The sequence below is a fragment of the Vidua macroura genome, chromosome 10 (genome assembly GCF_024509145.1).
Source record: "Vidua macroura isolate BioBank_ID:100142 chromosome 10, ASM2450914v1, whole genome shotgun sequence".
Taxonomy (NCBI): Eukaryota; Metazoa; Chordata; class Aves; order Passeriformes; family Viduidae; genus Vidua; species Vidua macroura.
In genome coordinates, this window is record NC_071580.1 from 15912944 (window position 1) to 16034839 (window position 121896).

The 121896-nt window shown below is 41.0% G+C and overlaps 6 protein-coding genes and 1 long non-coding RNA gene across 28 annotated transcripts; 3 read left to right on the forward strand and 4 right to left on the reverse strand.

Moving 5' to 3' along the window:
- Positions 1-5971: 5971 nt before the first annotated feature.
- CCL20 (C-C motif chemokine ligand 20) lies at positions 5972-7909 on the reverse strand. Its single transcript, XM_053986532.1, has 4 exons — positions 7816-7909; positions 7474-7588; positions 6676-6753; positions 5972-6506 (listed from the first exon to the last, which is right to left on the reverse strand). Exons 1-4 carry the CDS (start codon positions 7892-7894, stop codon positions 6479-6481), a joined length of 300 nt encoding a protein of 99 aa, XP_053842507.1. The 5' UTR covers positions 7895-7909; the 3' UTR covers positions 5972-6478.
- A 15005-nt stretch (positions 7910-22914) lies between these two features.
- SLC19A3 (solute carrier family 19 member 3) lies at positions 22915-29049 on the forward strand. The gene is made up of 5 exons (XM_053985812.1): positions 22915-23271; positions 23606-24386; positions 25810-26002; positions 27538-27679; positions 28855-29049. Exons 1-5 carry the CDS (start codon positions 23122-23124, stop codon positions 29032-29034), a joined length of 1446 nt encoding a protein of 481 aa, XP_053841787.1. The 5' UTR covers positions 22915-23121; the 3' UTR covers positions 29035-29049.
- A 3402-nt stretch (positions 29050-32451) lies between these two features.
- LOC128811882 (thiamine transporter 2-like) lies at positions 32452-44214 on the forward strand. 5 transcript variants are annotated; one of them, XM_053985806.1, is made up of 6 exons: positions 32452-32537; positions 34303-34459; positions 36365-37145; positions 39118-39310; positions 39815-39956; positions 40745-44214. In XM_053985806.1, the coding sequence occupies exons 2-6, from the start codon at positions 34310-34312 to the stop codon at positions 40865-40867; spliced, it is 1389 nt and encodes a 462-aa protein (XP_053841781.1). In that variant the 5' UTR covers positions 32452-32537; positions 34303-34309; the 3' UTR covers positions 40868-44214. The 5 variants fall into 5 exon arrangements, with proteins under 5 accessions (XP_053841781.1, XP_053841782.1, XP_053841783.1 ...); XM_053985807.1 differs by lacking the exon at positions 32452-32537 and adding an exon at positions 33097-33178; XM_053985808.1 differs by lacking the exon at positions 32452-32537 and adding an exon at positions 33186-33571.
- On the reverse strand, positions 43463-79476 carry AGFG1 (ArfGAP with FG repeats 1). Of its 8 annotated transcripts, none has more exons than XM_053985797.1 (15): positions 79054-79476; positions 70404-70497; positions 59747-59862; positions 59059-59221; positions 57907-58063; positions 52278-52397; positions 51583-51654; positions 50416-50625; positions 49387-49567; positions 48635-48714; positions 48252-48344; positions 46842-46889; positions 45282-45440; positions 44580-44671; positions 44109-44213 (listed from the first exon to the last, which is right to left on the reverse strand). In XM_053985797.1, the coding sequence occupies exons 1-15, from the start codon at positions 79218-79220 to the stop codon at positions 44154-44156; spliced, it is 1812 nt and encodes a 603-aa protein (XP_053841772.1). In that variant the 5' UTR covers positions 79221-79476; the 3' UTR covers positions 44109-44153. The 8 variants fall into 8 exon arrangements, with proteins under 8 accessions (XP_053841775.1, XP_053841778.1, XP_053841772.1 ...); XM_053985802.1 differs by having other exon boundaries at positions 79050-79134; XM_053985799.1 differs by lacking the exon at positions 51583-51654 and having other exon boundaries at positions 79054-79475.
- A 3565-nt stretch (positions 79477-83041) lies between these two features.
- Positions 83042-93659, forward strand: LOC128812294 (uncharacterized). Its single transcript, XR_008438680.1, has 3 exons — positions 83042-83957; positions 88046-88130; positions 92449-93659. It is a non-coding gene; the product is annotated as an uncharacterized LOC128812294 (long non-coding RNA).
- Positions 93660-93743: 84 nt separating this feature from the next.
- On the reverse strand, positions 93744-97180 carry MRPL44 (mitochondrial ribosomal protein L44). The gene is made up of 4 exons (XM_053986582.1): positions 97000-97180; positions 96234-96702; positions 95258-95436; positions 93744-94075 (listed from the first exon to the last, which is right to left on the reverse strand). Exons 1-4 carry the CDS (start codon positions 97161-97163, stop codon positions 93904-93906), a joined length of 984 nt encoding a protein of 327 aa, XP_053842557.1. The 5' UTR covers positions 97164-97180; the 3' UTR covers positions 93744-93903.
- Positions 97181-98916: 1736 nt separating this feature from the next.
- MFF (mitochondrial fission factor) lies at positions 98917-121687 on the reverse strand. 11 transcript variants are annotated; one of them, XM_053985898.1, is made up of 11 exons: positions 121131-121285; positions 120116-120289; positions 116645-116862; positions 115610-115782; positions 114470-114558; positions 111028-111102; positions 107777-107935; positions 105425-105442; positions 102153-102215; positions 99938-100022; positions 98917-99574 (listed from the first exon to the last, which is right to left on the reverse strand). In XM_053985898.1, the coding sequence occupies exons 3-11, from the start codon at positions 116859-116861 to the stop codon at positions 99443-99445; spliced, it is 1011 nt and encodes a 336-aa protein (XP_053841873.1). In that variant the 5' UTR covers position 116862; positions 120116-120289; positions 121131-121285; the 3' UTR covers positions 98917-99442. The 11 variants fall into 11 exon arrangements, with proteins under 11 accessions (XP_053841873.1, XP_053841874.1, XP_053841883.1 ...); XM_053985899.1 differs by lacking the exon at positions 121131-121285 and adding an exon at positions 120405-120830; XM_053985908.1 differs by lacking the exons at positions 120116-120289; positions 121131-121285 and adding an exon at positions 121583-121687.
- Positions 121688-121896: the final 209 nt, after the last annotated feature.

Consider the following 121896-nt stretch of genomic DNA (forward strand, 5'->3'; position numbering starts at 1 on the left):
CAATTTGGGGAATGCAAAAGTGAGCAAGTCTTTGAGATTTGCAGGTATCTCAGATGTCTGAGATTTGCATCGTCTCTGAAAGACATTTTGACTACTTATTCCTAGTTGTAACAACATGAAACATTCAGATGCTCACAGGAACACACAAGCATCTTTTTGAAACGGCTGTATTAAATGTACATTTGAAAAAAAAATCACGGTAGTAGGATATATAGCCTAAACATTATTAGTTTTCAGATACGCATGACAACTTTTATGTGAGCATTTTGATTTGCATTCCCTAAACATAGCTGTATTCTTACTCATACATGAGATACAATTCATACATGAGTGAACAACTGAAGTCACTCTATACACTGACCACTCCACAGCTCTGATTTACCTGCTATATTAAATTTAACATTCTCAGTTTCCCATTTGCCTACTTTGAATGTTTATAGAGTTATCACTGGCTTTGTGCCTGACCAATGATGCTACAAGGATATTAAACTACTAGTTTAATCTTGAGCTGTAATTGACAATTTCACTGCCATTTGGACCACTTACCTGAACCCATTTCCACTGTGCCACTCTGATCAGATGGCTTGATCAGTCAGTGCATAGCTGTCTGCTCCCCCGCAGGTCTGAGGCTGTAGCTCCTAACAGATTTGTAATGTTTCTCTGCCCTTGGCACCTAATGATGCTATCTGCTGGCACCGCCATATTGTGTAAATCAATTCTTGGTACAGAGTTTATCCCCTTGCAAGTCAAGCTCCTTCAAAAATAATGTATGTTTTGATTAAATTTTAGTATCCAAAAGGTATAGGAAGAGTCAAGTACTTTTTGTACTAGACCATCCTACACATAACATCTCTGCCTACACTTAAGTGTTTTTCCTTGGCTTGTTGGCATGTGGCCAGGAGAGAAGCCAGTTACAGTTTGAATCACTGTACCTGAAGTTTGGCTAAGAAATTAAAAATATTTTGTGCTCTGTCTTAAACACTTTGGTAGATGCCTACACTAACCATGGATCCCCAACTGTGCTATTTCCATGTTTCATGTTTCCTGAGTTGCCTTATTTTGTAGCTGTCTATAAATGGATCCTATCATTCAGGTTTTCTCACCAGGAAGCCCAAGTGGGCCCAGATGGGCCACCCTGCTCCTATTTCCAGAAGCTGGTTTGTATGTTTGTTTGTTTCTCTCTCCCTCCTTTTTTTCATGAGTGCATCTCTTAACCAGTGTCATCTAACAGAAAGCATATCTGATACTGCAGCTACCTGTGTGTGTCCTCTCCTGCACTGTGATACAGAGGCAGCTAATGATAGCCTGGGTGTGCTGAATTGTCTCTAAAGGCCATTCCATCCCTCTCCATTCCATCCCTCCCCAGCAGTAAAGAAGGAGAAAACAACCCTATAAATCAAACAGATAGAAAGAACATACGCATCTTCAGCCTCAGCTAGAACAGTCATTGTTTTCACTGAAAAAGGGGCTCAAGATCATAATTTCTGATAACTGGAAGTAGCATTCACTGAAAGAAACATGGCAATGACCTTTCTGTTAAATTTCATTACTACAGCTGCTACACAAAAACATGAGTTGGGTGTTGAAACATTATGCAACTAGCTTGGATGCAAAAAGCTGTTGAGATGTTCTTCATCATTTGTTTTCCAGTGGTTTGTCTGGATTAATTTTGAGGGCTAGAAAAAATAATCATCATGAGGCTTAAATTTTTAGGTAACTCAAGATACTTCAGGAGAAGGAGTATCATGAAAACCTGGTATGCTGAAATGTATTGGATACAAAAAAATTTAATCAAGGGGCTAGAGTTTTTTAATTTATATGTGTGGTAATTAATTATATTATTTAATGAACCTCAGTTGATTGCATCTCATGAATATAAAGAATTGGGAAGGAACCAAATTTAACAGAACCTATGATATGACTTTTTACCTGTAGAATAGATTCCTATACAAAGTCAACTCCCACTTGCACCAGCCACCACTTCTGAGAACAGGGGTAGTACTCTTTCTCCTTGGATGCTCATATCCCTTTGTTGGAAGTATCAGTCTATGAGAAAGTGCCATGTGCAATCTCTCTCTCCTCACTTTTGTACATCAGTTGTGTGGCCACAATGGTGGATAAAATCCCTCTCATATAGGACATGCCTTGTAAGTATATCCAGCAAATTCCATGTATGGACACTATTTAGAGAGTATCTATTTTTTTAGGGAGTTTCAACCCAAATGATAACTTTTCTCCTTGATACAAAAAGAGTGTAAAAAAATAAGAGAGCTTCCAGTTTAAAGTTAGGGAGCAGGAAAATGGAAATGTAATGCAGGTGCTTACAAGTAAAATTATTACTTTATTTTGGGGGTATAAGTGAAGTCCTGGAAGCAAAACTATAGAAATGCTGTTGTAAATTTAAGAACAAAAAATAAATATAATATTTTAGTCTCTACTTTTCCTGTGCCATATTTGCTTTTTACCATGCAGTATTCTAAATTTCATCTGCTGCTTTTACGTTTAATATGTATTTTGTATTCCATAATCTTTGAATAATGCTAGAAATTCAAGAAAGCTAAAACACTATTAAATGACTGCCTGGGTTTATTTGCAGTGGTAGGTCTGGGAGCAATACTCTATGGCTAATGTACAACAGCAGCCACAGGACTGCAGCTATTGTATATCACATTTAAATGTTCTAACACCAGCAGCTCTAGGAGGGTTTTGGCTGAAAGCTGGCTGCATCTGACAGCACAAAAAGAATAAACACAGCAATTCAAAAGCCTTTACTTTGCAGACTTAAGGCTGCAACACTGCTCAGTCAAGGCTGACACCTCCCAGAACAGAGCAACCACAAGATCATGGGAACATAAATCATAGTTTTCATTTATGTACAGTCATACAGCTCTAATTGCTTAGTATATTTAGCATGCACAACACAGTGGGCTTGTTCTGAAGACTAAAAGCTTCTTTTATGATTCATTTTTTGGCAAAGGATGTTGCCTGTAGCCTGATACTTGGAGCAAGACTGCCAGGGTGTAACACAGCTGAACTCAGTGTACAGAAGGTCTGTTACAATTGATCCATTTCTGTTGTTTGGTGTTTATCCAGCTGGGTGGATGCCATTAGAATCAAGTGACAGTATCATAAGCTTAAAGCCCTTTGCGGTTCTGGAGTTCCTCAATTCAATTCTCAACAAAATTGCGGCTGAGTGGTGCGCTCCAGGTCATCAGGAGTGAAGCTAGGCAGCATGTGAGCTCATTGGTAATTGGAAATAACTGACCAATTATCCACTCCCTATGGAGGGGCTGAAAGTGTCACCGTCACTAAGCACACCCAGTAAAGCTTAGGTTTCAGATATGCTTGAAACTGAGCACTGCAAGACAAGGCCATTCACCCATTTGTCTCTTGGATTTGCAGGGTCTTTACAACCCCCCTTTGTGGTTTTCCCCGTTTGGTGGAAAAATTAGGAGACAAGGAAGGAACAAAACAGTCTTCAACTTATGGAAGGTGTCATCAGTTGAAGAAAAATACAATAAATAACTTGTTAGTACTTCTCCAGCAGACGAAATGTGGCAGGTTTTATATTTTAACAGCAGAATTTGCTATTCCCTACAAGAATCCCTGACCATGCAATGCTAAGTTATTTTGTTGCTTTTTGCTGGAGTGTGACTAAAAACAAATTTAGAAATTAGTAAATCTAATTATGATTCCATACGTGAACAGAAATTTTTCTGTCGAAGATCCTACAACAAAAGGCTACAATCACTGACTCAGAAAGATGTGAGATTGCTTTATAGTAAAAAAAAAAAGAAACTTAAAAAGAAGAAAAAAATCATTAAATTAAAAAAAAGCACACAGAAAGAATAGACACAAATAGGATTCAATAGCAATACTGCAGCTAGCACAAGAATGACTGAGGACTGGTTTCAATACAGAGTTTAAAACTGAAGTATAAAATGCTCAGAGTTTGAAGGGAAAGCTTTCACATCCACTTCCCAAATATCCAAGCTATAATAAAAAGCATTTTGCAAAAATTTGGGGATATAATATTATGTAAATGGAATAGAAAAGGTCTCCAAATTACCATTATTTAATTCTGAATCTCAAATTATTCAACAAAATTGCACAGGCTGAATTAGGAGCTGAAGGCCAAAGATAGAGAGGAGACAGAAACTCACCTACTCACATGCAGAACAGTCCCACCAAAGTAATCACAATTCAGGTTTTCCTAGAAAGGATCATGATTTACAGAGCTATCAGAATTTCTAACAGCCCAGTTAAGGTTACATACAAAAATGTGCCTCTGATCTGATGATTTTGGAGTCCCAGCACTCAGTTATAATACCTGTTTGTATCATCAGGAAGTCATGGAGGGACATGCTATTTCTACACAGACATTTCTACCAGTAACATAACAACCTTAGCAATTTCTGATATTGAGCATGGAAACCAATCTTTTCAATATCTTTCCTCTTCCCAAGAGGTTGGTTATAAAAAAAATTCACCCAGAATAAGAGGAACTAAAAAGAAACCCCTCAAGTCATAGCTCTGCAGATGGAGCACGTGGGGTTTTGTAGCAATGGTACCATGGATGAGCAGAGGAAGCCTGATTTACAGAAGCAATACAAAACTTTAAAGACGCCTGAACTGGGAATAAAGAGCCACCCACAGAATTCCACACACTGGTCTTCACTTCCTTATTTTGCTCCCCTGCTTTAAATTCAACCCTTGGACTCCAGGCTTTTCTGTACCAAGTTCTTTACAGCTCTGGTTCCTAACACCAATTCCCAGGGTGGGCTTGGGGAACCTCACCTTCCAGCACTTTTAACATAAACCCATTCATCATGTCTGTATCACTTTTTGGTACCTGATTTAGCCTATGAACTCTTTGAGCCCAAACAGCCCATACCAGTACTAGCATACTAGCATTAGGGGAATGCCCAAGGAACAAGTTGGGTAATTACTTCTCCCTGGAGAATACCTTATGTTCTCAATATCAGGAATCCACGTGAAGGAAATTAAAGTAAATTAATTTTGCTTCTTTAGGTACCTTGTTCCTTGAGAGCTCCACCCACAGGGAACTGACAAGTCCCAGATTTGTAGAGCCACAAGCAGATTTTTTAAGTTCTAGCAGGTATTGAAACCAGAAAATAACAGCCTCACACTCATGAACACCATTTTAAAAACCCAGTATCTCTCAGCTCCTCTCTCAAGGGCACCAAAAATACCTTGCATTTAAGTTTAAAAATTAAATTTAAATTGGTGCTTGTATTTCTATGACTAAAAGGCACTAAAAGGCAAGATGTAAATTTATCCATTAGACTCCGGTGCTGACAGTGGGAGGACTTCACCTGCACACCCTACTTGGTCACATCCCTGAAGTCCACATGTAATAGAGGATAAAAAGCTGAGCAGTCTTCCCCAGCCTACCTGCACCCATCTCTTCCATGAGGTCTCATTATTTTATCAGGCATCCCTGACCTCCATCAAGAGCTCCTGCATCATGAAAACCTCATTATGCTGGAAGCTATAGGATACCACAGGCAGGCACAAAAAGCAGAGGAAAGCACTGCAAGTTTCTCCTCTAGAGTAAGCCCTTTAGGTTGAGAGCAGACTGTGTTACCACAATGAATCCTCCTCGGTGGATAAGCTAGAAGCTTGCCCAGTAACAATATTTAAGGCCCCTCCTGATTAAATAGAGAAACTGGCAAAAGGAGTTCTCTCAAGTCTGATTAAGATGAAGCTAAGTCTTCATGGTAAACAAAACTTGATATATAACAGCTGTCTGGAGGTGAGGAAGGAATTACATCCTATGGAGGTCATAGCTACTACCCCTAGGGCAAGCAAAGTGAGTAAGGTGGAAAGTGGCTGTAACAGGTGTCAACACACCTGTGCAATTGTTTCAGCTGGAGGCTCTTAACAAAGGGATTCATTTCAAGGGCAAGTCATGTTTTCAATTTAAAATAAATAAACATATCACAGAGAGTAGTGATTTTAACATTTAATTTTTTAAAATCTCACATTACCATTTTTTTTCTACAAACAGACTTTGTTTAACAATAGTTAATTTAACAATAGTTTGAGAGGTATTATAATGCTAACTACAGCTTAAAGGAAACATTTTGGCACAAGACAATAACAAAATAAAAATAATAAATAACCTGCTTTACATATGCTGAAGAAAACAAAACAACATACAATAAACTTAATAAAATTCACACTCTGTACAACAGCTCAAGGTAGACCTTACTAAACAGCACTCATGTCCTATCAGTAACATACACATATTAGTAAAAATAGAAACTTTAACAACATGCTTAACTCAAGCAAAACAGCGATGCAATATGAATCATCTCAAGAAGTTCATCGGTTCTGAAGAAGCCAGAGTTGGAGGTGAGTGAGCACACAGCAGTGTACAAACCATCTCAGCCAGGAGCCTTATCCCAGTGCTTCTTCAAACATGTCTGTGTTTAGCTTCTTGCTGGAAACTGCATCAGGCTGACATCCTCCTGAGCTTGTGGCTGTTAAAAGGAAGAGAGAACATAAATAATGACCTCAATTATAGTTTTCTCTTCTTCCCTGAGAGAATAGCTCAGGTGGAAGAAGGGACAGGTGACATGACTGTCTCTGAGAAGACTCCAGAAAGGAGTAGCTGAGTCTGACAGGAGATGGAAAGAGATGGATTCCTACCTCAGGAAAAGGAGATGTTTCTTCACCCAGTCTTCCTTAGGATTTACACAGGCATTCCGCCCACTGGCAGTGTGGAAACTGGAAAAGAAGTAATGATAAAGAAATCAGAAATTCCTGACAATAACTGATGTGGGGAGTACAGTTACTCTGTATAATGACCAATAGAAACTGCTTTTCTAAACACCTGTTAGACATGGAATGATCCAAATCCCTCCAATATTATATGAAGAATAAGAGAGTTAAATGTAATAGCTACTTCAGTCTCAGGGATCATTTTTTGCACCATAAAATGTTGTTTAATTTATTTGATCTGTTTAGGCAAAGACCTTTGCTGGATGCCAGAAACAAGTTGTAAAATTAAGGAGAACAGCTGCTGTCAAGCTAAGGTGACAGATCAACATCTAGGCCAAAACCTTGTAAGAAAAACATCCAATCCCCGTGAATTAGAAGAAGTCTTGTCACTTATGTGTCTGTTCACAGGTTTTGGCAAGGGAGCATTCTGTGTTGGCCAGAGTGGCCCTTAGCTGGAGACAAAACCTGTCTTTGTTTGCACAGCCAATTCCTAAAGAGTCAGAGTTATTATTTACATTGTATGACCGTCCTTTGGGTTAGCAGTCCCTGTCAACTAGAGGTTGTGTGGTTTTTTTACATGCGTGATATACAATTTATTCAGTTAATTTAACTTTTTGAAAAGGTAGGAAAAATCACTCTTATAACATTCAAATCCTTGGTTTAGCCAAAACAGACATCCCAAGGTTAATACATGTCAGAAAAAACAGCAGAGATTCAGTAACTTACATGATGGCAGGGATGTCGCAGACCTCACTGGGGAGCTGCTCAGTGTAACCCTTCAGAGCCTTCCGAGGCAGCCGCACTTTGGTGTAGGACAGGCAGCAATCCTGGTTGCTTTGTGCTGGAGTGAAGGACAACAACAAAGTAAATAAACCCCATTTGGCCCTGCTGTCTTGGGCACTCGCTGTTCTACCCCAACCATCCAGCTCCCTCATGACAGAAGAGGGGGATGAGACAGAGACAGCACATTTTGCTGAAACCATTCCCTTCCGGCTCAGCCTCATTGTGCTGCCAGCTGCGAGCAGCGCCAGGAGCCCTTCCCAGAGCAGAACGCCCGAGGTCACTCACCTTCCGAGGTGCCCCACAGGAGCAGCGCCAGGAGCCCCAGCAGGGAAACCAGGACCATGCTCTTGCTGCAGCCAGTCATTCCCTCTCCACACACAGCTGTGCTCCAGTGAGTGCCTGGCTGCTGCCTGCTGCTCCTGCCAGCCCTGCCGCACCTCCACCTGCTTATAAAGGGTGGCAGGAGCCACGGGAATTCACACACGGGCGGGTTCCACTGTCATCAGCGGGTTTCCCCACAGCAAATTCCATCGTGCCCGATTTGGCCCCAGCACTCCTTCCGGGTACTACAAACGCAGATAACAGTGTGCTGGGGAATATTTTAATTTTTTTTCTAAGTTGCTTAAAAGATTCAGTCTAAAAGTAATGGAAATAAAAGGCTATGAGGTAATGGTTCTGTGGGTGAAGCATGTGTCGTTTTAGGGGTAGGAGTGTGGGTTGTGAAATGAGGAAAGTCAAATGTAGGTAACTTTAAATGTTATCTGCAGAAACCATGTGTCTTCTGTGCTCTAGCTGAATAAACCCAGCCTGGGAGCAGAGGGAGGTGGGCTTAGCCAGCCAGATTCATTCCAGTGTGGCAGACCCACAGGAGCTGGGTCACAAGCTGCACCAACACCAAAGTTCTACATTAATATTTCCTGCTTGGCCAACACAGTAACATTGGACTCTCCAGATTACTGCTTTCTGAGCTCTGGACTGTAGTATTGGCAAAGTCACATGAGCAACATTGAGTATTCATGGAAATGGGTTTATTTCATTTCCTTAACCATATATTCCTTGCCACAACTTCCTGCCAGTTTGTTACATGTCTGAACTACTTCATCTGCAACAGAGTGAGCATAAAATAAACTTGAAATGGGGCCTATATTCTCCAAATCTGTGCTTTCTAGAATGCATTAATGCACTTAATAAACAATAGCTGAAGTTTGGTGCTTTCCCAAACTGTACCAGAGTATTGTTACTCCTGAACATTCAACAAAAATACACACAATTTTAAAATTGCCTTGCACGGTTCTAGAGAAACCACCAAGGAGAGGATCTGTCACTACTCCAAGTACATTGTTTGAGCTGCCACTCAAGAATGGAACTTTCCCATGCTGTTAAGGGATCTGTGTGAAACTACTGTGATGGCTGCAGGCCATGTGCTGGCCAGCCAGTGCTCACAGGAGCTGCTGCCAGCTCCAGGTGTTTATAGAGTAACCTGAGCTTTAAGTGGCTTCTCTTAAGGCAGAGCTCATGGACAGTCATAGGCAGTGCATAATTACATGCCTTCTATCCTTCACAGAGTGCCAGTACCTCTCTCAAGGGGTGATTTGTAGAAATGGAAACAGCTTGAACTCTCGAACAATAACTCTGTTATTCAGAGAAATTAATTTCTCTATGTAATAGTGAGAATTGATGGAATTTCATATGGCTGAGGTATACATGAGCAACCTTGCAGTGTTCATGGCATCACATATACTGGACATGCTTCTCTGCAAGCCACAGCAACTGGCCAAAGGATGGGGAGGAGGCAGCAAAGAACCCATGCCCTAATGAATGCTGCTTTTTGTAACTGTTTTATGGATCGTAGTGAAATGCCACAAAAGTACAAAAAGATCAATGCTCTCAGTATGCAGCTATCTCTGCACTGCTTTAAAGACTGTCAGCATTAGGCAATGCCTCAAACTCGCTGACCAGAATGGTCATTTTTTTCTTTTACATACAGATTTCATGGATCCCAAATCTACTACAGCTATACCCAGCTTTGGTATTTCGTATGCCATTTCCTAGGCCATGCTGTTATCCAGATGGAGGTGGCCTTGCATCTCATGTCTTCCTTGTGACTCTACAGCTCTATTTCTTGTCCACTGAGTGCTTCTTGGACAGAATCTGCTCATCTGAGCTTTGACACTTCTACCTAAGCCCCAGCAGTTTGGATAGCAGAGTGATGACACTACTCAGGCAGCGCTCACCCCGTAGTCCTGCCCTCAGGCAGTTTCCATCACACCAGTGGTTCCCACAACTGACCATGGCTGGCAATGTGCCTTGTCACAGTTGGACTCATGCTCATGGTGTTCCTTTTATCTCATTTTTTGTTTGATTTAGGAAATTAGGTTAAGGTTTAGATTTAGAACAGCCACAAGGAGGGCCCCGACTTCAGGAGCGCTGTCATTTTGCTTGTACTTGGTGTATACAAAGTACCTTCAGTTTATTTGCACAAAGTAGTTAAAACAATCCAAAAAGGAAGTGTTTTTCATTATTCCCTGGGAATGAGGGGACAGTGACTGTTGTCCACCCTGACCTAACCAAACTTTCAGTCTGGTTTCCTTTGGCACCTGTGTGACCAAGTGAGGCCATGTGGGCTGGCCAGGGACTGCCACACAGCCGAGAGATGAGGCTGCCAAGCCCTAGGGTGGCCAATGGCACCTCCAAGCCTATTCCTGGGTTGGTTGCAGGTGCCATATAAATGTGTTTAGTGTCTTAACACTACTGCAGTTTAAAGCTACACATTGAGGGGGCCACCAGCTCAAGGAAGGCCATCATTTCCCTGCCCTGGGGCCCATGTAGGGAGGGCTGTGTCCAGAGTCTCCTCAGAGGATACAGCCAAAGCATGAGGGATACCAGCCACAAGCTGTGAAAAGGGAAATTCCCATCAGACATAGGGAAGCCACCTCTCCATAGCAAGGGGGTGAGGCACTGGGACAGGTTGTCCAGGATGGGAAAGCCTAGTTTGAATACCCTTGTAGATACTCAAACTTAAGCTGGACATGGCCCTTCCCTGAATATGATCTTAAACTTGGGTTCCTTCCCAAGCTACAATCAACCCTACATTATTTTTTCTGGGTTTTTCACATTTAGCTGTTTGTTTCTTATTTTAGTTCCCTGACTTATTTGTCTTCCTGACTTGACTTTGCTGCAAGCTTCTCAGCTTCCCTCCCTCCTGTTGTCCTTCCTCAGATCCCCTCACAACAACTGCAGTCACAGTAAGGCAGAGCAGCAAAACACAGACTGACAAAGCATTCATCCTCTCCTAAGCTTCCTCTCGCGTTGTTTCAGGGGCCAGAGAAAACAGGCTCAAACCCCTCCATTGTGCATAACAGCAAAGACAGCCTAGGTGCCAGTGCTGCAGAGCCATATAGTCAGACCTGTGGAAGAAATGCATTAGGAAAAATGGAGCCTTTTCCCAAGTAATACTGGGGAACTAACAGTTCTGAGCAGCTTGGGAATGTTAAAGAAGAGAGCTGGGGAGTCAAACTGCTTTCAGACACCATCTGCAAAACTACAGCCAGAGACAATTTTCTCTGGTCACCAAGCTGCTACATCCTGATAATATGCTTTCTCTCTTATATCCCAAAGGACTTTTACTCACAGAAATACCTGCTGAAAGTCTGAAGTGCTGAAGAGGACTTAATAGTTCAACCTTGATAAACACCTACATACAGGACAAAAAATTTGGCCGGGAGGGGATGGACTTACCACATCATTCTCCCCATCACAGAAAAGCACAGGAGCAGTCTACCTGGTTTCCATGCAAGGGTTAAAATACTTCATGGACTTTTGAAGAGAAAGACAGAGAAGGAATTTTATAATCATTAACCATGTGATTATTGTCACTTTATGGGCTTAGGTCTAACATTAAAGATGGAGGACTAAAATAAAGAACTTGAATATCAGACACTGTCAGTATCTTTACCTGTGTCCTAAAATAAGATGAGAAACATACCGACAGTTGTTAATCAACTAGCAGTTAACAACAGTTTCCATGTTTTTTCATCCTCACAAAGAGATACTGTTTTATTGCTTATTAGTACCTTTTCTGAATTGATGTAAATAAAACCTTACAGCAATACTGCTGATCATCCAGGAAACACAGAACCAGATGGGGAAATTCCCTTCTGTAATTTCCAAAGGTTTAGGACTCCTTTGATAAAGCAAAGTGCATGAGAAGGCAGTAGCCGGAAGGAACATGGCCAAATACGGGGATTTAATCATTGCATAATCTCTGATGAGTAAATGCATAATAAGTACCAAGCACAAAAGTTCCAGAGGTAACTTGCTCAATATCTCTGGAGCTTTAGAGGCTGTGATGCAATCCAGTGATTTCAGGCAATTTAGTATTTGTGTGACTGACAAAAGTTGTTATCTGAGGAAGAAACCAATTTTCATTAATTATAGGTTGCACTTCATATGTTACAGTTCTAGAAATACCATTGAATGACATTGCTTTGATGTATTTATGGACAAGATATGTGCCTGTTGGGAGAAATTAACTTTCCATCTATCGAAAGTGCAGGTTATGAGGAGACCTGGTGAACCTGCCATGAACATCCTGGCAGCATCCCAGCACTGCTGATTGCTTCCTGCTACCTACATACAGAAGCTAAATATCTCGTGTTCTGGGGGCAGATTTCTCTCTGCAAACTCTACTCTGTCTACAGTCCCTGAGGGTAGCCAACCACCCTTTCACAGAAATGGACCTCTCAAACATGATGGCAAAGCCTATAACAGGAAAGAATGAAAAAAAGTCTTCATTGGATTTGTGTGGCAGTGATTTGGGTAGGCACTGGTGGTGGATTTTCTGCTAGAATCTTCTCCCATGTCTGGCAGAGCCAATGCCAGCTAGCTCCAAGGAAGGACTCAGTGGACAAGGCTGAGCCCATCACTGACAGTGGTATCATCTCTGGGATAATGTATTTAGGAAGGGGGAACAAGCCCTGTGCAACTGCAGCCAGAGAGAAGAATAAGTATATGGAGGATGGATATATGAAACCACTCTGCAGACCCCAAGTTCAGTGCAGAAGGAGGGGCAGGACCTGCTCCAGGTGCCAGAGCAGAGATTCCCCTAAAGCCCAAAGTGCAGGCTGTGGTGAGGCAGCTGTGCCCACCCAGGAGCAGAGATCCACCTGCAGCCCCTGGAGGACCCCAAGTCAGAGCAGCTGGATGCCCAAGGGAGGCTGTGACCCCTTGGGAAACCCACACTGCAGCAGGATTCTGGTAGGACCTGTGGCCTCATGGAGAGAGGAGCCCGTGCTGGAGGAGAGAGATAGTGTGGGGAGTTCTCTCCCTGAGCAGGAAGGAGCAGCAGAGGTTACACATGATGAAGTGACCACAACCTCCATTTTCATTCACCTGAACTGCTGGGGGAAGGAGGTACAGAAAATCAGGACTACAGTTAAGTCCAGGAAGAAGGGAGGTGTGGAGGGAAGATGTTTTAAGATTGATCTTACCTGTCATTGTCCTACCTTGATTTGATTGCTAAAAAATGTAATCAATTTCCTCAAGTTGAATCTGTTTTGCCTGTGCTGGCAATTGGTGATGAATCTCTCCATGCCCTTCTTTTGGTCTCTGAGCCTTTCCTTATTTACCTCTCCTCTGCCCAGCTGAGGAGTGGAGAGATAGAACAGCTTTGGTGGGCACCTGGCATCCAGCCAGGGTCAACACACCAGTCAAAAGAGGAAACTTTAAAAACAGTTAAAAGCTGTCTGCCAAGCTGGGCACTAAGTTACATTATATTTCCTTTGTTACAGCCCTAGTTCTCTTCCAATTTAAATTTGTTTTTATTTTATTTTTTATTTTATGCCTTTAGGCATAGTAAACACAACAGCAGAAACATTTTGTCTAATACATTTCTGATCCTTAAAGTAGTGCAGAAGTGTGGATTTTCTGAATAACTTCTGCAAAGGTGGGAAGAAAGGAAGAATCACTTGAAAGGATTTTACACTATCTCCTACAAGGGACTGAAACCACCAAGTGTCATTTGCAGACAAAAAGAAACCTGATTACAAAAAGTAGCAACATGATTGATTAATTAAGTAATGTAATTAAATTAATGTAATGCAAGGATACTACACACGTTAGACACAGATGTGTTTAACATCCCAAAATCTTCACCAAGAAAAGCTGTCAGCAACTTTTCAGCACGAGAGTGGTCATACAGCCACGCTGAGACTGAGCCTGACCCTCACCACTTCTACACAAATCAGTGCTTCACTACTTCAGTTTGGCTGAGAATTTCCCCAAGATGCATAGATCCCAAAGAAGATTTGGAAAAGGAAAATTGCTAGAGCCAAAATCCACAGCCTGAATGTGAAAATGCCTTCCAATACTAATAAAATGAGGGCTTGCACTTCAAATATGTTTAATTCAGAAAGAGAAGAAAAAGATACTATGCCTTGGCAATTATGACAAGGAAATATGTGACATTTTCTGAATCTTGAAAGTAAAATACAAGAATAGAAATAGGGCAGAAAAAAATCTATTAATTAAAATTTTCATTAAAATGCAGTTTTAGGTTGGCTGAAACTGCTCATTAATTCAATTGAAACATGATTTTGTATAAAATTAGAAGATAACTATTAAGAAAATGGGAAGCTGCTTTTTTGTGTTCTGTTTGCTTCCTCAAGAAGATCTAAGACAAATAATCCAAATCTTATAAAGAAAAGAGAAAAAAGAACTAAATAACATGAAGTGGTAAAGTTTTAGGTTGACCAAGAGAACTCATGAAGGTTTTACTAAGTCACAGTTGACGTATGGAATATGTGATTACTTGGACTACTTAGTACATTGTTAACAGAGCCAGTTTGTCATGTGTTACTGGAAGACCAGCTTAAAAATACCCAGCAATACCTGCTTCTTTGGAATTGCCAAACAAAAACCAATCAAGATTGTTTTAAATAGCTGTTAGCCAACGCTGTGGAGTGGCTGTGTCACGGGGCCTGGCAGAGCAGCTGTGGACACAGGCCCTCTCAAGGCAAGTGCTGCAATCACTGCAGCTTTTCAGCAGTACGCTGTTGTGCTATAGGGACTTCCCTGAGAGGAGCTTAAAACCACAGTTGCCCAAACCAACTGCCCTGGGCTTTCCTCTTTCCAAGAGGCCTACTCTTTTCCCAAGGAAACCACACCACCACATCCCTTCCATGCTCTTACAGGTTCTTTTGCATAACACAACTGAGATCACTGACTTTCTTTCCCTCCCTCCTATACCCCTTTTCTGGACCTTGGTTATCAGCCCTTGATTTCTGTGAGAGGCATTTGGAGACCTTAGAAAGGGCAGCCTTGCCCTAGCTCCTGTGAAGGAAGCCATCTGCCAGCGTAATTTTTCCTCTCTTTCTGCAGGGTTCCCTTGGCTGCTTCAAGCATTCTCTTGCTTGTCCCCATTTTCAGAATCTTTCTTGCCTATTGCTAGTCCAGACAACTCCAGCCAGCCCCAAAAGTGCTCTGTTGGTTGGGCTCTTGGCTAGGGCTTTGAGGAGGGTGCTGTGTCCAGCCACTCAAGCCTGCTCACAGTCATCAGGGCTCCTGTAAACAAGGCAAGAACCAGAGACAGAAAAACTGTTTTAAGCCAGAAAAGATGTTTTAAGTCAAGCAATCTGGGCTTGACAGAAATCTGCTATTCCAAAGTGACCTGTGTTTTACAAGAACATCTCCTCAAATAAGTATGCTCAGCCTTCCTCAGATCAAAGACTAGTCCTTTTCCTCTTCGTGTTTGTACCCAGCCTAGGCCATCAAGGCATATGGAAACCAGGGCCAGAGCACCAGGGTACAACACACACTGTAACTGCTTTGCCTTTGAAAGAACTCACAGGAAGGTGAAGGCACATGGAAAAAAACTTGGACCACATTAAAAAAATATTCTTCTTGCAAGGGATAAAACCTAACACACTGTTGATGAAAAAAACCAAACAACAAGCAAAAACAAAACCCCTAAAGACTTTAATAACTCTATGATCAAAACTCTTTGGAGCTGGCAATAAATCAAGGTATCAGAAGAACTCGGGACATTTTAAGTGGAAGAATTCTTAGATTTAAGCAAACACTAGCAGCATAATGGACTTATTTTAAGCCTGTTCCAGTTGTCATTAGAGGTTTAGCATTAAATGAAGCAGCCAGCTTGTTATGACCACTTATGAAAATGTGACAAATGCTCTTTCAGCAGGACTTTACTACTTGGGCTGTTGCAATGATTCAAAGTCTCCCATGGTGTGTGTAATGACATGCACCTTGAGGATAAAAAAACATAGAGAGGATATGCTGAGCTGAAACTTCCTACATACACAGGTTGTGCAAACATAAATTTGCATCTCTGAAATGAGATGTCCATCTGTGACAACAGGACAATATGTGCCACTAGTGGGAGGTCTGTGGGATACGTCTACAGGAGAACACGCCCTGGAAAGTGCTCTTTCAACATTGAAAGTGCCTTTGAAATCCCTTCAGGTTTTTCCTCTCATTTTTCTTTGGCATACCACAATGAGTGAGCATTAATCATTACAAGTATTAACCATTTCAAATGAGATTGCTTTGACATATATATCACTTCCCTTTTGTTAATTAACTGGAGATTTTAAATGTATGCAATCCAAGAAAGACTAAAGCACGGGTGTTAAATTGGATTGTATGGCATTGTTACAAAAACTACAAATAAGATGTTAAAATCACCAGGCCAAATCATCACGTACCAAACTTGGAGACAGGGGAGTTTTTTGTGGTCCTGGGATAAGCATCCTACATACATCTATTTCTAGCTGTAGTTAGAAGTTCTAAAGGTGAAGCTTAATAGAATCATTCATATTCTTCCTCATCTCCTAAAATGCTTTTTTGCTCATTTTTTGTTACCATGTGTCACTTTTTTCTCACCAGAATCATCTTTCCCCACTTCATTGAGAAAAAAAAAAACCTGCTGTTCTTCCTTTAAACACTGATGGCTTCTATGCCATTAGAAGAGCTGACAGACAGTGTAGGGGACAGAGGGACACCAGAGTCCAGTGCACTCAGCACTTGCACAAAAGTCAGCAGCAAACCTACAGCAGTGACCTCATAATATTTTATTAGAAAGGAAAATCCTCAGGGAATTTCACTGACAAGGGAGTAGTTCCTGTCCTCCACTGATGATCTGGAAGAAAAATATAAGGAAAACTAAAGGACCGATTAAGGTATAACCTGTTCTTCTGTAGGTCTCTCTGTTCTGCTCTCATTGAATGCAACAGGGAGGTTTCCTCCACCTTCCAGCACCTCACAGCTTTGCACCCCTCAGTTGGGAGAGCAGAGTGTGCTTTGTGCCAGTAAGAGTGAGAAAGTAAAAGTTTATTCAACCAACCCAGTCCTCAGACAAACAAATCCAGTTCTCAGAGAGTGGGAAACACCTTTATTTGGAAATCTCCCAAGGTGTGTCAGAGATTTTTGCAAGAGGTACAGAGCAAATCAGAGAGCTGCAATGCAGGTCACTGCCATGCAAATAAGGATGACTGTAAAGCCTTGGCAATGCTTCCAAAGGGACACCCACTGTAATTGGATGCTCCTTACCCACCCTCTCACAACTACATCAGTGATCTTTCACCTACAGTGAATTCAGCAACTAACCTGTAACCAAAAGGAGACAAACCAGCCAGTGACTTATATTGCAGAAAGGTAATGCAATTTAACTTTCCCTGGCCAATAAGAGGAGATTAAGAGGGTAAATCCCTTCAAACCAGCACTTGCTCAGACTTCATTGTTTACAAAAGGGACATAAAGCACGGCCAATGTAGGTTCACCCAGTCTTTATAAACTCATCACAGGACTTCTATGTGCTCCATACCATGTTGGTAGCACAGTATAACAAGAGGTCCAGGGCTTGTTTGTGCCCAAGTGTGCCAACAAAAAAAATGCTGCCAGTAAGAAAAAAGAATTAAACCCCCTCAAAATGTCTCAGGGTGATGATTAACGGCACAGCTGTTTGTTCCAGCTCCTGAATTGCTACCAACAGCCACTACCCTGCATGGTGCCAGTGGGCACTCCAGTGACAAGAGTTAAGAAGAGTGATAGATAAAAAGGGTAGGCATTATCCTTAGGTAAGGTACAGCATAGTGAAAAATAGCCTTACAGCATTGCTTTTTAGTAAGGAAGCAGCTGTAAATGTACATTTAATCCAAGTACCCGAGACGTTATTTTGGTTGAATGCATTTCCTAACCTACCCCTTGGAGTAATGCCCCTAGTGCCTTCTATCTAAATATCCCAAACTAAACTTTGCATATTCATTTTTGTGTCTCAGATGAAAAGCACCTGAGCCCAGGATGTGAATGTCTTGCCACGTTAGGAACCTGGGGCAAGATTCAGCTGAGAAGCAAGTCATGGAAACACTCACCCACGCACTGTGGGATTCAGGGCCAGACTGCAGAGAGCAGCTCATTCCCAAAGCAAGCATGCAGTACATGAGAAAAGATAAAGATCAGCTGATCCATAAGTCAGAAAGTGAACTTGTCCTGTGAATACTCCTGAGTCTGAGAAATCTGACAAAAATACACCTTATTCTTTATAACTGCCATCAGAACCTTTCTGTGCATAGGCTGTATTTGGCCACGAATGGAGAAAAATCTTCAGTATTAACCACATAAAATTTTCTTTGCTATCACTTCCTTTAGAGAACAAAGTACACATTCTTCAAATAGAGTAAGCCATCAGTTTGATTTGAAGAAGCCTCTTTGTCTGAGTTGGGCAGGTGTCAAGAAGCAGATGTGGTTTGTGAGCTGACAGTCAGCGCCCAACCACACAGAGAGACACCTCACACTACCAACATGAGCCTTTCAGCCTTGGTGCCATCCTGTGAAGCACCAGAGATAATATCAGGATTGAGTCCAAGGGGCAGCAGAGGCAGGAGACAGTGTCAAGATGACAAAGGTTTTCAGTCTTGTTCTTTTACTGCCTTTATGCCCCTCTCAGAATTTTCCTATCACCTTGATTCGTTAGAGACTATATTAGGTTAATTGTTCAGGATACACTACTACCATAAAACTCACCTTTCCTCCACTCTTACAGAATCTTCCCTTTCCCAAGTGAACAGAATTGGAATATCAGCTAGCAGATCACCCAGCCCACCCTCCAAGCAGAACAACACTTCTGCATCTGACTACACTTTGTGAAAAGAGCGTAGTCCCCTTCAAACCCAGCAGCTAAGCTCTGCTGGAGGCAGCTTATGGCATGGGGCTCAAGCTGACCAAAAACTTGCATAAGCTCATCACAGTTTTACAGTCTTCCATTTGGCATTCAGAAGTAAATCAGTGAAAAAGCAAGAAATTTTAACTACAAACAAGATGGATTGAAGACTATGGGAAAGAAGAGATAATAAAGGATAAAAGAGGATCTGAGAGCAGAGAAACCAAACATCAATGCCTGGAAGTTACTTAAATCATTCTTTCTCATTGTTGCATTACAGGAAAAACAGAATTTTGCAGTCAAGAAATTTGAGTTGGATTCTTCAGTAAGTCAATGCAAACCCCAAATAACACCATTTCCCTCAAGAGTACTCTGCATTTTACCAAGAGTTCGTGAGAATAAAACCAAATGCAGGTATAGTCAGTGTTCTCCTAGAGGGGCTGTCACCTCCTATAGCTACAGGGTCAATAGAACAGGAAGAACCAAGATAACTCTGGGATCAGTGTCAGCAGGGACTGATGGCTGGGAAAGAGCCCAAAGGAATTATTACATTCCTTTCATGAATTAGTTTCACACACATTACAGATTCTGCCAGCATGTGAGGAGTGTCTGATGATGCACCATGAGTCACATAGTTCAGTTTGAGATAGTCCTGTGAGGAGGCATGATGATCCCTATGGCTCCCTCCCAGCTCAAGGTGTTTTATGACTCCAGAAGTGCACAGCACTGTCCCAGGCAGGAGGAGATGGATTCATGGACAAAGGCCAACAAACAAGTTATAAATGCAAGAGGCAGGGATGGCCCCTCTAACATCACTAACCCTGTAATATTGGATTGTTGAGGGGTAGAAGGCAAAGGCTGCAAAATCTGGCCAAGAATGAAGGCAAAGGTGGCTGACCTGAGACACTTCTCTGACCCAGCAAGGAATGTCATACCTTTTTCATATTCATGTACATGTCCATAAGGTTACTGCTCCATTTTACTGTGTGTGAACCAAGATGCTGCCTTCCTCTGGTTAGATAATTCACTGTTACTTACAAATATGTTCACATTTTCCTACTGTATTGGTCATATTCCTAAACAATTATATCCCTCATCCCTCAGACCTACATGCTGTGCGACCAGGGTGGGAGTGGATCTAAATTTGCATAAATACTTTTTTTGTGAAAATCTGTACATTTCACAGAGTATACTCTGCTGTTGTAAGTCTCACAGAATCTTCTGAAGCTGGCTATAGGGCAGCTGTCCCCATCTTCAGCAGCACTGTAAGAACCTGTCAAAGCAAAAAATCTGACAATTTTGCCAGCAAATAAGTCAGGAGGATGCAGAGCAGGGTGTTTTACTTTTTACCTTTTAAATTTTTCAGAATAGTTTGAAACCCCATTTAAGTGGTGTGGATACCTTCCAATCTTACAGCAGTGGTATTTGCTCCTCCTCACCTCTGTAACTACCCATGCACAGCTACTGCTCCCTCTTTAATATAAGCCAGTTTGAGGCACAGATGGCTCCCAAGCCACATATCCTGTCAAATAGACCCAAAATTCTTCGGGAACAGAACTTCCTCTATTGATTTTGTGTCACTCAGACACTAAACTGTAGTTTGGGTCTTGATTTACCGCTGCCTTGGGGCAGAGACAGGCCAGTATTATCTGGCTGTTCCTTTAAGGGTGCTGAAAGAAAGCCAGCTGGAGGCCAAAGGAGGTGTCAGAGAAAGCTGTAATACCAGAAGAACAGGAAAAGCACAAACCCCAAACAGAGTCCAGTAGCTGCAATACACACAGGACAACCAGAAGTGAGACTGGGAATACTAAAAGGAGGCTTTTCCCTTGGAAGTAAGAAAGGAAGAGCTCCAGCACAGAAGGTACGATTATATATGAACTTTAGAAATATGAAATCCTGCAATGACAAGGGAAAGTGGGAGGAAAGAAGAGAGCAATCCAATGGGGAGCTGGGGGGCTGTGTTAGGCTGTGTGCAAAAGAGCTGACAGCTCTGGCACCAAAAATTGCTGAAGGAAAAAACAGAGGATTGTTTTGTTGTAGAACAACACCAAGACATCCTAAAATCTCTTCAAAAGTGGACAAAAACCTAGATTTATAAAAGACAAATTGACCACATGGGATGACTGGACCAGGAACAAATTGGATCCTTCCCCCTCAAGCAGAAGGCAGAGCTCTGGTTGTCAGAGGTTTGTAGTTATGAAAGCAGAAAGGAGGGCTTGTACAGCAGCTGCAGAGCTGGAGAGGCCTTCACCAAGGGCTGGGATGTGGGTGGCACACAAACCCCAGAGCAGGTGAGGTGACACACCCCAGAGCAGGTGAGGTGACACCATCTCCCACTCCCCAAGGGCAGAGTGGGCTGTCCTGAGAGCCTCTGCCCCTCCCCACTCAGCACCAGTGACAGGTTTTTTTCTGCACAGCTCCTTATATCAGGTGGGAAACTTCTCACCTGACTTTACTACCAGCCTAACACTGGCCCCTCAAAGAGCAGAAGTGCATGTTGGAGGTACAGGTCTAGCCCAAAACCCTGAACAGTGCACGGCTGGCACTGCAGGGATGCAGTGACCAGGACACACCTGAAGTTCTTCTGTGTACAGCTGAAACCATGAGTTCCTGCACAGGATGGCAAAGCCCTGCCACCCATGGGCAGCATCCCAGGGGCAGCACAAGCCAGCTGTGAGCCCCATTCACCTCCCAAGGTGTGGGACGTTTTGACAGGCTACAGGAGACTTGCTGCCCTTGTGTCACACAGCCTGCTGGGGGTGAGCAAAGGGGGCAAGACCTGAAACAGACCAGGGCAGAGAATCTAGCCTGGAAAGGGAAAAATATGCCCTGGCTACATCCCAAAGCTGACTAGTACAAATGTTTTGCATCGCAGTGCTAGAGATTCTCTCCACCCCACTCTTCTCGATGCCTTTCTCAGAATCCCAGCAAGCATTCTCATGGCACTGGGGTGCTGTATGGCTTTAATGATTACCGCGTGGGAGGAGAGCCAGGGGATGTTACGGTGACTCAGTGAGCACGATCCTGGGCAGGGCCCAAACTGGTCCTGCCAAAGCCGCGTTTGCTGCGGACTGATGTTCCAACAGCCGGGGAGGAAAGAGGGGCAGAAATGCTTCCTTCCTGGAGCACTCTGTCTCACTCTGTCCTCCCGAGCTCGTTTTGCCTTGCTGGGGCCACCTTGCCATCTAGTGGTTCACACTGCAGAGCTGACACAGAGCTGGGTTCGTTTCTGCTGGAGTCCTGCAATGCCCATGCTTTCAGCCTTTATGCACCAAAGGAAGTAATTCAAATTCCCTTGGATGTGCACTTATTTCTTAGTGTGTCAGGCTGTCAGTAAAATGTGCTGTCGTAGCATGAAGTTTGAAAAGAAGATGCAAAATACCTACTGCCTTATACATATCACATCCTATAAAAAAGGATCCTCTGCCCATCCAGCCTGGAGTGATATACTCATCAGGACATGACTCTTTGGGCTGAATAGACCTTCTTCCAACTTTTACAAAAAAGTTTGTGAAAAAACACTACTTCATTTTTAAAATTTTTATAAGATTCATTTTTTGCCCAAAAAAAGAAAGAGTTATCAGGAGGGAAGTAGATATAAGTCAAAAGCAGAGTGATAGAAATCCCATCTGCTAATATGCAAAGTCCAAAGGGCTCCAAAAGATAAACTGCACACGTTTAAGATTCTTGACATTGCCTATACTAACATGAATATGGATATTAACTTACTGTCTATTTCCTTTGCACGTCCCCATTACACCCATTTTAACTTTTGTTTGGGCTCTGTCCAGCAGAGTTGCAAATTTTAATTTATTCCATCACCTCACTAGTGACAAGAACAAAAATACCTGCTTCATTTCATTTTAGCATGAACTGTTAACCTTCTGTGACCAATTTTATAAATGGAAAATATGATGTCTGTAGCCAAAATGGACTTCTCATGCAGATAATTCCAGATGAGAGTCTGGCTTGATATCCTTTCTGTATTACTTAGCAGCTCCATCTGCTAGGCTCCAGAGTTATCCTCATCATTCAACAAAGTGCTTGGCTGTGATCAGTCACGGTGTCGAGGGAAATCTCAGTGCTCAGCTGTCTTCAGCCACTTCAATCTAGAAAGGCTTTTCCTGTGTTTATCTTGGTCAGTGCAGATGGAATGACAGGGTAAGTTTGTCTTCCCAGTTAAGGATCTTTCAATTCATTTTTTATGCACTTTCTACAAAGAGAACAGTAGACAAATGTGAGGAATAGCTGCTCACTTTAACATTATAAATAAAAATTATTTTGAACTGTCAACCTCTAAAGAGCACTCCTAGGCATTAGAAACCACAAAATAAAAATCAATTACAAGATCTCTTTGCACTTGCTGGGGCAGTATCATTATTCTAACAAACTTTATCCTCAGCTTTGCTGCAGAGGCCATGAGCTGCTGGAAGCAAGAGAAAGCCAACACCTGGGCTTTTCCCACCCTGATTCTCTGCCTCTATGGATTCTTCTACATGATGAAACCATCAGAACCTTTCCTAACACCCTATCTAACAGGACCAGATAAAAACCTGACCACAGATGAGGTATGATTTTATTCTATGATTTCTTTTAACTGAAGTAGTGAAAATAGAAAGGGAAAACACTGTTTAAAATTTTTTTAAAGATTAAAAGTTGGGGGGGGAACACAAATTAAACCAGCTCTGGCAGGTTACAATTTGCAGCAAACTTCATAAATAACAGATCCATGTAATGGATCCAAGATCCATTTGCCTGCCCAACAGTGCCATGCTGATTCAATGTGATTATATATTTTATTAATTCCTTCAGAGAAAAAACTTCCCTCTACAACACCATTTAAAATACATGAACTTCCTTCCCTTGACAATAAAAACACTGACATTTCCTCTTCTGTTCTAGGTTACCAACCAGATTCTGCCAGTTTGGACATACTCCTACCTCGCTCTGCTTTTCCCAGTGTTCCTGCTCACAGACTACGTGCGCTACAAGCCCGTCCTCCTCCTGCAGGGCATCAGCCTCATCGTCACGTGGCTCCTGCTGCTCTTTGCACATGGAGTGCTGGCCATGCAGCTGGTGGAATTCTTCTATGGCATGGTCACAGCCACCGAGGTGGCCTATTACGCCTACATCTACAGCGTGGTCAGCACCCAACACTACCAGAAGGTCACCAGCTACTGCAGGAGTGTCACTCTGGTGGCAGCCACCGTGGCCGCCGTGCTGGGACAGCTGCTGGTGTCCTTAGCACACGTCTCCTACTTCTACCTCAACGCCATTACCTTGGCTTCCGTGTCCCTGGCGTTCCTGTGCGCGTTCTTCCTGCCCATGCCCCAGAGGAGCATGTTCTTCCACAGGAGAGATGCCCCTGAGCCTCTGCCAGGGCCCTCGAGCTGCCAAGAGGAAAGGAGCCCCGATGCTGCTGCCAGGGCCCCGACCCCCCAGCCCCAGGCTGGCAATGCCGGGCCCCACAGGCACATGCTCAGCGTGCTGCTGCAGCTGGGCAGGGACCTGAGGGATTGCTACGGCTCCCGCAAGCTCCTCTACTGGTCCCTGTGGTGGGCTCTGGCCACGGCCGGCTTTAACCAGGTGGTGAATTATGTGCAGCTGCTGTGGGACTTCCGAGCCCCCTCGCACAGCTCCGCAGTGTACAATGGAGCTGTCGAAGCAATAGCAACTTTTCTGAGTAAGTCAGTGTTTAAACGTTGATCACAACAACAGCCTCTGAAGTTTCACTTTAGTAAACTTTCCAAGTGCCATTCCATTGCAGGCACTCCAGGGAGCCAGTGCACACCCTGTGTATTCCAGATCTAGGTCTTTAATGTACAACAGTTCAAATGTGAGTTGTTTTTTCTTTAGTAGCAGACAATTAACTGCAACTTACCGGTATGCAGAAAGTGTGCAGGTCACACAGACACTGCATTTAGTTTGTAAATCCATTCAGAAGCACCCCTGTTTCTTTGGATGAGGCTATTGGGTGGGTTTTTTTTTTCCCCAAAACAATTATTGCACTGTTCCCATAACAATGCTATGAGCTTACACAGATGGGAGAAGTTTTCCGTAAAAATTTTACACAAAAAGATCATAATCCTCTTGTTTAAATTTTTTTCTAGTGAAATACCCTTGTGCGACCAGACAGAAAGAAAACTTTTAGTCATTGTAAGATACAGATTCTTAGGGAAAAAAAGATTCTGTGAATCCTTACAATCCTAATGTAAACCATTCCACTTCTGTACCAGGAGCAGATGCTTGCACCACACAAGCAAAGTGAGGTTATCAAAAGGTAACATCAGAGGATACCCCCCTGCCTTGGCTCACCTTGTGCTGTTGTGAAGAACTTGCACAAGACCTGGGGGTGTGTTGTACCAGGAAAAATAAACACATCTGCATCACACCTAGTCATTCAGGTCACCCTTACAGACATTAAGGGAAAAAGAGACTACTTTTGCAGCAGGCAACTGAATAGACCACGTAAATCATGAACTTGAAGACCTCCTGTAGTATCTACTCCTTGCTGAATTTCTCTCTCTCGTGGACTTGCCTATTTCTCAGTGTCTAGGTATAGAAGTTTTTAAATTGTCTAGGACCCCTAAGATGGGCAGTCAGGTGGCTTAACTTTGCAACAGATGCATATTCTAGGAGGCCCACAAAAAGCAAACCTATCCTTTCTCGTTCCTTGGATATACTTCCTTGATGCCTCAAACTCACTTTTTTGACAATTTACCCCCTCTATGAGGTGCACCTCTGTTCAATGGAAGGTTTACTAGCCTAGCTAGGAAAAGGTGGAAGAATTTCCTTCTTGGACTCCAAACCATGTTCTTAATTCTCTCCCTAGAGATACATGCTGTGTACAGACACCTAAATAATGAATCCTTCTGCATTACAGTTTATCCTGTGAAGTGGAATAAAACACTAAGAGCAGAACGGCACAGACTTGATATATGCAGTTGTCTTAAAATGACCAGTCATCTGCACAGCTGCTTTCAAACTTCAGACTACTCTGCTTCATTATTTAGCATTGCCTTTTCGCATGTGAGTGTGGCAAGACTTGGTCATACAGGCTGTGGAACAGATATAATATTTACTTGTATTTTTTTCTCTTTTTCTAGGCTCACTAACATCTTTCCTAGTACAGTATGTGAAGATTAACTGGGACTATTTTGGAGAACTGGCTTTAGGGATCTTCTCTGCAATAGATGCCAGTTGTCTGTTTCTCATGCACTTCTCTACCAGCATCTGGGCATGTTATGCTGGATATCTCATTTTCAAGGCATGCTATATGCTCCTCCTGACAATAGCAACGTAAGTACAAACCATCACAATGCTGCCATCATGCACAGAATACTGACCCTACTTTGGGTTTGCTTTGGGCATCCTTTTCCTCAGAGGTAGCTGACCTAATGCTAGACATAACTGTTTAGGTAAGGACAGGAACGCTTAAATGTCTGGTTATGTTGTTTTCATTCTTCCAAACAACCGGGAAAGAAAAATTGTCAAAAGGGCATCAAACATTTACCTAAGCAGAAATTAAACAAGGCACAAGGTAATGTTATTACTAAAGGCAATGGTAACAGCAAAATGTAGAAGATATTTTCCTCCTTCCTGGCATGAAAGATGCAAAGTGAACAATAGGGACAAGCATACCTTGACAGCCATCCTTTAGGATCACCATATGCCTAGACCCCCTACTGATAAATCTTTTAGCATGCTATGAACTGCATGAATGCAGGAAAAGACTCAATATAAAGTATTCCCCAACATAATTTTATACATACAATCATTAATGATATTAAGATGTAAAAAAGGAATAAAAGGGAACATAGGGCATATAAACTCAGACAAGAGATCATAGGAGACCAAGCTATTCTGTTGTCAGAAATAGAAATGTATAAGTAATATTAACAACAAATATTTCATCCTGTGTAATAAATATAAAATGTTACTGCTCCAGTCATTTTCTTGCTTGGAATGTCTTTAGACATACCATACTATTTCATTACAAAAATACTGGATGCATTTTGTGCCAAACTCCAAAATTAATCAGATAGCATTTTAAAAAACTGCTAACATTATAATGTGTGGCAAGGTTATGCCTATCTTGAAGGAAGCCAAGTGAGCTCTTAATTGTCATTTTGGTAGATTGTTATTACATTTTAGTTAATTACACCTGGACTATTTAAATATATTCTAAAAAAACCCCAACAAAGTAAAATCTTGCAAAAAACTCCAACTCCCAAACTAAAATCATTGAAAATGAGTCCTGAAAGAATAACACCCTTTTGTTTGTATAGAAACTTTGCAGGTATATATTGCAAAGAAAGATGTTTTGATTATTGTCACAAAAGATATTACAAATAAAAATCTACAGGCTCTTGACAGAAATAAGCAGCATGTTACCTCCAGTGTCAAATCACAAAGCAAAACGTGACTCATCACCACAGAAAGCTTGGTTAGAAGATACCCAGAGTGACTCCCAGCCAGGGCAGAACTGCTTCCAGTGCCAGCTTCCAGCCATGGACTCTGTACAGCCTGTCTGGCACAGTCTGTGCAGGCAGAGAAGGAACAAAGGGGAAGGGTACAGATAACTGAAATTCTACCTGATCATCTGAAAGCAGGGGTTAGAAAAGCAGCCCATGCAGTTCAAAAAAACATTAAAATACACTACGGTACCCCAGACTTTTTTTTTTTTAGAGAAAGCAAGGAAACAAACAAACAAATGAAGCACCATTTCCTCTGTCCTTGATGCACCATCTCCATGAATCATTATCTCTTCATTGACTGCTAGACAGCAATAGCTTTCCCAGTGGGAAGTGACTGACCTGCCAGTTTCCCGTTAGGTTCCAGATCGCTGTCAATCTGAGCATGGAACGCTATGCCCTGATGTTTGGATTCAACAACTTCATTGCCCTGCTGATCCAGACCATTCTCACAATAGTTGTTGTAGATTCAAGAGGCCTGGGACTGGACATAGTGACTCAAGTAAGTGCAGTTACCTTACTTCCTATTTACTGCTCAGCCAAGTCATCTTCAAAATTCCTATGCCAGAGGACAATTTAATTATCATTCTTCTATAGAAATCCGGACATCTTGTTCTTCCCTTGTCATTCTTCGTTACTATTTGTTGTCATTCTTCCCTTTTGCCTTTAAACGCATTTAGGATTACAGATGCTGGTCTGTTACTTTTCAAAGGGAGATACACCAGAACATAACTAACCAGGCCCTGCTATCCAACTACTTTTAGTAGTTAATAGGACACCATCCTCTCTTCCCGAAAGCTCAGACTGGTTTTTTCAGATGCAGAATGGGAGTTCAGGACTATGAGGTACAGTCTGGATTATCGGAGTTATTTCAGCTCAAGTAACTTCTAATTCCAGCTCAGGAGCAAACCTGGTCTGTATCTCAACATGTACAATAGAGTCTTCTGCCCACAGCTTGGGCACTTCATTTGGGATGGGACATCCTATCTCACAACAGTGTCCCTAACTTCAACCCAATGTCACTCATGTTGGAGTCAACTGAAACACACTGACTTCTGCATTTTCTCAGATGGGCTCTCAGCTGGGGCAGCTTTCTACTCTACTCTGCTCTGGGTCTGAAGAAGACTAAAGCTACTCACACTCTGCACAGAGAAGGCAAAAGTGACTTTGAAAGAGTAAAGATTGAATCAAACGTTAAATCTTTAAAATTAAGGACAGGAATGTGTAGGACTTCATAAATAGCCTTGCCACTGTTGTTGGAAATACTGATATAAAATCACAGTGTATTTACTGAAACCATTGTGGTGACAGTTACTGAAATGTGCAAAAGCAAAACAAGAACTCAGGTTCTTCATGCAGATTATTCATGACCACATGGGTAATGAAGGTTCTTCTACATTTTGCACTAATAGAAAAAATATCCTGTTCTTATCCCTCTCCCTGTCTGATGTTTATTAAGAGGCATGAGGAATGGAAGAAAGGGGCAGTTCTTCATTTCACAATTATCTGCTGTGTACTTGAAAAGCTGACATTCTGCTTAATCACAAAGCAAAAACTCAAGTGTAGAGAAACTGCCAGAACACAAGAAAATCAGAGTGACTGTCATCTTCAGAAGAAGCAGAATTTCTCTAATGTGTTTTTCATTAATTGTTCTGCCTTTTTCTCCTCCTCTCCCAGTTTTTAATTTATGGCAGCTACTTCGCAGTCATACACGGGATTTTCATGATCAGAAGCATTTGTGTGCTGGTCTCATGCAAATGCCAAAGGAAAATAATGAGATCTTGCACAGAGCAGCTGAACCAGGCTGAGCACGAGTCAAGAGAGCAGATTGTCACAAGCTACATGACACGGCTGTAGGAGGCAGGCAGGCTGGAGAAGGGCTTCTCCTGGGAGAAGGGCTCCCAGCAGGGAAGAAGAGCAGCATGCAGGGAACAGCAGTGCAAGAAGAATGTTCAACTGAAAAGCTACGCTGAATCATTCCAGCACTTCAGCACAACATATGCCAGCAGAGAGCTCACCAGAATGGCACTGTGCCAAGAATAAAAGATAAGTTGCTTTAGATTCTTATTTACATGCGTATAAATAGCTTAAGGGCAGTAATTTATACACAGAATCAGAGCAACCACCTTTGCATCCCCCGTGCATGACGGTAGAGAGCAGAGTTCACCCTGCCTTGCTCATTGTAGCTCCTGAATGTGGTGCTGACAAAGCTGCTTCTGTCACATTCGCTGATACAGTAGCTGAAGGTGTGACTCCCCTTTGCACAGCCCTTGTTCTGAACCAAGGAAGAAAAGATCATGTTAGCTTCATTCCATTCTTTCATACCCAGTACAGGCAGATGGGGGACAGGCTCCTCCTGTCTCCTCCCTTAGCTCAGTGCACACAGGCTGCAAAAATCTGGGCTTACACAACCCATCCTGGAAGCTTCACTGCAACACTGCTACATCACAGTTGTTGCTTGGCCCACATTTGAGAGCTACAACCACTGTGCTGACTTCACAGCAACCTCTGCCAAGAAGGAAATAACCAGAGTCCAAGCAAAAGGCAAGAGCACCACTCTTTTGCTTGTGCTTCCAGTAAAATTAAATCTAGGACTGATTGTCTCCCTCTTTCAGCAGGAAAAGAAATAATATGAAGGGGCTTAAGTAGCACAGACTAAAACGAGAGAAGGACATTGTGGAGAAATTTAGCTGATTCCACAAAGGAAAATTCCAGATTAACAGGAATATCCAAGAGGATTTATAACTGAAGCAGTGAGCATCATGAGTGCTTTTGAGTGCCAAGTGAGGGAGGTCCACTGATCTTGACCAAGAATTTGGCAGGATCAGCCAAACTCAGAGTTTGTCAAGAAGCTCCAAGTCCTACAGCTAATTTTGTCCAAAAGATAGTCCAGAAGAAGAAAAAAGAGACTAGGAATGAGTTTGTATAGTGAATGTCTAATTTAATATGAACTATATCCATATGCTGAAGTTATTTCTGTACTGCTGTTTGCTTCTAGCTTCCAATATCTACATCTAACTAATAAAACCCACTTAGCATTTACAGAATATTTTTCCTGTAGAGACACAAGCTATCATTTGTACAGACCAGCTTTTCATACCACTGTCACACTGCAACTAGACAAAGTGCCCAGAAGCAAGGGCAGGCAGGACAGAAGCAATTTGTTTCAAGTCACAAGAAGAATCAGTAGGATCTGACAAAATGAAAATGTCTAATTTTTTAGGCCTTTTGTTTACTACTGTGCATTGTGGAGACATTGTCTGTTGTAAACTGGCTCTAAGCAGAACAGTTTAACCATTGCAGTCATAAAAGTGGGAGATTCACTTAGTCTCCAGTGAGAGTTCTTTTCTTACTGCAGAACTGAGGGCATGATGCTCCTGCCTGAAGAAACAGGGACAGAATCCAGGAGAGCAAGGACTACGTTTTCTATTCTTCCTTGTAAGTAGCAATCTTCTTTTGAGGCATTCAGTTTACAACTAGATGTCAGTCCCAGACTAGAAGTTAACAAGAGCTTGTGTTTAAATTAAAAAGAGGAACTTCATATTTTCAGCTCCATTCTTATGTTCTGGCTAGAGCGAACTCTGTGTCTGTAGGATGCCACTGAGGAGCAAAGGAGCACAGCAGACACAATGTATTTGGCTTGCAGCTTTAGAGAAAACCACATTCAGAAAACAGATAAGACTTTAAAGAAAAAAGAATCAATTCCTAGTCTCACTAATCTCCAAAATAATGATTCTGAGGTTGGAAGCTGGCAGGAAGCATTATGGGGGGAATAGGGGAGGAAGAAGGCAGCTCTTAGGAGTGTTAGGAGGAGAAAGACAAGGCCTTGTTATCCTGGGTTTTCAGCTGCAAATCAGAACTCACCCAGCAATCAGAGGTTTCTACAAGAGTAAGATACACACATGCACCTGTGTGTTTGTATACCTGAACACACAAACTCTGGAGAGGAGATAGCTGAGACTTGGCAGGCTACAAGGAAGGCTGGAACCACAGGCTGTCTAGCTCTGCAGGAGAAGGAAATTCTCAACACATCCACCTCTCCTAGCAGCTTTTAGTATTGCTTGTTTTTCTTCCAGTGTGTTAAAGGTTTCCATGCAAACTCCATGGAACTCCAGAGCTGGGCACATTCCTCCCCATAGCTGCAACCCCCTCTAAATACACCACTAATTACCTTTGAAACATTGGTGGGGTTGGGCACAAATCCTCCATGAAGATACAGTCCAATAAGTGTAAGGCCAGTTTGAGCAAACAAGGAAGGAACAAATAGTGTGTTTGTTTTCAAAACATGCAGGTACTGCCCAAGCACTGTGGGGGCTACCAGAGAAACAGGAGCCAGCAGCCCTTTCAGCCCCTGCCCAGCAGCACCTTCCCTTCCCAAGGCTCTCGCCCTGCCTCGGAAGCCTTTGGCCAGGGAGGAGGATGAAGGGCAGAGGCAGGCCTGGCTCCCCTGAGCACTTCCTGCCTGGTTGCACCACACCTCAGCACTGAGGGAACCTCCCATACCTGCAGGACCAGACCAGGCTCTGTAGAGCTCACAAAGGGCCCTCCAGCATCTGCTCCCAGGGTCAACACACGTCCTACCAACAGGCTTCAGGGTGAACTCCAGCCTCTGAGGAACCTTGGAAGATGCAGGCAGTACAGTCTAAAAAAATAATGGGTAAAGGAAAGAAAAGCAGTAGCATTTCTCTGAAGCAAGCCTGTTGATTTTTTAGCCTAGGACCTAGATTTAGCAATTTAATTTTGTTCATTTGTCCTTAAAGGACACATCTGTCCTCATACAGAAATAATTCCTGGCCAATTAATAGTAGGAAGCATGTGCTGTTCTACTTTCCAAAGCCCCAGCAAAGCCAGGACAGTCAGAGCAGACCCCATGAGCCCAGAGGCCTCTGCTATGCACAGGACAAGGACACTGTTAGCCCAAACTGTAAAACTGGCTATCTGCCTTTCCATGAATCAGAGACCAGAGCTTTTAAAGGTATTTATTAACAGAAAGAATGCAATCATTGCTTTCTTGTCACAACAGGTTTTATTAATCATTAGCTGCACTAAGTCTTATAGTTTTATCTTAAAAATAGAACTCAGTTTGCTGACAAAACCCATAAAGAACACTTTCCCTGCAATCTTCATGGACAAGTTCTGCAAGAAAGAACAGCTATGACAAGTTGTTATTATTATTATTATTTAAATTCTGATAACATTTTATCAATTTTAGAAATAACTTTTTGGAAAAACAGTTACAGAAATTTCTGACTACCACCAGCTCAAAAGGGTGGTTTCTGACTTCTCTGCAAGACAAAGTCATCCTAGGAAGAACTGCACCTGAATCCACAGGAAATGCACCACAGCCAGAGCCTTGACAGGTAATTCATCACTGTTGGAATTATTTGGGAGTGTACTGGCTACTCACTTGCTCAGTGCATTTGGAGGTGATGCAAGATTTATGCAGATGTTACTGATCAGCCCAGGGTTTAATTTTTATATTTTTATCACATTTCAAATAAGGTCTTGAGTTAAAGATACTAGAGACTATATTTTATTTACAATTATTTGTAAGAGAAAGATGACAGCGGCAATTTTTAAAAATCAAGTTACAAGGTTAGGGCTGCTTTTTCTAACATTCCTCTGAGGTCACAAAAATATTGTCTTTATAACGTACAATTTATATTACATTTTAATGGATATCATCTCACAGTGCAAGCAGAAGCACTTTTTCAAAAGTGCCTGCTATAGAATGGAATTCAGTAATTTAAGATACACAGCATGATTAAACATCAGCAAATACTTTGCTTTCATTTGCTTATGATTGAAAACAGTGTTTCACTTATTTTCAGGATCAGTGAAATTGACTTTTTAACACAAAAGTAGTAAAATAAACTTTAAAAACCAAATTTTTCTAGACTGTTTTTTGCTGCTAACTACACTGAAGAAACAAGCCTCCTTTTCCTTTTGGTCATCACTTTCAAAAGTGAAGTCAATAGTTCTCTATTCTAAGTCTAAGCAGGTAGTTTCTGGATCTTTCTTTACCCTCTCCAATGACTGGAGTGCAAGAAAGATGGTGAGGTCACAATGGGTTGAGCTGCCTGATGGCTTTTATTGCCATCAACAACGTTTGCATGGTCATTGTATCAAATCAACAAAATCAACAAAAAATTCAAGCAGATTTGCAAATCAACAGAAAAAACCTCCTTGAGCACACAGAATGAGCTTTAATCTCACACTTTGCCCACTCATTTATTCAGAAATGAGACTGTAATGGAACTTTATTCTGCTACAGCACAGCCACTCAGCCCTAAGCACGTCACTATGAACAACCTTTGACAGACAATCCAGAGTTTACCAGGGCTGATGCACCTTGATCCAGTTGCTCATTTCCAAGCTGCAGCTGTGATGCCAGGCAGGTTCAGAGGGGGGAACACTGGCTTAGGCACGTGGCACAGCTGGAGCCATGCACATCACTCACAAGACAGAAGTGACAAAGCCCTTTATCAATATAGCAAAGTTCAGTGGTAAATGACAGATTTAGATAACAAGACTCAACAGGAAAGTGTGCTTGACTTAGTGCAGAGATGACAAGATCAGGTAAAACTGTCAGAGAGACCCTCCTGCTAAGTCACTGGGTTCTAAACTCCTCTGAGAGGAGACTGGGTGCAGCTTAGACCACGCCTAGTCCCAGATTTGGTCAACTGCTTCCATTCTGCAATATATGCAATAAGTTCTTTATATGACTTAGCCAAGGTTTCGAGGCTGAGCACACCGCTAGTCACTTACCAAGACTCTGTTGCAGCAAAGAATCTCAGCCTCAGGAGTAACTGCCAGAGGTGTCCCTGCCTAACAGGAGATCCAGGCATGCAGCTCAGTGCAGGAGAGCTTGAGATCAGTGGTTTGGTTCCATCTGCACACCAGCCAGACATCTGAGTCACCTCTGCGGGCAGCCCTTGGCTGTCACACTGCCACCCATCCCCCTAAGTACAGTTACACTGGATGCCACCACCACAGCCTTCACTGGTGGTTATGGCTTCAGGGGAGTGAGTGTAGGTCTAGTTAAAAACTAAACTTGAAAATGAATTTTTACCAACTGTGAGGAGCATCTATTCTTCCTTTGCCACCTTTTTATTTTTTGTTTAGGTAAATTATGGATTGCTGGAAGGGAGCTGTAAGCCACAGCTGGATTTATCCCACAGTGATCATCTGTGCAAATGGATTTTTCACCACAATGAGGCCATCAGAATCTTTTCTCACCCCCTATCTAACAGGACCAGACAAAAACCTAACAACTGAAGAGGTATGTAACTATTCTCTTAAGCAGTAACTAAAATGCTTAAAGCATTAGGCCTTACAGTAGTAACTAAAGGGAAGATGAAGTGTGAATATTTTATCTAAAGGCCCATATTTAAGATGCTTCTGGAAAAGAGTAAGAAGTCACCTCTTTGACAGGAGGTCCAAACTCTAAAGTCCATACATTCTTAGGACTTTGAAACCCCTTTGGTAGTTAATATTTTTGGCAAAATCAGGTCAGCTAGTTCCTCTCTCCACCCCAGAGGAGACATTTCTTTATACTTACCATGGAATTGATTACACTGACAGAATTGATTTCAAAACATAAGAAAGCTAAGCAGCCTTCTCAGCTAAGCAGCCTTCCCCTTATGAGTTGTAAGCTTATTTCCTATATTCCATGCATTCATTAACTGTGGAGATTAGGTTCACATGCAGAAAAATTGGGGTTTTTTGACAAAAACATGCACTCCAAGTTTCCCTGCTATACTCTTGTGTTCAGCACTGGCTGCTTCAGGAGTACACCTCGCAACAAAAGGGGATGTGGCCAACATGTGACTGAGTCATAGAGCTAGCAGTATAATTAGAAAACACAGGCTTGCTACACCCACATACCGCTAATATGAAGAACAGTCATTCCTGATGTGCAGTAGCAAATGTTAAGGCAGAATCTACCAGCACACTGTGAACCCAAGATTTCTGCTGAAAAAAGGTTTGTGGTTTAGGTAGTCAGGGAGTTTTTTCTTCCCCCCCCCCCTTTTTTTTTTTTTTTTGAACACAAAGGAAAGCATTATTTCTTATATAAATCACACAGATAGCATCATAGAATGCCTTAATTCTGATTTCAGCAAGAATCCTTAACTCAAAATCAAGCACAGTACAAATATTGTCTCTTTCAGTCAAACACACCTCCAGTGAGTTAATTCCATGAGGTAATTCTAAGTTCAGAAAAACAAAAGAAGTCACACAGAAAGATACAGTGAACCTGCAGCTCACCATGCAACTCATTCCAGTACCTGTTCAAAAGTAAAAAGCATTCCTCCAGCATTTGATACAGTTCCTTTCTCATCTAATTGCTTAAGCAGAGAACAAGAGATCAGGAATGGATACCTCAGCAAGCCCCACAATTACTGGGTGAGATCTCCCCAAAACACGCAACTTAGAGTCACAGAAGAAGGTCGCTTTGTGATGTGCATTGAAAAGATGGATACCTGCCCCAGGTGTGCCCAAACTACCTGGAAAAGCACTGAGCTTTAGTGGCAACCACAAACAGCACCTTCCAACCCAAATTCAGAGCAGTTTTAAAAAAAAGAGAAAGAATTTCTTCACAGGGCATCTATATATTGAAGCCCAACTTAAACTTACTGAAAGACTTCCTTACTTCTTACACTTTAAATCAGAAAAAACATAGAAGATGCAATACCCTAGTAGCAGCAACACACTATGTGCAGTTCCAGTTCCCCTTTGTAAGAGGCACATGCTTCTTTTTTTTCTATACCTAACAAGGGAAAGAGGTGACCAAAGGCATACAGTGACTCACATTAAGTTAAACCAGGCCTTAATTTTCAGGCACTGTAGGGAATAGGATTTGAGAGACTTACATCAGACACAAAGTTACTAGTACTTTAAACAGCTGCACATCAAAATATCCTTTTCATAGGCCTTTATTGGAATTAATTTTTAAGCCAATCTATCTATTTCTTTAATGGAGCATAGCATGACTGTCTTTGGTCCTTACATAGTGAAGTCACATCCCTGTAACTTAAGCCTGCACTGTTCACACAATTCAATGTTTCATATCATCACAACTATGTTCCAGCAGTAACACCATCCAAAAGGGTATTTTTAAAGTAGGCGGGGGTTGGGGCCTTTTTTGCTTGTCTCTTTTAGCGTTTCCACTTTTGTTCTGTTCTAGGTTACCAACCAGATTCTGCCAGTTTGGACATACTCCTACCTCGCTCTGCTTTTCCCAGTGTTCCTGCTCACAGACTACGTGCGCTACAAGCCCGTCCTCCTCCTGCAGGGCATCAGCCTCATCGTCACGTGGCTCCTGCTGCTCTTTGCACATGGAGTGCTGGCCATGCAGCTGGTGGAATTCTTCTATGGCATGGTCACAGCCACCGAGGTGGCCTATTACGCCTACATCTACAGCGTGGTCAGCACCCAACACTACCAGAAGGTCACCAGCTACTGCAGGAGTGTCACTCTGGTGGCAGCCACCGTGGCCGCCGTGCTGGGACAGCTGCTGGTGTCCTTAGCACACGTCTCCTACTTCTACCTCAACGCCATTACCTTGGCTTCCGTGTCCCTGGCGTTCCTGTGCGCGTTCTTCCTGCCCATGCCCCAGAGGAGCATGTTCTTCCACAGGAGAGATGCCCCTGAGCCTCTGCCAGGGCCCTCGAGCTGCCAAGAGGAAAGGAGCCCCGATGCTGCTGCCAGGACCCCGACCCCCCAGCCCCAGGCTGGCAATGCCGGGCCCCACAGGCACATGCTCAGCGTGCTGCTGCAGCTGGGCAGGGACCTGAGGGATTGCTACGGCTCCCGCAAGCTCCTCTACTGGTCCCTGTGGTGGGCTCTGGCCACGGCCGGCTTTAACCAGGTGGTGAATTATGTGCAGCTGCTGTGGGACTTCCGAGCCCCCTCGCACAGCTCCGCAGTGTACAATGGAGCTGTCGAAGCAATAGCAACTTTTTTGGGTAAGCAGTCATTTTCCAGTACTTGTAACCCATCCTCTGCTGAGGGTTTCTTCAGCAATGTGTTCGGTGCCTTTCCATCTCCGATGAGGACTAAAGTAAACAGACAGAGATAAACAGTATGCAAAGCATGATTTTACTATAAGCTTTTACAGTGGGCTCTTCAAAATCAGTCTAAAAAAACATATATAAATAAGCTTTTCCTTCTTAGAGGAGACTCATTCCGCCAAAATGTTTTAAGAGTTTTAAGTTTACAGCTCCATTTAGACCATGTCTTAAACCTCAGGTAAGCACATCAAAACCCTGTGCAATGTTATCTTGCATATTCCTCCCTCAAATACACCTTAAACTGGCTGGTTTAAGAATTAAAAGAACATGTTAGCAGATGCATTGCTCTAAATACTACTCAGAGCATACTGTGAAATTGTCTATTTAGACACTGGATTAAAAATAATTTCAACCTAAGTGCTGCTCAACAAATATTCTGCAACTACATCTGTGTCCTGATTGGCATGTTTGCCACAACAAAGGTTGTGTGTTCAACCCCTGTATGGGCCATTCACTTCAGACTTGGACTTGATGATCCTTGTGGGTCCCTTCCAACTTAGAATTTGTGAAACCATTTCTGTGATATGACAAGGCTGAGAACACTGTAATTGTTTACCCTTGAAAAACAAGGAATCTTATTAATGTGCATAGACTTGAAGGGGAGGAGCAAAGAGGATGGAACCAGGCTCTTCCCAGTGGTGCCCAGTGACAGGATAAGAGTCAAGGGGCACAAAATCAAGCAAAGTTCCACTTAAACACAGAACATTTTTATTCCAAGGGTGATTTTAAACAGGAACAGGTTGGCCAGAGGTGTGGACTCTCCATCCTAGAGTCAAAACCTAGGCACCATCCTGAGCAGCTTCCTTTAGTTGACTCAGCTTTTAGCAGGGCCATGTGATCTCCATCTCTCTTCCAACCTCAGCCATTCTGCCTCTCAATTAGTTACCTGGTCCACCCAAATTCCATTTCTCTTTAGCCACAGAAGAGAAGGATATGGCTAAAGTGAAACTTCATTTACTTAGCTGTGCAGCACCAATACAGCCTCCTTTTGGAGCTCCCATTTACACAGCTGTACATTCCCCTACATTCCAGGAGCTGCATCCCACACTTTTACAGGGAATTGTCAGTTTACTTTTCCTCCCTGCAATCAGCATGAAAATCCATTTTACTGAAGCTATTCCAGACTTCTGACTACTGCTTTGAATAGTGTTCCCCAAGTCTTTAATGCACTTATACCCTCTGGCACTTGACACAACTTTGAGTACAGAAGGCACTCACAGCACTGGGAACCACTGCTCATGGCAGGGTTGGACCAAAGGGGGTGGTTTGTTTCAATTTTTGGAATTCTGATGAAGAGCACATACAACCAGAAAACAAACTCCAGTTTTTGTGCTAGTTCACCTGAGAACATGGGGTTTGCTACACTGTAATAGACTCAAATAAGGGTTTTGCTACATGTGATGGCCAATAAGACATTGACAAATGCAACTTCATAAGGTTTTTCATCAGAAACTGAAAATACACTTCCATTAAAAAAAAGCATGCAGTACTAAGATTTTCTTTCCATGAAGAACTTCACATGAAGTAACTAAACTCATTATACATATTTTGGCAGAAAATGCTTGGTGGGATTGTTCTTCTTTTTGCTTGTAATTGTCTAAAAACAGAGCAATAGACTGTGCACTGCTGCCTGCAGCCTTAGGCATGAGGCACTTTCCCAGAGCCCTTCAGTCAGTAAAGGGTCTAAGCAAGGAGGAAATCATCCAAATTAATGGAAGACTCCCACACCCCTAACAAGAAACATAATCCATTACCAAAGTCCACTGTGACCAAGACTGAGGAGCTCCTGGCATGATCCAATGACAGTTATGCAATGGCTCTCAATGATAATGTTTTGAAGTTTTAATTACTGCTTTTCAATTCTTAGGTTCAGCAACATCCATGGCAGTTGGATATGTCAAAGTAAACTGGGATCTCTCTGGAGAACTGGCTTTGGGAATTTTCTCTGCACTGGATTCTGGTTCTCTGCTTCTTATGCACTTCACTGACAACATCTGGGCATGTTATGCTGGTTACCTTGCATTTAAAGCTTGCTATATGCTCCTTATAACAATAGCAACGTAAGTACAACATACAACTGTTCTAACTCAATTGATTTAAATCACTGTCAAATTTTTATATTTATCAAAATTTTACTAGACATTTCCCCAAATATAAATAGGTTATGACAGCAGCATATATTGTTTCTAGCCTGTATAAAACTGGATACAATTATAAGATCTAACCATTACCATAGTACACTCCAAGTCAGAACAAGGTAGCTTCTGCACTTGGCTGTTCAATGACCAATGTATGAGTATTCTCAAAATGATCCAATGAATATACACAGATATTCAGCAAAAATATTCATTTAAGTCAAGGGTAAATAAGATGCACAAAGTCACAAAGCCAGAAAAAAACAAGCAATGTCTGTCAAAATGAAGCTGATAAAGCTTAAAAGCCAAGACTGAAGTGACCTTGTCCTTTGAAGAGTGCTCTGTGCTCATTGAGCTGTTCCCATAAGTAAAGTGCATCCACCTGTTCTTGCTCTCCATGGTTTTGTGAACCTGTGCATTCATTGTCAGGTTTCAGATTGCTGTCAACCTCAGCATGGAGCGTTATGCTTTGATGTTTGGCTTCAACAACTTTGTTGCATTGGCGATTCAGACGATTTTAACTGTTGTTGTAGTAGATTCAAGAGGTCTGGGACTGGATATCAGCACTCAGGTAAGGCACTGAGTCCCACTGCTTAGTTCCCCTACTCTCCTCCAAAGCAGGCTCTACTCCAAGATTAGCCTGTGGTAATGTGCAAGCTCAGGTGCAAGCTCAGGACAGTTACTCAACTGGAAAAAGGCTCATTTAAAGCAAACTGGCTTGAACTACTACAACCTGCTTGTCCTCTAGGCCTCCCAATGCTGGGATGACTGGAAAATATTCTATGTTCACAGAACAGAGGGCAAAGGTGACCTCCTATTACTCTGGGTATTCTTTAAATTAAAGGATTACTATTCACAAGTTTATAGTCAAAATACCCTAACCAGAAGCAGGAAGCCAGCTGAAAGACAACCTATAGGCCTATTACTAGGGTAATGCTAAGTTACATAGTTCCAGTGGACACACATTTAAAGTTACTGTAATTCTGAAAATTAACTCATTGCATTTCCCCATTAAATTTCTAAAATTAGTTTTAACTTAGACATTGAATGAGTCTAAGTCTCTAGGTTTCATGTTTCCAGAGAAGAGAAAAAGTGTCCTTCCTTACAGGGAGGACAGCTGTCCTCCCTTACTGAGGTGGGGAAGTACATAACAGAGCATTCTCTCCCCCTTTTACAACCACAGAACTTCTACAGTGTAAAGTCAAGCAGTCCAGACTTCTTGAATCCTCCCAAGATGGGGTGATTCTGGGCACAGGTGACAGGGAAGGGAAGGCAGCAATGGAGGGACGCCCCTTAGAGTCAAAAACTGTTTTTGCTGTTAGATAATAACTTTTCTCCTTCCCCACCTCCATTTCCCAGTTTCTCATTTATGGCAGCTACTTCACAGTCATAACTGGAATTTTCCTGATCAGAAGCATATACACCATAATTTCCATCAAATGCAGAAATACAAGTGTGGCTGCTGAAAGCACTGCCCCTTAACAACTGAGACAAAAGCAATAATTACAAGGAATGATGCAGAAGGCTCCATCATCTGGACAACAAATCAGGAGAAATATAATGTTCAATCAAGCAAAACTGGTCCAGGTTGAAGCAAGCTGTTTATGAGCCTACTGCACAGAGAGCTTTGTCAACAGGATTTGGTCCATTTTCTTCACCAGCAGTTTAATACAAACATTCCACAAACATTCCTCAATCAGTCTTCAAGTTTAGTGATCTGACATACAAATTTCTATTAAGGCTCAGTGAGCACAAGGACATACAAATGCCTCAACCTCACACCAGAGGAACTCCGAGAACAACCTTGGGACTTTCCCTTCTACTGAGTATTTCCATCAAATGCAGAAATTTAAGGCAATTTATTTACTGACAGAAGACCATCAGACATGCCCAGGGAATCTAAAGCAGTTGAACCATACAATGACCTGTCAGAAAATTTGTCACAGAGGCCTTTGGAAATCTTAAGGCTTTTTCAACCGGATATCACATCTGCCTTACAGAACTCAGGATGGTCCTGCAAGTGCAGCATCTTCTTACACTTGTACCAGCTGATGTTTAGGACTGAAGTCTAATCTAGGTCTCCATATTACTTTCTGTATAAGGGGTCTAAAGTTATCAAGTGAAGTGCTCTGATGCTAAAGCATAAAAATACAGCTTTTAGGCAACTATGCTATTTGCATGAACAATTGAGGGAACAACTGCAGAGATTTCCATGATAAAAACATTTAAAATCGGGGTGAAAAATTCATTTTGTAAATACAGCTATTTTAAAACCTGATCAATGAAACACCTATGGTGTCAGTTTATGCTCAGTATATAGAAGACTCAAAACAATACAAGATCTTCAGCTTATCTGGAATTTGACAAATCTAAAATCCGTGAACACAGACTAAAGAGGTGTGCTTGCCTATAGTTAAAAGTTGCAAAACTTTTATTTGCAGTTAATTCAGTTATGGAAAATACAGTATTCCACTACTTCTGCAGCACATTCTAAACTACATGTCTTGCATACTTCAATCAGTTTCAGTATCTCAGCAGTAATATTTGGATTAGAACCATCTCTATAGATGCTGATCTCATTAGCCCTTGCCCAAAGCCTAATTTACACCACTGTAAGTGAAGAGGGCAAAGAATTGTTGCTCTTCCATAACTTTTAATCTCCTTGACAACATCTCTTTGATTTGGTCCAGTTCTCTAGACTAAGCATTTTTAAGTATTCCACAATCCCTGCTGAACCCTTGCAGTTCTCCACTCTCCATTGCATTTACTTCTTACTATCCAAAACAGCCAAGGCTGGTGAACAGGGAGAGTTACAACTATTTACACTGTGCTAAAATACAGTGGTGAGAGTAAGGGTGTCACTAATACCCTGCAAACCTCCAGCTGCTGGGGATTTTTCAATGAATTCCCCAGAGAACATTGGGAACTGAACACCACACTGTCAAGCAGTCTCCGTCAGAAACAAGAGAGACTTCAAGCCTATTTTAAATATACCAACAGGACAAAAGCAGTCATTTAAGTACCGAAAACTTACAGGCAGCATGTTTTATGAGCTGCCTGTCTCCTGTTTGGTATCTCTGAAGTTTAAAAAACAAAAACAAACAAAAAGCAATTACAACCTCCATTGACAGGCAACAAAAGTGAAAAGCATTAGCATAAATGCTTTTACAAGCAGAAGTCAAATCTTTCAGATGCCCTAGAAAAACCTGTCTGACATTCAGGCAGTCAATTACAAGTGCAATGTCTTACCTTGAAGAATTTTCATGTTTATCTCAAATGGACTTGCACGTTCTTTTTAAAAAAATCAGTCTCACCTTATTTATTCCTGTTATCCTGAAAGCCGTAACAATTTTATTCTCCAGCTGGTCAGAAACCTTTAAGCTTTCAGTTTATGTATTCACAATATACTTACATTATTTGCTTAGTTCCAGTATTACACTTGAACGGTAGCCAAATGATCTCTGTTTAAAACAGAGATTTTTAAAACTACTTTGATGCAGTTATATTTTTCTTGAACCTTATCACTGTTACAGAAGAAGACAAGCCAAACATTTTTCCCTCTACAAATTTCACTGCAGTATGGCAGGAGATATTTCTGAAAATTAGAAAAAAAAATTTAATATTCCACAGGAGCTCTTACTGATATGTATCAGTTTTTAATAAAGAGAGGACTATTACATCTGTGGTCCCTTGGCCTGCTGTTACACACTCTGTTCAGACCACAACTAAGGCTTGTTTAGAGCCTGTCATTAGTTACCCATAATAAGGTGTCTTTTGCTGCAAACCTTCTCTCCAATAACAACCCTTCACAGTGCTTCCAGTGTCCTTCATGATATACTCTATTCAAACAATCCAAACCTCACCTAACACTCTCATGTGTGACAGGTCACTTCACTTGAGCTAGAACAGTGAGCTTCATCACAAGGACAAAGAGAAACACATCCAAGTGAGGCATGTGAAAATTTCAAACTTAGCTCACCTTTAAACACATTGCTTTGGACACTTCGTCTGTGTATAAGACAAAGTGTGTACATTTTCATCCACTAAATATTACTGCACAGAAATAATGCTACACAGTTCTTTTTTCTAATATTTATTTTTTTTCACCTGCAAACTGTAGCAAAACATGATCAGCTTTATTATGCAGACAGGTATCCCTCTAACATTAGAGATTTAGGCATGTATAAATAGAAGAGCTCTTAGGAAAGGAAAACATTTTGAGAAATGAACAAACCTTCAATTTAACTTTGTGACTTCCAATATCAATGGTTAAAATGATGCAGCTCATTCATTCCAAGAGATACAACAGCACCTTAAAGTGGCTGATCTATTCCCCAGTAACGTTTTTCACATAACAATGTGTTAAAGTTACAAATACTGATATGCACAAATAGCTATTTTCTAAGAAAAATATGTACAGTACTGCAGCATAATGAGTGTGGTATCTGCAATAACTTATTAGCCAATTTTAATACACATGATACCGCTACTTTTTACCTGCCAGCTCACAGGTTCAAGGATGTTACCACAGCCCTCTGTTTTGCACGTTATTACCTGGTGGGGGATTGGTTTTCTTGTTTTTTGTATCAGGTGTTTTTTTTTCCTTTTTGAAACTTTTTAAAGGTACACAATGCAGGCTTTTATTTTTACTTCTTAAAGACTTCTTTTGTGTTTAAAGCTAATATCAGTGAAACAAGACAACAGTGCAAGAGGCGCAGAGATGTTATGTGACCACATAAGAGTTCTTTTGGGTAAAGTGTCTATAAGGCTATAAGAAAGGATTGGTTGATGAGCTTCCTGTTGGAAATTGTCCTGTTGGTGCACCAGCCTGGGGGAAAAGGAACAAAGAAAAATAAGGCAAGTATTTACAATTTTTTCCCATGTTGTAAATCAAATGCAGAATATAATAAAATAACCTGCTGGGGAATACTTCTGTTTTATATTGCAATCTGCTTTTTACTGCTTCTCTGGAATTACACTACTCTGGGAACATGTATGAAAGTACCTCTGCTTTGATCTGAACATCCTTACAAATGGCATATCATCCGAATAGTGAGCTGCAGTTAGGAGAGTCACATGCTGCCTCCCCTTATTAAAAGCAAAGAATACCCCTAATCTTTGTGTATCTCTAAATTAAGTGTTACAGACTATTCTTCTTTGGACATACAGAAGTCATTGACATGCAACAACTCACCATAAAAGGGTTACTAGATACTCCAACAGCTGCAACTTGTCCAAAAGGAGTTACTACAGGCTTTGCTTGCCCAAATGTAGCAAAACCTGCTCCTTGGAAAGAAAAGTAAAAAATATTAATACTAGTAAACAATGTTCAAAGAGTTCTTTGCTGCAGCTCCCAGCCAAAATTAAGGGTAAGTTTGAACTGCAGAATCAGCAGGACTGATCCTACTTAAACATGATCAGGAATGTAAGTGTAAAACACTGTGGCTGAGCTTTTTGTTTGTTTTCAACTGTTCGTAACTTATCAATCTCCAATTTCTACATATGCACTTTTTTCAATGTTACGATATCATATCCATTCAGGAAGAAAATACTTCCCAATTTTCTCTTGCCTGTGTTCTATGAAGTTAGAGAACATATAATAGTGTATTGCAGACATTCCCAAACAGCCCTTCTTGCCTAAAACCTCTTTAAGCCTGGGAATATGTACCATTTTACTATGAGATTTTGGTAAAATTTCAGTTTGGTAATTACGCAATTGCACACAGCCAAGTCAGAAGGCTCAACTAGAGAGCCAGAACAGTGTGGGAACCCTTCATCAACATTACTATCAAGTTCATGTAGAAATAAATATCCACCCGTTATTGCCAACTTATAGACAGACCATTTGCTCCATGTTTCTGATTTAGACAAGGTTATCTAAAACATGCAGACCTACCATTTGGCTGTTGAGCAAAAGCAGTCTGTTGAGGGAAAGCTGCCTGGGTTGGGAAGGTGGGCTGCTGGAAGTTGCCACTATAACTAGTAGGAAGACTGTAGGAGGCAGGAGTTCCAAATCCTGCCGGCATGCTCATGGATGCAGTACCAAATGTTGCTGCTGGTAGGCAAAAAATAACATGCAATTATTTGTAAGAAGTCACATTTTTCATGAAACAAATTACTATAAGGCCATGTTAAAAGTCTTCTAATGCCCTCTGTGACTGGATGAAAGTTTGGTTCAACTACTACAGCCACTGAACGGATTTGTTCCCTTCCATCACCACCAACTGGGTGCATAATTTGCATTTACACTTTAAAAGTGAATGGCGTTATTTAAAATTTAGTCGATCCAGCACATTCAGATATACTTTCTGAAGAGGAAATTATTTTTTGTTCTCATATATTATCATGTGTTATCATATATTTCCCCCATAGTTTTTCTGGTAGAAGTCTGTGCACATAAGAAGCAAGCAGGTTCAGGCAGCCTAAGCCCCTCTGGTTTTCTCCTTCTGAGAAAAGCATGAAAAAATTTTCCAACTTCAAGCTGCAGTACAGGAGGTTATTAAAATAAAAAAAAAAAATCAAAGGGATACATGCATCCCCTTTTATCATCCCATCTTTAATGTCTTTAAGGAGATTCTCACCATGCACATTATTTGCACACAAAGTTCCTGTTGCAAACCCTCTTTCTGTTGAGGTAGAACTTAAAACAAAAAGAGCCCAAAACTTTTCATCTGATTCTCTGCTGAACATTTCAAGTAAAGAACAGACAGCTCATAAGCATTTCCCCATGCCTTCAGCAAATAAACAGGAGCACATGAGGTGCAAAAGTATAGTAACAAAACCATTATTCAGTCTTTTGGGAGTTATTCTTGCAAAGAGAAATGTATAGAAAGATTTTTGGTACAAATACAGACACCAGGTATTCTATGCTAGTTAAACAGGACTTCTCTTTTGAAATGTTACAAACTACATTTTATGCAAGCTCAACTGTTTAAAAAAGCTAATGAAATTCATTTAATGAATATAGTTTAATTATCAGTTGAAATATTTACCCCTAAAGTGTTCCAAGGGCAAGACATTATACAGACAAACTGTTGACAAGTGCACGCAAAACTAATGTACTAACACTGTTGTCAAGTTACAGTGGGCAGAGCATCTACTCCACAGCAAACTTGGCTAAAACAGCAAAAAGAAGCACAACAATATCAGCAGGGGACTTGGGATATCCCAAAAGGCATCAAACTATCAAACTACTGTTGGCAGAAACTTAACAGTCACTCATTAGCACTATATGGTGACCATGGATGATATCAATAATGGTTTTGTTTTGGTTGCTCAACAGGATGTCTATGTATGCTCTTCTCTCCCTCTGCCCAGTTGCCAAATACCCACACCCACTCCATTTTTAAGAAGTCTTCCACAATTCTTCGTGCAGAGAACCAGATAGCTGTCAATAAGCTTTTACAAGCAAGAACAATTAGCCACAAGAAACTTGATATCAAATGTGGCCACCTACCAAAATGAGCCTGAGGAAATATGTGAGAGTGCATTGCTCCCGAGAGGCCTTATGGAAGCCACAAAGAGACCAGACAATGTCAAATCATTTATACACTCTTTAACAGTCATTTCTTAGTTATATATATATAGAGAGAGAAATAGATACACATATATGTACCAAACACTTCATCAATAGCATGACCAGCAATAGATTAGTACTAGAAAACCATCAGAAATAAGCTCTACAAAACAGATCTCCCATGTACTAAATAGCAAAGTTCATGCAGGAAGAACACATAAAAGGACAAGCCATAAGCTTACACCTTACACTGAAAGGGGCTGAACATTATCTTTACTTATAGACATTATCTCTGTCACCTAGTGTGGAACATCAGGATGCTGCCAAAGGCTTGGAATCTCAGTGAGCCAGGACCAGCTGTATAGAATGTGGAAGGATAGAGGTGCCATATTCAAAGAAATTTATCTAAAGAGGCTACAAATTCCTCACAATGATCCACACTAGCTCACTTAGGAATGGAATTAAAATAAAGAAAAAAAGGTATTTTGGGCATTAAATATCTGAACAAATTTAGCTGTGTAATATCTCAAAAAGGACTGAAAACAGAATTAATTTCAGCAGAGGACACAAATTTATCAAATCAGTTTTTAACTCAGCCTACCTAAATCATTGAGCAAACCACAACTCAAATGTCAAAATGCACACACCAGCAGATTTTAATCTGTTGAAGTCCAGCTAACAGAAAAAAGTGTCAAAATTTAGCAGTTGCTCTGGAGAGGTAAACAGGCATAACCTAGCAGCCATATAATCCAAATTCATAGTTTTAAAGAAGTAGAAGTTTGCTTTTTAAAAAAGTGATTAAGTTTTGCTCATGGAATTATGATTCTAAGGAATCATCCCACAGAAAATTAATATAAAAAATGAGTGTAAAGATTAAACATATGCTTTAAAAAAGACACTAATGTACTAAATGAGTGGACTGGTGAGGAGCTAGCATCCCAAGAGCCTTGGGACGGTTCTGCCTCCAGCTCTTTGGTTTTGAGAGCTTTCAACACTTCAAAATAAAGAAAGAAATTAAAAAGAAGAGCTTTCAAGATCCCTGATTTCAGGGCTACCTTCTATAAAGCATGCTCTATAAAGCCAAGGTTATCATCTTGGAAGGAACCCAACTGGTGATACATACACTACAAACAGGTAGAGCAAAAACAGATCATTTTGACATTTTTCATGGCCACCACTTGAAATCCTAGAATTGCACCTCAACACTGAGCAAACACACAACGTGTCAATAGACTAGAGACAGATATTACAGAAAATCTTCAAGAAACATATTGCACAGATACATGAAAAAAGAATCAATGCAATTCTTTAAAGAAAGTTTCTCAAACACTCAATGTATTTTTTCCTAACCTGTTGCTCCTCGGCTATTGGTCTGGAATGGATTTGTTGAAGGTGCCACTGGGGCAACAGGGGCAGCTACAAATGGATTTGTGGAGGGTGTTGCTGAAAGATTAAAGACATTTTATTAAGTAAGCATTTCTCTAGCAGCAAATCTGACTCACATGAAGTCTGTACAGCCTTTATACAAAGACACATAAATGCCTAAAATTAGGCCAAAACCAGGAATGTATAAGATACATTAAAAATATAGTTATTTTGACAGAAGTACTTTTTTTTTTAATAGTACCTTTATTAGCTTCAGCAGTCGTGGTATCAAAGCAGAGCATTATCAAGTAAAAATTAGTAGATTGTTTGCTTACAGTCCCCAAAGGGTGTTAGTAATACTTCCATACCTCCAAATGGAGCAGGCACGCTTGAAGATGCAGGCTGTGTCTGTGCAGTAGCAGCTACAGGTACTGTTCCAAAAGCATTGCTGGAAATAATTTATACAATTCATTCAGTGAAATCAGAATTGCTTGTTTAATAATTAAATACAATTTACAGTTACTGCTGCCACATAAAAGAAAGGGGACGAACACTTATATGCAGTTTGCAGACTGCAATGTACCTCCCTGGTGCCAGGGTCACACACTCTCACTAGTGCTGAGCAATCGAAAGTCACCTCCACCAACAGCAGGAGAAGGAATACAGAGCTAAGGCCAACAGCATAAAGGTTGCAAAGCAGAAGCCTAGGGGCACTTGCAATGCCGAGCCCCTAACAGGCATTTGGTATTTTTGTTACTTCAGTGATCCAGAAAAGAAATGGGTGGCACCATTTACGTTAAAAATATCTGAATTCTTTTTTCAGGGATGATCCTATGATTATGAGTATGCATGCAAGTACTCTGCAGAGCAAAGTGCTACCATCTAACAGGTTTAGCACGTCATGACTAGAAAGGTGCAGGGAACGTTCCGCTGACAGTGTTCCTAGAGTATGCTATCCCTCAGTACTGCCATTACTGAAAACAAGAGATGTAGTTTCAGCAGTGCCTCTAAACTCATTCAGTGCTTCCCATTTAGATAAGAACAACCAGGTTTGAGAAACGATTCCAGCTGTTCTGTGCTGCTGCAGGCAGCGCAGGAGCGCGCAGCCCCGGCAGCGTACCTGCTGACGTTACTGGTGGCAGTGTACGCGTTGCTGGAGGTGGCCGTGGAGCTGAACACGCTGTCCAGCTCCGCCAGCGCCGCGTACTTGTCCGAAGACGCACTTGACTGGTTGGGGGCTGACAAGGCAGGGCCTGCTGAGGACACTGCTGTGCTGAAGCCACTTCCCTGCTCACTCCCACCTAGAAAGAAAGCAAGCAGATTAAGCATACTGGAGATGGTTTCACTTTCTGTCCTGCTGACATTGAGAACTAAATGAAAGTTCACAGATGGTTGCAGACTTAAAAATTAAATATGCACTACGGCATAGAGGAAAAAGTATTTAACAAGCCATTAGCTGTTAGCAAAATGTCCTGTCTCTATAGGTACTCTGCAGCCCCAAAGAGCTTTTGTTTTCCTAGAAAAAATAATCCATTCATCTTCAACTAGAAAATGAACAGAACACGTAACCTCAAATAATCCATTTCAGAACAAACTCTGGAGTACAAATGAATGTAAGTTTTAACACACCATTCGAGGAGAACTACATTTCAGTAACAGAATAACTAGCTTTTTCTCCTCCATTTACTATCAACTAAATCCAAATATCACTGCTACTATTTTATGAAAAACTAAAGCCAACTAGTTTTGTGGCAGAGAGGTAGGAAAGCTGCTCTGGTAGTGCTTTGTAACAACTGCAGCTCTCCATTCCAAAGCATCCACTATAGGTTTTAGTACAAATATAAAGTATGTATTTGTATTTTTGTATGTTTTCATTACTGAAGTAATGATTATTTAGATATTTTAATTTTGAATTATCCATCCCGATGGGAAATAGGTTCCCAAAAAGTAGTCTTCTAATGACATCCTTTTGGAATGATGTCTTAAAACTCATATCTTGCACATTTAAGGGTACATTGACACAAAATTCTGCTGATCACTTAGAGAAGGGAAATTTTTATATACTGTTACAGTACTTTGACAAGCACAGCCATCCTTGTGGTAACTATACACATATAGAATAACCATGGCAAACAATAAAGTTTAATACCTTGCCCTGCACTGAAGATATTATCTAAATTAGCAAGAGCTGCATATTTGTCAGCTGACTGAAGATTCAGTTTATTCACTGCAGCTTTACTGGCTGCAGCTGCTGTGGCGTTGCTCTGAGAAGCATTGAAGGATCCAAAATCAGCACTGGAGGATTTGGGGAAGTTATCAAAGTGAGCAAAATTAGCATTCACTGATCCAGCACTTCCACCTGTAACAAATTAAGTTAAACATGATCAATGCTCCAAAGTTAGAAAGTCTCTCCAACTCTAACTGATGGCACAATAACCCTCCCTTTGTCATTATGTGAGGCAATGTGTTTGCCTGCCCCATCCTACCCATTTAAGGCTCTTTCCCATTTCCTTCAAAGTTCAGTAGGCTGTCAGAAAAAAATGATAATAAAGTGTTTTGACTGCATATCAGGGATAAACACCCCAAACTTCAACACTTTAAATCACAGTCATAATTTGATTCTGAAAAGCTATTTTTAGCTGTTTAAAGTAACTTCAATAATAAAAACTTCCTAGAAAAAAATATATTTGTCTTAATCTTTGATATTCAAAATACTGAAGCTTCATTTCCCTAACATATGTGGCTAACGAATAGCTACTATGTACATTTACTTAGTGGTTCAATGTTTAGTCATTGCAGATGTCAGCCATCATCCTAAGCAAAAAAAAGTGCCTGGAAGTCCAAAAGTTATATGATTTCATGCCCAGGTTTAGAGAGTTTGGTTCTCTGCTCTTAAGAGTTTTAGACTGCATCCAATCAGGAAGAGAGGCCCAGGGAAGACACAACACAGCTCTTTCATAACAAATCTCCATTGAAGTCAGAGATACATAAATCAATTTTAGAAATTTGATATGAGTCCACACAACTGAACTGCAGATCAAGTATGACACCATGAGCTTACATCTCTTCATTGTCCAGACAATTTAATCTAAGCAGGTCACATACTTAAATTTAAATGAGTTTTTCTATTAAGTGTATCACATTTTATAACAGTTGGTTGATGATTCCACTCGTACTACAGAACTTTCTAAAACGAAAACACAACTTTCTAAAAGCATAAGCAACAAGTTGAAACATATGCAACAGTAGGAATGGAAGTGCTATACTACAATGGCATAAAATGAAGCAAGCTGAGTTTTCCACTGCGTGGACTTACTGTGTACAGCCTGGAGAGGAAAAGCTGAAGTAAATTCACCAAAACTGCAGCTAGATGAAAGCGTTCTGAACGCTGGACAGCCAGAAATTGTGTGTGGGTTAAAGTTAACATAAGAAGGGAGAAAGAAAATTTGAAAAAAAAGTTTAAAACAACACCACACTCAAAATAAAAAAAAAAAAAAAAGGAAAAGAAAGTCAGTCAGCCAAAGATCTAGACAAACAGCAAGTGTAAACTCAAGCAGAAGTTCTAAAGCATGATCAAATTAAAGGAAAGCAAAATAAATCTTAGCAATAGGCTCTACACATGAAGTCAAACATACTGAAGTGTGTGCATATGCTATACATATGCAGAGACACACACTTGTTTGGTACTGTGACATCCTTTTGGATCTACTGAAGTGCTTCTCTTAGAGTCAATTCAACACTTATTAAAAGCAGTAGAGTTTATTCTTTTCATAGTTATTTCAGGTGTAGAGCTAACAAACACAGTGCCGTAAATCAGACTTCTGAGTAGCATTAGGGGAAAAAAAAATCAACACCAAACACAAGGAATTAATTTTGAGTTTCCCCAGAGCTTCAGATGACTTGATCACATTAAAGCAGGCAGATGCAAGAAAAACTCAACTTCGGTACCTTCCAACATAAAGGTAAGGATTATTTCAATTAAGTATTAATCAAAAGTGCTAGGACTTCTACCTGTATTTTGGGGCTGAAAAGGAGACTGACTTGCTGTGGGGAAACCTCCAAAATTACTCGAGCCACTAGACTGTCCAAATGCATCAAAGTTTGCAAAACCTGCATTGGCAGAGTTCTGCGCTGTAAATCGCAAAGGAACAAAACATGTTAATGGATATGGGAAATAAACACAAAAACAGATGTATTAACTGAATTCATGGTCATGACAGCCTTCAAGGGTTATGTCCTACCATGTGCTGCTTTTGACATGAAGAAAATTACACATTATTCTAAAGCTGAAAGTTGTCTTTGAACAAGCTCTCACAAATCACATTCACAGAGCTGTATCTCAGTTAATGCTACTTCTGTCCTCCTCACACAAGCTGCTACTCACAACTGCATGACCTGATGGAATCCACTCCAGCTTAACCCTCATTGTTTGTAGTGCTGGCTGCTCAGGAACAAACATAAAGTACAGAATACCTAGTTTCCAAAACTAGAACTTGTGGGCTAACTGAACATTTCTTGCATAAAAATTAGAAGGTATTCTTGTAACATATTGGCAATTCAAATTCCTCATACACCAAGTGCTTCTTCCTCAGGTGAATTTTGGTTGGCATAGCTTGAGTAGTTTTGGCTAGGTTTATAAACTCATTTAACTGGAAAATTCAGTCTTTAAAAAACTAAATCAGAGTACAGAAATATGGAAAATCAATGCCAGTGGCAAGAAGATAGCATTCATAGTGTAACCACAAAATAAAATCCAATGAAATTTCAAATAGAATTTCAGTTTTCACCTTCCTTTTGTGCCATACTATAGGAGAAAATAGAAGTTAACACTAATCTAATTTTGACCAGCTGGATATTCAAGTGTCTATAGACTCAACAGGAATTGCATGCCTAACTGCTAAGCTCCACAGAAGCCCTTAAACTCTATTATAAACTAGAAAGGAAAAAATGTCTTTAATCAAATGCAAACCAAACCTTTTTATAAAGATAACTTGAGTTACTATCTGAAGAAAGCTCACAAAACACCTTCTAGAATAACAGATGGCAATACATTATATTTTTAGGTTAGAATTTGTTTATTCTGGAGAGATTTTGTGATTAAGTATACACAAAGAGAATAAATTATGCTGATTGCTGAAGTACTGTATCTTAATAATCTGATAGTGCTAATCAAAAGTTGTATTATTTCAATTAATTTCTATTCAAAAGCATCTGTACTACAGATTTATAAACTGAAAGGACATTTTAATACAAACTACTGTACTCCACAATGCTGCTAATATAGATTAGCAGGAAAGTGCCTGCATTTTCCTTCCCAGAGTACCCTGGGAGAGAAGGTGAGGTTTGGCTGGACTCGATACCACATTTAATAAACCATGTGCATAAGCATTAGGTTACAGAGCATGGTTTTGGCAGCAGGGAGCAGCCAGGGTGGTCCCTGTGAGGAAAGAACAGAAGCTGCCCCCATTGCTGCACGGCTGCTGCAGCTCCAAGACTGCCCCACCACTGCCCAGAGCTAAGGATACCAGCAGTGCTGGCTGGGGCATTGTGTTTATAAAAGGTTAAAAACCAATGTGCAGCAGCTGTGGCAGAGAAAGGATTGAGGAAAATGCAAGAGAAAACACTGCAGATACCAAGGTCAGCTAAGAGGGAGGGAAGGACATGCTCCAGGCCCATGGAGAAGACCATGGTAAGGAAAGCTGTCCCACTGCAGCCCATGAAGGACCATGGTGCAACAAATTCACACCGCAGCCTGTGGAGGAGCCATGCCAGAGGAGGTAGGGAGGGTATGAGGAGGCTGGAGCTCATGGAAAGCTGCTGCTGGAGCAGGTTTGCTGGCAGGAGCTGTGACCCTGCCAGAAGGACAGCACCCCATGGAAAGGACCCATGCTAGAGCAGTTCTAGAAGAACTGACACCCATGGCAAGGGCTCACATTCCAACAAGTTTGAGAAGGACCATATCCCACTGCAGGGGAGAGACCCCACACTGGAGCAGGGGAACAGCATGAGGAAGAAGTAGCAAGAGAGACGAAATCTTACGACTCAACTGCAATGCCCATTCCCCAGCCCCCTCATGAGGAGGGTCTAAAGTGGTCAGGAGTGAAATTACACCTCACAAGAAGGGATGAAGGTAGGTTTGGTTTTATTTTTTTATTATCCTACTCTATTATTAAGTGTCAACAAACTAAGTCAAGTCTGGTTTGCTCAGTTACTTTCTCTTGACTCATCAGTTTTTTTGTGTCTTCCCCAACTCTGCTGATGGGAGAGCGAACACACAGCCCCGTGGGCACCTGGAACCCACCACAGCATGAGAATTGACAAGGAGATAAAAAAAAAAAAAAATCAGAGTGAAAGCAAGATCTTGGAAAAGTTATTTTCACCCTTGAAGTGTGCAAAAAGTTGGCACAAACAGACAAAAAATTACTTCTATTATATCCTCTGTATTGGTTCAAACAGCATTTTACAGACTCCAAATCCCAAAGACTGAGTTGTTTTGGTTTTTAAACAGTAGCTTTTTAATAGGAATAGATTAAAAATTTACTTTAAAAATGAAAGTGATACTTTCATCCTAATGCATCAATTGGACAGGCAAGAGACTGATGTTTAGTTGACCAAAGAGGATTAAGTATGTAAATGCCACTTCTAGAATAAGGGCAAGATTATTCATTTTAACCACTCACACAAACAGAAAACTATGTCAGGAATGTTAAATGAAATATCTTTTGGGTCCAAATTAAAAACTAGAGTGCATTGCATTACAAAACACTTCATTTTACTGCATCAGCTGACACAGAAAGGATGTCCTTCAAGTGAGCCCATGTTCAAACAGTACTGCTGTAAAGCCTCTTCAGCAGAGCATTCTGATATTAATCTTGTTTTATTTTATGCAGCAAAATTTCAACCTTCGTAAATGTGCCACAAAAGTAAAGACCAGGTAAGACTTGTATTCTCCTGCACCTGGACAGTATGTAGATTGCTATTTCCAAAATTCAGTTCTCCACACAAAAACCCAAGAACAATCCTAAGTAAATTCAGGAACTTCAGGGGGTTGCAGATTGCCATGGATTTACAACTGCTCTTGACACTGTAGACCAACAAGGCAGTACAAAAGCTGGCTGGCCACAGCCAGGGATGACAACACCAGTCATGGCAATGTCAGCTGCTCCTATAATCTCTGCAGTTTCTTCTGTGAGGTTTGTACTACCTGCTATGCAATAAAGGCATGAAACACTTCAAAACAGAAAAAAGCTAAAATAAAATCTACATATACCTAAAGTAAAAAAAAAAAAAAAATCTCTACAAAATAACTCTTATACTGTTGTGCTTTTTCTAAGTCTCTTCTCCCATGTTATTTGTAATAGAGTTGTGCTGTGTCACTACACCTTTGTAAAATCTTTTGTGCAGGTCATCCATTCCATTAGTTTTTAATAAATCTACATGCCAAAAATTTTGATCCTTGTTGCGATTACCAGTCTATAAACTACAGACAAATCAGTCATGTACCATCTTCAAAATCTCGATTTTGCAGACATTACAGAACTTTGTAAATTAAATACCAACAGCAAACATAAGGTCAGTACATTTCCCCTTCAATAAGTAACAATATCCTGAACCAGCTTAATACATTAAAGAACTTGGAAAGCAGAAACATATCACAAATTGCAGTTCCTGCATAATTTTCAGGATTTACACCTACACCTCACAGATTACAGCACAAGTTTGTTAATATTTTCCTATCAGCTGCTGCAGTCAGTAACTTATACTGAAGAATCTTAAGTTTGCTGGTCTCTTCAGTGATTTAGTTAGCATTGTGTACAGGAAGGGAAAAAACTTCATCCCTTATACACATAGCTAAAACTAAGCCCTAAAACAAGAAGACCAGACCATAAACTTCGAGAAAGTAGTGCTGGAGTAAGTGCAAATTCTCCCATCCTTCTTAGCAGTGTGTAATTGCTAACAAAAATTACATGTTTATACAGATCCTTAATGAGCATTTCAAACTTATCGTTGCCAAAGCTGGCAGACTGATCAACCCTCCTTGTGTTCCAAAGGAAGAGTCTAACATTTTGTTATTCATTTCACTAACACTACCCTGTACTTACTGCACACAAGACAAGTCTTACAAGCATTTTACTACAGCAAGTCAGAAAACAGCGTCAGGTAACAAGTCTGCAATACATGTTCAGCTATCACATACTCAGAATCAGGTTTCTGTCTTTTAGAAACTGTTTTACTAGCCCTGATACTGCTTTGGGCTCTAAAACTTATGGTAAGAGGTCTTGGGAATGACCACAATGGTTAGTTTGTGACCAGAAATTAACAGACTCTCCTCAGATTATATTTATTCTGGAGTGTTCCTATAGCTTTTTATCCTTTTAAAAATTACCCAGCAGAGATGCAATGGAATTTTACCTAGATTTGGAACACACTATTGAAATACTGCTTTAATGGAATTTTCATCTCCTAAAAAGCACTAAGAATAATTAAGGATATATAAATAAAGAATCATTCAGAAACAAGTTTGGAAAGAAATTATTAGAAAAAATAACCATCTGCAGCCTTTTCAATAACATCATACAGCACTAGCCAGTCAGCACCAGTTCTCCCAGTTACACACACCTCCAAAATCCTGATTAACATGAAATCTAATTCTAAGGATTTTATAGTACACATAGAATAACAATTGCTGTTGCAGTATTACTGAACTCAGCCATTTATTTCACAACATTAATTTGGATAAATTCTTGGTATTTTGCAATGACACTTTATCTTAGCTGTTAACAGTTTCAGGACTGATTTGCAAGAAATCTGTCTTATTCTGGGTGGCTTCACAGCAGCATCACAGTTTCTCTCAGAACAACTAGATGAAAAGCCCATTCAAACCAGGCAGGCAAAGGTACTTTCCCACAACTACAAGGCAAGCTAGCAACAACAAACTTCAGTGACCATAGAATTGACTTTGTCTTTAGGATACATTTCTATGAATCTTGGTCTTTGGCTGGGAAAAAAAAAAAAACCTGAGGCTTCAATATATTTTACTGAAGTCATCCTCTAAGAATTCAAGGCCTATCCCCTTTCCTCAGTCAATACATATGCTCAAGGCTTGTTTAGCCTTCCTGAAACTACAGAATACTGCTCACATGAGCAGTACTCAGCTTTCAAACAGACACACACACAAAAGATGAGATCATTCTTTAAACTGGGCAAGCCTTGTTTTTTCCTTTGACAAATTGGCAGTTATTATCAATGCATTTGAACTCTTTTAAAGTCTCTGTATCTGCTTGCTTTTCATGAATGCTCTTCCTAAGAATTTTCAGAAAGAAAATTGAAGTCTAATATCAGCTTCTTCCAACATTTTGTTACTCATCCTCTCACTCTCCCCCCAAAGAACCTAAAGATTAGTAGTAAGCAGAAACACTGTAATCATACATCCTAGAGAATAGCTACAGCAACCCCCACTTCCAAAAGCAGAATTGTCAGTCTTTATGTCTTTGACCTTTCTTTATAAAGACCTGAAAGAGCAATACAACATTCCTAAGGCACAGAGATTACATACATCTCATGAAGTTCAGTCAAAAGCCATCAAAATTAAAACTACATTTTATACAATTAAAAGGGATACAGTGGTCCAAATACCTACCTGTATGACTATTGAAGTGTGCAAAATTCGCAAAATTCGCTGTAGCAGTTGACTGAGGAGGAGCAGCAGCAAAGATATCTGAGCCAAGGTCACTGAGGAGGTCAAATTGTTTCTTTTCTTGTTGCTGCTGTCCTTGAGATCGAACTACAACAGGAGACTACAAACAAGATTTCAATCAGCTAGTACAAAAAGGTGATATTTTACCAAACTGACATTTACAAAATATTAGCAGGCTAGACTAAGCTTATTTCCTTAACAAGACATTTATTCCTGAAGTTTAAGATGCTGCAGTAGGACACACCCTTCTCCTACAGTATGAGGAAGACAATTTATGCTACTTCTCTGGCTTTTAAAGGAACTCTGTTGCAGATTTACATGGTTTAATAGCACCCAGAAAACTAAAGTAGCGATATATTATTATTATATATTATTTGTATTTGAAACTGTAAATACTGTACAAATACAAGAATAAAACTTAATTTTACAAGATGGAAAATAGTTATTCACTACATTCTGAAAAAAATCTTTAGAATTCAGTATAAGGAGAGAAAAACTGAAGAATAGCAAGGCTTGAAGTTGCAATTTTCTACTGTTTGAGTTAAAAGAGGTCCATTCAAGAGTTGCCTATATCCTGATGGCAGTTTCCAAACAAACCATCTTCCCTCCAAAAATCTAAGTACACAGTATTGTTTGACTTTGCAGCATACAGATGTCCCCTGAAAGCCACTTAGGACAGTTTCAGAATGCATAGGAAGCCATAATAAATATGACAGGCTTTCATCCACATATTCACTACTAATCTCACAGTTAACAACATCAGTAATTTTCTTATTTTCAAAGAGAAAATGCAAAGATGGAAATATAACACATCAGGTCCAAACTTTACAGGTATTTATGCAAAAGACAATTAATCCTACCATACTGGAAAACTCTGCTTACTGAAAATAATAAAAATCAATTTGGTCAATAGAAACAAACTTAATTTAGTACCTGATCTGCAAACATGTATATACTTCAGTAAAATATACTACATACAGTGATCATATTAGTTCCTACAGATCATAGCAGCTGCTATTGCAGGAATTTTTGTGCCACTGAAAGAGTAACAAGGACTGCAAAACAGTTCTGTGCTCCTCAGCAATCATTACTCACTTGGCTAGGTGTGCCCTTGTTTAAGTGCAGTGTGGGTGCAGCTTCTCCCAAGAGAGATTTGAGTGGCTTCACCTCAGGTGTGCTGCTTGTACTACTGGCAGAAGACCCCGATATGGATGCATGGACTGATGCCACCACCTTTGCTTGCTCTGGAGGAACATACCTACATGCAAGAAGAGCAATGGCTTTTACAAGTTTCACGTGAGAAATTCTTAACTCTGAAGTTGAGAACTCGCAGATCTGAAACTCCAATCCTGCAATAGACTCTCTCAGTAGTTTGCAAAGTACCCATTCTTTAATTATGCCACAGATTTTTTCTTTAAATGGACTAGAATTTAAAGTCATCAATATTTTTAGCACTTATTCAATACAAAACATGTCTTATCCATACTAATAAATCGGATGGGAACTAATTGTCTGCAAAACTTTTATTTTATGCTGTTGTTGACATCCTCTTAAGCCATTTCTGTTCCATCAATATGAACATTGAGAAACTTGTTTAGTTTGTCTTCTCTGCTTCCTATAGGAGCTCTAAATAAAGTTCAGAAACCATTTCACTTTACAGAGCTGTGTAATCTAGTCTGAAGAGCACCACTCAAAGAAGGAAAGGACACTCAAAATGATAGCAAACAGTCCATCTTCAATTCTCATTATAGGGGCAATCTTTATAATAGTAAAGGTATCTTACCATCTTTTCTTTTCATATTTTTCCTGTAGAAATTCCTTTACTTTCTGTGGATCCCTGAAGTCTGGAATTGCTGATGATCTATCATCAAATAGGCCTAGCCAAATCTGTTTGCACACCTTAACAAAAAAAAAAAAACAGAAAAAACCAGATTAATCAGAGAAAATACCTTAATTCAAAACCTATCTAAGTTTACTATTGTTATTACATTAAACCATTAAAGTGTGGGGCTGCATAATTTATATTCCAGACTGAGCTGCTGTAACAACTGACCGGTGCATCATTTACCAGTCTAAATACCTAAAGTTGCCTGTCACAGCAGGGCAAGCAGCTCCCAGCGTCCAATTTCACCATCCAACACTCCTTTTACAAAATATTTGTAGAATGTGCTCATGAAATTCAAAGCACCTGATTTCTACTTGCAATCTTTAAGATTCTTCTCCTTCACCTAATTCTACACATTCCCTTACTGTACTTCAGGGCTTAAACTGTTTCAACAGATTCCATGTACCCCAAACCTCAAAGATTTTAAAGAATCCAAGGTTCAGTATTTATACTTTTAATTACTATTTGAGTACAAGAACTGTTTTTCCAACAGCCTTTGTTACCATGATGCAGTTTCTACAATACCATATACATTTGAGTGATGGTATGAGATAAGGGGTAAAAATACTCTTGCTCCAAATTAATTTTCTAATTGTCGTTGTGAATGAGTGAAAGTTGAACCGCTTGCAAAATTCTCAGTATGTTCAAGCTTCAATTCCTGTGCAAAACAAGAGGAAAGGTGTTCTCAAAATGAAACAAGATGTAGGAGTTTTAACTTGAAATGGTTCAAGCCCTTCAAACTATTCTGCAAGTAACCTGAATATGCACCCAAGCAATAACACCAAACATTAGCTGCCCTCAAAAATCACAATGACCTTTTAGAACAGGTTTCTTCCAGAGAAGGAGAGTCAAAAAAGCTTTGCTGCATACCCTTTCTTCCCACACCCTTTCTGAAATAGCCTTGACCATCCCTCTTACCTGCCTACTACAAACATGCCCTCTATGACCTTCAGGCTCTAACAACCAGGAGCTGCAAAACTGATTGCTCTGAAAGTTGGCAGATCAAGGTAGAAGCTGTGATACTCCCACTTCAACATCTTTCCCAAACTACTTGGCAAACATGATAAATCTTCTAGATAATTTAAAAGATTGCTCAGCATTAGAGATTAGGCAGACATCCTAACTACGTATTTCATATTTGATGTTTCAGTTCTAAATAGCCCGATTGCATATTCAACACCTAACAGTCCTTAATTACCAACATTATCTTCATCTACTGGACAGAGACAAACAACAACAGGAAACAGATCTAATGATCAAAAGATTTTTAAATGAGTATTTATACAGCTAATTTAGAGCTAAGATCAGTAGCTCCTACCTCAAATAAACTCAGCAATTCTGCATTCCTTCTGCAATTGTACTCCACAACAGGGTCAAGTTCAACGCCCTGATTTGAGTTCTCAAAATTTAACAGTCACTTACAGTATAGTAATAGATAAAATGAAACTTAATATATTTGTTTAATATTTCTTCATACAAACTTAGAAAACAAACTTAGTCGAAAAAGTCACAAATCTGTGCTAAAGTAAAAGCTAATATCAAGAATCACTGTTTTAACAGCACCAATCTTTCACTACTTTTTGGTGACAAAACACACATAATCAAAATATTTATGTGTGTAGCTTTAAACTTGCAGTGAATAGCCTGAAGTGAGCCAGCAGTAGTATTTCCATACTTAGATTTGTGAGTATAACTATACAGGTAGCAGTCATATGATTGCTAAGAGGAAGAGGAGTCCTGCTTGTGGCTATTTACAGAATCTCTAGCAGCAGGAGCTGGTGATGTTCAAATCTACACAGTCCCTTCCCAACCCCAACTTCAATATTGGAAAGAACACCAGGAAACACTGAAGAAAAGAAAAATTGTGCTTAATTTCAGACAAGCAGAAAGACAAATGTTACAACAGCTCCTACTTGATTCTGCATCCAGCATTCTAACACTTGGGGCTCTATCATGATAATCAGTTTGCATCCAGCCTGAGATGTGCTGGCAAATGACAGAGGAGGGCTCCTTCCCCACCCATACCACACCATCCAATTACTTCTTCTCCTGCCACCCAAAACAAGACAGATCAAAGAAACTCATCACAATTACCATGTCACTGCTACAATTGAAACCTGGAGAGCATCAACTCACAATAACAAACCCCAACCCAGTTTCTCCCTCCCAGTTCTCTGCTTCATCTTCCCCCTGAAATGCCTAAGCATTTGGAGTGAGAGGGGAAGAAAACAAAACAAAAAAACCTTCAAAACAAACAAACTAAAACCCCCAACAACAAACAATCCAAACCGAACAACCACCACAGCTCCTTGTCAATGTCTCAGGCCATTGTGACCACTACAGACGATCTCTGTGAGGATTCAGAAAACAAGGTACTGTGTGACTTCAGATCATTACCAGCTACAGAGCTATAGTAGATACAATTATATGAATAAGCAAACAGGAACGGAGGAGGACTGTGCTGAACAAACACCTGTTCGTTTAAAATGATGCAAGCTTCTTAAAGGCATCAGCTCCTGCTACTGCATTGCAATTTTTGCAAACCTTCAGAAAACAGGCTTCCAAAAGTGTTTCCTGGAGCAACTAATTCCTTCTAAATACCTAACCACAAAAGGAAGTAACAAGTGAAATATGCCTTAAGTCACTTCTGTAATTAATTTAAACAAACTGCCAGGCACTCTGTGTTCTTCTTTTGCTGGCAGCACAGAGAACAGTTTTACTAAATGGGTAACCAATTTTACTACCAGTTTTACTAATGGACAACCCCTAAGCCAAAGAACCTACTTAGTCACACACACTTCAGCAAGACAATCTCATTGTACTAGAGTCTGACTGGGGGACCTGTACAAACAGTGTAAAACTTACCACACCAAATGCAAATTAAATTTCACCTAAGTTTCTTTACCTAAAGAGTTATCAGAGGAAATACAATTTCTTAAAAGTTCTTAAAATGGACAAGTCTTAAGCCAAAACCAGACACCCACAATAGATAAGAGTAGTTTGGATTTGGATAGTGAGAATGACAGGAAGGAACCATAAGACTGTAAGTGGGTGACATGACTGGACTATGAAGGGTAAATCACAACCTCATAAGGGCATTTCAGACCATGCTTATGCCAAAAAAAAGGCCGTTTTGTTTTCCTACTACAGTTGGGCTTGATGATCTTAAAGGTTTTTTCCAACCTACACAATTCCGACTTCAGTCCTTTAGAAAAGTGTATTTTATGAGTTTTTTAGAACCACACAAGAAAGCATGGAAAGGCACATATTTCTGTCTGAAGTAGCACACAATGCTTTGAACATCAGCAGCCATTCCAAGCAGGCATTCAGACTCCAATAAAAGGTCCGTTGTCTCCCCTTGTTTGCTGGTGACCTGTGTGCTCTGTCTAGCTATACTTCTACCATCATCTGACTTGACAGGGATCCACAACACTGCATTGATTATGCTTCAAGTGAACCACAAAACAATTTTCAGCCATCTAAAAAACACAAATGGCAGAGAGCTGTGCAATACCACAGGATTAAATCAAAACTGAAAAATAAAATTTAAAAAATACTGTTGTCAGAGACAGAACTCACATCATGTACTTGTGTTTTCTTGAAGTAGTTATCTGTCCATAGTCATTTTAAAGTAAGTCAACAACAGTCCTGAATTTTGCGCAAAGAAGTTTGCTGTGAGAAATTTTTATTTTTGCTTTATTTTTATTGATCAAGCCATCACATTTTTTGTTTCAAAGCTGTTCAAAAGTTACTCTCGTGACAAATATCAGGGAAACTTATGCCATACAACTTGCTATTTATGGTGGGGGAAGATTACTCAGCATTTATACCTTTGGTACCCTGATTACTCCCCACTAATTCACTATCTGAATTGGACAGATACCAAAAGATTCATTACTACAACTGCAACAAAAAAACCCACAAGTATAGAAAGATCAGACTGGCAATTTTAGTTGCCAACACTTCATCATAAGCTTCAGTGCTATGTTCTGTCTGGTCCAACAGCTGCCCAGGCAGGACACCTGAACTGCACAGTTACTCCCACAGTTATTCAGCAGAGTTATCCACAGCATGTGCTGACTCTTGCAGGGCATTACTTGCAGGACATGGAAGCAGGGAGGAACTGCAAAAAGGCTTTAAAGGAAATGTAAACCTGCACAAACCCAAGCCTTAAGCAAGCAGTTGCTCTACGAAACACAGTTTTCTTCTTATTTAATACAAATTCACTATCTGAAAAAAAAAATCGAAGGAAGTAATTGTTCTCAATTTTTGATTATATTGAAAACATATGTTTTGAGAAATTTGAATTTGATATCCCAAGAAGCATGTATTTCAAACCACCCCTCTAACAGCTGCATATATAAATTACACTTGCAGAGCTCATTCAGAATATGCTACTGCTCAAGTTGTATGACACATCTTCAGCCCCATTTTAACAGAATTACTCATTCCTTTGCTTTTACATATAACATATGAAACATCATCCCAACTTACCACACAATTATGCAACACCACTATTAAGGTATTTGGCCTAAAAATTCTATGGCTTTCTGAAATCCTTCTACATTGCACCATCTCCTTGGGAATACTCTGGTTCAGCCATTTAATACTAATATTGTTCTTTCTGCAACAGCAGCACCAATAAGCCTGTGCCTGAAAGCTCTGTTTATTTGCTGAAAGCTTTGCTATACTCCTCCTTTTGACAACCACAGCTCTATCAAACAAAATGCTCTTCTTAGAGAAGAGCCTGACAAGCTGGAGCCAAGAGTAAACATTCAAGTTATGTGGAAGCCCCTAGAAACAGTGGAACATATCCAACAATCCATAATCATTGTCCACTGTCCCTGAAAGTATAATTAGTCCATGTCCCACTGGCTCACCAATGGAGCAGAGAAAAAAAAAGAGAGCATTGAAGTCAGAATGACTAAGCGTATGCAGCATTTGAAAGTCTACTTTTGTTGAAGGCTTGACAGAAGCAATGCTTTGAAATTTTGCCCCTACTACACTCTGGGGGCTGCAAAAATCTAGACAAAGCAAAGTTTTACCTGGTCAGATAACAGTAAGTAGATTACAAGACTCAGCAGTTGTCTTCATGGAATTTAGAAGTTCATGAGAATCCCTTTGCAACCACTTTGGGAAAGATATTACCTGTCCTCTGCCAACAAGCTCCAGTCCTGCAAGGGATGTCACTGGACACTTGGCAACCAGATACTGGGACGTTCAGAATTAGATCAGCAAGTACAGCATGAAGTAAAGAGGGAAAGAATCACAACCAGCATCAACCTACTCACCCTGACCTAGATAAAAACCCAGGAGGTAGCAAGGCAGAAACTGTGAGTTGCCATAACTTAAATATATCATTGAAAGGAGAAATTGGGCCAAGTGCATATTGTATGTTATAATAAAGCCCTTACCTATATTTCTCTTCATACCATTGGTTTCCCTGAATCTGCAATCGACAGCTATTCCATCTAAGGGAGAACTGTTTTTCCCAGAGTAATTATATTTACCATACATTAGCTTTTCCAGGCATTATTTACATTTGTAGTCCTACACTTTGAGAAATTACCTTTGTTTTCAGCTTTGACAGAAAGGAACAAAGAACACATCCCAATTGATGCACATCTGGCACACCACAAAACAAAGTTAATCAGAAAGGTTTCTGGTTTAAAACCCAGTCTCCAGTAACATTTCATGCTTTCAGGAGTTCCAAGTAGGGCTCAAAGACTAAAAGAAAAATACATGTGCCTGTTTTCCACAAAAGTGTAGCTTTTGTTTTGCTTTATATTTGTTCACATGTTTGGGGTTTTTTTCCCATATGTTTTTTGAGTTTGGCAAGTGGGAAAGAACAGGCCTACTAAAAAACTGCTAATTAAGAAAAGAATTTGCATTATCCATTAAATTTTGCAGAAACACTGAGAATCTGAGACTTCAGTTATTTCTATTCCAGTGCTATGTATTTCAACTACCAAATAAAGCTTTGCCATGCCATAACTATTTCACTGATAGAGATCTCCACTGTGTGGGGGAAGGCGGATATAGGAGAGACAAAGGCCTTCTGCTTACACAACACACTGAGCCACCACACTTCAGAAACTCCTGTTAGCATAGTTGTGCTGGTTAGGAAGAATAAAAATTCAGCCAGGCCTGCAAAGTTAAGTTCTTGCTCATTAAGCCTCCTGCTCTTGTATATGGTGAAGGCAGCAAGGCAAGGAAAAGCTCTCACAGGACACATCCTTGTGTTGATAGAAGCCGCATTTCAACCTAGGAAAAAGCACACTGCTTGACCTACAACGCTTCTGGAGACCCAGACATACCACTGCATAGGAAGATTACACATGTCAGTCTACTTTAAAAAGCTCTAACAAGATAATACCTTTCAGAAGGCTGGTAAATACCAAATTAGATTTCTTCTTCTCCCCCTCCCTGCCAATAAAATATCCTCAATTATGCACCAAATATAATGCTGGCAGTGCAAAGAACTGCACATTACCACACAACAAAACTATGTTCCAAAACATAACACCCTACAGAAAGAAAGATTTGGAAACAGTTTCTTTATGTGAGCAAGTTATAGCTTTCTTTAGTAATCCTGCACTTCTGATGTCAATACTATTCATTAATCTCTGTAGGTTAAAAGATTTTTATACTGCCAGAGTACTGATTTCAAAGGCAGTTTGGGTCCAGAAGTTACAGTGGTTTTATAAGCAGAGTGAAGCCAGTAAATCCAGCTAACAAAGACATTGTTCTACACACAATCAGCTCATGTATCTCTGTATGGTATTAGCAGAACCAGCAATGTGCTCCAAGGACACCTGACTGCACAGCTCGTGCTGTCAGCACTCATCAGCTCCAGCTAAGGACTGCTCCTTCCACTCCACGGTTTCCCGGCCACACAGGGAGATTCTAGGGAAGCATTCTGCTCTGGCCTAACACCAGCTCTGAACCAGACTCAGACTGCTGCCAGTTCTGCAGGTAACAGGGTGCACAGGTGCTATTGAGAGTCAGGAAAATTGGCACCAAACCAAAATTCAGCACTATTAATATAACTCCAAGCAGCTGAGCATAACTTCATGTATTCTACTCATTAGCTCAGGTAAACAAGGTCCTTGACCCAGAGTAACAGAGATTTTCTAAATACAAGACCATCAAGATCTTTTGCTTCAACGACATGCATATTAGAATGGGTTATCTGGAAAGACTATAAAATGCCATTTTTCAAAAGGGTAGGAGAAAAATTAACTCTGTAACTGTTGCCTCCTAATACTATTCTTCATCTTAGGGGAAAAGTTTCTGAATAAATTTTCACAGCTATAATGCCAACAGGAGATTAGCACCACCTCCACTTTCTTCAAACGGGGAGTTCACTTCCTACTACCACTGTACAACTGAATCAGAGGCCAAATCAGCACTAGCATCATTTGAGGATGAGTATTCAAACAGACACATCTCCATACCACTCTCTCCTCGTTATTCCTAACAAGAAAATGTGAAAATACCTCACACTGCTCTTCATGAAGACAGCAAGGAGACAAAAAGCCCTACCCAGTGAGTCAGAACTGCCTTCATCCTTTAAAAGGACTTCAGAAGGCACTTGAGGAATGTCAGCTGGAAGATGCCTCCATTCCCACTGCAGTGACCTAATCCCAACATTAGCAAAACTGGAGACTGGTCAGCTGTTTATACCCCCAGATGAGTAAGCAACACCAAAATACAGGTGTCTTCTAATACAGTATAAGGATTTAAAACTCTGTTTGAAGCAGTAAAAACTCATTTAAAATACTGCTCAAGCTACATGTGTCAGAAAGACATTTCTTAGAATGTATATAATTGAGGAAGAAGATGGTGTCTCACCTAAGGAAGCGCTGCTCTGAATAAGCTCTCCCTGAAGCAGTTGCTCTGCAGAAGCCTTTCAGTAACTGAATGTTTTACCCATGTGTGCCACAAAGAGGGTCTTTTACAACAACTGGGGAAAAGTTGGTATTTTAAATATTATGAAGTGTTTTGGGTTTTTTTCTTTGTTTGGTTTGAGTGGTTGTGTTTTTTTAGAGGACTTCAAACTCATACAATACACTGACCTTATAAATACCCTTTGAATGAGAGTGGAAAACTACTTCCTCTAACAACAACACAGCACCTTAACTACTTTATCTCATGGACGTTTTCTTGCTATTTTACTTTGTATTCAGAACAAGATCCCTATTGTACAACCACGACCTACTCATCTGGAAGCAAGAAAGGTTATCACAGAGGCCTTGGCCATGTTGGAGAAAGACTAGAACAAGAAAGTTGGAATTAAAGTATTTTAGAAGTTACAGAAAAATGGAAGTTAAACATGATAGATTGTCGAAAAAGTTGTGTTTCTTTTTATATGTATTGCTGTACGATTGTTTTAATTGTTGATATTACAACATTGGACAATTCCATGTTTGAAAAGCCTTATTTTAGGCAATTTCCTTTCTTCCTATACACACAAGAGCCTCCTATGCTGAAGAGTAAGCTAAGCAAAAAAATGTTTTTTGTGAGGTCACATGAATTTCCTCTGTCCAGTACATTATCTTATCTGCAGATAAGTATTCCAAAGTCCAATACCAGCAAGAGAAAACAAAATGCCTATTTAACTACTGCAACAAAATACAACGAGATGTTTAACTAGGTTTTAAACTTCTAACAGTGTTTAAAACAATAATAATTTCTGTTCAATATTTGAGCACTCCTTAAATGTACCATCAGCACTTACAAGTGTCTATTCAGTTCTACTTAAGAATTAAAGCAATAATCAACAACCTAAAACTAAACTCAGAAGGACATCTTTATTTATGAGGCAGCTCATTTAAATCATTGCAATTCCCTAATTAGAGTACTGCAAGTGCAAAGACCTCTGCTTTTGAAACAGAATATCACTGCAGAGGTCTGTGAATTTTTGTAATGTCAATAATAAATTATGTATCAACTAAATCATTATGATTAGCAGACTAGTCATGGCTATAATGAGAAGGACAACCACACTAATCAGTTGAGAAGGGATCACTTAAGGTTCCAGATCAGTGAAAACAAACACATAGCATTCTCTAGACATAGCAAGTTTAGTAAAAAATGAAATTAAAACAAATACAGGGAGGGAGCTACAAACACATGTTTTCCTTTACACTTTGTGAAGCTTAAAGCAAATTTGGAGTTTACAATCTAATCTTATGGAAAGAGCCTCCAACACATTCTATGTGAATCCACAGAAGATTCTTTATTAAATTTCCCTATGCTAAACATCAGTAATAACTGACTAACATGCACTTCATACATATGCACACACATATGCAATGCTCTACAGTTTTAGAAAACCCAACCAACCTAAGCCATCAAGAGTATTTTATAAAGTCTGGGAGAGTTCAGGCCTTGTTCTAGCTCTGTCTAAAGGAATCAGCCACTAACAGTCATTTCAACAAATAACACATGTTTACCAGGGCAGAAAAAGCAATTACTACTTCTGTTTTCATTCTTCAACCTGACAGTTATGAATGGACCAACTTTAAGAAAGTTAAGTATCAGCATTCTACTGAATGATGGGATTTATCCCCACAAAGCTTCACAAAAGCACACTAATAAAACACACTCTAGCCTACAATCAATAGTTCTACTAAACAGGGTACAGATGCAATCAATGTGAAGCAGAACCTTGTCTAGTTTGAACAGAGGCAAAATCTGCCTCTAAAATCCTTAAGGCTTGTTATTAAACAGCATGTTATTAAAACACAAACTTCACCCTCAAATTGAAGTCAGCAATAGTCACATCCAGGGCTTAAGAGCTCCATGTATTCCCACAGAGCCAATCCAACATTTACCTCAGATTTTTTTCTTCTATTAAAAGGAACAAAAAGGCAGTATGCTAGAACTTGTCCTCTTCAAAGCTGCCACTAACTACTCACTAGATAACAATTTCTCCCTTTCCTTCCTCTGTCCAAGAACATTCAACATGGATATACTTTAACACACATATGCAAGTATATGGATATACTTTTATTAAGTATTTAAATTATTATTAATTATAAATTTATTATAATTATTAATTATTAATAAATTATTTATAATTATTAATAAATTATTTTATTATTATTTTATTATTTATTAAAACTACTAGAAGACTGACACCAAGTGTGAAGAAATATAGCTACAAGCTGTACTTCTGTATTTATTTTTGGCAGCGTACACTCTTTCAGGAAATACTGCTACGGTCAGTTTCAAGTTCTGAGCTTACGGGGAAAAAAATTATGCCTGCATATTGGCTTATGCAAACTCAAAAGAAAACCCAATTCAGAAATATTGATCATGTGAATCTGGATTGTCTGGGTTGGGCAATAACATTATGATGATCAGCTACCCAATGAGACAAGTTCTTCAGAAGTCTCATTTCAAACAACGTTGGCTTCAAAAGACTTCTGTCTAGCTTTTGCGAAAAAAAAAAAAACACCAAACAAAAAACCCAAAGTTTTCTTTACGTAGTGTTTTCAACTTTAATACTAAAGTGCCAAACTCACTTTATTCTCCAAGTAACACTTACTTCATTTCCATGTTTCTGCAGAAATTCTATTTCCTGTTGTGTGAACGTAGTCATTGAAATCGACTTCACTCTGTGGGGTGGATTCAAGCCCCGCCTGAAAGAAGCAAGAGGTATTCAGCATTTGGGAAATTTGTCATCATACAATCACGTTTAACACTACAGCTAGAAGTCAGTCAGTTTTAAAATCAGGAGCAATCTCTCTCTAAAGCACACTCATTCTTCGTACTGCTATATAACTTAAGGCTGTGTAAGCTCTTCTCAAAGCAACACTCAATATACAAAGCTGAATAATAGAACTTCAGGGAAGACCAATATTCACAAGCGCTCATGCAAAGTCACTCAGGCACTTTCTATGCAAATTTAAGAAAAGAAAATCAGACTTTTTTTTAAAATCCTAATCTGCTTCACCCTTGCCTCTACCTTTTGTCTCTCACTCTTGGGTTTCTTGGTTGTAGTTTCCTTTCCCTCCAACTCCTTCCTCACTTTTATCTCTTATTACAACTTCTACACAGTAACTAGATTTCTTCAAGCTAAACTGCCCAGCTCGGTACTTCTGTCTTGCTTTAACCTACATTTCCTGTTTCCTCACAGCATCTTTTTATAGTTTACTTTTTGCCCCTGCACAGGGGCTTACTCCTCTTCCTGAACACTACAGAAGTAACCAGAACAAAAGCAAAAAGACACTGGTTTTAGTGTGCTCTCAAATGAGAGATACCATTGCTAATGCCACAGCTCCAAAGGTGAGCAGCTCTGCCTTAAGCCCAGATTGGCACCACTCTCACACCTATGCCAGGCTGCTGCAGCAGGGCCAGCAGTACACCAGGCATCTGTGCCACCACAGCCTGACATTGTCAAACCCAGTTCAGTCACAGCCTGCAAGCACAGAGAGAAAATGTGCTGAGCAAGAGCACCAGGGTAAGGAAAAGCTTGCTTTCTTTTCCAACTCCTTCTTTAAATACATGCTAACTACTGCTTTTGCCCAGAACTGCTTCCAGTCAAACCCAGTCTGTGCTTTGCCCAATGGATTCAAGAATGTCCCATCCCACATGTGCCAGGCAGTGGAGACACTCACCCAGAAATACCAGGGGCCAGTTTAACACTCAGGTTCATCAGGCCTGGATTTCTGAAATACCATCTTCAAAAGCAGCTAATATACATTAACCATGAGATATCAAAGCACAAAGAAGCTTTCCAGGGATGTAATATATGCCTAACAAATCGCTACGAAAATCAACTGATAGCTGTATTGCTTGTATTTGTCCCTACACTTTCAATTCTAAATTTGGTTCAGACTGCTTTTAAGAATAAAAATAAAACTAACAACACTGACATCTAATTTAGGACAGCCAGTGGTTTTCTTTAAACTCCATGATTATCCCAAGAATATTAACTATAAATTAAATTGTTATCCATCAGAACAGCCTATGACAAAAATCAGATATTCCAAATACTAACACTATATTCAACTTTGGCAGAAAAATTTTAGCACTTCAAGTTTTCCAAGTAAGTCTAGTGAGAAAAAGACTGTTGTGCATTTAGCTTGGAAATTCACCTTCACATCTAAATTCAAGCGTACCCATAAGACATTTCTGATCCTGTGTTAAAGAACTCCACATTTTTAATAAGAAGTTGAATATGGGTTAGAACACGAAGCAGTAACATTTTAATAAAAGTTACCAATTTAACATCTTTCATCTACCTGTATCATCAACATCACAAATAAATTACATTTATTAAAATACTATAGTATTATCTAAGATTTTTTTAAAGTAAGTACTTATTTTAAGATGATGTAATTTAAAAGAAACCTGTAGGAGTTCTATGCAGTTAAAATTCATTGTTTCAGAGCTGGTGCTAGGATTAGGTTTTGCTTATTTTTGGCTTTTAAAAGAAACACCTTCTCAGTCTGCGCATGCAAGTAATTACATTTCACTAAATGGCACTTGTAGCATCACATATTGAGTGACAGCATAGAAACAAAATTGGCATCCACCTGGCACTTCACATAGATCTGCTCCATCAAATGTTATATGACAATTACTGTCCCTTGCTTTTACAGTAAGTATAAAAGCAGTTCTGTCTGCCTTAGTCTGTTCAATTTACTCTCCTCCTAGTAATTACAATAGCAGCACAATTAGGTAGTTGTAAACTATTTAATGACTATTTAAAAGCCAGAGCTATTCACTAACACATACACATGTTTCTCAGCACAGGCAGTACATCTCAACTTTCCCACTAGCTCCTGCTGGAAATTCCTTTTTGCAGTAAGTACAGTTTAAGTGCTCTGTTGTACCTGTGTTTGCCATTTCAAGGCACTGACAAGTTCTTTAAGACGTACCTACTCCACACTGATTTACCAGGGCTCTTCAGAGCATTTACAGCAACAAACATTGCTATCTTCAGTATCTTCAGCTCTATTAAATAGCAATATTAAACGTGGTTGAGGCCTAGATAAGATTTTGTTAAATCTCACCGGAGACTTCCTTCATGCCTCTCTCTCCAGTGAAGAGTTCAGACATATAAGGTTTCCTGATATACACACTATATCCACATGGGATAAGAGGAATTCACATTTCTCTTACACCATCCTGCTAAAAGAAGGAAGACATCCCCTCTAGAGATCAGATCACCACACAGAGGTGTCAGATGTCTGGCAGGATGAAAGAGAGCACAGCACCACGTCAGTGGTCCAGGAGTACTGGAAATTCTGAACAAAACTTTAACAGCCATAATCTAAAGTAAACTATAAAGCTGCAATACTGTACATTCAAGTATTTATGTCCATTGAATATGGCAAACGATGCAGGGAACCTATGTAAAGCTTCCTCTTATGCTAAAGCAGCCTAAGAAGTCAGCCCGGAACAAGGAATTCAAAACAAGAAGCTGAGCACAAACACAGCCCAAGCATTATCTTCCTTAGATAAATTACTTTGGTTCTACCATTAGAACAGCAAACTCTATTTTTTTATGATTTCTTACTAACATCCATGAATTGCCTGGAATTTCCTTAGAGCAATTGTGCAATTTTTGAAACAGGATTCAAGAACCAAGCCTTCTTTACCTACAGAGACTATTTAATGACCGAAATGATTCACAAACACCTCATCCACATATGCGGGAAGCATATTGGTAGACAGCCAAATACAATTATCCCTTATGAGGAATTAACAAATCTCCTTTTTCATAAGAAAAAATGTTTCTTTCCAGTATTTGACAAGTGTTTCACGCAGTTCTAATGCTTTACAGTACTCCCTATTTAACAGGGGACAGAATGGATTACAGTCCCTTAGTGCAAATTATCCATGCCTAAATTTAAATTGACCCTGAAGAAGTATTTGCAACCTGCCCCTGTGCAGCAGTACTAGTTCCTCCCTTCCCTAGAACAGAGCTCCTGAGGAAGGCAGCAATCAAACGCTACCTCAGCACTTAAACCAGACTGCAGCTCTCTCCTCCCAAGAGGCCCTGGGGAAGGATGACAGAGTAAGACAATTCTGCCATCTGCACTTATCCAGCACACCAGAGCTAGAACATCCCACACAGAGATCCCACTCATCACTGCCAACTTCTTCACGCTCAGCGACGATTATTTCTGTGGAAGAGCACTGTGACCAGAGATTCCAGCCCAGAGAGTCTCCTCCACTGACCCTCACTGAGTCACAGCTTAGTGTAGGGGCAGCTTCAGAGAACATGAGACCTCTGTTCTCCAGAGGGCATTGTTAAACTGGTGCTCTCACAAACAAAGGAAGCTTTAAGGCCACTGACACAGGATTCTGCAGTCTGGCAGTTGAAACATTAAACATTCAAAACACAGTCAACAAGCAGTGGATATTTGTTTCTAACATAATTTAGCAGCAAATTATAGTTGAACTTGTGATTGTTGGCAGAGCAGCTGACTGCAAGGGCTAGGGCTGGGAGGGGAGCGAAATGTGAAGAGTGAGCTCTGGCAGAACAGAGGGACCCTTTCCTGGGAGGAATGGTGGGCAGACTGCTGCTCAACACTGCTAATGTCCTCTGGATCAGATTTTAACACCATCTCAAACCTAAGCCAGCAAAATCTGATCCCCTAAAATGCAGGAAGTTAATGAGGCAAGTCAAATACCAAGCCATCATAGAGCACCCCACACACTCAAGATGTCCAGAAAACAAGCACCAGAAAACCCAGTGTCACAGCATTCATTATTATTTCTGTGCTACTGTAATTAGCAAAAAGGAATATAAGCAGCACTGGCCATTCCTGATACTTGTAGACCTCCCTGGAGACCCTCCACCATCTCACAGGCTCATTTATTTTTAATAGCAGACAACTCATACAGACATTTTGAAGCAGAGTTAAGGTTAATTTAGGTTTTTTCTTAAAAAATAACCAAACATTCTTTCTGAACTGCATAGTGTTCACTGTGGTATAGACACATTTCCTTTGCTCTCCTGCCTTGCAACTGAAAACAAGAAATATAGTAACACGTAAAATACCCTTAAAAAAAAAAATATCTATATACATATGGACCCAGAACACGTGGAGTCATTTTCCAAACATGCTCCAAAGGAAAAAAAGGACTGAAAAGTCATGCTAACTCAACCACCTTCACTCTAGCACTGTTTTTTTAGACTATTTTAATTTCTGCTAAACTTCTTCTAGGGAAAGCACAAGAACTTATCACCAGTGCACAGACATGTTATAGTTTGTTACTGTTTGTTGATGGCAGACTATTTGAAATACTTCTATCTGGCTGATAGAGAAGTCCCCTAGCCATGAAAATTTTAAATTTAAAATTTCAACTAGGAGCATTATGAGCAGCCAGAAGAAGGCAAACAATTGTAAAAAAATAGCATAAAAGGGCTTTAGCATTTCTCAAAGTACCTATTATGTTCTAAACATTCCTTGTTGCTGAACAAGAGACTTTCTAAGTAAGTTGGGCAGGAGTTAAAAGGGCAGTGAGAGAAAGGATAGGAGTGCCTTAATTACCATATCAGCAGATACAAAAAAGAGTCAAGATTAAATAAAAAAAAATATATAATATAAAACGTGTGCAAGCAGACTGTTAAACAGGGACATTTTCCGCTGGTGAACTGAAAAACATGTTCTTTTTATCAAAGTTGGGAGTGGTCTGACTGCAAGTGCTACAGAAGTACTTGAAAGCAGAGATGTACAGACAGCTGAGATACGAGGCAGAGAGGCATTTGATAAGACAAAGGGAAGGATGTCACTGTCAGCAGGCCACATGGGAGCATCCAGGAAAACAATAGTCATAGCTACCAACATAATCCTTTGAATCAAAGGACTTCTGTCAAACCAAAATAATCTCCCTGCCAACATTTCCCAAGATGCAGGTTTGCTGTAATAGAAAGAAATCTTGCCGTGGTGTATGACTCTAATCTTGACCTGAGCACACTGCTCCTCCAGAGCATCTCCTCCCACTCTCAGGGCAGAAATTGCGTATAATTCCAGATATCCTATATCCTTGTACAACACCAAAAAGTTGAATTACCTCGTGTGATGCTAGCACACTTTTTTTTGCCCACGTGAAGAATTTAAACAAAGGGGACAAGTGGAACTATTTTAAGAGGAAGCAAATTCATACCACTGTGCATGAACTTTCTCCTACATGCACCATTTTGCACAGCAAAACTTCTGCTCTGGTAAGCCTGGTCACTTAAACCCCAGATACTATAGAAAAAAACCTCCTGTCATCCACACCTCTGACTTGACAAGACTCACCTTCAACATTAAGTCAGAAACAGATCTTTTTAGCAAAGCCACTAGTTCTGTCACTGTTTTTAGCAGCATATGAAAAAGCTAGACATACTATTTTGGGAAACAGTAGAGGGAATAGTAGGTTTTTAAAGCTAAATCTAGTAATACATAGCATCACTCTTTTGATACATGTGAAATACTTAAAGGAAATTCAGGATGGATCCAGAATAAGATTTTGGATGTGACTAGACAGTCCTTGCCAGGATAATGAATAAACACATCAGAAAACTAGTAAAAAAAAGTTATATTTCAGTTTTAAAGGGTTTAGAGTTTACTGTATCTAGAATAACATGCTTATTTAAGATGATACTGATGTTAGCAATCACTTTTAATTAATTGAGAAACCTTTCTGAAGGAGACTTTTTAATCTACTAGTATTTTAATCTTGCACTGGGCACTTCATACTTGAAAAAACTAGCGTACTTGACTCCAAGAATACTTCCTGTACCAGATTAGAAAAAAATAATTAAAACAAGAAGCAATGCAAGTCATTCACACAGCACATAAACAAGATAAAGTACTAAGATTATTAAAACCTTACAGTAAAGCAAGTACCATGAGCCAGAACGCAAACAGCCATTAAGAACTATAGAAGCAGCAGTACTTTTATATTTGCCATTACGTTGCTTGTTCCAAAGTCATTTCCCTACACTGTAAAATTCTACAGTGAATAGCATTTGGAAATAAACAAGTTATTTGAAGAACTGCTCTGACAGAAGTGTTAAAAATAAATTTCTAGTTATGAAACAGACAGGACCTATACCAAGTCTCATCACTAACAAATAAACATGCCACTGGATAGGTTATAAGGTGATAACCAATGCAAATGATCCTGCAGACACAATCAGTTTGGAAGTTCTTCCAAACTGACATGAAAGAATGAGTCCAAACTTATTTTAGAGGGAAACTTTAAGTCCTCTTAATAGTCATTTACTCCAGCTGTAAGTGTAGGTGTTACTAACTGTAAGAACCAAACACGTTGTTTGTGGTTGCTTTTTTGCAGCAAGACAAAAACACTGCATATTTAGAATGAAAAAAACACTTGCATTTTATTGGAATACCAATACATTAACCATGTTTTTGCAGACAGTCTTCCTCCTTTAAGCATGGTAACATCCAAATGATGGCCAACACCAAGTGGCAGCTGTCCCCTGTTTATGAGCTGTTTCACTGCCTGAAGGTCCTTTTGGTTGCTGTAAATTGGACTATGTTAGTAGTCCATCCCTCCCAGCCAACAGATAAAAGGATCAGACTCTTCTGAACCCACGCTAGGCATCTCAGCAGCATTCACAATATACTGATCTATTAAGGTTAAGAAGCCTGAAAAATAAAAGACAAACACTCTTATGGTGTGCACACACACACTTTACCACACACTCAGTTTAACTCAGTTAAAACATGTGCAACCATTAAATAAGCTCAGTGCAGTAGCTTAAAATAGTTTCACATACCAGCACAAATAACAGTTTGCTAAGAGAGCAAACAATAGCCAGAGCTAGCTGATTGAGTGGCATGTTTGTGTGAAAAACTAGAGTCTCTTTTCAATTTCACAACTTAAATGTATTTTCTGTATTTGCATGAAGTCTGTTCAGAAGCCTACATGAAGTAGAAGAACTCCAAGTCTAATTAGCTGTCTATTAGTATAAAAGGCAATTTGTTCCATGCAAATTCAGCAAAGAACTAATACATTTGCTTTGCATTTCAACATAATTACCAACTTTGCTCTAAAACACAAGACCTTACTTGGAAGGGCTGTTTGGGGTATTAAGGGGACAGAAGTTAGTTCAGGGTTTCAAATGCCTTTGATAAACACCAATCTGTATCCTCTAACATACTATTTATTACTTCTTTGGTTACTGCGATTCTGCTCCATTCCATTAGCACAATGCTACAGAATCATATAGAAGCAAACAGATATAGCTAAAGAGACATCAGCACTGAACACAGCAGAGTCTTTCCCCCAAATTATGGATATCTGACTGAAATTCACAACTGACTGACCTCAACTCTTAGTTTCATACACACTATCTCTGGGAAGGATGGGTGGAAAAGGGAGGAGTAGTGGGAAGGCCCATACAGGAATGAGGAACAGGAAAAATGCAATCACTTTATCAGAGCCAATCCCTTTCCAAGGTTTATATATATAGTTTGTAGGAAATAGTCGATGTAAAAAGTCAAAAAACCCCAACCAGCTTCTACTTTTCTGATCAAGTCTCTTAAACCATTAGGGCTGGAGTTCACAGACTGAGACAGAGGTTAAAGGGTTGTCTTACAAACTACCACCACGCAGAACTCGATGCACATAAAGCTATGCTGGTGGTTTAACTTAACCTTTAAGTAATATCTGTAAACGCATTCACGACAGGGTTAGTATCTCCGCATCTTCAAGGCTGTCACTGTCATGAACTGTTAATCCACGTGCCCCTTCCCTTTCCACAAGTATTGTCGCACACTTGCTTAATTGACCACCCCTCCGACACGTCTGTGGGGTGGTGGTGCTCCGGCTGCCCGTGCGGGCTCCCCCTACGTGCCGGAGAAGCCTCCCCAGGATCATCTCCGGGCCGCGGGGCTGCCGTGCGCCCCAGCGCCGCACACCCTGCCAGCGGCGGCCACCTCCGCACCGGGGGCTCCGACGGGGATTTCCAGCGAACGCGCCCGGGAAAGCCTCCCGCCGGCCTCCCTCCCTTCCCCGGGAGAGCCCCCGGCCCCTGCCCTCCGACGTGGCTAAGCCGGCAACAGGAAGGGCGAGCGCAGGGGAAGCGGCGGCGCTGCGAGACCCGCGGCGGGGCTGCACCGCCCGGCCGCCGCCGCCCTGCGGACGCGTGCCCCGGCGGCCGGGGGCGGAGGTCACCGCTGCCGGGGGGATGGAGCCGGCGGTCCTCTCCCGCACTCACTCACAGGATGCCGGAGCAGGAGGTGCACACGAAGCTGCCCACGGTCATGTCGGTGTAGGTGGGGCCCCGCTGGTCGCAGTCGAAGCACTTGCGGTTGGGCGGGAGGCTGCTCATCTCCCGCAGCAGCTTCAGGTGCTTCTCCTCCTGCTTCCGCTTGGCGCTCGCGGCCATGGCCCCGCCGGCGAGGGACGGCCCGGCACGGCGCCGGGCCCCGCTCACACCCCGGCGGCGGCGGCGCTCCGGGGCTCGGCCGGCGGGAGAGGGGCCGGGCGGGCGGGGGGGTGAGGGGAAGACAGGGGAGGAAGGGGCGGGGAGGGCACAACCGGCGCCTGGCGGCGGGCCGGTGCGGGAGCGCGGTGGCCGCTGACGCGGACCGGCGGCTCCGCGAGGGAGGGAGCCGGCGGGGGCCGCGGCTCGGGGGAGGCAGCGGCGGCGGCAGCGGCACCGGGCCCGGGGCGGCGGAATGACGAGCCCGGGCGGAACCTGCGCGACACCTTTATGAGCTCAGCGAGGAGATGGCGGCGGCGGCGGAGCCCTGCGCGCCCGCCGGCTGCAGCGCCCCCTGTCGCGTGGGAGGACGCACTACACTCTCTCGGTCCCCTCGCGCCGCGACCCCGGCCCGGGGCGGCGCCTCCGGCGGGGCCGAGTCACCCCGCGTGACCCGGCGGGGCGGGGGGTCAGTCCTGTGGAGAATCCCGATGGAAAAATAACAATAAAAAGTGAGTGCAGTTAGACTTTCCTCGGGAAGGAGGGGATCGCCTCCCCACTCAGCGGAGTCCTCGGGGCGGGCTGTTCCCCTCACACCGCGGGGTGAGCGCCAGGCCGTCCCCGCCGCCCCTCAGCCCCTCGGGGGCAGCGGGCTCAGGCCGGCTGGGGAGCGCGGGAGCTGCTCCGTGAAAGAATGACCACGTGCCTCGTCCCCACCGCAGCGCTGCCGGTGTCCCTCTGTGTACCAAAAATCTGGAAATTCAGTCACGGAGCGTGGCGAGAGCGGAGGCGCTCCCGGTCCCGTCAGCGGCTCTGCTCCCGCTCCCAGCTCGGGTGCCCGGGGGTCCTGGCGGCGGGGATGGCCCGGGGGACGGGCTGCTGGCCCAGGGTCCGTGAGGAGCGTGAGGGCGGATTGCAGCAGGCTTCGGATTTGTGGGGAGAACACCCCCACGGGGTCTGGCTTTCTTGGGACGGAGGTGAGAAATGCACAGTTTTCCTTTGGGAATTTCGTGCCCGGCTGGCCGTTCCCCCATCAGGAGAGAGAGCGGAGCCAGCAGTCACGTACTTCTGATACCCGAGAGGAAACCCTATTCAGCCCCTGATCCACAAAATACGAGTTTGTTCCACACAAAGCTGCCTAACAGAATACTTTTCAACAGTGTGCGAAATCAATGTTTAAAAAAAAAAGTCAATGCACTTTATATTTCAGTGATTTCATTTACAAAACACCCCAGCAACACTATGTATGATTAAAATCTTTTAAGGTTTAATGATTCCCAATACAATGTATTTAGGGTCAAGTTTTGTGCCCCTGACGTCAGTGCACATAGGAGCAAGATCTGATCCACTGATTTTCCTCATAGTTTTAGTTAAAAATCTAGGACTTGGTGTTCAGCATCAATAATCTGTCCTTTCTCTTCTGATTCCTCTGGATGTGCTATGTGCTAATTTACATGAGCTGATCAACCAGTTCTAAGTTTTAAACACAGAAGGCAATGCTCTAATTTTTTTCCTAGTATGGATGGCAGGAACTGTTCAAAGTGAAAAATAAACATCACTAAATAATCACCAATGCTTAAGTAGCATTCTTAAGAGTAAACAGGATATATTTCCAGTCTTGTAAGGACCAAATTCTCACTGCTTCCTTTAATTTTTCACTTCTTTATGAAATGTTGATATTCTTGTTATTCAGAAGGTTTCACTTATTTTGCTTTTTATGAAACACGCTAAACATTGTACCTTTGCCAGTGACCTAAATGATCTAAAGCAGATGACCTAAATTTAGAAAAAAAAAAAAAAAAAAAAAGAAAAAAAAAAAGAAAAAAAAATAGAAGGTTAAAAAACAAGTTTTTTTTTTCCCTAGAAAATGCTTCAGAGAGCAGTGATTGGCCACACACCTGCTGCAGCAGAGAGTTGCTCCATGCAGCCAGGTTTTGTTTCAACCAGAGTCAAAGGTGGTTTGTAACTGAAGTGGGAGCAAGCAGTTTCAACTGCTCGTGTCACGACTGAACTCATGTGAATGTCACACAGGAACAGCTGCTAATAAAAACAACATCACTGTCATTGACTTTATCATTGTCAGTAAAATGTGGAACTGAGCTCCCAGGGAAAATCCTAGCACTGTTTAAGTCAATCAGAAAGTTCAGTAGGAATCCGATGGCTCCAGTTTGCTTTTTGAAGAAACAATTCTGCCATTATTCTGGCATTTGATAAGCCTATTGAGCCAAGATAGGCTTACACTATTATGTATGTTAAAAATTAATGTGGTTTAGAAACCACTTTTTGTAAATACCAAGTTTCTCCATTCTGTATCTTATAGAGCAAATTTACCCCAGGAAACTACAGAATGAGACTTCAGGGGTGTGTGAGGAGACACTGTGTTACAAATGAGATTCTGTGGGATTTGGGTTCTTCCAGAGTCTGTGGGCACACCTGGGGTTCCTACAATCAAGTATCTAAATCTTACCCTCCTGTTTCCCTTAGGAACCAAAGGAATGCAAGGCCCTAAGTATAACTGTGTGTAACACTGTTGACACATACAGATCTAAAAACTGGCTATGGTAACTTCCAGCCCTGTTTCACCTCCCCACAAGCAAGAACGTAACTTGTGCTCCTCTTCCACTCCCGCTTTTTCTATTTTTCCAGCTCACAGCTAGCATTAATTCCGTCAAAGCAGCTGGTTTGTGTTTTCTCTAAATCACTAAAGGAAAATATCCACAAATAATACACATGAATAAGAACGCTTCTCTTCAGTTTTACCCCTGGATTTTCTTTTTCATTACATATTTTTCTGTTTCTCTACACTAGAACCAGTATTTCCTTTCCTGCAGCTTCTCTGTCCAAATTTGTTCTTCATTCTCTCCTCCTAATGACCAGACTTCTGCAGTTGGAAATATACTGACCAGCTGTTTATTCCAAAAGTGCTTAATCCCTGCTGCACCTGCTACTGCTTTTAGCATTAAAATTAATTTCTTAACAAGAGGTAAAACAATTCTTTTTTTATGCTTGCAACATTTCTCTTTACATAAGAAACAAAATTTAATATTCCAGTCGTGGGTAATAATATCTGAAAGATGTTGCTTTGGTAAGCTCTTAAATATGGGCTAATAGGGTATAAATTATAATATACAAACACATAATCTAGTGGATTTATTGTCAGGACCAAAAGAAACAAGACTCTAAGAATGTACATTTGGGAGATGAATAAGACATTCTCTGTTTGCCACTAGGATTGAGGTCAATAATATCCACTTTAAAGCAATTAACCCAGCAGGATAAGTGACATGAAAATTATCATGCTGAAAGGCTAATGGGCTATTAAATCCATCTTGCTTCACCACTGATGGGCATACAGAATTAATCCTGGGATTAGGTGTATCGGATCGGGGGTAAACTGCTACCTCACTTCATATTTGTGTATGAAATGTTTCCTGAAAATGCTAGGAAAGAACACAGCCAGAACCTTCACTGATATGCTCTATTCAAGGGTCAGTCCACTGAGCATAAATCAGTGTGTCTGTGCCTGGTCTTATTCAAGCAGTAGCTTTTTATTAATGAATAGATACATTTTGGTAAGAGATCAGAACAAGAGAAAGTCATAGTAATGGTTATATAAATCATACTGCCTGTTGACAGTTATTTAAATCTGGACAATTCAATGTAAGAAAATGGTCAGACAAATATGATTTCCAAGGGAAATGGCATTGCAAGTAAAGATAATGTTGTTACAACATTATCTTTACTTGCAATGCCATTCCCCTTGGACATTTCCCACCCACTGCTATGACATTAACACAGTAAGAAAAGGTAAATGAGCAGAAGCTCTGCCTTCACCCTTAACAGCTGTGAATAAGAAACTGACCTCACAATAAAGAGAAAGGCTCATCACAGTCTCATCAGCTTGGGATTTTTGTAATGAACAAGTTAGCGGTCTGTATTTTTTTAATGTCATCTTTTATTTGTGTGAAATATACCTAATTCATTTGGAGTAAGATGGGGTAGGAAATGGTATTCAGTCACCATATGATTCTCTTCCTGCTTTCTAGATTGGCCAGTGATGATGAAAGGTGATCAATATTTCAGCCTTGCCCCTTTATTTGACACAGTTCTTGAATTTCCATCGTGCCTTAAGTGCACAAGATCATATTCCAGTTTGTAATCACAGACTAGGCAGTGGAAAGAACATGCCTATATACAGTTGCAGTGAAGGCAAAATATCTGTCATAGGAATGAATATCTTGTATGCAAGGCAATTGCATTTAATTTTTAAGTTCATCTTTACAGTACATTTATTTTTAGAGTATGTGACAATGTTTCTATTACTGTTTTTTGTTTTGTATTAGTTTATCATTAATCTATAAAACCCTGTAGTTAAATGATGTTTTATAGGCTGTCACAGAAGTTTTGGTAAAGTGATTGTTTCATGCATCCTTTCAGAAGAACATGCCAGAGGAGAGTAAAACCCTTTAACCACAGAGTATATTCATAATTGATCCTCTTACAGCAATAGAAATATAATGGTAAGTCATACAATATCTTACATTTGCTGGAACATCCCACAGGAATGTTGGCAACACACAAGGCAGCCCAGAGGCTATGAGTAGAAGAAAGAAGTTGTAGAACTGATATGAACAAAATTACAAGGATGCAAAAAAACCCCCAGCTTTTGGACACAAATGTGAAAGACAGTACTCAATGGTGGTAAGATAGTTCAACTCTTCAACTCTTTTGGTTCTAAATTAGAAGAGGGAGAGACAGAATCTAAACAGACATCTAAACCCCAACAGCTTCTGTAGTGTTTGGCTACATAAAGTACTGAACCAGGAAATGCTCTCCTAGCTCTCTGAGCAGGAACAACTTAATTTTCACATTAAATTTTAAAGACTTAAGTTATTTCTTGACCTATAAATGAGATTTGTATTTAAAGCCCAATGTATTTTCAAGTTCAGTTCTTCAGTACCTCTTCCAGTTGATGATGAGCATTTCCTGCCCGTTTTCTGTAAAACTCCCATGGGAGTGAAGAGAGGCCTTTGTTGCTTTCCACTAATGAATCTGAATTATTGATTAGTCAGTCTAATTTGTGGAAACTGCTATTGGTTAGTTCTGTCTTAGAAGTGCCTTAGATTGGGCAAAAAGAAATACAGGTAATTTCAAACAGATCTTCAGTGAGGGAAAGACTATTAAAATAGATAGGAGAAACAGCATATTCAGCCAGTGTTCTTTTATTTGCCCACGCTTTACAAAACTCAACTATTATCCTTCATACTTCCCTAGAATTTTATTTAGCTTAATAAACATAATTTGAGGGCTGATTTGGGGAACACTAGAGTAGAATTAACTGTTCTGAGCAGACATCTTTCAGTGCTCATGGTATCCCTGAAGCAGTATCTGAAATTGGAATCTAGAAAACAGATCCATAACTTTCTAATTCTCTAAGCAACCTGGTTATATAAAGAATGAAAAAGGACAAAAAGAAAGAAAAAAGGTGCAGAGTCACAGTTCCCAAGACAAGTCACAAAATACCTGTCATGCACTGCATGATCTGAAACACTGATTGTAAATCAGTGACTCCAATGTAGTAATGTTTGAGTCTTGCCTGATAAACAAAGTTTTGGACACTCCACTGCACAAAGCAATGAATATAACAAGTGTCAGAATAGCTAAACATCATGGAAATATCCATTTGGCCTCGAAATGGGAGGAAAAAGAACAGTATCTTTGAGTAAAAAAATGGAGATGGACATAACAAAAGAGGGAAATATAGGAAACAGAGCTTTTTGATGTCAGACATTGAACTAGAAGAATACAAAAGATAATCTGTGTCATGTGAATATGAGAAAATTAAGTTTTTCAGTCACTCCATTTCTGAAGAAAAATATTTTAGAGGACAACTACAAAAAGAAAACCGATTATATGAACTTTAGTGTAATGTTTCTCCCTACTGTAATTTTAAAATCTGAGATGTTGTCACCAAGATTTTTTTCCATTAATCTTTGAGAATTTGTCTCATTCAAACTGCAGAGAGAAGGGCTTTATGACTGGTAGCAATAACAGATAAAAGTAAAAGCACTAACAAGATGCACAACAGACAAAAAGATCCCCAGAGAATGTAGCACAGCTCCTGCAGCTGCAGTGAGTGGATATGGATAATCCCTGGTAGCTGCAAATACCCTCTTAGGGGAGGTTTTCTGCAGGAGAAGCCTAATCTCAATCCATACATAGGAAAAATAATGCCAAACCTACTAATTGTTTAGCACTTTCTCTCCATGTAATTTTCTTCAGAAGTACAAAAACAAACCTTCAAAATGTTGTTTAGAATAACTGGTTTAACAAGAAAAATGAATCCCCTGACGCTCTTGTACCTTCTCCTGTACAGCAAGAGCACCTGCAGTGTCTTGCCTTGAACTGTGTTTAACACTGCAAGCCATACTTGTAGTTACAAACAGCTGTAAAAAATTTAATATTTCTTTCAAGAATGCATTCTCTGCTGAAGTGGCAATGACAGACATGTCTCTTGGAAACAATGTGTGGGAATTTCAACTGAGAAGGTTGGTTTTGAAAGCATTTGTCAATTAGAAAAACTCTTTTTTAACCAGGAGATAAAAAGGAGAAATGCTTATCTTCATGTGACTTAGCCAAAATGTCTTGACATGAAAAATAAGTGTTTTTCATTACATGACTGGAATATTTAATATTTACTAGTTACATGTTTAAATAAATTTTTAAAAATCTGAAAAACAACAGAACAAAAACCCAACAACAAAACAACCACTAGAAACAAGTTAATAATCAATGGCATGTTGTGCACATTCCATGTACTGGGTTTTGGAAATGGGAAAAGCGTAAGTGTTCAGAACATTATCACAGCCTGAATAGAACAAAACCTTGCTTTGCTTTGTGGACAAGGAAGAGAATTAATAAATACTCTGAAACAGCACAGTGAATGAAAAATCTGTGATAACAGCAGAAGAAATGTCTTACTGACATTAACAGAGTAATTTGAGAAATACATCCCTAATGTCCAAGAGATTTTATACAAATGGGAAAAAACCCCACTGGCAAGGTCCTCTGAGCTACCATGGATGAGGAAAATTGGTGGGGAGAAGGAACCTGACAGTTAATAAATCATCACAAGTATGGAAACAAAAATATTACAGAAGCTGTTAGGGAAGCATAGTATTTTTTACTAAGTAGGACTTTTAATCAAGTCTCTTGTAATTGTTAGAGTTTGTAACCCTGTTAGTATAACTTTTTTAGATCTCCTCAGTTTACCCTGACTTTCCTAAATTATCAAGATCCACTTTATGAATACACAGAGGTTTTACATCCTGCTCCTTTTTTGTATGTGGTTGTTTCAGGCCCCAGTGCTTTGCTAATAAAGGTCCAGCTTTCCAATTGTTTGAGTTTAATGTATTCATAGCCAGCTTATAAATACTACTCTGAAACCTTCAGGTCCTTGTCTCCCTCTGCACGTCCCTCTGTGCTCACAGATATCTGCCCAGCTGCCATGGGGACACGTGCAGGCAGGAGATAGAGGGGATGGAGGAGCTTTGTGCATTGCTGCACTACAACTTTGCTGATTAGGAGTGTAAACACTCAAAAAGGAATCAATTTAAGCAAAGGAACAATTAACAGAGAAAGGTTTCATAGTAATTATTGAAAAGTTTTCATTCATACTGACCTAGGCATTTGCCAGGGTGAACTCATTTTACATTCCTGGACAGAGATCACTGCTCAAACCCACCTGCCAAAAGGCTTAGCACTTTCTGTGTTTTCTCATTATAAACAGTCAGTGAATGTGCAGAGTACGTGTGTTTTGTTTCTTTGCTGCAGCCTCTCAGTATTGCCAGGCAATGCCCACAATTGCCCTTGGTCCTCTAGACAACCAGTGTCATCCCCTTATATAATGAAATCCAAATAACCATTTGTCACAGCTCTTTGGAATAACATCTTCATGTTAAATGATGTATTGTTATGCTTCAAAACTGGAAATTGTCTTGAAGCATAAAATTGTTCCTTGCAGGTTTCAAGAATTAGCTAGTAAGAGTCAGATAGCTCAGCTGTGTGTACTGTCATTAGCAACAAATCCTTTCTGCAACAGGGGGAGTTTTTCTCTGAAGTAAAATGTGGAAGCTTATTCCAAATTTTATCAAATTTTGTTAATTTTGTTGTTATCATTTAATCCCTGATATTTTTGGTTACTAGGAAATGATGAGTATAGTACTCCAATCAAGAAAAAAAATGTTCAAACTTATTTTTAAGTCTGTTTAAATAGTCTGTTTTTACATATGAGATCAACCAAATTCAACCTGATCCATGATCATCTCATAAACACTTGATCTTACAGCCGAGCCTGCAGTGGGCAGTTGAAATAACCAATTAGGAACTAATTGGTTTGAAAGGAAACTTTCAAAGAAAGAAACTATGAAATAAATGACCTAATTCTGAAACCTGGGAATAATCAACAGTTTGCTTCTGGTCTAGATTTCCATGAACTTCAGTGGTCTGCCTGCTGGTCATGCAGCACAGAGCCTGAATCAAGGAAACCCTCACAAAGCTCACTTAGACATCGTGCCTGCAGTCACAGGACACTGTCAGAGCAGATTCCCAGCACCTGGGAAAAAAATTGTACAATGCTGTGGGTCTTGAAGTGAAACTTCAAGATGTGGGTGTGGGCATCTAAGTTCCTTCTAAAGTAATCAAAGCAGCAGTAGAAGCAATAATGAATGGCCATGGGGGGATCTGCTAAGTGTCAGTATGAATGTCATCCTTTTTTTTTTCTTCTGCAGTTGTTGTCTCATTGCCTGATGGCCACAGGTTGTTGAAAACTGCCTGACTGAAAACATGCTGAAAAAGCATCACATGATATTTGAGGTAGGAATTAAATATTTAACATATATTTTTACTGCAAAAGAAACATGAAAGAAAACTGAACTGTGCTCTGATATTATAAACAGAAAATGACAGGGGAATAATTCAAATCTAAACCAATCACCTCCCTAGTAATGAAAACCTAATCAAATTATAAAAGTAGCTCTCCCATGCTCATTGCCACAGTCATTGCTCAATCAGAAGGTCTGTGTAATAGAATAGAAAACCTTCAGAAACACTTTTAGATTAGGAAACTGTGTTTTTCCTGATGGACTATAAAAAATTTTTATAAACATTTCCAGTTCCCATCACTTGAAATTACAGGAATAATTTCCATTAACATTCAACTAGCTCAACTAATGAAGCCATGTTCTCTCTCAACTAATTTCCTTCTTAAACATTCTCTGATGTTGGACTGATTTTCAAAAATTGTGTTGTTCTCTTGTCAGATATTTTTACCAATAACTTGGAGGATAAAGCTGTGCCTCCTAGTGCTGCTGAAATAACCACTAAAGTAACTGGATTTCTTTATTTAAGCACCAGAAATTTTAGATAAATCCTTGCCCTCTGGTGGTGGGAATGCTTCCCCTGGTTAATCCTCCTGTGACATGACTAATTCTGTGACACTTCCTTAGTTTCAATAGTATTTTCTTAATTTTGCAGAACTGCCCCTGTGGAGGAGATACTCCACAAAAACAGGTTTCAGAATGCTATCTTTGAATTCCAATTACTCCGAATTTTCTCTCATAGGTTTAGGTCTAATGTTGGCAGTGGTGCTCTACCCGTGTGCTTCCTTCAGCCTTCAGGCACACTGATTTTTCATTCCACTTGGCTTCATGGTTTGACCTGGCTATATCCCCTGCATTACCTCTGAGATATTAATCCCAAATCTGGATACATCCCCACAAATCTGCTCAACATGGCAGTGGGTCTCTCCTCACTTACTACCTGCTACGTGGCATCATTCTCTAGAAATGGTCAAATAAGTGAGAGCAGAACATTTTAAAACTTCCAAACTTTGTGACTTCAGAAACCGATATCCTGCACCAGTCACGAGTATTTAATTTCTCCCTTCTCTAAGGTTGAAAAGTTGCCAGGGGCACTTTTCCTCCCCACCCAAGAGCACAGTACAGCCTACAAAAAGCCACACACACACTGGCATTGACAAACTGAAGATTTGATTCAATACTTGGCTAAATATGTGGCAATATGAAACTATGGAACCTCTTGCCAGGAGCAAAGGACTACAGCTCACCATTGTCCACTGAAACAACTTGCATTAAACAGTGTTAAGTTTCTTTGAAGGCAGATATCAAAACATTGTTGCAGAACTTTTTTTGCAAGTTGCATATTTTTAGTATTCAGAAATGCTACATAAATATTGGCCAGGTAATTTAAATTACTATTGAAAATAACATTTTTAATAGAAACGCCTACTTACTGATGCATTTCATTTCGGTTTCTTATATAAAGTAACAAAATCAGGTGCTTTAAACCAAAATGGTACCTTCAGGACAAAGACTACTCAACTAAAAATTCAGGTAACAACTTATCTAAAAATGTTACTTATCTAAAAATGCTACTTATCTAAAAAGTTAAAAAACAAATGTTGCTCTGATTTATATAAGCATCCCAGACTAAGGGAAAACACAAGACTGCAGATCTATTGAGATGCCCCTTAATGGGGAGCCCTCAAGCACATTCAAAACTCAATGAAATTTTAATCTCATTACAATTAAATGCAAAATTCCTCCAACATCAATAAAATCAAGCTTTCTTCTGATAAAGAACATTGGTATAAGAATAAGTGAACAACTGGCAATGAACAGTTCCAGAGGTAAAGAATAAATTTTAATTTCCATATAAGAAAAGTGAGGTTCTGTAGTTGTTCCCAGCTGTAGCAACAGGAGCAAAAGATTTAATGTGTCCAAAATTAGCATGTTTGATTATAAACCTGTAAGTTCAAGAGCACAGTCCCCAGCATGGCTGCCACAGACTGGCAGAAACATTACACTTATTAGACAGAAATAGAAAGGGATGATGATGTTTACCTTCTCCCTAGAGCTACCCTTTTCCCAAAGAAGAGCAGCCCAGTTTTATGTGCACCACGAAGAGCTGCATTGCAGTGTGCCTGTGATTTAGGAATCACCAAGAGCCTTCAATAATGCTCTGATTCTGTCACATGGAGCAGCTGTTCCCACTCTGCAGCCTCAAACTACAACAGGAGCTATTTACTGACCAGCTGGTGAGCACTGGATCTTTAGTTTCTTAGGCAAGCTGAGATGGGAAAAATGCAAAACTAGTGCCATTACATCTGGGGAATCTATTTAGAAAGATAAAACCAATCTGTCCTTGTTGAGAAGTGTTTGCTTCTCAACACTAAATGCATCTCTCAATATTAAACTTCAAAGCTCTGATGTAAGAGAACCCAAATAGTTCAGAGCCTCTTTAAAATTACCACAGCACTCAGTAAAGGTAAGGACAAGGAAAAGTAGGGCTCTACTTATGTTCCTGTACTGCATCATCCCCTCCCTCTGCCCTGCAAAACACAATGACAACACATCTTTTGATGTTTTGAATTCTTCATGGCTTTGTATAGCAGGATAACACCAGAGCACCTCATTTAAATTTTTGATTTATCATAAAACCCAAGAGATTGTTATAAGAAATAAAAAAGACAAGTTATAAACCAGTAAAAGCTTTGACTTTTCACCAGCAATTTCAAACTCTGAATTAACACAGAGATAACTGTGAAATGATTGTGTTTTCATCTCTTGCCTTTAAGTCACAGCAACAATTCACACTAGAATTATTCCTGGACTTTGTTTTTTTTTTTAAGAGAAAACTGAAGCAAAACATCTGGTTATTGTAACCAGATGCAAGCTGCAGCTGAAAGCAAGGAGATAGAACTGGGTGCTCAGTCACATCACTGAACTGCTGAGATACAGGAGAAAAGGCACAGAGAAGCAACAGAACAGCTTCTATTGCTGAGATCAGAAGCAACTTAACAACAGTGCATGAAAGCATATTAAGAAATTTTTCTCCAATTACTTACCTGGTACCAACAGAATAGAACTTCTCTTACATTTCTCAAAAAAAAAAAAAAATTACTTCTGCAACACTTAAAAAAAAAGACAGAGGATGCAGATGACAGAAACAGGGTAATCCAAGACCATTCACACACTGGATTTACCTAACATATGAAGAAAAAGCAAGTCTAGGTTACTAGTGTTTCCTCCTGTTTAGTGAGTTTACAAATGTAATTTTTGTAACAATAATCTAGTTCTTCAATGGGTTGCAAGAATAAACTATCCTGATTCCTTTCTGTCAGTCATTACTGACACTCTGCTCAATCTATTGGATCTCTGAAAGATAAACAAAATGTGACCGTGACAGGAGCAACTGCTGGGAGATATAAATGCACTTGTACTCAGCACCAATGCAAGCAGCTCACAGAGCACTTTTCAGACAAAACTGCCATGGAATTTCATGAACAATGTTTCTGAGCTGCCATTTCCACCACACTTTATAGCTAATGATTTCTGTACGTCTGACAAATCTTTTAACTATGCTATGGTTTATAGTTACTGATTAAAAAAACAAGGAAAAAAGATAGTAATCTGAAGTATATAAATGATCCCACTAGCACAGCTGTAAATCCTGAAATATATGTTGAGTGTCAGAAATTAAAGCACAGATACCATATAAAATGCTTTTCTGACCTTTAGAAACTTGAAAATAGGACATATTTTCTTATAAAAACACCTTTTTCAGTCAACACCTCTATAAAAACCCAGTCCTTTCTATGTCCCCAAATTGTCTTTTCATTTGATCTTAATACATTCAATACATGTGCCACACAGTAAACTGATTTATCTTGCATCACTCAGCTTTTACTAGCACAGTATTCAGTAATCCACTTCTCCTAGGACTTATGCCCACATTCCAAACTAAAAAGCCAAAGGAAGCAGATCTTAATTGTTTTTAAAGGTAAACTGACTGAAATTTGCTTCTCCATCTCAAAATACATAAATATGTATATAAAAGCAGTAGGTAACTTCAGCTGTAAAAAACCCACCTTCACTATTGTCCTTTTAAAATAGGTAAAGAGCAATAACCTCATCTGGAAATTAAAAATAGCATGAGTAATTTTACCATCTTTTCACATTTTGCTCTTATTCCCCTGGAATATAGTGACCTTATTGGCTTTGCTTATGTAAGTGGTAATAGATTGCCTAGCTGGAATTTTTCATTTAACACAAGCAATTTTGCACATATTTTATGCTGGGCTGATCTTTCTGCCCTCCTTTTTGTATTCCAGCTCTCACTCTGGAATCTCAGCCAGAGGCAGCAGGAAGGGCTCACTGCTCTCCAGCCACATCAGCGCTCGACAGCAGGCGAGATGCAGGGCACTGAGTGCTGGAGACACTCAGGGGTCACACACAGACTCCTCCTGCCTCAGAACACCAACACATCTCTTTCCACTCGGTTGACAGAGCCAGCACTCACTGTCACAGCACAGACCAGCCCAGCAGCTACAGCCAGGACCTTTGGCTGCCAAGTGTCCTTCCCTAAATCCATCTTGTGGGCCAAAGGCAAAGGACGTGTTGCAATGGACAGCACTATCAGACTTGGATCAATGACCATCAGCCTTATTCTCCCCCTCCTATAAGTGAAGGCACATTCATCTACCTGGTGTCTTCCTTTACAATCAGTGCTCACAATGGGATAAAGCAGGAAACACTTCCTGAACATCCAGCTTCTTGGTCCTACATCCAGCTTCTTCCTTGCAGGGCTCAGACAAGTTTGCATAGATGCTCACTCCTTTTTTAAGAAAATTATTCCAAAAGAGCTGCAGTTCTCACACATCTGTTGCCCTCTGGTAGACATGCTGAGTTTCTATGACACTTAACAGAAATATCATGCAGGTAACTGAATTATTTCTAAGTGTCTTTCCATTCATTAGGAGTTACACTAAAACAGCTACAGATGTTGCAAACAAGGCAAACACTGATTTCATTGAACCCAATACTTCAGTCATGGGACTGCTTAAATGAAAGTACATGGACTAAACAGGGAAAGTGCCAAAAAGAGAAAAAAGAGAAAAAAAAGAAAAAGCTTATCTTACAGCATGTCATGAAATCATGTTCTCCAATTTCTTTAGGTTCAGGCCTTCATGATCCTTATTTTCACTTATTTCTCATTTTGCAATAGAGGCATTTTTACAAGTTGTAAAAATCTTTCAGAGCATGCTCCAACAATAAAACCAATGTGCATGGATGAAAGCAGTGAGACCTCAGAAGTTTGAATCCCCAAGAGTGTCAGGATCATCATCACACCTGATGTTTTCATAAGGTGAAGGACACATCAATCCAGATGCAATCAAAGACTGATGTAACATATGTTAATTCAACTCAGCTTATTAACAATCCTCTCCAAACAATCTCCGAGGAGGCATTCATGAAAGCTGTTTCTGTACAGTGAGACTTTGTCACACGTTATTAAACATCACTAAAAATGGTCTCCTGTGATGCACAGAAAAACTTCTTAGCCAAAAGGCAAAATTTCAGATTAAGGGTGCTTCTGTTACATTTAGGAAAATGAGCAAACATAAAACATTGTGCAAAAGGAAAGACTTTATTTAACACCATATATGATTCAGAAGTTTCAAGCACTGAAGACCAGAAAAACGAACAGTATTGGCCTTTCCAAATACACCTATATTCAGCATGGAAGCCGTTGATTTTTAAGATACACCAGAAATGTCTTTTAGCATCTAGTTACTGCTGATTGCCTTTTCAGCTGCCAATTCTTGTTTGGGTTTCGAGTAATCCCAAGGTCTCCTGTTCTCTGTGTACCCATAGAGCTTCCGCAGTGCCACACGCGCAGCCTCCTCCTCTGCAGCCAGCAGTGTTTCACCAGGGCCTTCAGCTAAAATCTTCTTATCACTTGGGGAAAAAAACCAAAGTTACAACCATGAAAAACCAAAGTTTCCATCATAAAACCCTGAGCACTGCTGTGTACTGTGAACAAAACAGACTGGGGTTTTTCTCCAATGTCTGTAAAGACTGATTTCTATATATACACAATGGAAACACTTCTGTTGGTCTTTTCTGCAAAGGTAAGTAATTGTATATTCAATAATGGAAAGTCAGATCAGAAATGTGTCCATTTCCTGGAAGAACATCACTCTGTTTATTTAGGTTCCTAACACAGCACTGATTCTTTACAGCATTCAATTTGTTAGCCCTAAAATATGCAAGTTCATTACTCTGGTTATCTTAAACAAGAACTGAAGTGCTTTTGTCTTTTCTCCTCCCCTGGTAAAGAAGTATTTCAAACTGCTTCAAAAGAACTGACAGAGAAGCTCTCTTGTGAATTATGTGCTCATGTCTGTTTAACAAACACCTATAGGCACACACTAAATAGCAGCAGTTCATGAAGGGACACCAGCGATTCCTGAAGAGAAACAAGCAAAGTTCCTTTCTTTTTTATAAGATACATCTGAGAAGGTACAGAAACCAAAGCAGGGTAAAGCAGAACAAGTTAAGGTATGTGTTCATCTGCAGCTCCTTTAGGAAAGCAGCAGTGATGTGGATTCTGTCCTGCCCCACAGGAGCAATGTCACTCCTGGGCACTGACCACACCAGACACAAATGCACTAGGGACAACTGGCACTTCCTAAGTCGTGCCTGGACACAGACATTCCTATGGCCCAGTTTACAGTGCTGCTGATTTTCAAACGTAAAAGCTTCTCTGAAACTTAAAATGAGTCTCTCTTCAATCCCACCTCCCTTGATGTCTCTGTATCCTGGGTACAGCTGTGGTCCCTCCAAAGCCATGCAGTTATGCTGTTCCCAAAGTTCTGGGGTCGGGTCACTCAGAACACACCCAGGCTCTTTGGTGCACCCCATTTAGCCTCTGGAGCCCTTAATCAGAGACTGTTTATGTATCACCACAGTGAGCTATGGCCAATGCTTAAATGGCTCATTTTATATGGAACTCACTATCATGTTTCTTTTCTGGAACAACTTGACCAAAAAGCATGAGTAGAAAAGTAAAAGACTATCTTCCCTCCCTCCCACTCCTCCAGTTAAAGCCCTTTAACTTTAAATTAATATTGCACTAACCAGTACAACCCAACAAAGTAGACTGGCAGAACCGTGCTGACTCCCAGCTGCCTAGTAATTCTTGGCTCTGGAGCAGAGATATTCCTCTTGGTCAGCTCTTCCAGCAGTAAGCCCATAGGATTTACAACTTCCCAGATCTCAAACAGGTCTTTTCCAATCAGCTGGGGAATAAAAAAGTCCTAAACAGGAATATTTAGAAGTTACAATTAATGGCTTGAAATTCTGGTGTCTCCTAATGAAAATACAGTATGAAGAGACAAAAACTGATGATGAATTGCTGAAATGAATGATAAAGCTGCCTCAAGCCTGTGGGACAAGCTGTGGCAGCAGAGGAGCTGGGCAATACAAGGGAATGTGCAAACCCACGGGTCCTTCACCTGTTTGGACCACTCTCTTGTCTGTAAGGAGCTCCTTGCTCTTACAGACACCTCTCAATGGCCTTGTATGAGGAAGAACATTTTAACAAACACTTGTCTCTTGCAAAACTAAAAATAAGTGAAAAGGATGACTGAAACAACAATAACTATTAAAACTACTTTGTCATACTGAATTTCAATCAAACATTTTTGTATGAAATATCTTCAGGGGCTTGCACTCCTACGTGCAAAACCTATGAACTTATCCCTGTTTATACAGAATGGAGTTTTTCTAATTGAAGATATATGAAATCTCACATGGAATAATTTCATTATCTGATAATATAGTGCATGGAATATAATGCTTTCCCTTAGCAACTTTCAGCAAATGTTAACATCACCATCATAATCCAGAAGTGTATGATTTCATGTGCTTGATCAGCCTACTTAATGAAAAAGCCCCCAACAAAATCCCCAACCCCTAAAACCCCAGCGGACCACCACCACCAGCAGCAGCAGATTTCATTGTTAAATTGTCTTGTTACAGGTATTGTCAAAATTCTGCCAACCTCCCTGGATCTCTCCCCCTCCAGGTACAAACCAGCATTCATTGGACCTACCCTGACAAAGATCCCGGTTCTCTCGGGCCCGCTGCTTTCCAGCAGGGCTCCTATCACAGCGAGGAACGTCCTCTGCAGCACGTCTGGTGGCGCAGGAAAATCTCTGCAAAGCGCCAGGTCCTGTATGGACAGGTTTTGAGCCACATAAGAGACAAGTTCCTGACTGGTAAGAAAATTAACCAGTGCTTCTATGCCCTTTGCAGGTAACTCTGGGTAGGCGCCTTCAAAGCACTGCGCCAGGTAAGCGCGGGCGAAGCGCAGCCCTCGCTCCGCAAGGCCGGTGTTGTCCTGGAGCTGAAGAGCGACCGCGTCCTTGTCCAGCCCCAGCTGCCGGCGCCTCGCCTCTTCGCTCTCGATGTAGCAAGGGTTAACAAACGCAGTCTTGAGAAGGTCCAGGGCGAAGTTTTCCTGCACCCGGTGGCTGAAGGCTTGGACCTCCGCGTGGTAATCCCAGTTGGGCTTCTCGGACCTGCGGGCGCGGAAAGGGAACCAGCTCAGGAACAGAATGCCCGCGCCTTTCGAAAGGGCACGAGAAACAAAATTGAACCTGAATATTAAACCCAGTATCTAAATCCCTGGGGTCAGACACTGTCGGTTCCGCAGCCCCGTCTGCCTACCCCATTCAACCCGGACTATGCCAACCTGGGGAGTTCAACCCATTCTGCTCCAAAGCGTGAGCAGACAGGGCCTAAACGTTCTGATTTCCCCCCTTTTTGGGGCCGTCACACCCCTTCTCCGAGCCCCGCCCGCCCCTCCCGCAGCTCACCGCCGCTGCGGAGGCGCCTGCAGCCGCTGCAGCTCCAGGTATGCCCGGAGCCACCGCTTCTTTTCGGGGGGCGGCGCGGTGCTGAACGCGGAGCCGAGCCCGGTGCCCCGCCCGGCCCGGGCCAGGAGCGGCCGCGCCGCCCGCAGGAGCAGCCGCGCGGCCATGGCGGGTGCGGGCAGGGGCGGCTCCGCCCCGCCGCTTCCGGGCGGAAGCGCGCCCGGCCGGGGCGGCGGAACTGGGCCCGGGCTCTGCGGCCGCCGCCGGGCACGCCCGGCCCGGGGACACGGGCGAGGGGAGGAGCGGGGCGGCTGCAGCGCCGGAGCTCCGGCTTGGGCCGCCGGGATATTTTAGGTGAGACCTTCAGGCTGGGCGCCCGTCAGCCCTCAGGCCGCTGCAGCCCCGCGGTGTGATCCCTGCGGAGCTCGCAGCGGTCCCGGGACAGCCCCGCGGTGTGATCCCTGCGGAGCTCGCAGCGGTCCCGGGACAGCCCCGCGGTGTGATCCCTGCGGAGCTCGCAGCGGTCCCGGGGCACCGGCGCTCGCCGAACGTGCCTCATGGGCGGCCCCTTAGGGGGCGGCGTTCTAAAATATTTTTTTGCGTTCCATTCCCACGTGCAAGACAGAGTCCGGTTTTGTGCACTTAAAAGAAGCTTTATTTTTGACTGTCGCCTATACAGTTCTTTGTACATCTCTTAGCCCTCATTTGCACCATCAGAGTTCATACAGTACACCTTCAGTGCAAAGGTAATGGTGTAAAACTCATGAAAATGCAGAAAATGTGCAAAGCAGGCCTGGCTCTTTTTATCGTCTTTACTAAAAGACAAAGGCACACACTTCACGGTAAGAAAACATGCACAGCAAACGCCCCGATGTAGTCACAGAACACAGTAAACAAAGCTCAGAAAGAACATACACCACAGCCCTGCGGGGAAGCCAAGGAAGCAGTACAGCAGCCTGTACGGCAGTGCAACAGCCACACAGTGAGCCCACTCTGACTCCACAGCACGGGAAACGGATGAGAGCAGCATTCCTGCAGGCATTTGCAGCACTTGTATCAAAAGCCTCAGGCGTTCTCATGTTGCTGCTCCCGGGATCCCCTGTCCTTAGCAGGGCACTGCCCCCGGGCCCGGTGTGCAGCCCCAGCAGCGCCCGGGTCCCGCTGTGCAGGGACAGCCCCGGCACTGGACCGGGGCCTCTGTGCTGCGGGGGAGTGAGGACAGCGCTGACACAGACCCTGGCTCCTTCTCTGCAGCCGCCGTGCATCGCCGTCTCCTCGCCCCGCTGTGCCCCTCTGGAGCCCGAAAAGGGTCCTGCACAGGGCTCTGGGTCCAGCTGTGCTAAGGAAGGTCCCCTCTGAAGCAGCGCTGTGGTGTCACTGCCGGTCTCGCACACGGGCACGATGAGCTGTTCTGTACTGCCCGGGAAGGAGCTGCGGCTGCTGCAGCCGTGCCAGGGCCGTGAAGCCACCAGCCTGCAGAGAGCTCCCTCAGCACCCCTGTGACAGTACCCACCAAACACGGCCGAGGCTGAGCAGGGGATGTTCAAACTAAGCCCGGGATGAGGGCACCCCAGGCTGGCCCCAATCCCCACCACACAGCCTGACACCAGAACCACAACCCGCAGGGCGTGGCAGCCTGCACTGGGCTGTCACATGCCCACCTTTGGCGCTAACTACTAACGTCAAAGACTAACAGTTTACATAAATTCTCAAATAAATTATCTGCAAATGATATTAAACAATGGTTTGGGGTTGGGCTTTTTTTGAGAGTTTTATTAAAGATGCTACACCAAAATCTTGTACTCCATAATATTTTGATCACTCACAGACTAACTTGCTTAAAAATGTAATTTATAGAAAAACATCTGCAAAATTAAACCTAAAAAAAAATACATATTACGCACTTCTGGACAATCTGCATGTTAGCAAAGAATTTGTTTTATTATTCAACCTGAACATAAACAAGGAACATACTCATGAAACAGGACACACTCCTTGATTATGGCACACCTCAAACTACTTGGACTAAAGAAAAACTAGTGCAATTGTTTAATTGCATCTAACAACAGAATAAAAATTACTTTGTATTCCTTTGTTTTTTGTTCTTTTTTTTTCCAAACCCATTCCATTTGTTCTCTTCTCTCCACAACAAAACCTCCAGTGGTTAGTCCTGGAGACCACTCACACTGCATGAAGCAGAGTCCCCATGGGCTGGTCCATGTTACACAGAAGCATGCAAAGGAGGATACTGCAGCATTTGCAATGCAAATCTATTAAATACGTTATAAATGAACAAGGTGTCCCTTTAACACTGCAATTCTAGAGCATTTATCTCTGGTGGAAGTTTCCAGTGTATTCATTATAAAACAGCATACAATCAGAAACAAACAAGGAATTTTGCAAATTGTTTGTGTTTTCAACTAGTAAATCTTTCTGAGAGCTGTGTCTAGCGCCGAAACCAAAGCCAGCTGTTGAGTAGCCAGAAAGCTACAGTAATGGAATACATGATCATTTCCCTCTTAGCACGCTCTTTGTTCTCTTCTTCCAGGAGCTGGAGACGGCGATTAAGTTTGATTATCTAAAAACAAATAAAGGCTTTTAATATTTCAATAAAAGTTGCCACACTTTCAAGAAGCTTCTGAATAACCATGTAAAATTAGTATCTCAAACAGATGAATGTTAAACAGTTGATAATTTGACCTTCTGTCTTCAATCTGTAGTGATCAGACCCTGCAGTCCCTATTATTTAGGAACAGAAACAGAGTCAGATTCTGCAGACTTCCGGAACAAGACATGGCATTGAGGGCAGTCCAGCAGGAGCACAGACAGGAGCCCTTGCCTTGCCTGTTGGGAGTACCTTTGTAGTCATAGAGAAAACCTCCTCCCCCATTTTACCACTACAGCTTTGTCCTAATGTTGTCAACTACCGTGTTGTACATACCTGTCTTCTTAAGGAGGCAGCATCTACGACTGTCATGTCATCTGGTGTTCCCTCGAGCGTCGCATCGAAGCTGGAGAGACCGTATCTAGCAAATGAAGGAGAGGGCTCAGCTGTGTCAGCCATGCAGATCACCAAGTACCATGTTCTATCAACATTCTAGTACATGTATATTTTGGTGGTGATGGAGACAAGAACTATAATTTTTTTTTGCAGCTGTTACAGAGTTGCATTTCAATAGGACCCTAACTGAGTAAAGCACAAACAGATATGAAGTGGGTAAGTGCTTGACTAAATTCTTGATTGCTCTCCACACAAATTTCCTTCCACAGTTCCTCAAAAGACCATTTCCAGTTAACTGATTCATGACACCTGAACACTACCTGACCTAAAGTGCCAAAGCTGCAAGAGACCTCACCAGAGTAGAAATAACCAGAGACTTGCAAAGTGTCTTATGTTCAGTATCTACTTCAATATCCAAAGGGGACACTTACTGATATTAAGAACCTCAGTCACATTAATCTCTGTATTTTAGGCAGAGAATCTGGCAAACAAAACCCAGTGCAGAGTCACTCACTGCTTGCTGAACTTTATGTGGTTTAGAAAGTTTGTTACCAGGGCACTCTCAGTTTTCTGAATGCAGCAATTCAGAAAGAACATTATTCCAACTCCAAGACAAGTTAAATAAATATAGAACATTTATTATCAGTTCAGAAGTGGCAGAAAGTTTACACAGGTTTGTATTTGGATCATCCAAGTGCTGGCTCTTGACCAGATTAATTTCCAACAACTAGCAGGTAAAGCAATTCCTGATCCTCCACCTACTCCTGAGCTTCTCACTTTGTATCTTAAAACCTCTGTTTCCAATATCAGCTCCCTTTGACTTCCTTTCTCATGAGGACCTGTGAACAACTTCTGCAAACAGCTTAAAAGGAGCAAAATAACGTCGAGGCTATAGAATTCCCAACAAATACACCTGAAAGAACATGAAGCATTTAATGACAATTAATTGTCAACTCAAACTAACAAGAATATGAGTAGAATTCATGGAGCTTGCAGAATGCCCTTAAGTGCAGAAACTACTTTTGCACTGCAGGCTCTTCCATCCTTCCATCACTTTCCTGAATCTTCTCTAGAATGCCCTCAGCTCAAGCAGCCTCTCTTCTCCCAATAAATTGTCAGGTTTCCAGGTATCACTGCCCATCAATACTTTGTTTCCAATTAAGAACTGCTATTTGTAAATGAGAATTGTCCTAATGTGGACTTCAATAGCAGTGAGATAGTTCAGCTTTGCAAAAAAAAAAAAAATATTAAAAAAAAAAATAAAAAAAGAGGACCTTACTCTACAGGTCCTCTGAAAACTGAAGAAATTTCTGATGAGGGTCTTTTTGTAGCTACTTTTTTGTTATTAGTACATGGTAAAAAAATTAGAAAATTCCACCAGACCTACAGCACAGCTGTCCCTCACCCTCTCCTAGGAAAGGCAGGGAGGGTCAGCATTTCAGTGAGATGCACACACCTCCCTCCCAGCTCACATAACAGTGTATCACTGCTGTTCAATTTCCAAACCATTCCAAGTATTAAATCAAGAGGGTTACCAGCACAAAACCTCTTAGACCATTTCAGAAACGGAATTCCTGAGTTAGAGAAGAATCATCTGTTTGAAACCAGTTTCTACTTAAACACAAATCTAACCTCCATTTCCATGAAAACTGAAGTCTAAAAGGCAAATGGGAAAAAAAAAGTGAAAGGACTATTTTCCCCCCATCATCCTGACCATGGGATTATGTGTCAATTTCTTACCCAGTTCCACTGAAATGATGTCAATCTGCCAAGACAACGGCAGTGAAAAGGCCTCCAGCTACAACCAACAATCACAGGTTGAGAGCAACTCCAAATTAGTTGAGGTAAGGCCAAATCATCCAGTAAGCTCCCTATTAAATAGCAAACACTTGAACTATACAGCTCATGTAATGGAAGAGCCTCCCCTCAGGCATTAATCTGAGTCAGAGTTCTGCAGCACATTGTATCTACCAGGCAACTGAGATCTGGGCAGGTGACTTGGATGGGGAAGGAATAAAGGCTTGAAATACCTCAAGAGTTGAGAGGCAGCATAAAAATGAGCACTGTGCTTTAAAATAACATTGCTGGGAAGAGGGAAATAGAAATCTGAATTTTAGAATTAGTGGATCATGACTAACAAAAAAATGCTCTTTACCTGGTGTTGTCATGATGAGGGTTAGAGGAAGTGGTAGCAGCTGACCCACCACGTAACATTGGCCTACAGCAGGATTTTGTAGATTGAAAGCACAAGACAGAAACAGGAAATGACAAACAAGAGATAAGAGGTAAAACACAAAGATCAAAGGAATATCAAAATACTTCCAGATATACTCTATGTTTCAATATAACTTCTATAATTTATTTTGTTGTAAATTGCACTTTCATATTTCTCTCATTCAAATTGATTATAATCAACACTGAATGTTTTTGCAGCTAAGATGTGTAAGCAAATTTTTGATTAAGCAGATTTGGAGAAGCTTCATTTACAGAAGACAAATTATTGGAATAGAAATTTAGCCTTATAAAATAAACATGGGGAACTTCAGGTTAAAAAAAAATTACCCCCCAAATCTAAAACCTCATCCAACAATAACAGGAAATCAATAAATGTACTACACATACTTATAAAAGCCCTTTCAATCATCCTCTGCTCCTTGCAGGGAAAGGGGAGATTTGTCTTTCCTGTATTCATCTATGCTAGATGTAATTCAGAAAACCTGGGCTGGCAGCCTAAGGGCCATGTATAACTTGAAAAGAGGCAGATCTCTCCAGGAAGAAGGGACTACAGGCTTCAAGCACATCTCTTAAGCATCCTTACAAGTGTTGCTCTTTTTCCCTTTTCTTTCTGGGCAGGGAGGAAGAAAGGTAGAGCTTTTTTAACTGCTGCAACTTTCTAATATACATGAAGTTTGCAATGAGAAGTTGCTGTGTTTCACTTCACAGCAGATGGGAGCACCAGCAGCACCCTCTGACAAGCTGGCACTACGTGTTTCCAGGGCCTCTGGTAATGAGGCATTAGGTTCCACATCACAGGTGTGCAACAAACTTTGCAGGAGCCTGAAATCTCTTCTCAATCTCTTTCATTTTCCCAATGCCAGCTGGAGATACTTGTACCATGCATTTAACCCAAGTACACTGCAGGCTATAAAACTGAAGGCAAAGAGAATCTAGGTATGAAAATCTTTGCAGCAGGTCCATGTAGGAGGCAGAGCTTTGGTGCCAAGGTGGCTGGGAGAACACTGTGGCCTGGCCTGAGACCAGCTACAACCATGCAAAAATAACACAGCCACCAGCTTCACCTCAAAAGATCAGGATCTAGAAGCTGTGGCAAACTCTGCTACCTGATAAATATTTACTGGGACCAGGTCCTAGTCTAGTTAGCATCATAAGTGCACACCACAATGTTCTCCTTTCTAGCACTTAGGCCAGCATGATTTGTTTTAAAAAACAGAAACCCCCATTTCTGATACATGCAATATATGAATGTTCTTACCTAAATGTACAAGGTCTCACAGAAAGTTATCAAAAAAACAAACAAACAAAAAAAAGCTATTCCTAACCAGAGAAATAATTCAGCTGGCCTAAAATTTTCTCTGACAGACGCTACAACTAAATACTTTGAGACAGTGTAAGAAATTGACTAAAGAGCTGCTATGGAGAAGGTTACAGAATTTCTCTGAGAACTTAAGTCACCTGTAACTAACTGGCAGATATGTGAATGCCAGTGCCAGTACCCAGCAGGCACTTCCCACACCATCTGACACAGGACAACATTTGGATTCTGTGTAATGAGAACAACACTCTCAAGTGCTCTCTAAATTCAGCCTCTGTGCTATCTTTTGGCAAACAAAGTCTTACAGCTGTTGTAAAATTTATCAATCCTAATTCATAACTACCCTTCCCAAGGAAAGCTACAGGCTTGGAGACAGCTGAGGGCTACAGCAAGGCACAAACCCAGAGCCCTCTGAGATCTGTGCAAGTCAGGAACTCAAACTAAAGTCTTTGATCCCACTTCCCAACATAGCCAGGTTGTTAAGATGCTGCAGGTGATTTCTTCCTTTACAGTTCACTTTTTATTTCATTACAGATGGACCCAAAAGGAATACCACAATATTGCCCCACCTCTTCTACTTGCTTGTTTTTTTATATCAACAGAGAATTTATTACATTGATCACCGCATGAGAACCTGACCCCAAAATTAGCAGTAAGTCTTTTGGTAAATACAGAATACAAGTATAATATAGGCAAGCCATTAAATGCATAGCCTTCTTTAAAAAAAATAAGTGTACATTAGAACTTTGAATTTTCTGGCTGCTTCTGTGAATTCTATCCTAAACATTAGTGCACAATCAGAAGAAGCCATAACACCAAGGTCATGTGTACTCCCTGCAAACACAGCAGCAACCTCAAACTTGAAGGGAATGCTCAGGAATACAATTTAATACCAATGGGAGAACAGGCTCTAAGGCAAGGAGCAGCTGAACCTGGTCTGTCTCCTGCTGCTTCCACAGTGAGGATGCAACCCTAAACACACAGTCTGGGAGGAAAACAAGGGGTGGACAATTCAAGAACCTGGGTCCAGTTTCCATCACTCCTGTGCCTGTGAACAGGGACTGTGGCCAGGACACACTCTTTGCTCAGCAGAGGCAGCAGCTGTGTTCAGCCCTGGCTGGCCTTTAAAGCACCTCTGCAAGTGTCAGCAAGGCCCTAAGAATGGGCAGTAGGATAAAGGGATGTGCTCCAGACATGAGCTGGGTGAGCTCCTGAAGTACAAACAGGACTGGCTGGCTCCAGCTGCTCCCCTTGCCTGTCCCAGTGCTGCCAGCAGTTACTCCAGCACAGCAAAGCTGCTGCCTCTCCCAGCCTCCTTCACACCTGCACACCCATCTCATTTCCTTCTGAACTATCATTACCCCAGGCCAGAGTCAAGTGTAGCCCTCTTTGATGGTCCTAACTCATTTCCCATTGTATTTCTACAATGAAAAATATCATTAACTTTCTCAATATAAAAAAATGATCTTATAAAATCTCAGGATATGACTATGTGGGTGAAGTTTGACATTTAAAAAGGACAGTGTTTTTTTAGAAACGGCTATCCTAAAGAAAGGAAATTATAAATTGCCATACTCTTTCCTCCTAAACAAAATGTACTGACTCAAGAGATGAGTCAGTTTAGATCAAGTACAGATTTGAAAAATACAGATATGAAATTGTCTATCTTTCCTGCATTTAAGACATCATTAAAATCTCCTTAAATGCATGGAGTTTTTTTGGGGGCTTGTTTGTTTAGCTGTTTTGTTTTCAGATTTTCTTCTGCTGCCTAGAGCATAAAAGATCAGTTTTTAAAAGGCACTAGAGGCAGGCCCTACAGTCATTCCACAGAAATTGAAACAGAAAAACGGTTAGAACTAGAAATCAAAACTGACCTATTGTCCTTGTCCAAGCTGAAGGAAATGCAAGAGTAAACAGTGATCATTAAATTGTTGCTCAATTAAATAATCCTTTATGTGAGCAGTGCTGGCTGAGCTAGGCATTACACATTATCTGCAGCAGTACCATCAGCACCTACCGTTAGCAGTTTTAGTAGATTGGAAAATGTTGGGGGAAAAAAAAGGCAAACTATAAAACAAGTTAAAAATATTTCCAGTGAGTAACACACAGCCACATCTTGTTAGTTTTAAAAGATCTCTTCAAGTATTAAGCATAAAATATTAAGGTAAGGCTTTGAGAAAGAAAACACATTACACAGAGCAAAAGAACAGAGTGCAGGTTTAGAGCAATTTAAAATGATTAGTATTTTGCAACCATGCAAGTGGATCATCCAAATTTCACATTCCCACGCCAGCTGTAACAGCGGGTGTCTAAACACCCAGCCACAAACAATACACTTTCACCTCATTGAAAAGTTCATTATTTTAGCACCTATTTATTCATAGGTGACTAGAAACAGGTTTCCCATTCCTTCTAGGAAGGTTAATAAGAACAACTCAAAAACTAACTCAAACCAGGATGAGTAATGCAGCTTTTGAAATATTCAGAATCCTAGAATTTTTCTGATAATTGAACTAAGTTGAAAGTGTATGTATGTATATGGATTTGATTTCCAGCATCCAAGAAAACACAGGCAAGAACATGCATAAGAGAAGCCAGGAATAAAACCTGTTAGCTTCACAGCAGACTGGGAAAAGGGCTACAGTTCCAATCTATATTTTAGCAAGGACTCTCAGCACAGGATACCTAAGTGCTACTGTTCATAGACAGTACAATTTCTTCTTATCTGGGAGCTTTTATTTGGCAAAACAAATTTATAATTATGTATTTTTAATATTGATAAGAAAAAAAGAAAGTATTGATGCCCAACTGTTGATAGATAGGCATCAAAAATTTAACAGCTACACCCTGGCATTTCACAGGTCTAAATAATTGATTAGTTAAGCACCCAACTCACAGTATTTCAAGGGATTCTATGCAGCTGATTTTGTTTGTTTTTCTGAGTCCCAGTTTAAGAACACAAAGGCCAAAAAGATTGGAGCTCTTTACAATTCAAGAATGTTAATATGGGCATTTATATACTGTCAGGTCAGCAAACATGGTGAGCTACAGGAGGTGCCAGTTTGGAAAGTGACTGCAAACACACAGACATTCACAGTAAGATTGGCTTGATAGTCACATTTCATTACCAAAACAACTAGAAAGCAAATAATTTAAACTTCACACTACACATACTAAGTGTGCTGCTAAGGTAAGATAGCAGAGGCACACGGCAAATTTTAAAGAACTTGCTAGCACAGGCCACACTGAAGGACTGCAGGAGAAATGAGCAGTTCTTCCCAGTGTTCTTCCCAATCATTTCCACTAATTCAACCTCCTGGCAAGCCCTGGGGGTCTGAGCTAGCCCTACACTGGAGACTGTGTGCAACTGTTACCTGAACTTCTGTGTTGGCATACAACTAACCTGGAAATTGCTTTTAGTAAATGAATATTGCCATGGTTAATCCTTAGGAATGTTTCTATAGTATTAAACATGCTGTTCTTGGAACACTTCCAAATCCCAAATCCAGACAGTCCAAGGATACACCAAGTGAGCAAAACTCCACTGAAGAGAATGGAAATAACTATACAGGCATTGCCATGAGGCTTGCTCTGGCTCATTACTCTCCAAGTGTCAGGTTATCCATAAAATCAGAGATAGCAATAACCAGAGGAGCAACCAACTCCCCAGTGTCCCCTGCCTTTCCTGCTCTCAGCATCCAGGATGGCCACCATCAGTCATGTGGCCACCAGAGAGAATCATTCCCAATATAAACCATAATAGTTTTCAAGTCTTCACACATATAATGCCTTTAAATATTCTATCCTGTTTCTGCAGTTTTTTTTAATGCCTTATGACATCATCAACCCAATCTTATTGATTTGCACCACTGCTCACCAACAGAAAAGCAGAAGACAAGGCTTGTAAATTTGCAGGCTCAGGGTCAAGTACTAATTGCAGAATACACTGATAGTCTCGGACCAGCAAAACCCCTTGCAGCCACAGGCTAACCCTTCCTATAAAGATTTTTATTTGGAAGGGAACCAAAACAATCCTATATTTGAAACAGAAGCATTTTGAAATGTGAATTTTGGACATTTAAATTGCTTATGAATAGTGAAAGCAAAGGAAAGCAAAAGCAAATAATTTCATCTCATTGTTGTGTAAACAGAAACCAAACTCCACTAAAAAGGAGAAAAGAAAAACAAAGCAGCAGAAGCTGGCAGAATCAGTGACAACCAATCACCTGCAGTTTTCATCCAGCACATCCAAGACCTGCTGGTAAGCCCTACGAGTGGAAGACTGGATAAACGACAAAATGCCACGAGCAGAGTAAAGATTAATTCCATCTTCAGGTAACATATTGGGAGGACAGACACGAGCCTGTTGCAGTGATGGGGTCACACTGTTTGTACAAGCATAGTAAATGAAGAGAGAAATACTAGAGTCAGATTTTAAATGAAAAAAAGCTTTTCAGATAGACCCCATTCCAAAATGCACATTGCTTGCTTTTGGTTTACCCTTCTCCCACCACTGTAAGGTAACACTCCCAAATTCGAGTAGTGTGGGGATTGTGAGCTGCATTTACATATGTTCATCAGAAACACACACAGGTAGTACAAGGACACAGTTCTGATCTGTTATACAAGTTAGTCCTAGAAAGTGCTTGTACAGCTGTACCTGTTGAAGTCAGTGTTCAAGTCCTCACTTGACATCAATGAAAGGAGTGTTTTTACAAGCACTGGCATATTAAGAAAATCCTACACATCATTTCTTTCCAAAACACGAGCCTTTTTCAATAAGAAGAATCTCACACAGAACTCCTTCAAGAAAAATTTTTGGAAGCTGTGATCAAGACAGTATTTTCATTTGCACATGAGCAAGTTTAAAGGCAAACTGCAACAAATTCCAAAAATAGTACAGAATTCACGTCCCAGTGACAACAAATTACATGTTCTAACTTGTTGACTATGATGCAAAAAATATTATTTAAAATATGCAGGACTGGACTTCAAACATGGCCATTTGGATTACACCAAACTTGTCTATCAGTGAGAAATAGCTTTGATAAACTGCTTATGATTTGCTTATGTTTCTTTACATTCAAAGTGACTTTATTCACTTTTCTTGCACACAGCAATACTTTTTTTTTTTTTAATCTGGAAACTTTATTAGAGGTGAGATGCTTTTTTAGTAGGAATTAATTTGTGTTAATGTAAATATTAACACACATGCAAACCAAGTGCAAGCCATTGTACCATTTAAATCTTGGGTTAGTTTTTATTCCAAGATTATCAACCATAATTCAACACATTTCCTTGCCACTTGTGCTTTGCCACAACAGCTTTGGATTTAAAATGTCAATCTTTTTGACCTTGGCATTTTAATAAAACATTAATGCTGATTTCTTGGAAGTTGGTTTGCTATTTGGCTAATCTCTAGCTGGGTCAGAATTCTGTGGCTACTCTCACTTTGAACAGAGGTGCTCTGCACGTGGCTGGCAGCAAGATCACAAAACTGAGTAGGACAGAAAGTTCCACTGAACAGACTGAATCAAAGAATGTCACACAAATGTCACCTCTCCCACAGCAGAGCTCAGCCATCCTGGGCTTCAGGGGACATTCACAGACTGCAGCAGCTGGGGCTTGGCTGATACTGGTCATTGTTGCCTCAAGGGCAGGTATCTTTTCAGGCTGCCATAGACTACATTTCAATAAATATCTGGTTGCTTCCTTACAGCTTTTATTGTTCTCCCACACTTGTAGAATCCACCTTTCTTCTATATTTATGATGACTTCTACTTTGTAATCGATAGTAGTGGTCACACCCACACATTTTACTCTGGAATTGCACTAGAAATGCCAATATTCAGCAGAAAAATATCAAGCAGCAGGGGTAAGTTCAAATATTGCCACTAAAATGAATTTATCAGAATTTTTACTCCTTGTGGATTTGCTGGATTGGGGCAAATGAAGGAAGAGTTAAGGCTTGAAATCACAGTATATTTTACATTAAAGCTAATTTCTCCTGTACATCACTTCAGAGATGTGCAGAATAGAGTGAAAAACTACTTAATAAAAAAAGGTAGAAATAATATTTAAACATATTGCAAAACAGAAAACATTGTGGAATTCCTGTTGTCCAGAATGGTATTAATATAAATACAACAGTAATGATTTTTGCATTCAAAGATTTCTGTATACTAAAAAGATTCTAAAAAATTAAAAAGCAGAACAAAAATAACCAGTTTTAACTAAAACTGTACAGAATTCTCTAGAATTAAGTTACATGTGCTGATTAAATTCAAACTTATATAATAAGGAAAAAATAAAAAACCAAGAATAATTCTATGAAGGTCACAAAGGCTGTGACTAGGGGGTGGAGAGAGAAGCAAAATTTTTCTATTTTCCTTTTCCAGGATTTGAAATTGCTGTCCTGTAAGCATCTGGCAGTCCTTTGGACTATGTCAGACCATGGAGAAGAAATATTATGAAGCAATTACCTGATACACAAATCATCCCAGATAACATAAGAGAAAAAAACCTCTGCCATAAGGAAATTCTCTAATATGTAGTATGAGCACTTATCATTAGATATTGTGGCTATCCCTCTTCCCCCTCCATTTGCAGTGAAATGGTCCTAGTTGTAGGTATAATTTTGTTTCTCATCTCTGAAAAGAATTCTTATCTACAGCTCCAGGCACTGTAACCTCCCTGGTTACAGACACCAGTCAATTCCAGAGCTTGGAACCAAAACAAACAAGATGAAATTAGAGATATTACTGTGAAAGAGTACAGTAGCATTTTGCTATATGCAGTTTTTAGCTTATCAGCAATCTCCCCTAAACCTTCTCAAAGCATTTGTGGTGTACATAGGCTTTATTTCAGGTATTTCTCTGACTTGCAGTTCTGGTAGTATTAAATGAGTGGTAAACAGATTTAACTAATTAAGGTTACTTTAAATTCAAGCACATAGACAGACGTGCACACTCTTCCTCCATGACTTGCAAGAAGAACAGAATTTCTCAAACTGTGAAACTGAACTCTCTAGAAAGATGTGTTATTCTAAGGAAAAGGCTGGAGCAAAAAGAAAATTAAGCGCTGCCCACTTTTCCATGCACTCTTGGTGGTTTGGTGGTTTTCAGCAGAGAAGTAGAATCTTTGCATTCAGCACTGGCTGGCAATGACCAACAAAAAGCTTTGTTTCTCCAGCTATACAAAACTAGCCAAAGAACAGAGTGTCAAACAAATTAAAGCTATTTTGAAATTTAATTGTCCTTTTCATTGGCTATCAGGTGTTTTTCCCTGTGCTCTTTACAGAGGGAAACAATTTGGCCAAGTTTGAGAAACCCTGAAGCAAAATTAGAAACCACAAATCCAGTGTAGCTGTTTCAAATTTTATATTCTTATAAAACTTAGTCAGAATATTAGTATTGCAGAGAGCTGCAGAATTATACACACTCTTGCTCTGCATACACCAGGGAAGGTTCAGGCTTACGTGCAGTCCTTAGTCGAAAGAGGTGACTGGAACCGTGGTATTTTATTTCTTGGGACAGTATCTGATCTGTGCCACCTTGAATAATAATTGTAATCTCTTAAGTAAGCATCCTTAGAAAAAGAGGGATTGTAATTTAGAGAGTTGTCATTATAGCTACACAGACAGTTATTGCACCAGCAGGTACTTGTTAGTCCCAGGATTTTTAAGAGCATTAGAGAATTACTGACTTTAATGAAGCCCAGCTGCCAAAAAAATCCTCAGAACTGTCTCTGCATGCAACTGGGTAACAAGAAGAGAAAGACAATGGAAGAGAAACCACTATTTGTGCATGCCAAGAACACCATGACAGGGAGTCCAGCCAACTCTCACTCGCACAATCTATTCCAGAATGTTTAATTTTGTCACTTTGTAAGTCAAGCCCTGGAATTTCACACAGAATATCTGAATATTTTATCCAAGAAGGACAACAGTGTCCTAGACTAAAACATAAGAACCGTAGTCATATTTTGAAAACAAAGGTTTTAAAAGGCAGTGCTCCAAGCACCTCTTCAATCCTCATCACAGCATCTGAGCAGCACAAGTGGACTTCCTTTTCTATTTGAAGATGTGAACCAAACCAAAGCACAAAAACAAAGAGCTGATTTTTGTCAAGGTAGAGCACCACAGCATTTGTGAGTGAAGAAGTAAACTATTTTTCAGCCAACGACACTGGATATAAGAACTTAAGGAGCAGCTAGTTTCTTGTATTTTTGTAATTAACTGGAAAATTAGTATTTCCAGATGGTAAAGGAATTTCAAGGTGATATAAATGAGGCAACAGCTGCACAATAACACTTTCTGTAGTGCTTTACATGAAACTTGTAATTTTTTTGCAGTTTATACTGTATGTCCTGAGGGCTTAAACTGTGAGGAAACAAGAGCCAAGAGGTTACTTTTCCAACAAGTACAGAAGGTCTGGCCTTCCTGCATTTGTGGCAGCCACACAGGTTCCACTGTGACCGTGGTGTTTTTACAATCTGAATTCCTAGAACATTCTCCTGAGAGGCAGCCAGGTACAGTCACATTCTCCACTTGGAGAGTGACAAAACCAGGATGAGGGAGAAATGTCAGACTCAGCATCAGAGTGCCATAGCATGTTCAAAGTGATTTCTTTCTTGGGTCATACTGAATCAGAAGATGCAATTGTGACAGAGAAAGAAGCCATTTCTAGGAACCTCCATGATTTCACAGCAGATGATCTAACATTAGACACAGCATAACTCCTGTCATAAGAAAACAAGCACCTGGGAGGACAAGAGAAAAATGAAATTCTACTAAAATACATTATCTGCAGGTCAAAAGTGCAGAATAAATACTGCAATGAAGAAGGATATCTTCCACACAGGCAGTAGAGAATACAGATCTGAAGGCTCAATATCATCTAGCTGTTATTTATCTTACAAGCAAGAGAAGAGATCCTGGATCAATCAAAAAGATACAATAGGAGATGCTTGGCATTGGAATTTTGATTTATTTGACAGATCGTATCAAGTACGAGCGTGGGTATCAAGAGAGGAAGACTAATCTCCAGGTGTGTAATAATTTCCTGGGTTTTGTAAATGATAGACTGAGTCATGTCAGCTGCCAGTCATATGTTCCTTGATCACAGCCTTTTCAAATTTACAGGATTTCAGGTGCTTATTGTATTGCTAAGCCTCTGAAGGTTTGATAGTAAATTAAAATTCTGTGACAGCAAATAACATTCAGATCATGTAAACCCAGTAATTCTATATATAACTACTGAGTGACAGCAAAGCACACAGGTGAATTTTACAGATTTAGGATTTTCAGATTCAAGAAGTCCAGACATGTGAGAAATCTGACAGCAACTACAGGCAGAGCTGATCTTACTATTTTCTCAGATGGCTGGCATGGCCCATGACTTTTGGAAGACTAAACTAACACGGGGATCAAGTGTAAAACAATTTCAAGAAATTGCAATAATTTCTTTACCAACTGTTTTTTTCCTTTTAAGTACAGTACATCAAAGACAGGCAAAGCAGAGATGACAGCATCAAAGGGAGAAATATCTCCTCAGGAAGCTCCCACCACATGAAGACCATGGTACTTCAGCATGTACCATATCCAAACTACCAGATGGGTAAGAGCAAGCCATTCTGAAGTGACATTACAGTGTGTGCAATCCAATAGGACATTACTGGATAAGTGACACCACAGGGAACTTGGACACTGAGGAGGCTGATAGAACACCCAGAGACTGAGCTGGTCAGCAACTTAAAGATGTGAATCTGAGTTTTGCCAGCTCAGTAGATGTGTGTGACTCTGCAGACCTGAGCACCTAGACATGTGTAATCTATAAACTTGTATGAACCCAAAGTCTGATCAAATAACAAGGGGAAGATATGAAACAATATTTCCATGAATATCTGGAAGAGAAGTATTACATGTCTGGAACATGCATCAGAGTACATTTCATTTTAGCCAAATTAACAGGTGGACAGATATGTAGTACACACAGTACCTCTACTGCCCCTGATGTAAATAGAAGAAAACAGACATTTCTAGGGCATATTTCACTTGATCTACTTTAGACTAAAAATAGGTAGACCCTAAGTAGGCTATGCACTTATTTCCCTCTAGTTACCGAAAAAGAAGTTTGGTGGTAATCTAGCAATAGTGTTATACAGTCTACATTGGGACAGATGAATCCCATCTTTCAAATTTTAAAGCCTTTCTAAGGCATGTATTCCTTATGGCAGCTGTATTAAAATTCGTGCATAAAAGATTCCTAGTGTTATATTGCAAAACCAGTTATTTCCAGGTGGAAAGATGCTGTCACTCAGAATAAGCCATGATTAATCCAAGACTATCATATCTAATAAAAATTTACAGACATTTATGTCTTCAGAAGGCACCCTAAGAACAGTAGATGAAGTTTCCAATTCTAAGTGCTCCTTGCCATTTTGGTCAGTAAAGATTAAGATGTATATCCTCACAGATTCCAATACATGAAGTACAGTGACACCACAGAAAAATTACTTATTCTAATATTTATGAGGAAATAAAAATATTTCTTCTCCAATGAGTGAAAATCATTGTAATATTAACAGCGAGAGAATTGGGAACATTTTGATGCAAAAGAACTCCATTTCCTGAAAATTCAGGGGGAAAAATTATTGTACCAACTCAGGAACAGAAAAATCTCCTGAAATAACAATTCCTGGTAACTGGTGAAACCAACTGTGAGCCCACAAACACTTCCACCCATCCACTGCAAGAAGTCACCTCCCTAAATAAACCCACAGAAAAGAAGAAAAAGGCTAGTTAAAATGACGTTCTTGCCACAACATACAAAACATTAGTTGGGAAGAGCAAACAGGAGGTGAGGAAGGAAGGGTGTCCCGAAGCTGCAGCAGTGGCCCTGCAGGGGGGCTGCACTCACATGGAGTCGTTGCGGGCCAGCTGCCCGTTCTGCCGCGTGGCGTTCTCGCTCATGGAACGCTCTCTCTTCAGCCTTCCCACCGAGCGCACCTGCAGCACGGGAGCAAAGGAGACATAACAGCCAGAGAGTTCCAGGACACAGCACTGTGCTCTGCAGGTTTGTCACTCAGATCTGCCCTCAGATACAAAGGCACTTTTTCATGGGTTTCACAGTGATTAGCAGGAAAACAACTGGTGACAGATGTGATGCTGGTACATGTAAAATCAAGCTCCAAACTGACTGCAATCCTTACCTATCCATGTGACCTGATGTCAAAATTACAAACCAACAGAATTTTCAATATTCTCTGGACATACTCAAAGCCCTTTGGACACAATCCTGAGTAACATGCTCTAGGATGACCCTGCTAAGGGAGGCTGGACTAGATCAACTCCAGTGGTCCCTTCCAGCCTTACCCATTCTAGGATTCCCATCACCAGAGATAAATATCTTTCTATTGTATTTTATAAGCCTATAGAATATGCACTTCATATATAATTTTCCATTTTTAAAGTGTCTGTTGCCATTATTCACCTGGATGCCAATGTTATACCATTCTTTGAAGTTGTTTTTTTCAAAGTTTTGTTAAAACTCATTAATTCTGTGTGGTGTTATATCATCTGGCTATGAAGTCCAGAAGTTAACCACATACATTGTAATGTATAACTATATGTATATTTATATACATATATATGTATATATATATATACATATATATACATATACATATATATGTATATATAACTATATGTATATTACATAACACAAGAATCTTATTATTTTCTGGTACTCTATAAATCAAAAAAAAACATACAGCTTTCTCTTCATCACAAGGATTTTTTGTTATAAATATTTTGAGGAGTTCTAGTTATGACTTTATTATTGTAAGTAGTGAGTAAGCTTGCAGAGCACGGCAATTTCAGGCCATCTGCCACATCAAAGTCTAAAAGAACTACTATAGTGCTAATAAAAATATTTTTGTATTTTCCCAACATATGTCAGCACCAAGTTGATCTGTACCACAGTAGAGAAATCATTGGTCATTTCACTTTCTTTAGCAGAATGCTTCTTATCTAAGGAAAAAGCAAAATAAGTACTGGCCTCTTCACTTTGAGGTGTCTGCTGTGGAGGTTTTTCTAGGTCCAAAAAATCTAGTGGTCGATCACTAAGAGAAATAACACGGGGAGGAGTTTTCAATGCCAGTGGTTTGAACGGAGTAGACTGAAGAATGTCAAGGTCTGCTGGTCTGGAAAATGGAATGTCTTCACTATTACCTGCAAAAACACCAATTGTCAATAGAAAGCAAACTGTTCTGAGGCCTGAAGGCCAGTGCTTAAATTTCAAAAGGTCATCACAGCAGTAACTTCTCCTGCCTATGCCAAATGATGATGTATAATGTTCTTTAACAGGTCTTGTATGTTAAAAACGACTGTTTTTTCAATGTGCTCATGAAGACCACATTGACACTCATTTGAGCAGCTTCTCTGAGGAAAATGATCCTGAGTAACCCTGAACCACATCAACTGTTATGCAACTGAGAGCACTGAAGACACAGTCCTATCAGTGGTGTCTCTGACTGGGAACATCAAAGCATAAAATACATGCATGTCACACATTTTGCAAACTCTTGTTCAGCAGTTCTGGATCTGCCACTGTAAAGCCCATGACCACAAATACTAAAGTAACATTGATAGATTCTACTCATAATAGACAGATTCTTAACAAAATTAGCACTCTGATTGCAAATCAAACACATCTTGCATGACAAATACACAGTCCATCCCCAAAATTTTTTAGTTACTTTAGCTTACAGTTAATTTCTAAAAACTGGGTGTAAATCAATAAACAGTAATTTTTTTCTCCAAAAATAGCATAGGAAGATGAAACATCTGCAATTAAACCTTCTGTTCATCATTAATTCATCAGCTGTCTCCATTATAAGCTACACCAAAACTATTCACAGAACATTTTCAGACCTTAAAAAACTTCCCAACTTCCCAGAGCTTTAACTGTTTAAACACCAGAAAGCATTTTACAGGTTACTCTTTTAAAAATGACATATCGATACATATTTTTTCCATCCAGAAATCTGGGGAGCTGATTTAAGTTTTCACCTGCACTGTGATGCAGACATACCTGCCACTACAATCCGCTCTGGAACCTGCATAGTTACACTGGCATTTGGAAATCCTTCCTGGCTGCCCTTGTCCAGGTCAGCGTTTTGAGGAGCCACTTTGAGCTTCTCGGGGACCCTCATGCGCTGGCTGATGCCCTCGGTGTATTCCATCTCGTACTGCAGCCGGTTCATCTCGGCCATCTCGGCAGCCGGGGACGGGAACGCCGCCCCGCTCATCCTGCAAAGGGAACCCAGCACTCTCACAGAGGGACAGGGACCCGGCAGAAGGACGCAGGGGAGATGCTCTGCTCAGATTACCAGGGAAGTGGGACAAAATAACTGAAGAGTCTTATTTAAAGCAAAAAACTGCACGATAAAATTCAAAGGAAGTGTAGTTACAAAGTGCTGAGAGGTGCAGGCAATGAAAGAAGAACAAAGTGATGCTGCAGACAATGCTCAAATTGAGGGTTCTCAAATTGAGCCATGGCAAATGAAAAAAAAAGAAAACCAACCTGTAAATTCTGCAGGTAGGGTACTAATCCTGCACTGGCTGGCAGAAATAGAAACATAAACAAAGACATCAAAGAATTGGTAGGACTGACAGGAAATCTATTCAGGATTGGTAAGAAGTCTAAATTACTGATTTGCATTTACACAAATCCAGTATACTGGTGGTTGAGAAAATGGCTGAAGTCTCACAAAAACTGCATGTTGAGGCATGGGAATGACAGAAAAGACTCAGCCTGGGCAGGAGCCTCCTGTTCACTGTCAGTCACCCAGATCTTACAAGGACAAAGTTCCTTATCAACAGCCTGTCAAATCAGCTTGGAAACTGAGAATATTCATAACCCTTCCTAAGTGCAGCAATACTTTAAACTTCTCACTTCTGTCTTTTTCTGTAAATTAACATCTTACTTTTGTGAACTGATACAGGATGAGGAGGAGAGAGAAAAAGACTATTTAAACATAAAATCATTTGCCAATACTTCATATATACATTTTCCTAGAAAAGGAGTGAGATTTCAAATGAAGCAGTGGAGGAGTTTCCGAGAAACTGGGCTGTGAGAAACTTATTAATGCAATGGCTCAGAGTTGTGTCAAAGACCAAGGTAACTGGGATTCTGAAGTTAGAGTTAAGGTAGAGAGAAAAAGAAATCCTAGAGCTGCACCTGGGGGTGGCTGGAAAGGGACCTCAGACAGCTGGGAGAAGCTGATTACCTGGGCAGTGGCCAGTGCACCTTGCTGATGGCTCAGACCCAGATAATGGCTATGGGCTTGGTTAAGAGACACCCTGAAGCTGCATTTGGAGAGGGGCTGGAAAGGGGCTCCCAGATGAAACACTGAGGTGCAAGAACTGGCTGTGGGAAACTTTTCATCCAGGCAACAGCTGGGGGGCTTGTCAACAGCTCACACTGAGATGATGGGTTTTTTTAGGGTTAGAATAGGAAAACAAAGTTTCTAGACATATATATATACATATACAACACATAAATATAGCTTTCCTGGCAAACCTGCCTATGCGAAGCACAAAATCTCTGAGTGGTGTTGCTTAAGTAGGTCCCTAAATAAAGTAACCCATCCTGGCAAAAAGGCAGGGTTTGCCACTAAAATTGCAACTACATTCCTTGACTATTTTTGGCAGCGAGGCCACGTCTGTCGCTGCGTGTGCTCTTTGCTGAGCTGAACGTGCAGAATGCGGAGAGGCCTCAGTGCAGAGCAGCCCAAGGCAGGTGAGCCAGCCCAAGCCCTCCCTTCCCTCCCACCATCCCACACAAGCTGTACTTCACATTTCCAACAAAACCTCGAATAGCCCTCAGCCAATGGACAGAAGCACAGAGAAGGATCTGCACTGTGTAACACACAAATGCACACACTCTGAGTACACCCAAGATGTGATCACCTGGCAGCCCGTCCTGCGAGCCTCAGCGGTATTTGCAAGGCTCCCTATCACAGATCAAATAAAGTATCTCAATCATCTCTGAGTGTCACTGTAGCACAGTAGAGGTGATCAGGGAGCAGGCTAAAAGGCCACTGTGTAACCTTAAAAAAAGGTCTATGTAAACTTTAAAAAAATTAGTTTTAAAGGAAATACTTGAAGTGCTGCACAGTTAATCCATCTGTATTAATTATCACTATTTGTATCAAGTGAAAGTGAAACAACTAGTTTAATTAGAAATAAACACTACAACAGTTCAAGAGTTGCTTAAGCATCTTCAAAAATGTCAACCTTTTCACATGGAGTTTTTTCATCCCCGCCTTTTGATTTCACAAACTAGATCTGTCCTTCTTTCAAGATATTGGCTTGATCAGCCAGTGACATGAACAAAATACACAGCCATCTGAGATTTCTACATTCCAAAAGGTGCTTTTCATTTTAAACATTGTCTGTGATGAGTAAAGCATTTCCCAATCTCATAAAAATCATAATGCTAAGAGAGAGACCAAATTTTAAGAACTTACAGTAGCCAGAGTATTGACTGGCAACAGCTTTAAGCATGCTTCCTGCTCACGTGACAAAACTGCTTCACTCTCATTTGGAAACACCTGGCTGGCTCCAAGTTTAGTGATCGAGTATCCCTGCCCTGCAGCAGTGTTTCCACCACAGCTTGGTGAGGCTTTTGGACACAAGTCTGCTTGCACAACAACTGCTTTCCAGCTGCAAGGCAAAACCTACACAAAGCCAGACAGCAGCAGAAAGTATTTATAAACTAAATAGCACTGTGTGGGTTTAGCAGCGCTTGCCAAGGCCCTACAGAGGCAACACCTCAATATCTTCCTACTTTTGTTTACTTTGTGTCACCAAGAACTGGATTTGCTGTCAAGTGATTTCAAATTTTACTCCTTTTTACAAGAGAACAGCAAAACAAGAAACAATGAGATCTCAGCAACAGATAAAACATTTTAACGAAGCTTCTGAACAAAACAAAGTTATGTCCTTTTTATACAAAGCATTTTACAGAACGCATTAATAATAAATCAGGAGACTGAGGATTTTAAAATTGATATTTACAGTACTAAGTACCTCTTAAAAACGCATGATAACAGAAATCTGAGAATGATAAGACAATAAAAATCCAATCACAAATACAGGGCAAATAGAGGACAGCTGAAATGCAAGTGAGTATCAACAGCATTTAATGAAAGAAAGAAATGAAGGAGGAAATCCAGAGGATGAGAAGGCAAAAGAAAAAAAAAAGGTTATAGAAAGTGAGTTACATGTTCAGAAAGACACAGGAGTACCTCCCTCTCCTGAACAAGAACAGAAGAGATGGGGATGAAGCAATGCAAACAAATGTGAGGGATGACTGTTTGGCAGCATTTTGGCCATAATCAGACATTGGCCATATCTGTGCTGCAACTGGGAATGTTCTGCACAGTGTGGAGCCCCAGATACAAGAAGATGAGCTCTGGTAACAGTATAGCTCTGTCAGCACTGAGCTCAGAGAGGTTTTACAACCCACACCAAACTGTAGCTTCTCCAGCTCCATTACCGTTTGTTCCTGATGTGGCTACTTCACAGATCCTCTGCTCATGTGCTCACAAGCTACAAAGTGTTCCCTTGGCAAGCATCCAGTTATCCTTGGACAAGTAAAAACGGGACGAAGAAGACTCAGAGCAAAGTTGAGGATACGAATTAAGGACCCAGAAGACCTTATCCTGGGGCCCTGGAACTCAGAATACAGATCAGAGAGGCCGTGAGCTAACAAAGCACGAACGGAACAATGCGAGGCAGAGGAGCAGCAGGGGCGGGCTAAACGCTGTTCTGCAGAGTACACTTACAGGTGCTGAACTTACACGCTGGTCCCTCTCCTTAGCACTGGGATGACATCAACAAAATGCTCCTATCACACACGAGCAAGGCTAGATGATCACGAAGCACTAAAGGCTGCATTCTTTCAAGTTTGTTTTACTCCAAACAGAAGAATGCTTTAACACAAAATACTTTTTTTTTCTTAATAAGAAAAAACATTCTAGAGAACGTTAGAAGAAAAACGTCATTCTGACAACCATTTTTCTGGAGCACCCAACTATTCACTGCGCTGTGGCGGCGTTAAAAGCCTTCGGAAAAGAGGGGGTGTAGGTGCTTCCTTCCCTCCATAGGGGGGTCGTCACGGCGGCTCAGCCGGTAACGTCCGAGGGAACGGGGGAGCTCGGGGCCTCGCACTTCGCCCCTCGGGTGTCCCCGGGCTCGGCACAGGCACCGTCCCGCTACCGAACGCTCCCACGCGAGCCGGCAGCGACCCCAGCCCCGGCCGGGCCGCGGGGCACTGCCCGAGGGTCGGGGCGGGGGGCGGCGCTGGCAGCCGGGAGCCGGGGCGGGACGGGCCCTGAGGGGGCCGGGGCTGGGCGGACAGGCGGCCGCGGGGAGCGGGGACACCGGCTGAAGGGGCTGAAGGGGCTCCGGCTGCGAGCGCGGCGAAGGGCCGGCTGCGGCCCCGCGGGCAGGCCGAGCCCTCCGAGCGGAACTGGGGCCGCTGCCGCCAGGCCCCGGCGGCCCGTACTCACCCCGTGCGGCGGAAGGAGGCCGGGGAGCGCTGCCAGCCCGGCCCGGCCCGGCCGGGAGCTCGTCAGGCACCGCGGCACCGCACCGCGCTCCGCGCGTCAGCCGCCAAACGCGGCTTGCGTGTCCCCATCGGGATTCCGTAAGAGCTGTACGTCACGTGACTGGAGACGGGCGGAAGCGGCTCCCTCCGGTGCTTCACGTGTGAGGGAGGCGGGGGCAGCCATCTTTGCCGAGGGCAGCGTGCGCCGCGCAGGCGCGTTGGGGTGCCCGGCAAGGTGACCCGCGGCGCAGCCCTGCCCTCCCCTGCTCTGCGCTGCCCTGCCTTCCCCTCCCCTCCCCTCCCCTGCCGTCCCCTGCTCTGCGCTGCCCTGCCTTCCCCTCCCCTCCCCTCCCCTGCCCTGCCCGCGGCGGGACAGCCGCGCTCCGTGCCCGCACACCGAGCGGTGCCGTGTGCCCCGTGCGTGGCCAGCGTGTCCGGGTTGTGAGCTCTGGCACGGGCAGGAGCCGGGGCGCTGCTCCAGGGCAGCCTCGCCTGTGGCGGGCTCTGCGCTCCCGGGGCCCTGCCGGCCCACAGCCATCGCCGCCCCGCTACCGTCACAGAACATTTGTCACCCGTTCCTGCGGGCCCGTTCCGGCCCCGCTGACACCCCGCGCACGCCCCAGCTCTGCCCGGCGGAGCTAAAACCTTCCAAGGGCACCATTAGCTGACCCTTCCTGAAACTGATTCTCAGAGAACCCAGGAGCAGCTGCTGCTTCAATTTTCCAACT

Bases quoted from the DNA above. Each gene is read 5' to 3' on its own strand.
- CCL20 (XM_053986532.1), bottom strand. From the start codon at position 7,894: ATGACTGGCTGCAGCAAGAGCATGGTCCTGGTTTCCCTGCTGGGGCTC. The intron at 7,589-7,815 runs GTGAGTGACCTC...CCTTCACTCCAG, and splicing joins CCTGTGGGGCACCTCGGAAG to CACAAAGCAACCAGGATTGC. The intron at 6,754-7,473 runs GTAAGTTACTGA...CTTCTTTTCCAG, and splicing joins TGCGACATCCCTGCCATCAT to TTTCCACACTGCCAGTGGGC.
- SLC19A3 (XM_053985812.1), top strand. From the start codon at position 23,122: ATGAGCTGCTGGAAGCAAGAGAAAGCCAACACCTGGGCTTTTCCCACC. The intron at 26,003-27,537 runs GTAAGTACAAAC...GTTTCCCGTTAG, and splicing joins CTCCTCCTGACAATAGCAAC to GTTCCAGATCGCTGTCAATC. The intron at 27,680-28,854 runs GTAAGTGCAGTT...CTCCTCTCCCAG, and splicing joins GACTGGACATAGTGACTCAA to TTTTTAATTTATGGCAGCTA.
- LOC128811882 (XM_053985806.1), top strand. From the start codon at position 34,310: ATGGATTGCTGGAAGGGAGCTGTAAGCCACAGCTGGATTTATCCCACA. The intron at 34,460-36,364 runs GTATGTAACTAT...GTTCTGTTCTAG, and splicing joins AAAACCTAACAACTGAAGAG to GTTACCAACCAGATTCTGCC. The intron at 39,311-39,814 runs GTAAGTACAACA...ATTCATTGTCAG, and splicing joins CTCCTTATAACAATAGCAAC to GTTTCAGATTGCTGTCAACC.
- MFF (XM_053985908.1), bottom strand. From the start codon at position 116,861: ATGAGCGGGGCGGCGTTCCCGTCCCCGGCTGCCGAGATGGCCGAGATG. The intron at 100,023-102,152 runs GTAAAGAGCATT...TTCATTTGCTAG, and splicing joins CCTCATCATGACAACACCAG to ATACGGTCTCTCCAGCTTCG. The intron at 99,575-99,937 runs GTATGTACAACA...ATTTGTTTTTAG, and splicing joins CTGCCTCCTTAAGAAGACAG to ATAATCAAACTTAATCGCCG.
- MRPL44 (XM_053986582.1), bottom strand. From the start codon at position 97,163: ATGGCCGCGCGGCTGCTCCTGCGGGCGGCGCGGCCGCTCCTGGCCCGG. The intron at 95,437-96,233 runs GTAGGTCCAATG...ATTCCTGTTTAG, and splicing joins GAACCGGGATCTTTGTCAGG to GACTTTTTTATTCCCCAGCT. The intron at 94,076-95,257 runs GTTAGTGCAATA...TTTTTCCCCAAG, and splicing joins TACTTTGTTGGGTTGTACTG to TGATAAGAAGATTTTAGCTG.
- AGFG1 (XM_053985797.1), bottom strand. From the start codon at position 79,220: ATGGCCGCGAGCGCCAAGCGGAAGCAGGAGGAGAAGCACCTGAAGCTG. The intron at 58,064-59,058 runs GTGAGTAATGAT...TCTTGTTTGTAG, and splicing joins ACAAGGGCACACCTAGCCAA to TCTCCTGTTGTAGTTCGATC. The intron at 44,214-44,579 runs GTGAGTTGTTGC...CTTTTCCCCCAG, and splicing joins TATCTAGTAACCCTTTTATG to GCTGGTGCACCAACAGGACA.